Source organism: Amblyomma mixtum, chromosome 3 (genome assembly GCF_055824585.1).
Source record: "Amblyomma mixtum isolate Tamu chromosome 3, ASM5582458v1, whole genome shotgun sequence".
Taxonomy (NCBI): domain Eukaryota; kingdom Metazoa; phylum Arthropoda; class Arachnida; order Ixodida; family Ixodidae; genus Amblyomma; species Amblyomma mixtum.
The window spans coordinates 405,147,923-405,292,101 of NC_143014.1; the positions used below are offsets into that span (position 1 = coordinate 405,147,923).

The window sequence follows — 144,179 nt, forward strand, 5'->3', positions numbered from 1 at the left end:
GTTAGCGGCTGTCTTATTTCACACAATTCCACGTTCTACACGTTGATAGTTATACGAGCACAATTCGTAGTGATCGTCGAGGTATCGTATTTCTGCCGTGACCCCACCGTTGTCTTGCCATGACGGCGATAGCGGTGCCATTCACCTGCGGATGCGGTGGCCAGCAACCTCGTCGGGGGGTGAAGGGAGCCACCCATTCATGTCTTTATCCCCCCATGGGACACAGTGACGCCAGCGAGGGGATCATCCCTTTTTGGCTTGACAAGGAGCGCCGACCAGCCGCCTTGAAAGCGGGGACTGAGGGTGGAACAAAGCCACTTCCCAGAACTGAGTAACGAAGGCCGCTAATCCCACTGGTAAAAAGTCCGGGCAGGTGCCTTGACCTTCGTGGACATGTCGTGGCGGGATATCTCAGCCGTCGACTTGTTTCCCCTGGTATCGAAATGAATATTGCTCGCATAAACGTTAACATTCAAAGATTGAGTAATGGTATAACATCTATACCTTTCGCCATTTATTTTTCAATAACAAAGCACACAAAAATTTTTGTGTGAATAAAATAAAAAAAAATCGTTGTTTCTATTTTGTTTTTTGATATACAGCAGTCTGCCCGCTCCCCCTAAAACCACTCTCTGGGACCGCCACTGACTGAAGTAATGTAAGGTTGTTAGCGTTGGTTATTTCTCTAAAAATGACGCAAACATCAGCGAATAGGTGAATATGAGAGTCCATATGAGAGCGAGGATCATTAATTTTAAATCAGGAACAGTAGGAGTCCAAGAACTGAACCTTGTGGAACTCCGGAAGACACCTCTGTAAAACTGGTGTTATAACCGTTACCAAAAACTAATTGTGAGCGATTAAGTAGACATTCAATCCATATAAATAAGTTACAGTCAATATTAAGGTGTTTTAGTTTGTAAGGCAAAAGATTGTGACATACATTGTCGAAAGCCTTTGAAAAATCCAGTAATATACAGTCAGTTAGTGATGATAAGTCTAGAATACAGTGCAATGCATGTGTAAACTAGCCTTAGTCGCTTTGGAACGTAAAACCCCATAAACCAAACCAAACTATATTAACTGTGTTTCGCAAGAGTAAGGTTTTCGAAAACCATGTTGCGCTTACATAAAAAAGGAGTTCAATGAAAGGAATTTAACAAGGTTGGTGAATATTATATGTTTGGACATTTTGGATCAAGTACTGGCAAGGATATGGGACGATATGCTTTGCTGCCGGATTTGTAGACTACTAACCACCTTTCCGATCTTCCACTCAGTAGCAGCGTTGACTGGTCAATGCTGGAATAGTTTGGTTAGTATAATGGGCGAATAAGCTGCAGTGCTTTTTAAGAACTTTGCGTTAACGCAGTCATAGCCCGGAGCGGAATGAACACTGTGTCCATCAATAAGCTTATTCACACCAGTAGTAGCAACAGTTATAAGTGGCATGAAAACATAAATGAAGTGGTGAGTTATAGGCATATGTATACATCAGATATGGCTTGTAAAGTTGTCAGTGAATGCGCGGTTAAGAATCGTGGCGCAAATGTCGGAAGGGATGGGGTCGTCTAATGAGTCAGATAAGGCAAAGCTATCGTCGGTGGAAGAACTAATGACAAGCCCGAAATTTTCACATTGGTGGTTACATGTGAGTGGAAGTGCTTTTAGCTCTTTTGAGCGCCTGAACATACATGTTGGAAGCCGCTGAATACGAAGTGCATCGCTCACTAGTTGGCGAGAACTTTGCGATTCGGTAGAGGCTTTCTTTTTGTTAGATAAACGTTTAATGTGATTATTACACCAGCGAGCTATTAAGTGGGTGGTAACAGTGCATTGAGGAGTGTATTGTTCTGTGAGTTGGGTGACTATTGCTGTGAACCAGCTCCAGTTGGTCTGAACGCTGCGGAAATCAAAGCTATGGGAAAGCATCGATAAAAAAATAGTTCATTATTTATCGCCGGAAAATTTGCTCCGTTGTAGTCTCGTATTATTATTATTTTCTTTTTGTTAGTGTTCGGAGTAGCTAGATTAATGTCAAAGTGCATTAGCAAGTGGTCGCTGACGCCTGGCAGATATGTAATAGGTGAGACTAGGTCAGGTCGATGTGTCAGGATTAAATCTGGCGTATTCTCCGCGTTAGCTGTTATAGTGGCTTGTGTGCACAAATGCACTAACGAGAATACTGAGCGCACATCTAAATATTCGCGACTTTGAGACGAGAACGGAGACATTAAAGGGGAGTTGGTATTCCATGTTATGTTCGAAAAAATTAGATCGGCAAATAAAAGAAAACTGAGATAGATCATGGTGCTTTGTTTTTGTTTCCATAAAAAAGTATGGCAACAGATAGGGAAAGGCTTAAGTGACCGTGATCGAGGAGGTTAGACTGAAAAAAATTCAGGGGGCACTTTGGCTCTCTAAAGTGCTGCAAGGCGAAAGCGTTTCCTGGCACACTGTTTTTATTTACTTTTGTTTTTCATATTCTTTTTATTTTGTCTCCTATCTTGTTTTTATTGCTTTTATTTTTATTTTCATATTCTATTTTATTTTGCTTTTATTTTTCCTTATTTTCTTATTTTTATTTTCCTTTCCTTCACTTTATTCCTTTTATTTTATTTATGATCCTATGCATTCACTAGACGCGCATTTATTTGTGCTGCAACCTTGCGCCTTCGTGGCGGAGTGGTAGCGTCTCCTCTTCAAATGCCAAAGGCCCTGGTTCGATTCCCACCCTCGGCGCAGTTTCTTTTTAAGCAGTGACGCCGAAAGGCGGACAAATCTGCCGATGCGTCTGTCGACACGGCTGCCGACGCGTCTGTCTGTCGACATTCCTGCCGACGCGTCTGTCGACACGGCTGCCGACGCGTCTGCTAACGACAGTATGAGGCATTAAAGGCTTTCGCCTTAAAATAGTACAACAGCTTGAAACAGGTCTCCACATCATTCGTATATACTAGGACATTGCAGGAGCCCGGACAAAGGAAAATGCCAAAACACAAATTACGTTTGAATTGAGATCATGGCAGGAAAGTGGATGAAATGTAGCTAACCCGCCGCGGTGGCTCAGTGGCTATGGTGCTCGGCTGCTCACCCGAAAGACGCGGGTTCGATCCCGGCCGCGGCGGTTGAATTTCTTTGGAGGAGAAATTCTAGAGGCCCGTGTACTGTGCGATGTCAGTGCACGTTAAAGAACCCCAGGTGGTCCAAATTTGCGGAGCCCTCCACTACGGCGTCTCTGATAGCCTTAGTCGCTTTGGGACGTTAAACCCCGTAAACCAACCAATCAAATGTAGCTAAAAGAAGAATTGTGAAGAGAAACAAAGAATGTAAAGCCAGAAATATGCGTATCAAAGAAGACATTGCACTGAGAAAATGGACAGCATGAAATAAATGAGCAGCACAAGTGCAGCGTACAGGTCTTTATCAAAGAATTTACTTTTTTTATTTACCACCTCCTGATGGTGTTCGCTCCATAAAGGCATTATCAAAATTATCATAATTTTCAGTTTTATTTGCTTAGGAGAACGTTAGAGCAATAAGAACTTGGTTCATAACTGCACTTCAAATATTGCCATAAATCATCATACTCTTCGTCCTGGGTCACAAGAGCTGGGGCTTCATGAGATAATTATTATGGTGCATTAACAAAAAATTCAACATGCCGTCATCATGTAAGGATTAAATACTGGCACTGAAAAAACACCGCATTTTGAAAATTTTCACTGGCAGGAGGGAGTAACTTTCTTAACTGCGATGTTTTGTTCCTAAATAAATGAAAGACGTGTATGCTGACCTCTTACACCTGTTTTGCAGCAAAAACAATTCGAAAAATATGTAGCGTAAGATATAACACTAATTCACTGTGAAGCTTGATGCCTTGATTGGTCCAGTAGAGTGGAGGGCTGGACGAGTTAATTGGTGCACGATTGTAGAAAGAAAACCAGCGCAAAGGACGGGGACACAGAACTGGGAACACAGAACACAGCCTCGTCCTGTGTTCCTGTTCTGCGTCTCCGTCCTATGCCCTTGTTTTTTTTTCCTTAATTGGCCATGCACTTGTGCCAATTTAAGTGCACTTCCTGTGAATTTTGCACAAACGTAGGTTATTTTTGCATTCACCATTTTAATAGACTCAGTTGTTTTATCATTTGGTCACTTCAGAAGAGAGGAGTTAGTATAGAAGTAAAATACTTGGATAATACAAGGAAATAGCTTGCGATGAATTTTCTCATATTTTAATTGTGCCCGATGGGAATGCATTACCTGCCATACGGTGTTACTCAGAACCAAACACCCAGGGCTCTAAGCTGGGCAAAGCATGTATCATATGTGGAAGAGTGAATATGGTCATGGTGCGCTGGGCGTCTTGCATGCACAGCAGGAAGTGCTTTGTGTCTAGACCATCCAGGAGGGAATGCACAAGGACGGGAGGAGTACAAACGCTAAAAAAAAAGCTAGTTGGGGCTCGAAAACGCCGTTTTGGTTCTAGCAAGTACCAACGTTGGGGAAAAGCAACCAGTTTTGGGCGCCTTGAAGGGTAAGAAGAATGGAAGGTTCTGGGAAGCGTAGGAAGGGCTGCGTACAGCGCACGCGAGGTTGCGCGGTCACGGTGTCCAGGGAAGCTTTTCAAATGAATTACGGTATTGCTAGAAGGCTGGTCGTTGACCGAGGCCAACAAGGAGAACTTTCACTACCCGCCCCAGATGTCTATGTTTTCTTGGAGCAGCACCTGGGGAAAGGGTTAAATTCTTACACTCGCCACTGTCGGTATCCAGCGAAGGTAACGATAAGAAGTACTTGAAGCTGGGCTTGTTGGTGCATATTCGTGAAAGACATGAGAGCGCAAAACGGGGACACGGACGAGGAAGGGAACAGGACGAGCGCTGCCATTACAACAAAACCGCCTTCTTTGTCTGCCTGCACGAGCTGCAGATCTTTCGCTCTAAAAAACGAAACGACCTTCGCAGTGGGATCAGCTCGATGGCTGGGAGGGTTTGGACCCTTACTGACCTGGTGAGGGTGTCGACGCCGTCCAAGAGGCACCTTTCCTGGTTTTCCTTCGTTGCTTTTTGGCCAGTCGTCGGTTGAGGGCCAGCCATTCGTGTGGCTTAAGCTTGGCTTGTACGCTGAATTTTGGTCCTTCCTTTAGGATGGTAGAAAATTGCCGTACCGGAAATTTTCTTGCTCCACTCTTATCGGCCGCCGCGGTGGCTCAGTGGTTATGGTGGTCGGCTGCTGACCGGAAAGACGCGGGTTCGATCCGGGCCGCGGCGGTCGAATTTCTATGGAGGCTAAATTCTAGGGGCTCCTGTACTGTGCGCTGTCAGTGCACGTTAGAACGGGCATAATTTTCATTAAGCTCCTTTCTACAGGAGGCTAAATGGCTCTTGAAGGACTCACGTGTGCAGGGGTCAGCGTTCAGCCAAGTACGCTTTCGAAACTCACAATGAGGTGAAAAAATATGAGGAAATCACCATCTCAGATGTTTGGACTGTCCTGTCACGGCCAACCTGTACTCCCACAATTTAAAAACAATAAAAAAATTCAGAACTTTATTAGACACCATATGCCCAGGGCAAATAAAAAATGCTGTAACTGGGTGAATGATTCAAGATATAATCAGTGTCACAGCGCGATAACAGCAGTTTTCGATGTAACCTAAACAGCAAATATAGCAAAAAATGTGGCATGTTAAAACATATTAATGACAATTCCGGATAAAAGGAATTTTCTAGGTGACTTCCGAGGTGGCTTTCAAGGTCTCTCTTGCCGCTTGAGATACTTGGGACAGGTCAAAAATAAGGTAGGAACTGCATTTCTGGAAAGCACGGGCCTCTTTTCCGTGTCAAGTAGCACTCTTCCATCGAACTCCGCGTAATATGCCGGGATATCGCGTCCCCTGCAAAATGATTGGCGCACACATGATCAGTGTGCATTAAAGTCCGGTCTGCCCTAGGAATCGCACGGCGCCACTTCTCCGAACGAACATTGTCGGAAGGAGCTTTGAGTAATGGCATACGCTACGCACAAGTCCGGTAGCCCGAACTGCAGTTGGGCACGAACCACTTTCTTCCCATTGCGCAGCACTCGCAAGATGTGGGCTACTCTGCCGACGGTAGCAAAACATACGGTCTTGTTGCAAAATAAAAGAACGCGTTTAAAACAGCACAGAAGTGCAGCCGCACACTCATAAATGTGGCAGGAACACATGCGCAGAGCCGCGCCACGCCGGACCGAGCCGCCAAGCGTGGGCCCGCCTTTCGCAGCGCCCTCTAGGTTAGCGACCGGTTGCCATGGCAACAGCCGCACCCTCCCCCGAACATATTGTGGCCGCGAGCAGGCGGCACGCTCGCACGCGGCGGGAGGAGAGTGTCAACACCTTACACAGTGGTCGAAAGACATGACAGGGAAACGGCGAGGAGGCAACGCTGCAGTGCACGCTGCCTCCTCGCCTCTCGGCTCCTCGCGCGCAGCGGCGCAGCCCCGTCCGCTGACGAGCGGTGGCGGGGAAAAATCTAGAGAAAACATGCCTGTCCCCAACCAGAGATGACGTCAATAAATATCACGCGACCTTTAACGCACGCGTATGATGTCATATTTTTTTGACCAATCAGCGTTTCCGGCCTACCTACCCGCAACCGCTTGTAAGGCAAGACAACGAATAAGCGTTTGCGGGTAGGTAGGCTGGAAACACTGATTGGTCGATGGGATGCGCTTCTCCGTGACGTTTTTTGGCTTCGCCCTCGTTCTCAACCGGACCTGGCGTCACCGCGTCTTTCTCAGCCTCTCCCTCCTAGAGCGCCAGGCGAATCGCTAGGCGCACCCGCCCCGCGTGCGTGGTGAACCGGCATTCGTTTCGTGAACCTCGGCGCTCCCGTTTCGAGGCGTGTACAGCTATGGCGCTCGTGCGTGGTGTGCTCGTCGGCGACAGCCAGCTGAAATTTGTGTGCAGTTCTTGCTTGCGGCTTTCACCGTTTCGCCAGGAGCACGTGGCTAGTGTCGTGCTCGTATTTGAAGTTTTTGCCGCGGCACTACAAGGATCCACATCAGGCGCGCTTTGAGGACCACCGTTTGACAGCCACGCTGACGCGCTTGTCGGGCGTGCGCATTCTCAACCCCGAGGTAAGGGCTGAACTACATCGTCGCAAGTTTTCTCGTTCATTGAGGACTCGATCGCCAAATCGCGGCGCTTGTAACGAAACTTTTTTTTTTGCAGCATCGTTTCCTGGAAGCTTCTTGGAAGCCGAAGTTGTCATTGTTCGCCGCGGACCGCTACCACGTAGCGAGAGATCGGGGCACCGATCACAAGTCTAAGATTATCGCCGCGGCCCTGGTTAAAATCCATGGACCAGGGATCACTTCGGCTTCACGGGCAAGTCCAGGAGAGGTATGCGTCGTGCATCGGTGTCGTCGGTGTGGAGCAAAAGGCCAAAAGAGGGACCGCTGCTGGGCCTACTTCTCACCGCGCCGCCACGCCGCTGTAGGTCGACGTTGACGTTGAAGTGCTCCTCCAAACTATAGAATATGGGGTAGTGTGTTCAGGGAGGACTCGCGGCTGTCGCTGTTGATGTCGAAAGCCACGAGATGGCGCCACCAGAGCATGGGCTGTCACTGCATGCATTCTTCCCGATACGCGGCGGTGCGTTCTGTACATCGCACAGAGTATTTTTGGTCCTTTCAAAAGCCAACACTTCAATAACATGTCCTGTAAATGTTTGTAATTGTACATGCACGACAAATAAAATTAAATGCGATAGGACAAGTCGCACATGGAAGAAAAAAAAAGAGCAGTGGCTAACAGACGGCCGCAAAACAGCCAAAATTGCGGAAAAGCAGCTCCGAATTGTTTTCCAATAGCTGCATTGTGTACAGGCGCAGAGAACTTACAGCGGGTACTGCTGCCGAGGAAAGTTTGAACACAAGGTTGATGAACGAACTATTGTGCATACTGCAGCGAGCAGGAAACGCGACCTCGAAATCGTGACCAATTCATGATCAGACGGCCGCGGTGGCATACTTATGAACATCGTCTGATTTTCGCATGCGGTTTTTCCTTTTCGCCCTGCCTCTCGCGACTGTTTGATGCCCTTGACAAAAAATGACAAGTAGCTAGGGTTATTGGGAAGCAACGTCGGCACGGCGTCCGGCGTCAACTCTGGTTTCCCGCGTGGTATGCGGACTCCTCCGTTTATAACGTGAACGTAATCTCTGAGAATGCACGATGGCTCGAAGTGCAGTTTTCATACCGAGTACGTTTCATCCAGGGTCTTGTCTTTCCGGTGCAAATTCCGCTCCCAGATCTTCCTGCGCGCTTCATCTTTTGGAACAGCGAGAAGCGACGGCTGCTCACCCTTAGTCCAATGGTAGCCTGTTGTGCACACAGGTGTGAAGCAGTGCCGTTGCCGCCGACGATTCGGCATTTCTTCACTGTCGGACGGCCAGCGGCAATTATAGCACGAGAAAGGGATCACATGAAAAACTTTGTGAGCCGCGTACCACGCAACCGCGTCAATGCACGCGTACGCGTCACTGACTAGCAGACGACAACGAAAACGCGCCTTTTCCCGACAGGCCATGGCGGCGCTGCTGTAGCATGGGCTGTCGGGTGGCATGTCGGCTGTCGACGCGCGCCGCCACACGCCAATGCATGGTGAGCGGCGGCGCCTGAACACACTACCCCATATCTAGTACACTATATCCAAACGTCCCTCTTTAGGGCCTTTTCAGTGCTTCCTGGCAGATTGCGAGCATCATGTCTCGCGGCCGTGTTCCCTCTCTTTGTCGAAATTGCTTTAAAGCCCACGCTACGCCTCGTTGAATAGGTTAAGAAAGTGCAGCGCCTAGCTTTGTATCTTTGTGTTCTAACCTGTATACAGTGCACCTTTGTTCGCTCCCTACTTTTGTTTTTTTTTCAGTCGTTTCCTGAATCCGTCCAAAGAGCGGGGCTTGCCGGATGATTGTTCGCCGTGAATGGAACCACGAGGCGATCGCACTGCATACAGCACGACTTTGTTCCCTTGTGTTTTTTAAATAAAAACATCAGATGTCGAAGGTCGTGGTCGCGTCCAAGGATTGCTTCGACAGCTCGGGCAAAACAACGAGGACTGCACACGCCGTGTCGTGCTGCTTAGTGAAGAGGCACAAAACGGATGCCGTCCTTACTAAAGGCCCTTCTCGGGGCCACCTCAGTGTTTCCTGGCAGACCACGCGCTTTCCGCCCGTGTACCTGTTCCCCTCATTTCCAGTCATTCGTAAGTTGCATATCAATGAATTAATAAATCAGTCAATGCACTTTATTTACCAGAAAAATCTGGCTTTTCACCCTGGGCTAAAAGCTGTGCACACAGCTTGACAAGGCCCAGGGGACCATTAGATGACAGTAGTGAACGTAAGAAAAACAATTTGCTACTTTAAAAGAACGTGGAAAGTTCACCAAACAACATAAGAGATACACATTACAATCTCATTAAAAAGAAAACACTTTGACAGCAGACATACAGTATCAACTTACACTATAATACAAAAATTACGACTTTCAGCACTATGGCACAAAATATAAGAACAGCACATAAGGTAAAATAGAGAATGCAAATTGTAATAGTAGATATAGATTAGCTGTTTAAATTTTACTATGCATAAAATGAGTCCTCAGCTCCTTGGGCCTAAAATCGGCTTGTGTGCTTATATACCGTTTACAGCGCGCAGTTCTTCCGTTTGAGACCAGATGGCGCCACACGTGCGCTCGGAACACGGCACCATTACTGGCCTCGTAAGTCGCCGGCGTGTACGCCTCGAGTCAGCAGTGGAAATTTCGCGGGTGGTTGCGGAATGTGTTTTTGCTACGATGTGAAAAGGCAGAGGAAACACATGCTCGGTTGTGCATTGCAAGAATTGCGACAGAGAGTTAAAGGTGCGGGATGCGGTAGTTTGCGAGCTTCATGAAACCGAACTGCACAAGGAGGTAACGCCAATGTTCGCGCCCGTTCGCCATGCACACTTTCCGAACGGGCGAATGCAACAAACACGTTCGCCAGCGCTAGATAGCTAATAAAGAAAGGTTTCGATATTGGAAAATCTGCGAGGGTAAGTGCACAACACAGCCGCATGAAGAAGCTGTGCCGCCACCTAAACCATGACGGCGTGCTTTCAGTTGTTGTGCACTGTGCTGAGACCGCATTGATCGTAAGTTATGGTCTGTGACCATTAGTAAAACGAGCGCCCGAGGCCGAATTAGGAACGAAAAAAAAGACGACTTACGCTCCTTCATACGCCTGCTGTTTATTATGCACTGCACAGCCATGCGAGCCGACAACGCTTACCGTCAGTCCGTGTATTACACGCCGTCTTGGTACTACTGTTCAATTTCGCTCCAAGTAGCGCGGTTTTCGTGGACCATGTTCGGATTACAGCATTTGGTTTACGGCTGCGGTGCCGGGCGGTTGTCACTTGCTCGCGGTCCATGCGAGACAGTCACTAAAAGTGACTCCGCACGCTCAGAGTGAAGCTGATTAATTACAACCAAAGAGACCACGAGCATTTCCATGTCCGCATATCGAGCGTACGAAAATTTTTTATATGAGGCTGACATTACTGTGAAATTCGTCCAGCATGAACGCATGGCCATGCGCGCGTTATAACAATTATATCGCGGAATCCTTCGAAACGATTGCACGCCAGCTTGTGAAGGCTGCTTGATGCATGGTACTGCTACCATGATAGTCAACCTTTGTGCGTCTATTTATTTTTGTCGCTTTTATATGTTTAATCAACCAGTAGGAAATATTTCAGGTTTCCTAAGCACCGTTAACAGGTTGTAAACAAATGCATACGATGTGCATGTGAGCGTTTTAGAGCAGTGTCTGCATGCAGGTACAGAATAGGACAACAGCCTGTAAGGCTGCAAGAACATTAAACCTTGCCGTTTTATATAATAACAATAAAAAAGCATTAAGCAGAGTCTTCAGCGCATCCAAAGACAAGCATTCAGGCGATCCGTCCATTGGCTCGAAGAGGCGGAGAGCTCAGCGGCTCTCCGCGACATGAAGTACGATCGCGTTTTCACGCCTGCAGTGTTCAAATCAAGGTTCTCACATATCCTTCCAAGCTTTGGCCAAACCTTAGTTCCGTCTTCCCTCTCCTTTACAACCGTATTAGCCGGAACACTGCCTGTCGGAACCGAACCGTCAGACGCAGCAGCCTTCGCGACGAGGCGCGCACCGAGCGGTCAGGAGGAGAGTAATGGCGGCGTGATCACGTGATCAAAGATGGCAGCCCCCATGATAAGCCGCTGTAAAGCGTCTATATAAGCATAGGTCCTTCAAATCCTGCAGAAGGCTTGAATTTGGAATAGCTAATATCAACGAAGGTTTAGAAAAACTTCAGTTTGGGCTAGATGGTGCATAGTACTTGAGAAAACAAATAGCGCCTACAATGACAAACACAGCAGAAGAACGATGCAGGACAAGCGCTATCCTGCGCTGTATGCTATGGAACTTTGTGAATGTGAAAAATGAACCTTCACATCAGTGCAATATGAGTCTTTCGGGTGCCTACAAAGCGTTATTACAGAAAGAAAAAATATTAGTGAATGTTGTGTGGGAGGCTTGAATATTACTCTGTATTTGTTTATTTATTTACGTTACCCCTCAAGGCCAGTGGCATTACACAGGGGGAATGGTAAATATACAAAAACAGAGAAAAATACCGTTGATTACATGACTGTTAAACAGTGCCTGAATATATAATGTTAGCTAGTACTACGTTGAACTGCTCATAATTTTCAGTGCCGGCAACTTCTGCGGGAAGTTGGTTCCGGTCGCATGAGGTTCGCGGCAGGAATGGCTGCGAGAAGCATTTCGTGTTGCATCACACAATTCCGACTCTGTGATCATGATCAATGCGGCGGGATACAGAAATTGGCTGGGGGATGAGGTGATCACGAAGAGCGGGATGATGGTACAGCTTGTGGAACAGGGTGATACGAAACACTTTTCGACGCGATGTCAGTGATGGGAGGCAGATATTAGACTTCATCGTAGTTATACTCGCTGTGCGGTTGTTTAACAAGGATCAAACGCACAAAGTTATTTGCACCAGCTCAAGATCATTAATGAAGTTGTCATGAGCAGGGTGCCATGCAGGTGTTGCATACTTGAGTTTCTACAGTATTAGCATTTGATAAAGCAACAGTTTCAAGTTAGAAGGAACGTTAAAGAAGTTGCGACGTAAGTAGCGAAGCATGCGATTAGCATTTTCAGTTATGTTCTCTGCATGAAGAGACCAGTTAAGATAATAAGTAATGTGGACGCCGATGCATTTGTATGACGAGGCTGATTCCAACGAAATGTTATCGATGTAGTAATGAGGTGAAACGGAAGTTTTTCTAGATACACGCATGACTTTGCATTTGTTCATATATAGCTACACTCACCATTCTTCGCACCAGCTCCCCTATTGTGTTGAGGTTTGACTGAAGTCAGTGGCGGTCTTTTCAAGTAGTCCCCTGCTTTGTACGTTTACCTTGTTGGCGGCCGTCTTATTTCACACAATTCCATGTTCTACATGTTGATAGTTATACGAGCACAATTCGTTGTGATTGTCGAGGTATTGTATTCCTGCCGAGCCCCCACTGTTGTCTTGCCATGACGGCAACAGCGGTGCCATTCACCTGCGGATGTGGTGGCCAGCAACCTCATCGGGTCGGAAGGGAGCCACCCATTCATGTCTTTATCCCACCATGGGACATGGTGGGATAAAGGCATGAACAAGACATGGATAAAGACAAGACGTAATGAGGACGCCGAGGCGTTTATATGACGAGACTATTTCGGAAGAAATTTTATCGATGTAGTAGTGATGTGGGGCGGAGGTTATTCTAGACACACGCATGACTTTGCGTTTGTTAATATTTAGCTGCATTAATCATTCTTCGCATCAGTTCCCTATTGTGTTGAGGTTTGACTGAAGTCATGTAATGTTGTTTGCGCTATTTCTCTAAAAATGACGCAAAAATCAGTGAATAGGTGAATATGAGAATCCATAAGAGAGCGGGGATCATTAATGTTAAATTAGGAAAAGTAGGGGTCCAAGAATTGAACCTTGTGGAACTCCGGAAGACACCTATGTAAAAAATGGTGCTATAACCGTTAGCAAAAACCAATTGTGAACGATTAAGTAGACATTCAATCCATTTCAATAAGTTAGTCAATATTCAGGTGTTTCAGTTTGATGAGGCAAAAGGTTGTGACATACATTGTCGAAAGCCTTCGAAAAATCCAGAAATATACAGTCAGTTAGTGACGATAGGTCTAGAATACGATGCAATGCATGTGTAAACGATATTAACTGTGTTTCGAAAGAGTAAGTTTTTCGAAAACCATGTTACGCTGACGTAAAAAAGGAGTTCAATTAAATGAAGTTAACAAGGTTGGTGAGTATTACATGTTTGACCATTTTGGATCAAGTACTGGTAAGGGATATGGGACGATAATAACTACGGGATGCTTTCCTGCCAGATTTGTAGACTGTAACCACCTTTCCGATCTTCCACTCAGTAGGCAGCGTTGACTCACACTAAACAGTTTCTCACCCTTAAGGGTGCAAATCAGTTTGTCCCCAGACGAACACCCTTTGCACCCAATTGGGTGCTTGAAAAAGGGTGCTGAGAAAGGGTGCAGACATCAGCATCCTTAAGAAAGGGTGCACAGCATGAAATTTTAAAGGGTGTAAAGGTTGCACCCTTACTAAAGGGTGCTATTTTAGCCATAACACCCTTCAAAATGGGTGTTAGAAGAGTGCTCCGCATTGATTCACCGAACAAGCAAAAGGCTAGGATTGATGCATGAGAGCAAATGTGCCCATATGTGTAGAACGGTCGAATCTGCAGACAGTGCTGGTTGACAGGCCACTGCTGGCAACTGCGATGCATTGCATGATGTTCTATAGCTACCCAGTTTTTTGGATCATGCATGCGGTGCATCAATCGACGGCCCCTCCATGCATGTGCTGGATATGCTTGGTCACCATCCAGACATGCCTGCAAGGAAAAATTTATTATGGCAAACAATGCTGACCACTTCAAAGGTAACATATACTCCCTTGACAAAGGCAGATAATACACATCATGCAGCATTGGGCCACATTTTCCTCATTTGGGGCATGTGCAGCACAGGGAGCCTTGTATATATGCATATCAGAGTGGAGATGAGTGAGTGCATATGAGGCTACAGTTTTGGCATAACAGAGCAAATTTATTAAAAACACCAAAAAACACTTCACACAATGCCACTACATACTGAAGAAAAATACACATCACCTCGACTATACTTAATTACTAGGGCCCGGAACTTTAGGTATTTGCCTAAACATGCCTATAAATGCCTAAATGGGGGATTTTTGCACTTGCCTGCCTTTTTGGCATTTTTTAAGAAATCGTACCTATTTGATCGTACTTGTTGCCTATAAATGCCTAAATCCGGCATTTCAGTCCTAGGTGCCGTTCTCCAATTTTTTAGACATCTTTCAAAGTACAGTGAAAGGCACGCGCCGATGCACGCACAAAAGGCGCGGGTCTAGCCAAACCTTTTTCTCGAAGTGTAACTGGCGCAACTAAGCAGGTTGTATATCTGCTTGAGTGTAACCCGACACCCGAACCGGCGCCATCCAGCCGGCAACCGTAGCCTCAGCGCGCGCAAGACTAGCACACTTGCACGCTCACTGCTCGCTCGTCACTCGGTCGACTCTCGACCGCCTACTCCTCCACAAGGAAGGGCCACTTCTCTGCCTACCGCTTCCAAAACATGTGACATTGACTTGAGTGGCCTCACAAACTTTGCTTCGTCAGCGCTCTCCATTTCATTTCATATTGACATGCCGAAAGAAAAGGTATCGAGAGGCGCTCGTTGCAGGCACTGGGTTTCGCAGTTTGGAAATGCTTTTTCAACTGATGGAACTCTGCCATTCTGCAAAGGGTGAGAAGCTTCAGTACCAAGAGGGAAGCGATGCCATGTAGCGCAACACGTCGCTACCAACAAGCATATTGCAAACCTGAAGAGAACGACGGAGGGGACATCGCAGCTCCTACTGGCAGAGGCTTTCAGCAGTAGTTCGGCAGCAAAGGAATCGTCATTTGCCACAGAGTTGTGTCAAGCATTTTTGGAGGCAGATATCCTGTAATGGAAACTAACTAACAGTGGTTTTCGGATTTTTGTGGAAAAGTACACGAAGCAGCATGTTGCAGATGAATCAACACTTCGTAAGAGATACGTGAAAGAGTGCTACGAGGACACTCCCGCCAAAATCAGAGATGAAATTGGGTGTCAGTCGACGAAAACGCGGACGCTAGCGGACGGTATGTGGCCACCTTCATCGTCAGAACACTGAGCCCAGAGAAATCCAGACGAGCAATCCTGCTCAACTCAGATGTTCTTGAAAATTTCAGCCATTCGACGACAGCGCGTTTTTTCACTTCATGTCTGGAGCCTCTATGGCCAGGAAATATTCAGTATGAGATGATACTTTTGTTCGTTACGGATGGTGCATACTACATGTGCAAGGCAGGAATGGGACTGATGCTTTCATGCTGCAAGATGGTTCACCTGACCTGCGATGTCTATGAAATGCATCGTGTGGCCAAATGTGTCCGACTCTCTTTTCCCCAAGTAGACGAGTTAGTATCTAGCACAAAACAATTGCTGTTTTTAGCGCCACAGCACCTGACATTCCTCTGCCACCAAAGCCTGTTTTGACTCAATGGGGAACATGGACAGACGCAGCAGTATAATAGACACTGCACTCTTAAGTGGTCTGATCTGTCCTTTAGGAAATCAAGGATGACGCTGCGCGTGTGATTAAAACAACAGCTATGTTCCAGGAGGCGAGCGTGGAACATGACCTCACATACAGCACTGCAAACTTCTAAACACTTACAGAAAGGATGACAACGTTGGAAAAGGCCGGATTCTCAGTAGATGAATCATTGAAGGCAGTCGAAGAAGTACAGGCAGCACTTCGAAAACTGGAAGGAAAAGGCGCTACTATTCTACGAAGATGCAACAACTGGTAGAAAAAAACAGAGACCTGGAAACAATTTCGCAAATCAGAGACCTTCTAGGTGGAGACGATACGGCCACATCACCTGAACGCCTGAGCCCCTGTGAACTCTTTATGTTTTAGGTTCACCCCACTAACTTCATGTCACGTCGAAAGTAGTTTTTTAAACAACAAAGCTATGCTTAGCGAAAACCGAAGGAGCTCCAAGTTGAAAATCTGAGAATGTGCTTTATTGTCACGTGATTCAATTGAGGACAGCGTACGCTCCGTGCTTGACTGACAAATCCTGTACTAATAAATAAAAAAGTATTATTCAAAGCGCCTATTTTTGCTTTATAGCACCTATTGCAATATTTTTTAGAGCCTAGATGCCTGCCTATTTCGAGGATCTTTAATGCCTAAATTTCCAGGCCCTATTAATTAAACACTTTTTGCGACTTTATTGCGGAATTTCGTTGCCACCACCCTTGGTGTGCTCAGTGTGAGGCCAAGAAAAAGGCGCTCTAACACTACAAGCGTGTTGAACAACTTCCGGTCATATTGAACATTAAAGAGCCAGTAGGCCGACAGAACAGCCGCCAGCCCCTCCTCTGCATTTTTTAACCATAAACAGTTTTTCCCTATCCACCTTGATATGAAGAAATTCCGCCTCTTCAATATGCCGTCCGGTGAAAACTATGCAAGGCGTTGCAGGAACACTCAAGTCCTGTGATGGCAAGAAATATTTCATTGTTAGAAACAGGCCACAAGAGATTACAGTCGACGACCGATTTTTCGGACTCTCTAGGGACCGCGAAAACGACCGAAAAATCGGGCAGTCCGGAAAATCAAATTTCACCGAAAAAATCGCGAACTTATTTCCACTATGCCGGAGAAAGCGGCCAATTGTATTGCACACATTCTAAAGCTCCTCATGACTATATTTCGCCGCGCGAAATACCGTATAAACGCGTATAAGGGCCGCACTTTTTTTTTCCAGATTCGAGGGCCAATTTTCGGGGTGCTGCCCATACACGCGATATGCGAAAAAAAAAAATTTTTAAGTAAGAACACACCAACCAGGGAATGAGCGACATTTATTCTACGTTCAATCGTCACTCGCGAAGTATTTAGACTCCTGAGCTGGTGCTGCGGTCTGGTGCACGCTCATGCCAAAAGAAGCCGCGCAGCATGTCCGCTGTCAACGCGTAGCCGTTGTTCCGAAATTCCATCACATAGCAGAGCAGCTCTTCTTCCAGTTCAGGAAACTCGCACGGCTTGACTCGGAAAGCGCGCTTTTTGCAGCTTGTGTTTCTCTTTTGGTTGCACCATCATCGGACGCACTTCTCGGCCACGTCGAATTTCCCGCCCGCCGCACGCTTACCGACCGCGTTCGAGAGCTAACTCCCAGCCGTGTAGCTTAAGGTGCTTGCCCATCGCGCTAAAACTGTGAAGCTCGGCGGCAGCACGCGAAAGCCACTATCACGACGAACGCGCTAACACGCATGCTAACACGCCACGAAAGGCTGGAGCTGGCGATACTGATGCCGATGTGAACAGCGGAAAATCGCGACAGAGAAAAATGTTGATGATAATGATCATGGCGCCATCCATAGACGGCACTTGAAAGCTCCGGTGCGCGCGCGTGGCCTCCGCGAACGGCGCAGCGCCGGAGCAGATCGCGGCCGCGATAAGATCCGGCAGCGCGATAAGATGCGGCGGCGCGCCCGAAGCGCGCTTCGATCGCGGAGTCCACGGCGTGCGCGTAGCCTCCGCGATCGTATTCGAGTTTCGTGTTCGGGACTAAAGACTCGGCACAGATGAGTTCCGTGAACTCAGACTACGGTTCAAGTTCGTGCGGCGGAAGACATTCAAGGACAGTACGAATTCGAAAACACGCGAGCGCAATGTGCCGACTCGCGCAGAATTTCAACGTCGCAAGAGGCTCCCTTTAAGCTTGAATTTCGTTTTGTTTGATCAAGTTTTCGATATCTCCTGCAGTCTGAATTAATGAGGTTCCACTGTACACATTATATGGCGGCTTGGGTACTGGCGGCGAGTGCGAACGAGGTCCGAAAAATCGAGTGGTCAGTTGCGGTGCGTCCGAAATTTCAAGCGCTCTTACACATTGGCTCTATGGGCCATGTCGCGGTGCCGCGAAAAAGTCCGAATAATCAAGCATGTCCGAAAAATCAGGCGTCCGAATTTTCGGTCGTCGACTGTAATTCAATCCCATCTCTCCATGCTTAAGTCACCCCCTTCGTAAAGTTATCTGTACGTTATACATTTTTTCAGTACAATACAAAGAATGTTAAGCTTCTCTTACATTTACACATGCAATTTTGGTTTATGTGCAACATTAATTTTTGGACCCCAACCAGCAGCACTCACAATTATTAGATGACAACTTCATTACCTTTATTTATTTATAATACATTTGCTAACCAAAATTACACCATTTCACTGAAGTAACTACATTGATATTAAGCTTCCTCTGTTCATTGCATCACAGTAAAGCTCAGCAACGTCTTAAACCAATGCTTTCAGTAAAGCCCATTAGTTCTACACATGCATTATAGCAGCACAAAATCAAGAAACTTACCTCCTCTCGCACAAACAAAGCTGAGAGCCCGTTCACTTCTTTCACATTTGCAGACAGTATCCGCAAAACCGCAACTGTTAGGATGTCTGTAAAAGCAAAACATTTATAGGGAACGCTTCAATGCATTTTTTTAGTATCTTCCTAAAGTTTCCTAATTATGTGACAACGGCTGTTTAGAAAGTGATTTGCTCTGTAACCTGTGCCCACAAGTAACGGAACATTGTTGCTGGGTTAACAGTATATTATTTATGTCTGCTGCATCATGAAGGCCATTCCAACGGGTCTTCAGATATTGTCTAGTACTTGACACAGTGCAAAACGTTCCTTATTTACACATGTAACTCTGCTATATTACAACAGTTTATTTCTGTTCCGTACACCAAGCAACATGCCATCAAATTCTTTCCATTCAGGACCAGACACGAGTTGCAAACATCGAAAGAACCAAACCTTTAAACATGGATGAACTCTACTGCTATGCCTATAAGATGAAACCCTGCAAAAATAATTTGCTAGAGAGTGTACGTATTAAATATACCAATAAAGCCTTTGTAACAATACTCACGTCGCGTTCGCAGCCTCTCTGGTGCCATTTCTCCAGCACTTCGGAGAGATTCCATGATGCTTGCTTCACAAGCAATCAGCTGCATATGTGCTAATTTTACAATTTTGTCGATCCCTTCTGCTATGGTTGCTGAAGGGTTGACCTTTGTCAGTTTGTGAAAGTCGCTGCAAAACTGAAAAAAAAAGATATAAAAGTGCTTTACAACAAGATCCCAACACATACAAAGCAGTGATTTTACTTTATAATGGCATCAACTGAATATAAGGCAAGGAACTGACAAATGTGCAGTTAAAACAAGCACTCTGACCACACAAAATACTAACACAACCTTATTTCTGGAGGTGCACTTGGGCCTGAAAACGTTGATTCACACACGAAAGAAAACCAAAAGTTATGGTGCTGACAGTTTAATCTTGGCACAAGCACAGCCTTCGTGACACAGCAAATGAGTCTTCTGCCCAAATGCATTTGAGCACTAGCTTTTTCTCTACATCAATTTTTTGGAAGCAGTAGCTGACCGTTTTTTTGTACTACAAAAAACATGAGTTCGTAGAAGAGATGTCAAATCTCAAGAAATGTTGAAAGCTAGGAAAAAGGCAATTCTTTGTTTTCTTCCCCAGAAGAATGCAACATTTGGAAAAAAAAGCGATAAAGCACATTTTCATTCAACAAACTTATCTTGCAAATCAGAAATAAGTAAAGAATTTTGTTGGCACCAGAGCAAAGCTACTGCAAATCCTTCTGAGGAAAAGTTAGTGGCAATGCATAGAAACCAGTTGATGCAAAACGCAGCATCAGTCTACCCAGCATGACATTTCAGTGACTAACGTTCGGCCACCGATTCCAAGGTCGGCAGTTCGACCCCGGCCACTGTGATTGTATTTCAATGGAAGCGAAATGTAAAAACGTCCGTCTGCTATGGGATGTGAATGATGTTAAAGAATCCCAGATGACCTAAATTAATTCGGAGCCCTCCAATACCGCGTACTTCAAAGCCCTGACTTGCTTGAGAACATTCAATCTCATAATCAAAAGAGTATACCGGGGCCACTGAAGTCTGCTTTAGTGGAGAAATGGTTTGGTTTGGTTTATGGGGTTTAACGTCCCAAAGCGACTAAGGCTATGAGAGACGCCGTAGTGAAGGGCTCCGGAAATTTCGACCACCTGGGGTTCTTTAACGTGCACTGACATCGCACAGTACACGGGCCTCTAGAATTTCTCCTCCAAAGAAATTCCAGCCGCCGCGGCCGGGATCGAACCCACGTCTTTCGGGTCAGTAGCCGAGCACCATAGCCACTGAGCCACCGCGGCGGCTTGTGGAGAAATGCAAAAGCAATGTGCACTACTGCTGTTTCTGTTGGTGCGTTTGTGCAATTTAGTTCGCAGTGGCCACCAAACCGCACACCATTCAGAGCTCCTCCATGGGCCAATCCCCATACTATATGCAGAATTAGACATTCTCTACTGAACGTTCACAGACGCCGGTGAGAGCTCATGCCACTGCCAGTGCAGTGGTGCAGCAGTTAAGCGAAGCTCCAATGCATTGGCAAGTAGCTCTGCCTGCCACAAGCACCCATACGGATCATGCGACCCATGTTGCTCTCCTACTAGGAGTGCGCACTTTCTGTTCACACACTTGACGCACAGAACACCGCGTCATGAGCCAAGAAATGCTTTCGCATTAAAAATGGCAGTCATTTCCTCGGCTAGGCAAAGTCAAAGCAGCGTGGTAGTTCGAGCTGCTTTTATTGATATGCTTCGTTTTGTTTCACTTGGTTTTGCATCTTAAAACGTTGCCACGCTGAGGATTGTAGGGTGTGTCTTCCATCATGGGCTACACCCCCCACCACACCCCCAAGCTTACAACCTGATTACCACCTGCGTGGTGGTTCTTGCTTACTATGTTGTTAGTACCTGCCCGGTGATTACTACTTAGTCGCCTGAATGTGTGACATCAACATAAATTACCCATAGTGCGTCCCCCACTGGAGGTAACGCAGTGAGCCCTGGCTTATGAAACACACAACAGCTAAATGCAGGAACTGCTAGTAGAAGTGTAGTAGAAGTGCTAGCAGAAGAGTAGCAGTAACAAAATTATTGCATCACTATGACGTCATCACTAGGGAAAAAAAATGTATGCTCATGCGCCTTTTCTTGCATTAAGGTTCGAGAGCATGTAGGTACACAACGCTTTGTATGCATTCCCCCCGTAGAGCAGCTCAGTGTGCACATTACCGAACTGTGACCAGTTTTTTTTTTTTCACAGCCCGCAATCTTGGGATCAGCAGCCAAGTGTCAAAGCCACTGAGCCACTGTGGCAGCACCACAACCAACCGCTGTACTCAACGACATTATACCACAAAACACACTGATCATGTTACTCCACCGCAACTTCATAGCCCCAAATCCACAGGTGCAACGTATGCACTCAATTACTCATGACTTTTTGTTTCCCTTATGTCTGTTGGCAAGTCTGCCTACTCATTTTTTTTTACTCTCCGTGATTACACGTGGACACACCTGCTCACATCGCAAGCCTGCCACGGCTGCAACTACAGTACCGTAGAAACGCGTGTAAGGGCCACACACTGTTTTCACGAAGGAAATATTGAAAAAAAAAAAAAGACCCGTGTAAGGACCGCACCCAAACTTTCCATGACCCACACAATGCACGTGCCGTGGCCTCCGTGATCAGCTCCGGCTATGAGCAATGGTGGACTTGATCGCGGAGGCCACACACATGCACAGGAGCTGGCCAACCATGGATGGCACCCAAGGCCACGTCTCATCATCATCATCATCAACTTTTTCTTCCGCCGCGAGTCCTGCTATCCATATTGGCATCAGTATCACGAGCTCCAGCTTTCTGTGGCTGTCAAAGGCACGGGAGTTGTGGTAGTGTGTTAGTTCACTGCAGTTGTGGCTTTCGTGTGCTGCTGCCAAACATTGCAATTTTAGCATGATGGGCAAGCACCTTAATATCTACATGGCTGAGGGTTTGCTCTTGGCCACGACAAGTACGCGGCAGGCAGGGAATTTGACGTGGCTGAGAAGTGCGTCCGATGATAATGCAACCAAAAGGACGCATTGAAGAACACAAGCTGCAAAAAGTGCGCTTTCAGAGGCAAGCCGTGCAAGTTTCCCGAACTGGAAGAAGAGTTGCTCTGCTATGTGATGGAAGTGTGGAACAGTGGCTATGCATTGACAGCGGACATGATGCGCAACTTCTTGTGGGATGAGCATGCGCACAGCACCAGCTCGGAGTCTGAAGACTACGCGAGTGATGATTGAATATATAATAAGTGCTGTTCATTCCCTGAATGGTGTGTTTTTACATACAATTTTTTTTTCGCACATTGTGTGTATGGGCCGCACCCCAAAAATTGGCCCATCTGAAAAAAAGCCTTTATATGGTATTATAAAGACATTACCAAAGGCCCCGGCCAAGAGTTAAGGCACCAACCTGAGTCCACTGCACCTGCTGGCTGTCGTCCTCAGGCAGCAGCCGTGCCAAGGCAATGCACGACAGACAGGCCGCATCAGGTGTCAGCCCTTCCACTGCTGCCAGCAGGGTGTCCTCCAGGGCAGTGATGTTCCAGCTCTGGCCCTGGGCAAGGGAGGCAATGTGGCGCCAATGTCAGAGCACAGATCAATGGCTGAACCACTTTTTCCCACAACAGCATAGCTGCTGCTGCAAGTAAAGGTGGTGTCAACCTTTCACACACCGGCTGTCAGTAAACATGTCCTAGCTTTCAAAGTGCCAATGTCCATTCACATTTTCCCACTGCAGCTGTGAGACAGATGATGCACAGCAGGCAATGTTGCCTCCAAACACTAGAGAGAGAAACAAGCCTCATGAAAGTTTACCTTCCATACTGAAGGCCAGGCCCAGTATGAAGACATGGGAGATCTGGCAGGTGCAGTATGGAGACACAGGAAGGTAAACTTTGTACATTGTGTACCAACCCCCTGAAGTGCAGGACCGATTTCAACATGGTCTTTCCAGCCAGCAATTTGCTTCCTGTGAAGTTGTGCATAACAAACCATTGCCTTAAGTCTGGGGCCACTGTCAGTGTCTTCTTGTGTATTAGACCCATGTCAACCTGGCCAAAAGGGGAGAGGCATGAAGCAGCTCAGAGGTACAAGAAGGAAATCAAAAATCACTACGTCACCGGGCCAAGATATACAGGTGTCCACAAACTGTTTCGGAACATGACAAAAAACAAAAAAAATGCCCAACTGCTTGGCTCTCTAGGCACGCAGCCTGGAACTAAAGGATGTGCTCTTCACTTTCCTGTGGTAGCTGCAGATTGTAACCCTATATAGTATCAGGCCATCCCTCCAGGCAGTGATTAAATTGAGCTTCTGTTATGGCATCCGTGTTCCAAAAACTTCTTTGGGCACCTGAACTTATAGGTCAGGAAGGCGTTCCCTGCCGGCAACATCAAAGAGCTATTAAGAAAGCATCTGCCAGATCAAGAAGTGGCATACTGTGGCAATCTAATACTTTCACTTGCAATCTAATCTAACGCAGCCAATCCAGAGAAAGCCCTTCCAAAAAGATCATCTGAAAGCACATAATACTTTAAGCTACAATAGTGTTCATCTTTTTTCCTTTTCCTCCTCCAGTTGTGTGTCCGGCAGAGCACACAGTGACATATGGCCCACCATGGCCACATCACTCTGCATACTTGTGTGTAGGAGTGTACAAATATTCGACAATTTTGAAGATTCAATCGAATAGCACAGTATTCGATATTCGCTTCAAACCAAATTTTCAGTATTCGAAGTATTCGTCTCGTGCGAATAGTGTTTCCGGGACGCTTGCCCACTTGCTTTATGTGGTTTTGGTTTTGAGTATTGCCGCATAGATGGCTTTTTTTTTATCATGCTTTCAATGCTCAGGGGTCAGTCAATATGCAAATCACAGCCAGGTCGGACTGCAAACCCAGCTACAAACTAAAGAAAAAAAGAGGTCCACGCGCTATTGCAGAAGATCCTGCGTGGCCGTCTTCGAGCCTCCGCACTAAGTTAGTTGCTGCCATAAGTCACGTCGCTGCCACCGTGTCGAGGCAGACACACTGAAGGAAGAACACAGCAGACAATCGTCTAAGCTTCAAACCAAGAAACCACAATTTACTGCCAGCGAAGCCTTTATATATTCTGGCTGGTGGTGCCATTATCGACGAGCTAGGACACCATAGGTATTCGAACGCGGGCATCACTTGGCCACCTTCATCGGATCGCTAGTTCAGTCTGATGGAACTCCACAGCATATTTACTGCAGAGGCACGTGGCAAGTCAGTGCACCAAATGTGACTGCCTGGCTCAGTGTTCGACATTTGACCCATTCGACCACTGGTTCAATCGTTGGCACCATGGTCAATGCGTCTATGAAAGGCAATTCAATATGGAGCTACTTCATGAAAGCTGCCCCCGGCAATGAGGCTCGCTGCTTGAAATGCAAGGCCGTTTTGAAGACACCAACAGGGACGACGACAACATTCTAAACGCATTTGAAAAGGCACCCGAATTTCTTAAGGGCCTACTAGGACGACTGTCAAGCATGCAAATGCACTGCCACCTTGACAAAGGCGAGCTGGCCGAGTGTTCAACAACCGTCAGTAGCTGAAAAATGAAGGTGGCAGTACCGAAAGCGCAAGAGATGACAAAGACGGTCGGCTGATTCACTACACACGGTATGCACCTGCACTCCATCACTGAGGAGCCTGGCTTTCTTGACATGATGAAACTCGCCATGCCCAATTACACAGTGCCGTCACAAACAACTTTCTCGGGGGTCATCATCAAAAAAAGAAGAGGTGCGAACGAAGCTTACAGAGGTCTTTGGAAGCGGAGTGGAGTCCTTCTCGATCACTATGCATAGTTGGACATTGCAAGTGAATGACCGCTATGCAAGTTTCACTTGCCATGTGATGAATAAGGCGTTTGTGCAACATGTACATATACTGGCCTGCACTAAAATGGTGGACGCTTACAGCGCTGAGAGCTTGGCAAAGTTCATCGGAACTGTAATAGTGGAGTATGAACTTTTGTCTGAAGGAATGGTGTCAACCTTTGTAGTCACTGACAACGAGAGAAATTTTGTTTTGGCGGTTGCGCGATAGTCATGGCAGGGTGTGCTGTGCTTTGGCCACACGCTTCAGTTGTGCATCAGTGATGTCCAAAAAAATGTGGCAGGGCTTGCGCAGCTTTGTGCAAAAGCAAGGGCAACAGTAGGTCGGTATAAGCGAAGTGCCATGGCTCAAGCACGCCTTAATGAAATTCAGAAAAGCATGCTTTTGGATTGTCTTGAAGTAGTGCAGGACGTGCAGACATGTTGGAACAGCGAACATGCCATGATGGCCAGACTTCGCACCCCTATTACTGTGGAACTCTCAGAATTTGATGAGGTTGGAAATCTCACACACAAGAGTGGAAGCCACTAACAGCATCAGTAAAGGTCTTGCAACTGCTTGATCAGGCCACAAGTGAACTGTCTGGGGACAGCTACCAAACTAGAGTCTCAAGTTATCCTGCTGCCTGAATGCTCAAGCATCGTTCTTGCACAGCATTTGAATGATTATGATGCAGCATGAATTGCATCCAGCCTACTAAAGAGCACCAAGTCTAGATTTCCGGACATCAAGATGTCTCAGCTTCCAGCATTGGCCATGCTGGCTGACCCTAGGTACAAAGATGCACGCTACACTGTCGAAGCTGAAAAGAAATGGGCGCTTGGTCTCCTTGTGGAGGCAGCAGAAGAGACGGTGCTAGTGCATCAGCATGCTGAACTGCCAGGCAGAGGCTGCGCATCTCCAAGACCTTTGGGTGACTTTGTGTGGTGTGCCTTCAGCAAATTTAGTTCCGATGAGAGCTGCCGACCACGCCATACAGTGAAGAATGAAGTCGCAGAGTACTGGAAAAACCCCCTTCTTCCGCAGTGTGAAGACCCTTTGGCATGGTGGAGGACCAACGGCAGCCACCTGTACCCACCCATAGCACCACTTGCACGCAAATGCCTCTCAAGCCCAGCAACGCAGACTACCAGCGAAAGGCTGTTTTCAGCTGCAGGAAACATCGTGCGCTGTCAGAGAGAGAGCCTGCTCACCCGTCACGTAGACCAGCTTGTGTCCTTGAACAAGAACATTAAGATTGGAGCATGCTGGGCTGTTAATGGCAGCTGTCACCCGGAAGTGCAGAATGTTTTTTTTTTTTTATAATTGTTCTTAGTGCTCTTGCTGCAGTGTAGTGCAGTTACTCCTGTGGTTTCAACTACTGGCTGTACTAATGGCACCGTTCTGTTATACTCTCATTTTTCGTATTTTATCTCTAATTTCTCATTAGAAAGCAGGTGGTATTTTTATGTGTTTAACTTTTGATTAACTAAGCAACTAAAAATTGTTCTTCACTCACTTTAGGTGCTTCCTTAAAATTTTGAAGAGTGGCTTTAAATAAAGCCTCAGTGCAATATGTAATAGCTTTGTGTGTTGGAAAAATAAATGGGTTTAGAAATGCGCGCTGTCATTCAGCCTCTTTTTAGTGCCAGAAGTACTATTCGAACTATTCGCTTCGAAATTATTCAAAGAAAATCCTATTCACTTTGAATTCGCTTCGAACCAAAAAACCACTCTTCGCACACCCCTACTTGTGTGTGTACTTGTGTTATTCCTCACGCTGGCATTTCCACATCAGCCCTGTCCTTCCTTCCACCTCTCTTGACTCACATGTTTGTTTTTGCCTGCTCTTTATTTTGCAAGGTTACAATGAAAGGGTGCCAATCACAGATAAAACTAGACAAATCTCAGATAGAAGACTACAAAAGGTGCAGATTTCAATGAAGAACGCGAACACTGCACGCACACAAATTCACATGCCCCTCACTTGACAGCTATACCACCAACAGCAGCCATTTTCTGCCCCATGCCAGCAGGTGGCACAGCTTCTGTGCCCAGCTAACTTGTGCTATTCTAATATGGATGAACAACTGCAAGGGGCAGCCAGTGATGCCCGCACCTTTCCGAGGTCGAGGAAGCCCTTGCTCTGAAGCACCTGGTCAAACTCCCGAGACATGAGGCCAACGCAGTCCTGCAGCAGGCGGTTGGCCAGAGAGAGTGCCGACTCTGCCCATCGCACCCGGGGCAGGGTCACAGAGAGGCGCTCACAATTCAGAGCCATGTCAATGGCCGTCTCTGCTGTCTGCACATGGAGAAACAACGGCCAGCCCAAGTCATCACAGGGTCCACAACAACAGTAAGTGCACGCCTATTCTGTCCAATGCAGCAAGTAGGCATTTTTTCTCTTATCTAAACAAAAAAAAAATTCAACAACTGGTACAAGAAAGAATGCAACAAGCCAACAAGATAAAGAAAATCTGGCAACAATATGAAGCAACAACTTTGAAAAAGAAAAAAAAAAGTGAAGAATAAACAAGCAATGGCATGAAATTTCATGACAGTCACAACAGAAGCAAATGCTTTCTGAGAAATTAATTGTTTAAAGGAACTGACTCTGCAGCATGTATTACTAACCACATGGGCTGGCTATGTCAAACAAATACTACCTACAAGTCTTCATGAAGCTGTCAGCTCTCACTTGAAAAGGAGGAGAAAAAAATAAAATTTAAGCTTTCTACTTCACTGTTGGCTTATCAATTAGCAGAAATGAACCAGAGCAAGACTTGAGTTAGTCTGCCAAACTCAGCGTTTAAAAGCAAAGCAGAGGGCTAAAAAGAACGCCCGAATTAAACAATTGATTGGTGGTATTTAGGGTTTAATGTCCCAAAGCTGCACGTGGGCTAGGAGAAAGAGTAATGAAGAGGTCCAGGGGAGTTTTAACCACCTAAAGTTCTTTAACATGCAATGACATTGCACAATACACGGGCGCCTTGCATTCCACCTCCATCGAAAAGCCACCACCGAAGCTGGTGTTGTACCAGCATCCTCAGGCTCAGCAGCCAAGTGCATTAACCATTGAGACAGCATCTGGTCGGTCGACTGCTATCATCAGTATGTACTGGTGATGCACCGCCGGACACAACACCTTCAGCACGTGAATTATGCCTTTGTCAAGTGGCTGGTATTGCTCGTCGCTTTTGGCGGCAGAAGAGCGTGGTGTGCCACATAGTTGTCGAGCACGAGAAGGACCATTCTTTTTTTCGAAATGTCATCATAAAACTCAACAAGCCACTTGCACGCAAGTTGCCTGTCATCCTCATGCCTCCTCTAAACTTATGCCTAGTGACACTATTCAAAAAAAAAAAAGTCATGCACCATTCAGATTTTTCTGTTATGCATGTAGCGTATGAGAATGTAGCTTCCAAAGCACTGCGCCTTGCAAGTTTTCCCAATGACAAATGGCGAGCACCGGTCGCTGCCTTGCATGCTCCTTCACAGAAAGCCGCTAATGCGAAGCTTGCTCCACTTTCCACCGGCGCTAAGTGTCTCCTTTCAAGGCGTGAGATTTTGCCGGCCGCATCCGATAAAATGTTTTGTCGGCATTTCATATGTTCTGTATTTCTCATCTGCTGATGATTTTACTGTTCACGCTTTTTTGTGTTGGCGCATTATTTTCATAGGCAGAGGAGCGCTGCCGGAGCTGATTGCGGAGGTCACGGTGGCAGGGAGAGAGTGACGTAGCGATTAGAATGCTCGTCACTCTCCGCTCCTGCAAGAAGTGCTGTTTTTCGACTGCCAGCAGAGTTTACACCGCCTAATCATTCGCTGTAACCGAGCTGTGCAGCCACAGGTGTTCATTGTATCTGAGATGCAATGCCATTGCTCTAATGCATATTTTGACGGTAGCACTGCCCTTGTTCGTAATAAGCGAGTGTTCGTTACAACTGTGTCCATTATAAGTGTTATAAATGGGCTGGAGTGTATTTAATTATTAACACAATATAAATTGTCTAAAGGATTAAGGGGGGACACTGGTCTTGAAAAAAAAAAATTTTATTAATGAAGTCACAGTTACGAAATCTTCAGGGAATATGTATTTTTGTGTGCTGATTCTAAATGTGTCATTTAATTTCATGTAAAACATTTCCTTGAGCAATTATGCACTTTTTATGCTAGTATTTTGCGGAGAGTTTTGAAGAAAATTTGCTGCGGGAAACTCGCTGAAATGTCTGCCATTGGGTTCTCTTGACACCAAGGAATACAATAAGGGTGAAATTGTCTTCCTGCCTATCATAGAACTTGAGTTAGAGTTTTGAAGTTGTCGCTTCAGAAATGAGAAGGAAAGTGTGTATTCCTGTTTATGAAGTGGCAGCTTCAGTACCCTATTACTCAAGTTCTATGAGAGCCAGGATGATAATTTTACCCTTATTGTATTCCTTGGTGTCAAGAGAACCCAATGGCATATATTTCAGCGAGTTTCCTGCAGCAAATTTTCTTCAAAACTCTCTGCAAAATACTTGCACAAAAAGTGCATAAGTGCTCAAGGAATTGTTTTACATGAAATTAAATGTCATATCTAGAATCAGTGCACAAAAATACATGTGCCCTGAAAATTTCATAACTATGACTAAATTAATAGAATTTTCTTTTCAAGACCAGTGTCCCCCCTTAATTGCCATCAAGGTGTACTCTTCTGGAATGGAACAAATTAAATCCACAAACATAATCACAAGTGTACAAACAATAACTTAAAAATACCTGAAGCTCTCTTCCATTTAGGTCTAACAATATCAGACAAACTGCTTTCACTGAATGGGAGCTCAACGCTCGAGTCGTCATGCATGTGTTTTATGTTCACGCTGTTCCAGTATCTTGCACTTGGTATCCAGACAAGCTGCATTCTACAGTGGACTCCTGAAGGAAAGGAAGAATCTGCTCTGCCAAAGCAGAAACACCCAAATCTGCCACTACCGTGCACTGGGGCCCAAGCAGCAGCAACCCACCAGTGCCTGGAGGGTGGCTGCGTAGCACTGCTGCTGCCAGTGCTCGGGAACGGTGGCAAAGGCCCGGTGAGGCCACACCCGAACGTAGTGGCGTCCCGCCCACTGAACCGCCCGGGCTTGCAGCTCCCGCAGCCCACTGCAGCAAGGTGCCATCTGCAGGCACTCGGCCACACCAGCTATGCACTGGCTGCATGGCTGCCACAGGGAGAGCAAGGGACAGAGGCATGGGAGTTAATTGAGGCTCTCAACGAGAGAGATAGAGAGAGAAAAACAAAACAGCATACAGTCTGACTGTCATTACTAGAGACTGCACCTTTAGGCACTAAATTTCAGGGTGGCAGAAGCAAGCGCGTGAATCCACGTTTTAGACACCAAATGGATAAAAAACGCAGAAACTGAAAATTCCGCTGAAAATGCAACAGATTTTGAGAAAAGCGAGCATAAACTACCTCTGTGCCAAGAAAACTGACGATGCGCCTTTTGTGATGTGAAAAAAAAAAAAAAAAAAAGTGAGCTGCTGGAGGCAACCATTCATGTGCTGTCCATCAGCACGATTGGGACATGAGGAATTGCAGCAAAGCCTGTGCATAGATTTCAGCTAGCCCACTGCTTGCATTACAATACTATCTTGAAAGTTGAAAGGAGCATGAGCAAAGAGACAACGTTTAATAACCACACTTTCTGGCTCACAATGTGACATGCAGTCAAAAAGGCATGAAAACACAAAATAAAACACATTCAGGGCTGAGCATTATGAAGTGTTTCGGGTGCACGGGCCCCGTCAGGCAGAGCACATCTGCCTTTTGCCCTCGTATCCTAGACCTTGTTGCCTGAATAGAAGCATATCTATCTAAAAAAATATTAACCGAAGGCACTAACATCAGCAACAAGTGCACTCCATGAGAAACAGATTTAATTGGATGCTCAGACAGCAGCATCACAAAAAACTGGCAGTACCCACGAAGAACGTGTAACGGCGAGCTAAAATGCCCTATATGTGGTGTGACAGCAAACTTTCAGGCTCCAATTTTAAGGACAGAACTCACAGTGGGAAAAAAAACAAGAAACTTGAAATTATCCAACTAGAAAAAATGTTCCACAAACACAGCTGCAATCAAACAAGAATTGAAAACCAGTTGATTCCTATCATATTTGTAAAACTTCCGATTTTGTGCGTTTCGGAAGCCTCAGCCTTTAAATTTTTTTTCCATACTGAAAGTAAGTAATAAAAGTGTACAAATATTTCCAACCTAAACAAAATGCTAAATTCATATTTTGCAAGCATTCAGCACTGTATCCAAGGAACAAACAAGTTATGAATGCCATAAAATTTTTACCATTAGCTGGCTAATTGAGAGAAAAAAGGATTAAAGACCACTTCTCCCTTAAACTTCCAACTGATGAGTTGTTCAGCGACAGTAATGACAATATGCAAGCAAAGATCATGCAAGCGTGCCCTATGGACTTCAACAGATATGTTTTGTCGAGAGCTACACTGTGGTATGGCAGAAGACAGATGTGCCAACAAATTAGCCCAGGTGATCACCGAAATAGACATGGGCTGCACTTGAGAAGTGTCAGCCAGACAGCACAGAAAATCCCGCTTCACATACCGTCAGACAGCACTCTTACCCCCAGTAAGAATGCCATAGGACGGTACGGTCAGATTGGAACGCGAACACTCATATGCCGCACTTTTCTAGTTTGCAGCGAGATGTTGCTTTATACAACCAGTTTTAATATGTACTTCGGTAGATCCTATACCCAGAAACGTGAATAAGGCAAGTTGTACGCTGCAGCTTAAAGTACTCAATATATCCTTTTGTTTCGTTCAAAGGCGCTGTTCATGTTTCATTCTGGCCTGACTGTACATGCTCCATAAACACTGCTCTCTCCTTGGCACCCCCCCCACCAAACCCCATCAACCCCCCCCCCCCCCACCAAAAAAAAAAAAACCTTTCATTATGCATGCAGAAAGTACCCGAGACTCTGCATCTGCACAAATAAAGTTGTATGTGGCAGCCATGAAAAAAGTTGGGCCACATTTTGGCCACAAACAGTGCACAATCACTATGTCAAAACACATGGGCATGCACACTTATGTGGTTTCTATGGTCTATACCATTGAGCAAGTGGTACGATTTATGTTTCAGAAACAAATCGTACAAGCTGCCACACTAAACATCATGCCTAATACATGCTAGCAACTGCTTAAGATTTCACTGCCACAACACAGGCTTGAGTAATGGCGCATTAAGTGTGTGCCCGCTACATTATGTCAAATTATGCGTCGGTGCAGTGTGAAATGCTGTTATTTATACCATGCAATCAGTACACAGCTAGAGTGATCCGCAAGTGCACAGATAACTTGAGTTACAAATTATTACAGGTGGCAGTGAAGACTGGTATGTAAGCTACAAAAACTCATGACTGCTTATCTGCGACAGCAAACTGGTGACAGTCAGACCTAGCTTTTTAATCTTGTCCTGCCTTGCTCCTTGCACAAAGCTCACAAGAAACTATCTAAAGACAGTACAGGATGGCGTCAGTCCTGTCTTTTGTGTGCCTTCCGTGTCCTCATTTCTTGCACCATTACCAGTTTTTTCTTTCGAACTATCTCCGTAGACAGAATATTATTACAAGGAAAATAAGCATTTCATTTGATTTGAACTACTCCCACAGCTATCTGCAACAAGGGAGCGGAAAACACAGGCTGGGCAGCCAGGTCCCATGCACGCACACACCTTGTGGAAGAAGTGGCAGTAGTAAGTGCGCACATGGGAGAGCACCACTCGGCGCAAGCTGTCCACCCCGAGCACTTCAGCCAGGAGGGCCAGCTCTGAGACATGCACCTCCCGGGGAGGGCTGGCCGTGCCTCCGTACAGGTGGTGCAGAGCAAAGACCACTGCACCATGCGTGAACCTGCAGCACACAGAGAGCATTAACACTCAGCCAAGGGCTGTCCACCCATGAAGTGTTGCATTCCCCAAGTTAGAGCACACTATTTAGAGTTGTTCTCATCACAAGAATAAGCACCATCATCGCCACCACCACAGACCAAGTATGGTGGCCAGATGAGTAGGAGTGCCAACAGGCAAAGCAGAAAGTGCAACTCCACTTGTCTCCACTTCGTGACGGCAAAAATGGCACTGCTGCTCTCTGCCCAGTAAAGCTCCAGTGCTCATGTAAGGGTCATCTGCTACTCGTCACAATTAGATCTGACCTTTTGCTAACCTTGATTTTGGCTCACAACGTTACTTATTGTGTTTACTATTACTAGAAACAATGGCTAAAATATAGGCATATGGACTATCTGGCAATGAAACAATAAAGGTATAAGTTACATTATTTTTGTCTGTTTCAGCCAGTTCTCACACAGCGCAATTTGCAACAAGCCCCGGGCTTTACAGTAAAAATGAGGACCAGAACTTGTAAGGCCAGCCTGAAATTGGCAAGAAAGATACCCAGACTTCCACTGCTTTGGTGCTACTGCATTCAGAATTGTTTAGGAGATGCAAATTTGCTCTCCATCGGCTGAGAAGGTACTGCACTCCGTGTGAATGCCACTTCGAGGAACAGTTCATCAAATGGTACAACATATTTGTCATTGAGGGTAATACTTTTGCATTTTTGCAAGTAGTTGGCTATGTAGAGCAACCAATATGGGCTGAGTGCTAGTGTTTAATTTTTTTTTTGGTGGCAGCCAAAGCTCATTCTCCTGTGGACGTGGGCACTGCCAGCTGTGTGAGCATGGGATACCTCCTATTCCCACCCGATTCTTTCAACAGCTTGGCGATACATTGCTCAAAGACACCATCACTTGCTTGATTACTATGGGGAGGCATAGGTAAGACAACTAACTTTCTGTGAAGAAAACTTAAATTCCCAGAACTGGTGATGATGATTAATAAATCGTTCATTGAAAACCAAAAAGGCTACGGCTACGGGAAGACTGATCGAGAACAAAGAATCTGCAGTAGTCCGTGACAGATCAAATAACGGTTCAGAATGCACATCACGTTATATTCGGATCCAAGAGATGAGTATGGTGCAAATTTTTTTAATGCAATAGCATTTAGGCTATCGTCGTGCAGTTTCTAGTTTCTCCATATCAAAATTCCCTGATTAGTCAACTGGGGTCAAGTGCATCAGCTTCATATGGGCACAGCAGAGGAAGTGAACAGTCTTTTCACTCGCGGCGCCACCGCCATGCCGTGGAAAAAATGCTTGCACTCCCCCTGCCAGTTGGCACAGGCACTCAACCTGTACACCATAGTCCAGTGAAATCGACTTCTGGACACAGCCCTCTTCAGTTGACCTCCAAAAACTCCTGTCTTGTCCGAGCACCAGCCACACTACCTAAGTAAATTTCCTAACCTCACCGCTCTACCCAATTTTCTGAGCCAGTTTTCTACCTGTCGTGTGGAATACATGCCCTGACATGTAATGACATTACAAGAAGTTCATTTTGTCATCATAATTTCAGCTAAACCATTTTCAACTTGCATTTCTTCTCTGCAAAAATAATTTCCTGCCCCTTGCTGCATAACATTTTCTTTTCCATTGTTTGCTGGACTGTTTTCAGCTTCAAGCATTTTTGTCAGTCTCCACAACTGACCCTTACAGGTGAGTAATCATGAGATGCAACAGTTATATACCGTATTTGCTCACATGATGGGTAATGTTGGTTCGGGGAAGAAAACTTTGGGAACAACCCAAAAATTAAGAAAAATTTGGAGGATGCTTAAGCTACACCTTCAAGAGTGGAACGCGACAACGTCTTGCAGCGCTGCCAGGGAGTCCACGGAATGCTGTCGCCCGTTAGACAAATCGAAAACTGATTTTTTGAGGAAAGGAAATGACTCAATAACAGACTCACTTATCATGGTGGACACCTGAACTGTGCATGATACGCAGTCCCCAATTAAAGGTCACCGGTTCCCCCAATTATAGGTCGACGGTTCGAATCCCTGCCGCAAGCTAGGCTCTAACTTAACTAGTATGCTTATGTGGCATGAAACACTGAATCGTATTACACCATCTGGAACATTCTGTGGCAAACGGTTGGCATGATACGATTTTTTCCGAAGCGCGGTGCTGACACTACTATGACACCGAAGGCTTTTCGACCAAACGAGCTGTATACGCTGTCGCGTAAAATTGTAAATGCTGCAGAGGTTGAAAAACACAGGCTCCAATCCATCAGCATGTGGTTAAGGTGACTGGTACAGCACATCACATAGAATAGCAGCGATGCTGTGAGAAACTCGTCGCTAGAGACAGCACCTCTGAGTGCCAAGTGCGATGATTCTTAGTGCTGAGGAGCGCACAAAAGAAGATGCAAGGAATAAGTGACTTCATTTCATTTACTCGCATAATGCACTCGCACTCGCTTAATGATCGCACCCTCGAATTTTGTTGGCTGCTAAACAGAGACTGTTGCAAGGGTTGTGCTGTCACTGGTTCTCAAACCAACACTGCACAGTCAAAGGCTTGTTACATGCTATTGCATGTCCTCAGGTATGTGAAGGACAGAACTTCTTTTTCATGATTCCGGCGCCAAACATTATAATGAGTCAGTGCAATAATCCTATGCCTGATAGTAACACCAGCAACGTACTCTTCCTCCTTTCATCATCTTCTCTTACACTTAAAAGTTCAGAAAACATTCGAATATCAAACTTCATGTCAATTTTCCACTCTTTAAAACCTAGCCCAACTCGCTTGAAACATTTCAACATTATGATTTGCAAGAATGTGAAACTACTGTGTCATAATATGTACACAACAACACCTGTTTGTGCTATTCTCAACTCTGGTGAGATGTACCCTGCCATGCCTGACGCATTACATATGACATAGAAAGAAAATGAATGGTATTCTGCTGCCTATCGCACATATCTCATAGCCTTGGCATTCAATGGCTTGGATTCAGGCCCCTTGGTAGTTAAAGTACCATAGAAACCTAATATTAATTACATTTCTTCTTTCAAGTGATGCGTTAGACACTAGAATACATTGTTCCCTACGTGGTATTTGCCTACGACAACTAAAAAATTTATAATTGAATTTCTTCTCTTATGCTGTTTCGGTTTCATCAACCAAACAAAGGCAGTGACATGGTTGCAGTTTAGGTCACGCGAGTCACTACGTAGTTTTAATTCACTACAACCCTTAAGCCAGCCTGCTTCAAGATTTGGAACGACAAAAACAACACATTGGCAACTACACAGCCGCTTTTTCATGGCTCACGTGTCCTAAACACCAACTATACGTCACTGCCATTGTTCGGCTGATGAAACCGAAAGCATCAAGAAGAAATTAAAATATAAATTATATAGCAGTTGTAGGCAATTACCACAGGATGATATATGTGTACTAACATCTAACACATCATTTGAACGAAAACACACAAGCAAAAATATGGTGTCTATACTCCTTTAAATACCACAAGAGCAGTCTACACAATAAGCTAGTGCAGCATGTCAACTACGCATATTTGGTTCATATGTGCAATTTATCATCCCAAAGTGGCATACAGGCCCCGAGAGATGTCATAATGAAGGGTCATGGATTTACTTCAACCACCAAGGGGCTTTTAAAGTGATTGCACAGAACACAGGAATTTTTCAATTTTGCTCCCATCAAAATGTGGCCAGAATTTATCTTACAACCTCATGTTTGCTCAGTAGCAGAATGCCTTAACCACTGCGCCACCACAGCGCATCAACTTATGTGGAAATGCTAATGGTCAACGAAACTGAACAGATCAAATGGACACTCGACAAAAATTTGACTACCAGAAGTTGTTAGACATGTGCCAGAGCTTCAGCAACAAGATAACAGGCCAATTTTACAAAGCCTACTGTGCATGCACGTGTTTAGTGGAAGCAGACAAGTGCCATCTTGGTAGTAGTCTTTCGTGGCGGCATCTGCATGACAGCACACCTTATTTGGTGCCTTGACTGGCATTAGACCCAGTCACAGCAGCTTTTCGCCATGCATTTATTTTGGTCGGTTAAAGGAAACAGAGGCGCCATGACAGAGTTTTCAGGGGCGCAGTCCTAATCGCAGCTGATGCAGTGCTGAGAGGGTGTGTAGTTGCTGCATACAGTGGGGTGAAAGCGACAGCGATGCTGCGCTTGTTACTCGAACCTTCATGCTTAAAACGTTGCAGGCGATGATGAAAACATGCTTGACAGTCACTTTTGCTCATTTTGCCAGCAGAACATTTCTATGCATAGCGATGCACGTGTTTGAGCGCCTTCATACAGTGCTTACACTTCCTGCCATCTCCTTTTGCAGTGTTAATTTTCGCACATCCATCTAGGCATCCACTAGCCATGCCATAGAATGTTTGTTGTCTATTTCGTTTTCATGCTTCTACCCTAAAAATGACCACCATCATCATCATTACCAGCCTGACTACGCCCACTGCAGGGCAAAGGCCCCTCCCATGTCTCTCCAATTAACCCTGTCCTTCACCAGTTGTGGCCACCGTATTCCCGCAAATTTCTTAATCTCATCTACCCACCTAACTTTCTGCCACCCCCTGCTACGCTTGCCTTCTCTTGGAATCCACACCGTTACTCTTAAGGACCAGCGGTTATCTTGCCTTCGCATTACATGCCCTGCCCAAGCCCACTTCTTCCTCTTGATTTCAACTAGGATGTCATTAACCCGCGTTTGTTTCCTCACCCACTCCGACCGCCTCCGATCTCTCAACGTTACACCTATCATTTTTCTTTCCATAGCTCGCTGCGTTGTCCTTACCTTAAGCTGAACCCTCTTTGTTAGCTTCCACGTTTCTGCCCCATAGGTGAGTACCGGTAAGATACAGGTGTTGTATACTTTTCTCTTGAGGGATATTGGTCAACTGTCCATCATGATTTGAGAAAACCTGCCATATGTGCACCACCTCATTCTTATTCTTCTAGTTATTTCCTTCTCATGATCCGGATCAGCTGTCACTACCTGCCCGAAATAGACATATTCTCTTACTACTTCCAGCACCTCGTCACCAATTGCAAACTGCTGTTCTCTTGCTAGACTGCTGAATATTACTTGCTATGCATGCATATGCATGCTAATTTTTAGCCCCGCAGTTCTGCTCTATTCTGATATTTTCTAATTCCCTCAGGACCGAACACGCTAATTCACGGGTAAACACTAGATGGCCGTTTTTTATTTTTTAAAATACTGATTAAGCCAAGAGTGATGCTTCAGCATAAATGAAATGTTGCTAAGGTGTAATGGTCAAAGACCATTCTACAACAAAAAATAAGGAATTATTTTACATTTCCAGTTTCATAGCCATGCTTTCTAATTCAACAAAATAGAGAAAGCACCATCGCTACTAGGGCAACTTGAGGGATTGGGAGAGAATACATGCATCAAGAACACACGCACTGTGGACTCCTGAATATAAGAACAAAACTTCACACAGTTCTTCACCCGCAACCTTACACTGGGCAGAAATTGCTGTAAAGATGGCTCGACGAAGCAGCTCAAAGGCGAATCTAACCACCTCCTTTTGTTGGCAGTTTAAGAGCCTCCCTCAAAGCTGAATGGCACATAGAAGGCTTTTCGGAGCTTCAGACCTTAAAAATTCACCATTTGCCAACGTACACTGATTACAAGGACATGACGGCTAAATATGCTGAATAAGGCTTCTTCAGCTGCCTCTCGTGACCAGCCCCTGCACTCTCTATTGGGGACCTTTTCATCTTTCCAAGATACAAAAAATCCAGCGCCCTCTGCTTTGCGCAGCTGTCGGAACACCTGGCACACCTCAGGTGAACCCACCTGACCAAAAAATTCAGCATTCAGGCAGATAAACATCGCCTGGAGATGCAAACATGACTGCTTCTCGCACGTACGCCACACACCACGGCGACGCGGCCACTGGCTGGAGTACCAAATCTCTCAGAGTGCACAGTAGCAGCCAGCCTATCAGAGATGATAGGCTCACTTGTTGAAAGCCCAAGTTTCTCAAGTAAGAGAAACTTGCGCTAAAAGCTGCGTGAAAAAAGGATAAGAACACAAGCCTTTCTCACCCATCCATGCTGATGACCTCGGTCTCCTCGGCAGCAAAATCTTCCCTCAGAATGAGCGAGAAATAGTCAGACCGCGAGGCCAAAATGAACCTGCAAGGAAAAAAAACAATGCAATAGACTAATTAAACTGGTGGGCTTAATGAAGCCACATCAGCTTCACCTCTCTATTGCCAGAGGCACCTGCTACAGGAAAATGCCAGCACTATAAATCTATCTGTAGTGTATGCCTTCAAAGGCCACCCAATTGCTACTAGGACTCCATCTAATGGCTCAGGGCAGTGCAAAATGTACCAGCAAAATACTACATGAAAAGATCAATTTCCGTGGGCCACTTCAACATCCGCCGGATGAGTCTCCCCTGGTACACAGACTTGACACTCTTAATAACCCTTTGGTCGAGAGGCTGGATAACGGATGTGCATTTGGGGGGGAAAAAAAATCAAGTGGACAGTCATCAGGAAGTCTTCGATGTGGTGGGCACTGCAGTTATCCAAAAAAAGGCAGATGGATCTGCCCTGCTTTGGCATATCTGCATCAAAGGCTTCCAGCCAGCTGGAGAATACTGTGCGTGTCATCCAAGCTTTCTGATTAGCAGTGTACTCAACCAGAAGCCTTCGGTTACCTTTAAAGCACTGTGGCGTCGTGCTCTGGCTGATCACGAGGAGAAGACGCTTGTCGGATCCGTCCATGTTTGAATGCAAAAGAATGGTCACCCGCTTTTTGCTCAGCTTACCGCCATGACATTTTTGTCCCCTCAGGTCAAGCGTTTTTGATGGCAACATTTTGTAGAAAAAGCCAGTTTCATCCACATTATAAATTTCGGAGGACTTGCATTTGTCCATTATGCTTTCGTAACTTTCTTGCATCCAGGGTGATGCTGCTTCACCGTGACGCTCACAGGCTCCCCCGACAACACCTTGGTGAACGATGCAGTGCCATGCTTTGAATTGGCTTAGCCATCCAGCACTCGCTTTAAAGTTGTTGTGCCCCAGAATGCACGCGATGTGAATAGCCTTCTGCTGCAGAAGGCTTCCATACAAAGGCAGCGTGTTCTCTTTCGTGTCGAGGAACCACTGGAATACGGCCTTATCGACGTCTTCGCAGACCGGCGTTGCCACAGTCTTGTGCTGCACGCACACGCCGGCCTAAGTGCCTCTATGATGCTGCTTTTGGATTTCAGAATAGTAAAAAGTGAGCTGCACTGGATACTGAACTCCTCTGCAATATCAGACTTCTTTCTCCCTTTTGCAGCTTCGGCGATGACTGCAGACTTTTCCTGCAGCACCAAGAACTTGTGCTTTTTAACAGGAGGCAGAATCTTTCTGACACGCCGAACAAAACATTGGACGAAAGCAAGACACAGGCGATTTCAGCGTTTCAGCGTACACGCGGCACACGGCAAGATAGCGTGGTAGTGGGCAGTGTCAACGGCCAGCAAGGAGGAAAAAAAACTGCCAGATGACCAGCGGTGTCGTCACATGAAGCGTCACGTGCCTGCATAGTTGCCATCAGACAGCCTAGCAAAAAGCTGCTTTAAGCTAAAAAAAAATAAGTAACCTAGTGTAAACAGCAATGACCGCGCTGATGCTTGCTGGCAGAAACGTATGTGCCTGACTTGTCGGATGAGTGTGCTGCTGCAGTTTTGGTACTTATCCGTTCCCAACTGGCTGATGAGCCGAAAAAAATGTTGCAGATCACTACCTCAAACTTTTATTATTGCGGGACTGCTTTTTAAAAACCCTTTGCTGCTGAGAGGGTGGAAATGCATTGAACTCTATGGAAGTTTGCTGGCGGCACAAGATTTTTTCGTTGCCGCGAGAATTTCGCTCTTGAGGGCTTTCGTTAATGAGCAGTTCAACTGTATCAAATTTCCTGCATACATCTTGAAGCTTTAAATTCTATACTCTACACTGTACTTATTCGTAAACTCTCTACTATTTCTGCCTGGTCTTCTGTGCTCACCACTCAGGCTATAAGCATTACGGTCTGAATGTGCATTATGAAGAAAACACTGCCTGGCACTTGCAGAAGTCCAAGAAGCTTAGGAATGACCTAAGCTCTTCATCTTCAGCTCTCAACAAAACAGCAAGGAAAGCAAGATGGAAAACAACAACAATAGCATCACTGATCCTGCTGAAAAAGCTTTCAGCTTAGACCACTTTCCACAAGCTCAGCCCTCAAGTTCATCTTGAAGAATTTAAGCAAGTCCCATTGCCATATGGGGATCCCATTTAACGAAAGCTGGCAGGTCCTATTGGGAAAGCCTGCTCGTTCTACAGGAAAGGCAAAATACAAGACAGTGCATGGTGCAATATGCCAGGCAGTGCATGATGCGAGACAATTTACCTCTCACCCCATTCATATTTTTATTACAATTTTTAAGCCTATGATAAGTGGTAAACTAGTGAGGCAAGCACACCTCCAGCCAAAGCTTGTCCAACAAATGCTGTGGCTAGGAGATCATGAGAACATACAATGCGAGTCACCCTTACAGCCCTTTCAACAGTCTTCACAGCATGTTTCAGATAATTTTAAGTACCCACTGAGGTCCACGTCAGCAAGGCACATGACTGTTCAAATTCCATCACTTCTGTAAATGAGAGCCAGTACATCCTTTTTTTAACCTCAAAAACTACTCCAACTTCTCACATTAAGCAGTGCATTGCCTGTGCAGTAGGTGACAGTTTGTCGATGAGTGTTCATACCTGTTTGCCCCGATGTCCTTGCCTTCTACGCGAATTGTGATGTCCGTCTCCACCTGGCCAATGAACATCCTGAGCAGGTCGTCCCCCAACTTGGAGCAGGCACCCAGCCTCTCTGGGCTGCAGCCTGACTCCTGCATCCTCTTGTCGATGCTTGACAGGCAGCTCACTTCAGAGACCTCCGAGTACACAGTCTCTGAATCATCATCCCCATCTCCAGGAGAGAAGGGAGGCTGCGGTAGGCATAGGCAGCACATAAGGAAAGAAGCAAGGATACCAGGGCACCCACAAAACACTCCGCAAATGGTTACACTAATTACATTACACTAAGATATGGATCAATTTTTTGTTAACCTATCACTGCAAGGATATCTGCAACTATTTAATAAATGCTAGCCCTTGATGTCACCCTTGGAAACACTCATAAAGCATATTTTACACCAGGACTTGATATCACGTAAAAGTGTCACCAGCATAGTGTTCACCACCTTGTGAGCTGCTCTCCGATGCCAATCCATCAATTAGAATGTCCCTGATTCACTTCCCATCAAACACTGAAGAGCAGGAGGAGGTCAGAAGTATACCACACTGAAAATGCAGACAAGGTTAGGCATCCCCAGAATCAGCATCCCAGAAGTGGTATCAAACAAAATTTGAACTCTGTGTTCATTCTTTTAAACCTGACACTTTATGCAGTAATTTACAGAGAAAGAAGTGCTTTAGTTGGATTAGTCAGGTCTGAGCTCCTGTGCTTGGATAAGGTGGTGGACCCTTTGGTCACCAGCATCATGCCTCAGTCACCAGCATCATGCTAATGGCCTGTGTTGCAAAATGCACATTGTGCACCCATATAAGCTCCAAAGATTTTTTTTTATTTATTTATTTATTCATACTGTTCACCCTCTGCATGAGGGTCATTACAGGGAGGGAAACATATACAGACACAAGTGCAATTCTCTTCGCTAAAAAAAGAAACACTCAAATGCACAGAATTACAGATTTGCACAGCAATCTTCCAGGAACGCGTTCACACCTATCACAAATTTGTCTACATCTGTTTGGTCCACAACGTCACTTGGTAGTTGATTCCAAATTTCTACAGCATCGGGAAAAAAGGAGTAGCGATAGACATCAGTACGTGTAATAATAGGTTGTAATACCTTACTGTGATTTTTCCGAGGGCAACACTTCAGGGGAGGTGTAACATAGTGATGTTTATTAACTTTGACTTTATCATTCATTATCAGAAAAAAAAGTTTCAATTTCTGCTTTAGTCTTCTTACTTCTAGTGATTCTAACTGACACTCTTTTAGCATTGCTGTGACTGAATCAGTGCGGCGGTATTTAGAGCATATAAAACGTGCTGACATCCTTTGCAATCTTTCCAGTTTCCGTTTTAAACCCTTTTGATGAGGACTCCACACTGCACTTGCGTACTCTATGATTGGCCGCACGAACGTCTTGTACGCAATCAATTTAATTTCTCTAGTCGCATTCGGCAACTTCCTCCTCAGGAAACAGACCTTCTGGTAGGCTTTTAAATAGACATTTTCAATATGGGTGCGCCAGTCAAGATTATTTGTTAATGTCACTCCCAAGTACTTGAGACACTTTACTTGATCTAAGGAATTTTCACCGATATTGTATCGAAACATCATAACATTCTGCTTCCTTGTTACTTACATGTAATTAGATTTTTGGTAGTTTATTTCCATACCCCATTTCAGGCACCATGAGTTTAATGACTGAAGACATCTATTTATGTTCATCTGATCTGCCGGGGAAGCCACAGGAGAGTAAATTAAACAATCATCGGCAAAAATTTTCATTCTGACAGGCGATTCGACAATAGCAGAAATATCATTTATATACAATAAAAACAAAAGCGGACCTAAAACGGAGCCCTGTGGCACCCCCGACAGAACTTCATGCCTATTCGATACTGCACTTTCTATTTTGACGACTTGACAGCGGTTACTTAGATAGGCCTGAATCCATAGTACTATATTTTCAGCGATTCCTAATCTGCGTAGTTTAAAAAGAAGCTTATGATGCGGAACTTTATCGAAAGCCTTCGAGAAGTCTACACAGACCACATCTACCTGCTGACGTTCATCTATAGCCTTGCAAAAGTCGTTCACTGTTTCGATTAAAACAATGAACAAAATAAAATGTGCACTCATCAAATCCAAACCAGAGCTATTAAAAAACGTGGGGGGTGGTTACCTTAAACACAACTTTTTAGTTAATGTTGCATGCCTGTCTTGAAATGGTTATACTAAACATTTTACACATACAGTCTCAGCACTTTCTTTCAGTGCACACACCAGCGGAGATTATGCCTTGTAGAGGAGGATCTGACAGTGCTCAGGTCACTTGTACAAATGCAAACACAGTGCATGAAGGGGCTATACTATCTGAGGCATGTACGCACCCTTGGTATAGTTTCCCTGGGCACGACTGCAGGAGACTCTTGAACCACACTGGTATCAGCCTTAGTCACAAGGACTTCCAATTCTGGTTTCTTGGGCAGTACTGTTGATGACACTGGTCCTGCTGATGGCAACACCTCAGCTTTTGAAGACGCGTCCTTTTTAGGCACATCACCTTCCCGGTCACTCTCATGCTCTAGGGAATCACTGTCCTCGCCATCGCACACCTCAGACCTGTGGAATGTCATGGCATCCACATCCTGGGGCCGTGTTGACGACTTCACGGGCAATGCCCTGGGTGCTGGTTTCACAGGCTCTGGCTTTGCCTTGCGCCTGAGAATCGGGCTCATTGGCAGCAAGCAGACTTCGGGAGGCTGGAACCTTGATTGGCATGTCGACACCCTCTTTGGTGAGGAGACGTCCCCTTCAGCAGTGGGACAGGGTGCAATTCTAGTAGTAGGCTGTTCCGTAGCTGGGATCTCCTCCGACACAACCAATATCTCTTCACGCTCAAAGTGTTCCCACATGCGGTGTTCAACAATGCTTCGCTGCCTCTCTACAGTGTTTGCACCATCCTTTGCAGGCTTTCCCTGGTAGTTACTATACGCTTCGTGGGCACAGACAACACTTTCACTGTGGTCATCATTGATGTCAATGAACATCGACAGTGACAAGGTGCATGGCATTGTGCGAGAGGATGGCTTCTCATCAGGATGAGAGTCATCGTGGTGAACTGTATTGAAGTCAATGTACATGTAGCATGACTGAGGTCGTTTGGACGAATCACTATCTCCTTTGGGCTTGCTTGCTGGTGACCTTTTCTGGGCCTGGCCTGCACTAGCATCTCCACCAGCATCTATGTACATGTACAGAGACGAACCTTGGTTTGACGGCTCCCTGTGCTGCTGTGCTTGAGTTTCTTCTGGTTTTGTCTTGTTTATGTCGATGTAGAAGGGGAACAGCGCACCCGATGCCCGACGCTCCTGGTTTGACCCCAGTTCAGCTTGGTCAGCAGCACCCTGCGAGGGCACTTCCCCCACATCATTAAGGCTGTCGTACGCCACTGCCTCAGTAACAGATGTGTTCTGGGACATGAAGCCAGAATCATTCATCCCAAAAGCAACACAAGAGCCTCTCTTCTTCTCGCCAAGTTGCCCACCGACCTTAGGTGATCTCGGAAGGCATTGGTATGACACTGGCATAGGAGCAGGAGATTTCTCGTGCAGGAAGAATGCAGGCATTGGTGCCAGAGACTTTCCATCCTGCTCTGTGGAGACTTTCAAGCCTGCTTTATTGCACTCCTCTACAATTGTGGATTTGTTGCTATGCTGTTGCTCCTCATGCTCCTGCACACCCATTATCGCTGCTGTCTCTTCCCCATTCCACTTTTCAATGGCTGCCTCGAGCGGCATCTGGCTCTGCAGATCAAATGTTCCACTCCGCACCATGCTGTTGCTCATGCTCACGGAGCACTCGTCCCGGTTGTCTGAGACGTCATCGCAGGCTTGGCTTTCCTCGTACACTTGGGTGTTATCGCATAGGCTGTCTAGAGGTTCTTCTACATTTCCAGCTGTTGCATCACGGTTCTCACTACAGTTGGCGTCATTGTCATTCACAAAGCATGAGCGGAAATTCTCTAGAGAGTCCTCAGCCCCCGTCTGCTCAAGTGACCCAGTAAACACGCCGTCATTGTCCCCACCTGGTTCATTGGCTGAGCCGCTCTCGATTACTTCCTGAGTTCCCTCCCTGGTGTCAGTCTCGCCAGTCATGTCCTGAAAATCATCATCGCCACCATCTTCATCATCTGTCGAGGCAGGATCATCCTGGGAGCGGAGGGCTCGAAGAATATCATGCTCCTTCTTTCGAATGTCATCATCGGAGTACACGCTCCTGGATGAAATGCCAGACAAGAGAAAAAATCAATCAATCACTGCACCAGCCCCCAACATGAACGGGATGTTAAGTGGTTGCTTCAGTAATCAGACATATTTGCACAAATAAGAACATCGGTAGACATTTCAAAAGAGATGAGGCTTGGGCATGTTGGTCAGACATACTTAAGGGAAAAAATAGCGCACACGAGAAGACGGGACAAGCGCTTGTCTGTGTCTCCTCGCTTGTCCCGTCTTCTCGTGTGCACTATTTTTTCCCCTTTAAATCGGTAGACAGGTCCTTAAGAACCAATTTTTTACTCCCTTCGTCACTTTGTGTCAGTTCAGTGGAAATGGAACAGCACACAAAGGGAACAGCATAATGGGACAAGCACAAGTACGGACAGACACTAGGACAAGCCCTTCCCTTTGTGTGCTTGTCTGTTAGAGCTGAATTCACATATAACCAACTATAAAAAAAAACAGTTTTCTTCCTTCCTTCTTCCTCATCCCAAAGGTGACACTACGTAGTCCTGGTATCTGTATTCTAAGCTCAACGCTCTTAAGGAATATTAGCCTGCAATGCACACCACACGAGTGAAGTAGCAAAAGCAGCTGTAGCAGATCTAGTGTGACAGAACACACAGGCAACCAGCGGTACCCACTCCCCCTGCTGCTTTGTACTGCATTTGCACAGATCACACGGTGTTAATTTTCACTGAGAACCAAAGTGCTACAATATCAGAAAGCATGTCATAAAGATTCTGTTCATGCCCACAACTTTAAGGGGAGACGCAGGTCTTGAAATGATAAAAAAATGTGAAAATTTCGATGTTGCAAAAATGGCAAAGCACCCGCACAAAAAGGTTTAAGGCAATTGCATATTCTCCGCCTACGAAGAGTGGAAATTGTGATTTCGGAGCGAAATGTGACAGAACTTCGCGCTTGTAGCTTCTCATGACCACGTTCCCGATGGCCACCATCTTAGTTTTGTTTGAAAACTGGGCCCCTCCCCCACATCCTGGTATTCCTCACTACTGCGAAATATTACTGGAGTGTCCCCATTCTGCTGTTTTTTCAGGCCTCTACAACGACCTCCAAATAGCTGGCACACGCACTTCAAATGAGATTTTCTCAGCTTCATGATTTTTGCCATCGTGACTAGCCTTACGGAAGTTTTTATGTTTTTAACGTGCAATTTCAAATATTCTTATATCGTTGAAAGCAGAAAGAAGTAAACTGTGGAGCTATGCTTTTTTTTTTTGGCTGAGTCGAACATTATTATTTTGTGAACCATGTAACCTAACTATATTTCATAATTATGGTGCTTGGACATAACTGAACATTTTTATATGATGATGCACCTCAAAAACAGTATAATTAGCATAGCTCCAGATGGCAGGTCTTTGCCTACGGCTTCATTTCAATTGAAACCAAAAAATGTTGAAAGTGTCTTAATGACCCGTAAGAATTCAGGTAATTATGCTTCAATTATTTTCATATACTATGGGAACTACTGAGATACACTGAAACTAATTATATTTTTGAAAACAGGAAGAAACACATAAGCACACCCAATTTCATTATGATATTTTTTATAATTAAAATTTTCATTTCCAGTCCGTGTCTCTGGTTAACATAGTTACAATAGCCTTTATTGTTCCCACACTGCCCGCTTTTAGGCACTGCATTGAGAGTACGACTACAAGGTATTGGCCTCACAAAGAATGAACTCAAAGTACAGGCAAAATATGTAACCTGGCAGCACACAACCAGGCAGCACACAACCTTGGATTTTGCAGCTGACATGATTCAGGAAAGCAAAGCCCATGAAATAAATCCCCACAAAGACTCATAGCACAGACAACACAGCAGCCACCATCGTGCCCCTGAACTCAGTTTTCTTCACATCTCTTCTCCCATATAACACTTAAATGACTCTTAATCAACATAGCATGCCTCTCACATTCTGATATGGCCACACTGAATATGGAAATGAACAAAAATGGGCATTTGTCCGAATCCATGTAATTTAGCAATTAGTACACAAATTGCAGCCAAATAAAGCTGCATTATTTCTGCAGAACTTGCAACGAGATGTCACCCATGAACTGCCCAAGGAGACAAAGACGCAGTTCGTTTTTATTGCAAACTTTTGCCACAGGGTAACATTACAAGTAATGAGCTACTAGAAATAAAAATTACTACATCATGCATAGTTCCGTATGCACGAAAAGCATGCAGAACTAAGCGTTCACAAATGAAAAAAATTCACCTCTCTCAAGAAAGCAAAAATGCCTCTGTGTACACACTCAGTACTATCTTTTTTAGCCCGTGCCATCATACAGACAACTTGGCACAACCATTTCTTCTACTTTAAATTGAAAAGCTCATCCTGACCAAATCATGGAAAATGGCAGTGCGAAAGAAACGGGGATGAAGATGTAGAAACACGGGCGACAGGACAAGCGCTGAACTACCCGCTTAATTTTATTGAAAAACAATCCAGATCTTAAACGTTCGAGTGCATCACAAGTCAGGTTATTGATAAAACTATGAATGCGCATCTAGCAGCAACACAACATTCATTCTCATTATCACTGGAGGCTAGATACAGGCAACCACGTGAGGGCATACCTCTAAAAGCGGAAGAAACGACCAAAGCACGGGCAGAACGAGTCTTTACATCAGAGCAAAAGCAGAGACAGATTAACCACAAAAACAAACAAAAAAATCAACAACAAAAGAGCCAACAAGCAAAGGTCTAGTCATTTAGTTGCACAAAAGCAGTGTCAGGTGGAAAAGGAACTAAGTAAAACCACGAAAGAAATGTAATCATTGGATGGCGCCATCCTGAAAGGAGATTTGTCTTGGTGCTGGATGCACTTTCATGGTTGCATCGATAACCTGACTTGTGATGCACTCGAATGTTTAAGATGTGGCCCATTTTTTCAATAAAATTAAGCTGGTAGTGCAGCGCTTGTCCTGTCGCCCATGTTTCTACATCTTCATCCCCATTTCTTTCGCACTGCCACTTTCACTGATTTGGTCAGGATGAGCTTTCAAATTTAAAGTAGAAGAAATGGTTGTGCCAAGTTGTCTGCATGATGACACGGGCTGAAACAGAGTTTATTGAGTGTGTACACATAGGCGTTCTCGCTTTGTTGAGGGAGGTGCATCATTTTACATTTGTTAACGTTTAGTTCTGCATTCTTTTTGTGCATACAAAACTATGCATGATAGAGATACTTACGAGTTTAGAGCTCGGCAATAAATGTATTTTGTTGACGTGGCCACATTTACATGCTGCAGTGTACACTCAAGCTCTCAAGTAACACACCCTTTCCACTCCTCTCAATCCCAAGAGTACCGGCTTCCAGGATCCTGGATCACATTAAAGGCCTACTTGACCAAAATTTTGCAAACCATAAAAACGTTTTTTTCGTAGTACACCCCCGGATTATGTTAACCACAAAACATTACGTTACAGTTTCAAGCAGTTAAGTTGCCAACGGTACACAAAATTCGGAGTTTTCAATACCGAAACAGGAAAAATGGGCGTCATTACCACCCGCTGGAAGCGATGCATGTTTAAGACAGGAGTCCATACAGGTTCAGAGCGTCTGCTCGATGCAGCTCGTGCAAAGCACTGGTAGCGGTAGCGTGTACAGCACTTTGCTCAATAAATGGTAGTTATATATGGAAAAACATATATTAAATTACATAACTTGCATCATACATGGAATGAAACGCCCCAGAAAAAACTGGCAGTGGCTTAGCTCAGCTAGGCCAGGATATACACAGCAAAAGCAATTTTGTCTCCTGTCTCCTGACATTTCGGTAGCAACACGCCACCGTCGTTAAGCAGCTTGGCGGCGTCTCTTAGCGAGACGTTCCTCTCGTTTTTTGGACGTCTCGGCCGATCGCTTAGCTTTTCTCGTTTCATTATCATGCTGTTGGCCTGCCTTGCACCATGCGATGACTTCTGGATCGGAAGACTCAATGTCACGCAGCCTGTACTGCTGCCGTGACGAGCACGGCCGCTCTCCTTCTTCTATGGTGCGTGTCTAAGGAGCGAGCGCATCGCTTCCAGCTTATATCCCAGCTGCGCGGCGCAACTCTGCGCATGTGCAGTGCGGCACAGCGGCTGCGGCGCCATGGTTGCCATGGTACTGGTTGCCTTGGCAACGGCGCATGCGCAATAGCAGCCTTTGGCAGGCACCGCGAAATGCACTTCTGCTAGCCTAGCGTAGCTTTTGCTGCAAAAGTTTTAAATGTGTTCTATTTGCTGTGGTAGACTAGAAAACTCCTCGTTCAACCTCAGTGAAGATGATCGCGCCGCTATGCTAGTGAGCGTTGTTTGCCTGGTAGTATTCGATTACAGCTTGTGCAAAGTTTGGACACCGCGAAGGAAGGAGGCATGTTCAAATGGAGGCCAAGTAGAAAAAGTGCTTGTACTAATCAAGTCACTATTTTTGAGCGGGCCCGCATGCCAAAAGCACACATGCGCTATGCTATGTGTGCAATATGGTTATTGTCTTGATAAAAAAAAATGACCTGCCTTCTCCTTTCCCTTCTCATTTTTTATCCCCCGTAGAAAGGTATTTCTGCCTGTGCAAAAAAATTTGGAGCAGGTACAAGGTAAATCAATAAAAAACAGCTGGATGTCCAAAAAGGGAGCTCTAGAGAATTAAGCATAGTGTAAAGTGAAAGAATCTACCAGAAGCAAAATTTGTGTTAACGAAATAAATATATATTTTTCTCTACGAGGACTGTGGTGTCAATGCGGTGCTGATGGTGGGCTTGTTCATCTTTGTGCGCCTCGGCCAGGCAAGCTGCTGCGCGTTGCAAAATGCATACCGGTTACAAATGAGCATAGACTTATGCGCTGTGTTCATTAATGTATTTACAGAGAGCCATTTAAAGCCTGTGTACTGCAGGGATGAAAAAGTTATAATCTTCAACCACACAGCTAGGCAGAACGACATGGTTGCCGGACCCCAGCTGACCATACAGCCACCATGCAAATTGCTGGTAGGCAGTGTATCTGCATCGACTGAGTAATAATGCAGAACATATAATCAAAATTATTTGTTGCTCTCGGTTGAAAATAATGTCATTTAAATAACTTATGCGCTTCAGGTCGCTGAGGTTGTGGAAACGTGCCAGATGATAACACTAAAGCTTCTTGTATTTGACCTCAAGTATGAATGGCGTGAGGCAGTCAGTAAGAAAATTGGGTGTTTTCAGTAACGCACGTGTAGCCTTCCAGGATTCTGAGCTCGGCCTGCGAGTCTTCGCGGAAGCAGATACACTCGATGCCCGACTGCATTATTACGTTTCAGGTACAGCTGCACCTGAATTAAATGTGTGAATGTTTATTCCTTTTCAGATGAAGCAGACCTCTACTTAGACATCTGCCTGGTGTAAATAACGTGACATCAAAAAGACACTGCTCGATGAGCAAAGCCGTCTACTTTAGCTTCTGAACCAGCTAAGCTAGCTTGTGACTCTGATTAGAGACTCCTCGCAGCCTTCCTTCTCCCAATTATAGCCCTCTTGGTACGTGGCATGCTTTGCCAATTGGACCAGAAACACGTATGTGCTTTGATGATGTAGACCAGGAGAGGTCTACTGACAAAGCCCTGCCCATAAATGGGGTTAGCGTGAGAGAGAAGAGTCAGTCGCCTACTGTTAAATTTTTTTTTTAAAAAGAAGGGAATACACGTTAAAACTGGAGCTCCAGACAGTTGACACCATCTTTCGAGATCGGGTGTGAAGGACAGTGGCCGAGAGGTATACATGGTGCTTTCCGCATTCCTCGTATTCCTTTCCGCGGCCACGCACTTCGTCGACATGATGCCAGAGGTTAATTTTTCCCGGAGACCATCGAGATTCGCGGTGAAAACCGCCAGAAATGCGCCAGAAGAAGGACTTACAAAGGGCACTCACTCACTTCGGAACGCCTGAAACTGGAGAGCCGACGATGCCCGTGTCTCAATTGTACGTCATTTCTGGTCAGATTTGTTAATTGTCCAACACACCGCTAGGGGACTGCGTCGTCTGCTACAGAAGTATCTGAACGCTTATGACTGAAATACTAGACGCTTCACAGCCCTAATATTAAACATAAATATTGTTCATAACATGCACACTATATCGAGCGCAAAATTAGACATAGTCAACTTTCGGTCAAGTAGGCCTTTAACACACGTGGCAACCTCATCAGACAGCATCTTCACTGGTCAGACCAAAGACTTGGGTTACATTCTTTAGAGAGGTGTGACCAACAGTGTGTTCTCAGTAACAAAACACTTTCCCAACAGGAGGATTACAATAAAATACACCTATACTGACAACGTAATGCCTGAAGAATAGCCCTCACAAAACTACCCACGTCAAACCCATTTCAGGATCTCTGTAGTGCACACAACATACAAAAGTGTGAACAACGCTCCTTTTCTTAACTATGGCGGCTCACCTGAGGAAGTCCCGGAGCAAATCCTTGTCAAGAGGCACAGCAAACACATTTGCACCTTCCCCTGAAACAGCACACCTCTCAGTGAGAAGCTTCCAGAAGGCAGGCACCCTCACTAGAAGCACTGCCTTGTGGGCCTTCAGCACCAGGCCACCGGGAGAGTTGTCTGACAATGACTTGATGGTCACATCTGAGAAGAGGCCGTCTTCAAACAAGCTGCACAATAAGGCATCAACTATGTACTCAAAACCTGAAAACAATGATAAAGCACTGAAAACAATGATAAAGATTAGTGGTTGGCTAAAGATTAGTGGTTGGCAACTGAGACACAATGATGCCACAGTTGATGTAAGGAGCCATAGTAAACACTTCATAACACTAGATGTTTTCTAGCTTCCACAGAGAACTAACTGGATGGCCTAAATCAAACCTGACCACCACACTGACTGAGAAATGTTCTTATGTACTCAATATAAACAGACAACCAAAAGTTTACAGGTGTTCACACCCACTGCACATAATTAAGGTACCGTATTTTCCGGTGCACAAGACCCGGCTTTTTTTTCGAAAACCTTGCTGGTGCGTCCTATACAAGGGTGCGTCTTATATGCGAATTTTTCATTGTTTTTTGCGAGTTCAGAAATTACTCAGGTTCATTTTCAAGCTTTTCTTACCGAAAAAATATCACTAGCAATGATGCGGTTGTGGTTAATACTTCAATACGGGTACCACCGTGCGCAACTTTTTTTAGGTGAACTTTATCATGAAACGGCGGGGATGACAACTTCCGGGATCACAAACACACGACCGTTTCGGAGGCCCCAAGCAAAAGTAATGTGAAATGCCAAAAGATGACGACAATCACGCTTCTCGCCATTGTCAAGACAAGCCAAGACAAGCCGGCGTTCTTTTTTTAGCCACCCTTTGCAACTTTGTTTGCTCCGTGTACGTAGAGCGAAGAGAATGTTTCAGCCGCGTTGACTCCAGAAATGGGCGAACTTTTTGATAGCGCATCCGAAGGTGATGACTTCCAAGGTTTTAAGTAGAAATAAAATGTTCTTATGGACATATGGGAGAGTTTTCTAATTTTTTCTTCCTTTTTTTTCTAAAACATGGGCAGGAATGGCGTGAGTGTTGCCTTTTTTCACCACTTAGCGTTGCTTAAGAATTTCTCACAGGTACGGTGAATTTCGTGATGGTCGCACAAGCGTGTTTAATTGATCCTCACTAGCCTAACTGGGTAAACTGGGGTGCGTCTTATATACCAACTTTTTCAATGACAGCCTGCATATATGGCGGGTGCGTCTTACACAAGGGTGCGTCTCATACGCCGGAAAATACGGTATGCCAAACAGCCTGCATTTGGGCTATTCAGTTTGAAAGGGACACTGATGGCAAATCGAAGTTGGTCTGTATCGATAGGTTATCATGTTTTAGTAATAATGATGCTGATTTCACTGAAAACAGAGCTTTTATAAAACAGAAAAGGCCAATAAATGGTAAAGAAAGTGTGCTGCCGCCACAGGCTGCTTTCACAAACAAACTGATCAAACCAAGTGCTTTTCTTTTTCTGTTTGTGGATCTCCGAAGCTAGACCACATTGACATCAACTTTCAGCTGGCGATCACAGAGTTCCAAATGCACTCAACGACATCATCAACTTTGGGAGTGTGAATTAAGTGGTGGGAAAAAATGTTCCATTTTATAGCCCAAATTTCTCAGCAGTCAATACATCTTTTGCCACTTAATGAATGTCAATACAGCCACAAAGAGCCAAACCATCAAATTTTACAAATAAAAAATTGGACGGTGTTGGCCTCAGGGTCCCTTTTAGTAGGAGGCCACAGAGGAAGGAATGCAAAGGCTGACAACTGTGCAAATCTCGCCATTTCTGTACTCTCACTGGCCAATGCTGCCTGACAGAGACCAGCCATACACGTAATGCATACAAACCAAGCTGCCACTCAAACCATGGCACAGTTAGCTGCAACATGCAGCAGCAAAGATTGCGCTACCTCAGCATGTGGCTCTGTAGCTGCGCACGGATGCGGAGCTTGAGTTTCTCGTGCTCCTTGCCTCACTTGAGCAGGAAGCCTGGGCTCGGATGCAACGGGCTCCAAGCTGGGCTTCCCGCCGCCATGGGCGCATCGCAGCAGGTGCTTCACCCACTGCAATGCTCAGCCATTGGCCTGCACACAGAAAGCGCACCCCTTAGCAGACTGCAGTCTCATACGAATGGTGTTGAAACAAAATGAGACTTCTGACAAATTTGTCCACAAATTTCAGACTGTTCCGCAATTAAATGTGCGCCGCAGAATGCTTCTCTCAGCTAAATTGGTGAATTATTCGAGCTCAAATTTCAAACAGAAATGGCATTTGGTCAGCAGAATTGCTTTATGCCGGAGTTGTTTGGGGTACATGCCTGACTGAATTGATAACAAAAAGTCAAATAATCACATCGTCTGCAGCGACAACGAAACAAAACAAGCCGTTATCTGAGCGACTGCACCAGTGGCACCATCATATTTGTCAGCCGTAGAGATTTGGCAAAAGTGGGGTGCTTTTTGCGAGAGATTTGAAGACGCTCTTTCAACTGCTTTATAAATGATCACAAACAACTTACTTAGGCCAAAACCACTAAATTCAAAGTCTTTCATAAAGAAGAGTCTTCAAACCTCCTGCAAGCCCCCCACCCCCCTTGCCGAATCTCCACAGCCAACAAAGGAGACTGCACCACCAGTGCAATTGCCCAGATATCGGCTTGTTTTATTTCGTCACCGCCACACACGGTACAAATATCCAAATTTTTTTATTGATTCAGGCAAGTACCTCGAACAGATGTAGCATAAAACAATTCTTCTGACCAAAATGCTCTTTCTGTACGCAGATTTGAGCTCAAACAATTCACCAGTTTAGCTGAGAAGAGCATTCTACGAGGCGCGTTTAATTGTAAAATGCAGGGACTGAATTACAGCCGTGGTGCCTGAACTAGCCATTTTCTGTTCATCTAAAATGCAATAAGAAAAAGAGACAGTCTCCAATGGGCAAGTGATAAGGTACGCATGTTAACAAATAGTACAGACTGGTTGGTTGGTTTATGGGGTTTAACGTCCCAAAGCAACTAAGGCTATGAGAGACGCCGTAGTGGAGGGCTCCAGAAATTTCGACCACCTGGGGTTCTTTAATGTGCACTGACATCGCACAGTACACGGTCCTTTAGAATTTCTGCCCCAAAGAAATTCAACCGCCACGGCCGGGATCGAACCCGAGTCTTTCTGGTTAGCAGCCGAGCACCATAACCACTGAGCCACCGCGGCGGCAAATAGTACAGACTATATTGGCTGTAGCAGCTAAGGCACATCAATACCTAAACAAACAAAAGGTGTTCTGTAGAAATGACAGCAGGTGAATATTTTCGGACAGTATGTGTGGTACTGTTCTCAAGAACAGAAAAGTGCACAAAGACTAAGGTGGAGACAGAACAGGTACTATGAACACATTTCTGTGTGCTTTCATGTTCTCAGAAATGCAACTCCAACTTGCCCAATCAATAAGGCAATGCCAGTTAACATGCAGAAAGCCTTCTCACTCGTAATCACACTGAAAACTAAAGGGCAAGGATGGTGGCGAGGGGGGAGACAAAGAATAAGTAAAGGCAAAAAAAAAATTTTTGCCTTAACTTATTCCTTGTCTCCCCTCTCGCCACCACTCCTGCCCTTTATTTTTCAGCGCAGTTGCGAAGGCTTTGCGTACACGTGAGTGCTCACTTAAGAAATGCGAGCTTCAATATAGTTGTTGAAAGTTAGAGCTCGTCCCATCCACTTCTCTGCTGTGTCCTTGTGTTTTTGCACTTCCATACCTCGTAGTGAAAGCTGGCGTTGTGGCCCCTGAGAATACATGTAAACAAAAGTTTTTCAAAGCAGTTTTTCTGATTTCACAGGATGCCTATGATGTCATCCATTCATGAAGAAAAGCTGAGTACATCCTAGAACTTAATGCACAAGTATGAAATGTGATTTCAAAAGCAATATACCATTTCAAAACACTGCGATACGTGCATGTGGAAGTCATTCCCAGCTGGGGGTAGAGGGCAGCCCACAGACACACATGCAAATACTTCATGGAGTATTTTTCTCATTTCAGAGTACCCATGGAGACGGCTGTTCGTTAACAGTTGGCGAGTACTTTGAAGAAGAGAGTGACAAAGTATGCAATGTTAAGTCATTTCAAAGTAGTAATCTTTTTAAAACTCCACAATGAACATGAGCTGTAAAGCCATACACACCCACAAATGGCACTCTATCTGCTGGGTGTTTCTCCGAATGGCACAAGCTTCTCGTGGAGTCTGACATGCTGTCAACTGCGCTACATTGGCTCACAAATACAGTCGTTCAAACTAGCCAGCCTAGACAGCCCAGCACGAAGTTTTGCTATAGACAGCTCTACATGAAAAGTAGTTCTCAAACAGCAAGATAAGCGAACGCAAGCGATCCATGCACTGTAGCATGCGACAGCACAGATGACACCCCCAGCCACCTCCGCTAAACTCTAGCCTCCGCAGTTCATGAGCACCACTTACCTATAAGTTAGAAATTTATCATGATGTTAGTCTATAGAATTCTTTTGTTAACTCCACTTTCTCAGAAAATTGCTGCTTTCAAGCTTCCTTCATGCTTCAGCATTTATTCAAACTTCTCCATGGATGTCGTTCACCTGCTGCTTATTCATCAGTTTTGACAGTTTTGCTATAGCTCCATATCATCTTTAGGGTTCCGATGTACCATTGGCAGGAAAAGCAAGTGGACCAGACAAATGTCACTAAGGTTTTATTATAAGTCAGCTTAACACTGCACTCGAAAAATTCTGAGCACAGTAAGCGTGGCCTGCTACACTTAGCATCTAATGACAGAGAGAACTCATACTATGATGACCAGTTTCGAGAAATAAAACTAACTCTGTGTCAATGGTCTATCCACTTTTTCTGTCTATTGTACAGTCAGGCCAGAATGAAATGCAAACAGAGCATGTCAAGAAAACAAAATATTTTACCTGCCTACTTTCAGCTGAAGTGTACAACTAGCCTGATTCATGTGTCTGGGTAAAGGGCCTACTGAAATGCATAATCGAAAATAGGTTGTAAAGGAATATCTCGCTGCAAAGCAGGAATGTATGTCATATGCGTGTTCGCGTTTCATTCCGGCCTGACTGTACATGCTATCACATTCCCCAATATGATCCTACATGTTCTGTGACAGTTTGCTTGTGCCCAGCCTACTTACCTTACCTTCTACTTTACTAAACAAACTGAAATTTGGCAAGGTTGGTTTTCAGGCTAGAACTTTATCAAGCAGTTATATAACCAGAAAATTTATCCGGGAAGGGAGGGGGGACCATTGCTAATGAAGGGGAAGGGGGGCCTTATTTAACTGATGGCACCTTTCATGGCAGCAGAGGGCTGCTTGTTTGAGACGGTGATACCTGCTCGCATCTAAGTAAGGATGAAAAATGAACTTCTAGGCTCGAAGACTCTGTTCACAGCCTTGCTAGCGTGAAATTTAATCCGAAAAACTACACAGATCCAAAGTATCTGCCGTGAATATGTACACATTCCTCTAAAGTGTCTGACAGTGCCTCAGTAAAGTCCAAAAAATCGTGCAAGTCCGAATTATTGGTCCGAAATATCGGTTGGCTACTATAATCAAATTAGATGAAAATGACATTTTCAAATACTAGCTCAAATACGAATAGGAGCACCCACCGTTGCAAGCTGGCAGTTCTGTGCGGGGAAGAACAGGCACTCAGTTTTTCGTGGCTTCAGGAATTGCCGCAATCACCTTCGAAAAGGCGCTGAAACTTGGGAAGAGGTCTCCCCTTTTCTCTAGTCACGGCCACCTGAGTTGCCGTCCCTTCAATTATTAAGCTGCGCTGCTCTTGCGTGCAGTTTTCGACAAAATTTTATGTCACGAATTTTGGCTATATTGAAACCATTTCACAATTTTTTAACCTGTTTGTGATGTTTATAAGCCAATGAAAAGATGAAGTCAGGATAGCGAGACAATAAGGAGGTTCTGTGAGGACATTAAAGCAGCAATTAAGTAAAAAAGCATCACACTATAATTTTGGGTGCTTGACTGCAGAAGCAGGGAAGAAGCATGGGTGACCAGGGATTTTGAAAATGTGGCATGGATTTCAGAAGTGAATAGTTAAGAAAAGGAAATGGGTACACATAAACAAAACCAACTTCACACTGTACACCAAATAGCATCGTTCAAAGAGCAGAGCTGTCAGGGAAATGAGTGACTGGACAACCGTGTGACAACGAAACTGAACTCATGTGAGTTGTACAACATGAACTAGTGGGCGAGTTGGTCTGACATATCTAGTGAAGCAGCGCAACGGCACAGGGCCAAAGGGGAGAAACACAGCGCTGTGTTTGTCCCTTTCTTCCCTTTGGCCTTGTGCCGTTGCGCTGCTTCACTAGACTAGTCATGTGAGTTACTAATCCTGCACAAAGTTTGCACCAAAATAATCAAAACTGTCCCCAAAAGCCTTCGCTAGTAGCAGAAAGGCATTCAGAAAAACGTTTGCAACACCACACAACAGCTCGCAGCAGATCCTAACCTGATGAAAAGGTGTGCACATGCTACTACACACGAATTTTTCAACACAGTCGTGGGATAAAATGACAATTGATGCACTTGCAATGAGTAAAAGCACGAAAAAGCAAAGAATAAGCCACACAGAAGTGAAGGCAACGCTAAGTGCTTTTTTTTTTATCAATGGTATGGTCACAGTAGAACAGGTACAGCTGGATCGGAAAAATGAACAGCAGTACAACCTCGAAAACTGCAGTGAAATTAAGTGTACAGGATAACCTGGAGGTTCTCATGAAGCTGACAGCACAAAAAGGAACTGCAGAGCTTGGATTCATCAGGACCATGCCTCAGGTCACAGTGTTCGGCCTGTAAAGCACTCTCTGGCTAACAAGGGAACCCCGGTAATAGGTACCCATTTTACTAACCAGATTTAGCTCCATACAATTTTTGTCTACTTTGTAGGCCAAAATCTGTATTTACAAAAAAATTCTAAAACTCCAGATGAGGTAAAAAAAAAAACAAAATAGTGCTCTCAAATGAGCCAACACATGATGACCTCAACCACTACTTCCAAAAGCAAAAAATTCGTACTCAACAGCGTACCAAAAAAAGAGCTGAGTATACTGCAGGTGAGAACAATTAAGTTACAAGACTGCAAAAAGGGATATCAATTTGAGCAAACTGTTGCGATTTTTATGTTGTATAGACCAGATTTTTTTACCCTCGCACGCAGGCTGCGGGCGCGCTCCTACTCTCGACACCAGTCGCCATCTGTCGGCGCGCGCCGCGCGTAGAACGCATGTTTCCGTGTTCGCTTCTGCCGTTGTTGTGCTTCATCAGCTAACGTATGAGGGTGTGTGCTGTGCGTCACTACTCACACTTTCCCTCTTCCAGACAGCACTGCGGTTATCTTGCGCGCAGTTACTCGTTAACGGGACATCCGAGGGTAGTCGACCAGGTAGTGTACGGACTGGAAACCGGCACTTGTAAGCAGATTTCTGCGCTGTCGTGTCGTTTGATGTCGCCTTTTACGTGCGATATCATCTATGATAATTTTATGCATCAGAATGTAGATCTATTGATTTGACTCAGCGGAGTAGTAACTGGATAGGCGAGCTGCAGACTAGGTTGTCCCGACGGAGCGCGTGTTTTCGATCACCAGTACGTGTTCGGCATCCTTGCGCTGAGCTTGCTCTTGTTCCCATTAAACACATTTCATGCACAGGATTGTAAGCACGACCGCTACCGATTTCAGCTGCTTTTTCCGCACGCATGTCAGAGGGATCTGGGGGGTAAAGGTTTATCTATAGTATCTTTCTGCTGTTGGTATCTACACTAGTTTCGTTTGGTTTATTAAGGTTTTACGTCCCAAAGCAACTCAGGCTATGAGGGACGCCGTAGTGAAGGGTTCCGGAAATTTCGACCACCTGGGGTTCTTTAACGTGCACTGACATCGCACAGTACACGGGCCTCTAGAATTTCGCCTCCATCAAAATTCGGCCGCCGCGGCCGGGATCGAACCCGCGCCTTTTGGGCCAGAGCCGAGAGCCGTAACCACTGAGCCACCGCAGCGGAGCGGTATCTACCTTATTTATAGGGAAATACTATGCGCGATTTCATTACATTTTCCACACTTAGCCAAACGGCTTCGCAACGCTCTCACACGCGGCGAGAGCTCCTGAATAAAATAATGCGACTTCGGACCTCAGAGTTAGTGAAAGCTGGATTAGCTGCTCATATCTATTCAAGCTTGGATAAATTAAGCGAAAGTACGTTTTTATGCACCAGGTTGCATAAACCATGACAAAATTTGTTTTCTGTTGGCGCTGCGACTCAGTTGAGCTCACAGCGGTAATTTGTTGATAACTGGCGCGGCGACAAGAGTGAATGAGTGAAAACTTTATTAGCTCTAGATTCGGATTGTGTTCGGCGGTTTTGAGATGGCTTCGTCCATCTTGCTCAAAGGTCGGTTGCCCTTAGTCCAGGGCTCCGCTGGATGCTGCTGCCAGTTTTGCTCTCCGAATCAGACCTTCTTGGTCGACCCGACGATCGCTGGAGAGCACTCCCTCCCATTGCTCCGCACTCGGGTTTGTTATCACTGGTACCACGCTGGTATCACTGTATCACTGGTATCACTGGTACCAGTACATGGAGGACAACGAACTGTATCCCCACAGCATGTTCGGTTTCAGAGCAAAACTATCGACCCAAGATGTACTACTTCAAATCAAAGAAGAAGTACTTGGGAACGTCCCCAAGAGCGGAGAAAACATAATACTGGCATTGGACATCAAGGGGGCTTTTGACAATGTCGGCGACAAGAAGGCCCTGTTTGTGGAGGGGGGCTTTATGGCCGGCCGGCAGGAAGGAATAAGAGTGCATGGGAATTGGAACTGCATGCTAGCCGCACATCTAATGCTTGATATTGAACAAAAATTTTCTTTGCGGTGGAGCACCAAGACGGAATTCGATATAAGCACGAGCGCGTTCTAAGCGCCGGCACAATTAACCTGAATGTCAAACTAAATGTCATTAAAACGCGTCAATGTTATCGCTTTGATAACGTAAATACTTTCTGCAACACAGCCACGCAGCGGAAGTATGCTCGACAATGTTTTTTTAGCGCCCGAAGCGCGTCTATATGCAGGCGCGGCCGCGGAACTGCCGCAGCCCCGCAGTCCCCAAAGAAACGCCCGCACCGCGGCGCGCCAGTCGGTGCAAAATGGCCGCGCCCTGGAGAGGCTCAAAAATCTGGTCTATATGTCACGCAAATACACATCTGATTCCTGTTTTGCATTGTATATGTATTGAATTCATGCTACGCCATATTTTAATCCTCTGAAATTTTTCTAAGAATTTGGGTGACAAAATTCAGGCGATATTTTTTTAAATTCTGATATTCAAGTAGAAATAAGGTTATTCAGCAAAAAGTCACATAATAACAGTTTTTTGGGGTTTTGGGTAACTTTTCACAGTAAAAGACAAATACTATACTTTTTGCTCTTACTTTCCTAAACATGGAAGGTGCATAAAGGAGTAAAGACACCTAATTTTGGCGGCATGTTTTATTCTCTACAATGATGGGGAAGACACCACTATGCATGGATCACCTTGTGGTGTTCACCTATGACTACTAAATAATTTATAATCAAATTTTTCTGTGATGTTGTTTCAGTTTCAACAACTGAAAGATAGCTATGATGTCAAAGTGTGGTTATATGTGATGTCAGGCATGGAAAAACTGTGATATAATCACTGTGTCATTGTTTTAATTCACTACAGTACTGAAGCCAGCCTTCTTCAAGAACTGGAGTGGCAATGAATGTAGAAGCAGTGATTATATTGCAGTTTATTCATGCCTTACTTGACCTATAACCACATTTTGACGTCACAGTCATCGTTCAGGTGTTGAAACCTAAACCGAAAACAGCGTGAGAAATTTATTTGTACTCTAGGAGAATACCACATGGTAATTCATGTATAATAATGCCTTACGTAATATTACAAAGAAGAAAACTAGCACACAAAAGTAAGGTGTCTATACTCCTTTAAAAGACAAGCTACTATAAGTGATAATTATTGAGTGGGACATAATATGGTACATTTTTTGCTCATTACTTATATAAACGTGAAAGGTGCACTAAAACTGGTTGCCACATCAAATATTCCTTTTTATTTCCCCCATTTTTTACAATTTCCACTTCATTATGATGCCCTGAACAGCACTCTCGTGTCCGCACAAGACCTGCCTGCCTTTGTCGGTATACTGTGACAACATTCATTCAAGGTCACTTGACGCACACAAGAGCCTTGCAATAGGATGTTGTTAGTGTGGGTATTGCTTGACGCAGTGACAACAACTGGACGTCTGGTCAGTGCCCGTGTCTTGGCCTCTCTTGCCAGTGTTCTATGAAGCAATTACTTTGGTGTTTTCTTTTATGAATTATTTTCAAAACTGCTACCCATTATGCAAGGAAAATAAATTTGGAAAAGTATGCATTAAAGGCTCTCTAACACTGCATATGCCACATGAAGGAAAGTACAATTAGAGTAGCAGGAAAGAAACTGCTCATTAGTTTATGGTGTAGTAACCTCTGTCCTGCATTATTTCATGCGCACAAAGCAAATTACCCATATATGCTTAAGTTCACAATAATCAGTATCCTGGCAAATGCAAAAGACAGCACAATGACCAGGCCTAGTGAAAGGAAACTAACGTCAGTGATCACTAATAGCCTAATATTTGTCATTTCAGGCAACAATGGCCTCACAGCCAGTAAAAAGAAAAAAAGAAATGAACACAATGAATACAGGAAAGTACTTAATTAAGAAGTACCTATGGTAAAAAAAAGATATTTTTTCACATATCAATGAGGACACATATGCAAAATTCCATATCTGTCCTCACTCATTATTATAGAAAGCTTACAAATTATTCATGCACGCTCAGTTGAATGCCCCGGTACAACAGCATAATATCTGAAGTGTAGCTTGCACCTACACTGATGGCAATGCTGTCAAGTGACTATATTCTTGTCTATATATTACCTCACAACAAAATGAGATCCCCAAAGGTAAATGAAACATATCTTAGCACTCTTTTTCACGATGCCACTATGCACTTTTGCTCCTCCAATATTTGGCTACATGCTGTTATTACAGCCTCAAAACTGCAGCAAGGGCCACTCAGACAATGGACTACACCTGCACTTCGGGCAGTGACACGCTAAAATTTCCAATAGTATTGTGGTCGTGGACGCAATAGCAGTACATGCAGAGCAGCAATGAGAACTGAAGGAAACAACTTTCACATTCATTTCAGCAATTGCTGAGCATTTAAACTGGAAAAAATTGCAGGATAATCACTGAGAACCGAATCATAGTCTTGTGCATGGCATCTATTGCAGTTCAAGGTAATATACGCAAGAAATCATTAGAGTAACTGAAGCCCATTACACCCAGCTTACCACGTTTGACTCAGAACCCAAAAATGCCAATAACTTTTGTTGTCTACACTGGCAAAAAAACTAGAATCAAATTTCGTCATTATTATGAAAACCACTTTTCAAAATATTTTTCTTAAAGCGAAGTGTCAGCTGCCAGAAATGGCAGAAGACATGCTATAAAGGGCAGTCCGTGTAAAGAATTTATTAGGTTAATTTTCTCTTATAAACTGGACATCAAAACAGCTGCTGTACATCGGGTGTCCATGGGCCAATGCCAAGCAGTAGTTAACACCTTTTTCGCCAGGCACCCATTCTAGAACCATCAAAAATATCTGGAAAAATGAAGTTCAAGTGAAAAAGTTAGCCCTCAGAGCGAAGCAACCTAAAAATTTAAAACCTAAATACTACTACATTAGCAGATGACAGAAAGGACTTGAATTTCTGTACTGATTTATAAGTGGTTTGGTTAGATGTGTGCAGCTTTTTCACTTTTAGAAATTTAGAAATTGAATTAATTCTACATATATACGATAATATTCATAAATCTAGCATATTTTTACATTCTAGCACTGTAGGGGCCAGTAATGACGAAAGGCTGATAGTTTAACTATTCCATTTTATAACTATTCCATATTTCCATACGTAATACAGCCTTAATAAAGCCAGAGCACACATAAAGCAGCCATAACATATAAGTCTAGCACATTTCTTTGAATGTACGTTACTTCTACACAGAACATTCAACGTTCAGGCATTATTTTCCTGCTCCAGGGTCTAACTGAAAATTGGTTTTGGGGAAAGAAAAGGGTGCAATAACTGTCTAACTTCTCAGTGTATGCCTCCAATGCACCGTGAAGGCTAGAAGCTGAAAATGCCAGTATTATAAGGAAAGGCAAGTACAATTGCTGCGTCTTTCCAAACCATGCCACCCATCAAAAATAATAAAGGCCATTCAAAAAACAAAAAACAAATAGAGGCACCACAGGTGCAATGCAATAACTTTATTTCCCGCACAAGAAGTCATGCAATATGCCTCACTAAACTGCACTGCTTTACAAAAAAAAAATAAACAAGTGTTCGTGCTATGACAAAATATGATAAAATTTTGCAATATACTCAAACAAGCAAAACTATGCAGATATAAGATTTCATCACTGCTCAAGCAAGGTGAAAATCCTAATTGATCCATCTGGTTTAAGGAACAAGTTCACACTTTATATACTAACTGGAACCATTTAACAGGAATAAACTGGGAACTTCTTCCCTAGAACAGTTTTACCAGTCAGAATTCTCACCTAAGCAGGAGATTTTCAAAGCAACATCTTCTAGCAGCAGCAAAGAAAACAGCAGCGGAGAAAACACCAAACACAAAATCCACGCATAACTCCAAGAAAAGCGTGTTACGTGTTTATACACACCGCGCATACACGCCGCGGCAGGCAAAAGAGAGGGGCTTTGCTTTTCTTCTTTGGCTATTTGCTCCTTTAAAAGGCGTACGAATTGCAAACTTGAAGCCCAAGGCTGCAAGTTTGCAAAGAAACCAGTAGCCTTCAACATAGTCAAGACGGACAGGCAAGGGAGCTTTTATCTACTCACGATAGGAAACGCAACCGAAACCGACATACATCACGACGTCGTATAAACTATTTCATAGATCGGAGCGTAATTATCGTGGTCGACGATCAGTGTACAAGATTTTCTTCTTTTTTAGCACACCTCTGTCTTCCAGAGTATTGGAGCGTATTCTACGCTGGCAGAACGCGCTCCAAAAGATAACGCGCGCAAGAAATGCCACAACAAACCTAAGGGCCCAGCTGCAGTCGCGCGCCGGGCACTGCGCCGATTTTTGCTCTTTCCTTCACGCGGAGAGGGCGAAGCGGAACCGCACTGCCAAATCTGGCACCCTAGCGCCATGGCCTTGTTTGGAAATAGCTGCGAAAAAGGATGCGGAGGAGATTTCCTTCCTTGCCGGGGTGTGAGGGGCGAGGCGCGCCCGCCGGAGCACTGCAGCGAAGCCTACCCCATCTCGGGACATCTCGGGACAGCCACCCAACACATGCGGAGGAACCAACATGCCGCTAGTACGCGTGCGGACGTGTTAGCTCACACAAACGCTCGTGTACTAGTGCGCAGCGAGACTTTGGTCGCTCGCGTGTCAAACGCTCGACAAGCAACAGCTTTCACACCAGACGCGAACCCATGAGAGAAAGCCAGCGCTTAGCTTGGAGGATGATGGTTTATCTCAGAGCCGTCAAAAGCTGGCACCAGCGCAACAGCAGCAGCAAGCGCGGCACAAACGGCGCGGCATTTTGAGTAGCGTCTCTCTACGCGCTGGCGTCCGCGCGTTTTCACCAGCAGCGGGCCGTAATCAGTGGTACACAGTTAATGTAGCGGTACTTTACCTTTCTGGCGACTGCTGATGACAAACTCCACCACGGCTTACGACCGCCGAATTCACCCATTGTGAGCCCAGCCAGGCGCTGGCCCAGCGAGGCCCCAAGGGAGAGACTGAGAAGCAGAGAGCGAGAGAAGCGACGCGCGTTCTCTAGCGCCCTCTTTCGCATGTGGTAAAAAATGCATGTAGTTTTTGTTTCGGTTTCGGGCCTCAAATGCTTCCTTAGGGTATGTGCGCGTTTGTCCTTCGTTCACGGTTTTAGGTTGAAATACACTCTTGCACAAAGCAGACGCATGCCAGGAAGAGACGAAGCTGGTAATTACCAAATGAGTACTGTGGCTCTTAGAGAGTAAATGAGTGAGTCTGTACTGCCGTAAGATTGCCCGAAGCCCAGAGGTCGCCGCAGGAATTGAAATTAAGGGGGAGTGTTGAGGATAGAGGAGAAGCGCATGTTAGTTTTAATTTTTAATCGTGGCGTTCCTGTGTCGTGTAGGAATAGCAACGTTTATTGCTCCAACACTCATATCAAATATGACAAAGGGAAATCACTGCTGCGGCCTATAAATGAGGATCGTTTCCAGTTCCCTTCCCTAACTCTTCCAGAAGAGTTACAGTACCCCGACCGGGAACAGAACAAAACAATGGGTTGACAAAATGAAAAATTTGTTTACAAAGGATGACATAAATCTCAAAAGAAAGTTTTCGATTATATCGGAAAGTATAGGCGAGATAGAGATAGGTCGACAGTTCTTCATATCATCTTTTTAGCTCATCTGGGAAAAGTGCAGTGTGTGGAAAACCATTTCACATGAAAATCAGAACATCAGACAGTGCCTCGAAGTTCCTTTAGAGCAAATTTGCTCACAAGAAGTCAATACCAGGAGGTTTATTTCGCTTAAAGCTAATGATTATATCATGCAGTTCTTGTTTTGTAATTATGGCTAAAAAGGCGGACACAGAGTTTGATTCTTTAAAGTGTATTGGTATCTCTGACTGGAAGATACTTTCTCGGAGGCCAGGGCAAAAAAAAATGTACTAAACGTAACACCGACTTCGATGGAATCTCCCGGAAAGAAAGAAAGCGGGGAGGTGTATCCATAAGTTTTGCCACGAAGAAGAAATTTATTCAATTCTCGCCGTGCGAAACCCGACATGGTTTATGGGGACATAACCTCCCAAAGTGACTCAGGCTATGAGGAACACCGCAGTGAATGTCTCCTGAAATTTCGACCTCCTGGGGATCTTTAACGTACACAGCATCGTACAGTACACGAGCCTCTAGAACTTCGCCTCTATCGAAATTCGACCGCCGCGGCTGGGATTCAACCCGCGTCTTTCGGGTCAGCAGCCAAGCACCATAACCACTGAGCCATCGCGGCGGCGCGAAACACGCCAGTAAACTGCAAAACCTTGCCATAAAATTGGACTGCTTTAGAGGGAGAAAAAAAATTGAAATGAGCAATTCAACGTTCCAATAGAAAAATGAAAGGCGCAACAAATAGCCACAATGAACATTTTGCAGTGACACCAAAGGCAGCCCTTAATTAGTCGATATATAACTGCTTTAGGCTTTTACAAATACGCTTTAACGATACTATCGCGATCAAAAGTTTACGGGACGCCTGTTCACGGAAAAAAATCATTGTAGCTCTGCTTCGCGACGCAGTCGTGCGTTATTGTTACCAGCGGATAGAGCATCCAGTTCCCTTATACTTTACATATTTCAGGAGACCGGATTACGTGACTGCGCCGCAATAATTTTGGAACGAAAAGCGCCCCTTCTAGCATGCAAAGCTGAAGGTCAAATTACGCTTGGATTTGACCTCTAGCTGGAGGCTCGCCGCAGATATGGCTGTAACGTCACACCACGTGGCTAGTCGCCACTCAGACCGCTCGCTCTCGATAGTTGTGTCGCGTGTCTAACCACGTGATTCACTCTTGCTGAATTAAAGTCAACGCTCGCCGGTCACCGGGACGAGTTCCTCGAGGAGCCGGGTAGGTTCTAGTGATCCCTACGACAGAGAGCGTCACGAAACCGCGTTGGCTAGAGAAGTTGCGAAAGCGGGCTCGTGGATTTGATGAAACCGATGAAGAACGGGAGGTACGTTTGGAGAAGCAGCGGCACAGGCAACGCAACGGTCTCCCTGAGGCGCGCCAAGTACAGAAGCCGCGCTGGTCAGTAAGGAGAGCCGAACCTCGTTTATTGCCAAAGCTGGGTGCCTTTTTATAGGCATGCTTAACGTGAGGGAAGGGGGGAAGAGAGGGAGAGAGAGCGGCGATAACGGCTACCGCAAAGGAACGAAAGGGTGCGCGCCGGTGACGCGCGCGCAGCTAAATTCACTGAAGCATATGCCACAAATCGACACTTTTAATTGGGCTTGCAGCGAGTTGCGGGCGTACGCATGCTACAAACCGTAGCGTGCGCGCGCTACGGACACGTTGCGGGATGCGTTGACAAGATGGCGGCGCCCTGCTTGCCCACTTCGGAATAAATGCATGTCGCCTGAGGATTCTTCGACACGATAGCTCGCTCAAATGGTAGCAGTTCGCGTTTGTTTCACACACTCTCGCCTTCGCTTAGTATATGCGATAACTAGCCCCTGTTTTTCAGATAATTTGGCGATTTTCAAGCTCTTAGGCCTAACCATAGGACTATGGCCTAACTAAATGCAGTGTTTATTCCTCGCAGGAACGACACCTGGCGCAGCAGTTCTCTAGCTTATAGTCACTTGTCACATTTTTTTCGATTTGCATAGTTTTTCACCTTGGAATAAAAAAGGCTCGCAACGCACCCACCCTCGTTATCAGTAATTACGGATGAAAATTTCTTCAACCCAGCGTTGATGTGCTTTGACTTCTTGTCACTAGATGGCAATACTGTTTACACGCGCCCCATGGATACAGTGCACTAGAAGGGGGCAGTGGGCTTACTCACCCGCTCCTTTGACGCAGTCAGCGTCGCATCCGAGAGGTGGCGCCACAGGCAACTTCAATGGAAACTTTGCCTGGAGCTCTCATCTCCTGCTGGTTCTGTTTATTTCAGTTCAAGCCGTCGACAGACCTGTTGGCTTTAATTTTAAAACACTTGAGAGTCTTTGCATTTCTTTAGCAATCAGCGCATTTTTTTAGGCCACATGATATTTCCCACCTCAGTAACTTGCGTAAAAGTACGAGGGCAACTCCATCGGCTTGCTGCTTATCCTAACCGCGAGGCATTTTAACCAAATAAATCGTCGCCGACGGATTTTGCTTTTGCAGAAAGGGCCTTAAAATGTTCCAAATTATCAAGCAACTGTTAAAAAAATATATATATATATATATATATAGTAGAAATCTTGAATTAGAGTGTCAAAGATGAAATATACCGTTTCATATCGTGTTGCACTAACCGGGAATGATTTTGTATGAAGATTATGTCTGGTAGTCCACACGTGAATTAGAAAACAGTGCGCCCATACCTCCTAGCCAAGCTAAAAAAAAGCAGGCATGCTATGAGGTTGGTTTGCCAAAATTAAATTGCATATATAGCTTAAATATTTAATTGTTTCACATATATGTTGTTTCACATGTGACAGTATACTTCTGCATTTGTTACCAACCATGTAGTTACAATCGTGCCATGCTTGTCTACAGCAATGTAAGAGTAAATAAAATAAAGATAACAGGGATGTTTGTTGCTTACACGGAGCTTTTATTTCAATTAAGTGAAGTTCAACCCCCGGCCAATGAGTCACGCAGCACCTTATGTGCAACGGCTCAACTCGAGCTGTTTGGCCCTCGGCCGCTTTCCTGCCTTGTCGCTGTTAATTCCTTTCACATAGAAATGCATGCAGACGTGTGACAACATAAAAACTAATTATTTTTGCTGTGAGGGAAGGAGCATGGGAACTGCAACCGACCTTCTCGGAGAGCACTTCTGCATTGGAGGTAAACACGGCCGTGCAGTTTACGACATCGGCGTGACCGGGAAAACTGTTTGCTTCAGTATACTGATGACATTTCCAAAATGAAATAAAACTGATTTAAAACATCGCAATCGGAAGACGTACACGCTGGCTGGCATTTGTGACGGCTTGTTCGCGAAAGGACTTGCAAGTCCTTTCGCATGGTGATCGAAGCTGTTTTCCTGCGTATCAACTGCGTCCTCGGTGCGAGAAGACTGCACGGCCGCAGCATTATCGAACGGGCAGTGTCGGCTTCTTAGTAAGGTAGGTCGGGAAATTAGGAAGACTGGATGACACAGCATCGCCGCGCAGAATCGGCTCCACATGTGCTATCCTCCCCTCTTTGCTTTGGCTCCCTGATAACGCGGCTCGAAATGGAGCTCGCATACTGCGCTCGTGTCGTCCAGGGGCTCTGTGGAGGTTCTTCTCCCACTCTTGCCGCCTGTTTTCATCCTTCGGGACGCCAAAGAAAGAAAATTTCGGTTCACCCTTGACATGAACGTAGCTCGTTTGGCACCCGGACGCGTAATAGTGTTTTTGCCGATGTCGCGGCATAGCTCAGTCCCTGCAAAAGCACACTTATATCTTCTTGCTGTGCGCGACAAAAACACTGCACAAAAAAACCCACGCGACGACGTCCACCGCAAACAAACGCAGCGGCGCGGAGCTGAGGTAGCTGAGGGAAATGAGCGCGCGGGCCGCTGCTGCTACATTGAAGCCGACACCAGCGCCGCCGCTCGGCCTCTCGGAGAAGCACATATCGTCGACGTTCGCGGAGCCACCGCTCCGCATAGCATGTGCCGGCGAGTAAGCCCACTGCCCCCTTCTAGTACACTGTACCATGGAGGAAGGCATGCACGCGCCCCCTCTGCGCGCCCCTGAGGGACGCTAGGGCACGGCCAACTAAAAGTGTCGTGAAGGCTGCCACTACACAGAAGGGCAGCGGATGTTGCCATCTCCGCGGGCGTCGACATCGGCCACTGGTTCGGTTACTTTTCGCTCCGGCTTAGCTCAGCCGAGTTGAGCCAAAGCCATATTTTTTTTTCGCACAGTCGCGTCCCGTAAGCGTTTGATCTAGAGCAGGGGTTCTCAAACTGGGTTCCGCGGAACACAGGGGTTCCGCGGGCTGTCTTCTTGTGTTCCGCGAGAACACTCACCGGCTCTGACCCGGCAGCTGATATGAGACTGGCTCTGAGTGCTACTGAGCCACGCTTTGACTTGCTCTTAAAAGGGAAGCAGTACCACCCATCACATTAGTATTTGTATTAATCTGTGCAATAAACATTTAACTTTTGCAACTCTCTCTTTGCAAAAATGCACTCGACAACATTGCTGGTAAGTGAAAGCAGGGGGGGGGGGGGGTTCCCTGGAACTTATTGAAAGCTTTTGGGGTTCCTCCAAGCAAAAAAGTTTGAGAACCCCTGATCTAGAGTGTCTGGACGGGCGCGCCTCTGCTTTCAGGACGAGAACACCGCTCTCAAAAACGGCATGTTTAGTCCCGCTCCACCGTTCGGCTGCATTAGGTGCAATCCTGCGGTGGGCCGTTTCAAACAGATAACTGCCGCTACCGCATGGAATTCTACACATTTGGTGGGCTGCCAATACAGGTCCCAATCAACCAGTGTACATTCATCGGACGTCCGAAGTATGTCCTTTACTGGATGTACGGATATCCGTGGGAGATCCGCCGACGTCCAGCGGCTCTCGCACGGACCTCCGACGGAGGTACAAATATAATTATTTAGACTGCCGACAGATATCCATCTCGGATATCCGCCGGCGGATCTTTTGAGGATATTTGCAGGTAATGCATTCTTCACCATTATGAGGCAAGCCAGAACTACAACCACCAATCAGTGTACCTCGTAGGGCCACTGGGCTTATTAAAAGCCCGCAGAGTGTCTGAAATCGGACATACACCTTGCTGTATGTAATATGCATGAATCTGTAAAGCAATCGACCAAAATGACAAAGCATATCAAAGTCTGGATGATTTTATTATGACATAAATGCCGTCTTCAGTCTTCATGAGGAATTCATCAAGCTGGCCATACATTTAGTTAACGCAGCAGGAAGGATACTGTACAGACCATGATGAATTTGTAGCCAAGCCGGGGACGTCTTCTGCAGAAAACAGTAAACACTAAGTTCAGAATATGTCATTAAAGCAAGCGAATTTGACAGACACCATTCAGTTCTATGCAGTAACTCCACCGTGCCAAGTAAATTAGTCATCTGTAGCTCCGAAAGCATGTTTACATCTTGAACAACTAGTAAGTTGTAAACAACAGAGGTGAGAATATTTCTTGCAATACAAAATATTTTGCTTTTCCAAAAAAACTGCAAAAACAAATGCCCCACTGCAGAGCTTTGTACCAGTTCATGAAAAATGTGTTTACATTGCAAGACACCACAGCTACTCCCACAGGCAGTCACTTCCACACTGATGGTCAAACAAATTCAAGTGTAAGAGTAGGGATCCTTACCACACCGTTGCAAGCTAGCTAATGACTTAGGTTGGGCACAAGGTACACTCATAGAGAAAAGTTTGCTGGATGTAGATTTTCTGAAAATATTTATTTTTGCATTGCCTCGCCAGGCAGTCAGCTGAAATTTGTTCAATACGATTGAGTATCCATGTCCTCTCATGATTCTAGGCTTTTGATTAAATTGCTCTGGCTAACAGCACAGAGAAATTATTTTACAAAGAACTCTCATCCCACAAATTTTTATCCATTAGTGTACAAGAACACTGCAGTATAGCTAGATACCCTCCGCTGCACAGAGCAAACAGAAGGAAACTATCCATTATCTGGCAGGATGAAACTTGCACTGTAGTTCAAACTTACCTGAAGGCTGCTGCTGTACGCTGCAGGTACTATATAGCTGCTAGCTTAGGTCAGTCACATCCACACTGTATAGACAAGAAAATAAAGTATGAGAGAGCAACTTATACACCACGTTGTCAACGATGCAGCAAAACACAATCTCTGTCGAAACTACAATGCCCACAGGGTTCACTGATGAATCACGCATCAGGGCACTGACAGCATATTTGATGATCCACAGCTGCACAGGAGTAAGGAAGAGAGGTCTGGTCACAATCCAGGAACATGTGGCTCTAGGGGTGTCATATATGGTCCTGCTATCTGGCTCAGCATTGAGCCCTGTGGGCATAACATGTTTGGCAAAGTTATACCAAAGCACTGCAAGAGCTCATTGATTGGGAAGTGAAAAATGTGTGACTGAAGCTCGCAAACTTAACACAACAGTTAAGCTGTCCTAAACAATGCTACTGCACAGTGCAAAGTACTGTGTAGTGGATGGTTGGAGACTTCCATTTGGCAAGCCTAATGAACAAATTGATAAGCTGTGGAAGTATGAACAACTTTTATATGACATTTTCAACCTACCTGTGCTTTCCATGGCTTGGCATAATTAATGTAGGCACCAATACACTCGGTAGCCGGGCCACATCCACACTGCAAAGGCAACAGAAAAGTAAGAAAAACTCAGTCGCGAAGCACTGAAAAACTAACACTATGCTTTTCCTGCGCTCTGTTTTATCGCAGTTATGAACCTACGCGCAATTGCCTTAAGATTCACACCATGCAACTGCACACCGTCTCAACTTTTTTTCACAAACACGAGAAACGTTTGCGGCAGCTAATGCATAGTGCATGTAACTTCCACTCCGTGGCAAACAAGTTGCGCAACAGAGTACAACTGCGTTAATGCGCTTCACTCATCCCACAGCAACATCCTGAAAGTAATTTTCAAGCACAGTTACTTACCTCGCAAGTGGTAACACCATGGCCGCTTCTTTCATCCAAAGCAACAAAGCATGTCTCGGCAAGGGGTCAGGTGCAATACGACGCCGGAGCTTTTTCACGAGAGCTTCAGAGGCAAACGAAGGTCTTTTCGAGCGCGTAGGTGACACATCACATTTGTAGCACAGCCAAGCAACCACAGAGCGAACAAACCGCACATTGCAGCAAAAGTAAAGGTCGAAAGGAGCACCACGCGACGAAAACCAACGAGACCATCGCGCCACAAACATTGGCTTGGATTGGATTGACTTTTAGGCTTACCGCTCTTCCGCGGCCCCTAGTAGGAGTTTATTCGGGTTTGTTTTCATATGGAAGGCAGCATGCATGGCTACATGCCTCGGTTACCTTGAAGGATTGCTGCAGGATAAAAGGGCGTTAATTATGAGCACTGGCGCCAGAAAGCCAAGCAATTAGTTTAATTCTGGTTCTTTTACATCGACACCATAGTTGAGTGATCTTAATCAACCTGAATATTAAACTAGTTGGTGGTAGAAATGTGATTGTGTGAATTTTGTCATTTCCAGAATAGAATTTCTTTTAAAATGTTCGTCTGAGGGTAAACAAAATATATATGCCAGGTAAGCTCACATCCCAAGAGGGATGTTTACGGATACTCCTCGGACATCCGCCGGCGGATGTCCGCCAGCCATCCGATAACGAACGTCCCTCGGACATACACAGAATCTCCGATGCGTATATCCGAATATGGATATACGTAGGCATGCCCTACGGACATCCCAGCCTGGCACTGGAGATTCGGACCTTACTCGGACCTCCCACGGATATCCGTGGTTCACTGGGGTGGTACCTGAGGTTGTTTGAACAGTGAATCGGGGCTAGTTACGCTAAAGTAGGTAATCTTTCGCAGCTCATCTTTCGAGAAGCTCGGTGTCTTGTGAACAGTCGTTGCATTCTCACAGCGGGCATAGCAAATTCCAGCACAATCTGTTGACCCAGATACTGTACATTTCGATTACTTTTCCAATAATCAGGATTACTTATTTTTATCTGCCATTGCATATTCGCCAAAGACTGCCATTGGCAGCTGCTCGTTCGCCACGAGCAGCTGCCAAATCAAATGCGAGAAATCGCCTTTGATGGCTGCTAATTTCAGCCATTATAAGAATACAAAGTTAAAGTTTGCAATATACCTCCGCCGCCAGAAGAAATCGTTCTGGAATGCAAGCGTTTCGCATTCATAAAGCCCCTCTACGGTCGCTTACCTGTTTGACTGAAGACGCTATGGAGGGCTTTATGCATGCCTTACCTAGCATACTCTGGAGTTGTCTGTTGACTTCCAGGATGCTCGCTTGACCTGTTATTCTCTCATTTTTGCGCGCGCGCTGTCCCGAGCAAGGCGAGCCTCTGTCCTCTCCTTGTCTTGGCATAAAACCCGGGAACACAGCCTGCAGCCCCTCATAGCTTGATCTCCAACTGCTGCATCACACACACTACACAAGCTGACTTCAAGCAGTCGGATCGGTGGTACCCGGAACAGAAAAGTACCTCATTCGCTGAAAGTTTAACAGACTCCTTCCCATAGTAAACAACGTGACGTCAAAGGGACGTGGCCCGATGGGCAAAATTGCCCACTTTCGCCTCGGTTTCGCATGTTTCGAGCGTGCCCCGCCGCCTTTCTTCTCCCGATTACGACTGCATCGGTACGCGTCGCACATTCTGCACCACGCTGTCATAAGTGGTATGCTTTAACGCGATAGCGTTAAGGCTCCCGCTGTGCAGGAAATCCGGCGTCTTCGGCGTCGCGGGACTTGAGCCAAAAATCCTCAGAGCAGCAACCAATAGGTGGGTCACCTGGGTCACGTGACCTGGTGTCGTCGTCACAACCTGCCTACCAGATCGGGAGCAAAGTGACCACCCTGGCAGGTGGCAGTCGATGATTGGTCGCGAGTGGTTGCTGACTGTACGCGATGGAGGTTTTGCTCTAAAGATGACGACTTTGAATCAAACTGCGAGCAACTCCGGGCAGACCTAGCACGACAGAAACACCCATTGTCAGTTATCGACGATTCAATCAAGAAAGCTTAAAGGCATGACCGGCGCGAACTCATAAATGGAAAGAAGCAGCCACGCCCGAACTCTCAAGTCAATCTTGTCCTTACACATTCGGCGTCAATCCCCAATGTTAATGCAGTTCTTAAGAAACACCACAACATCCTTCAACAGAGTGAAAGGATGACAGAAGTCATCCCTGCTCTGCCACGCGTTGTGTATAGGCGTGCAAGGAACATCCTTGATATCATAACATCATCTACAATCGGGAACCGTAGCTTCAGAGGATCTGCGCCATGCAATAAACCTAGGTGTAAACTCTGTCCGATGATGGAAATAACTACTAGCGCCAAAAGCACAGCGTCATCCTTCTCATTCCAGATAAAAGGCAACTTTTCATGAGACAGCGCTAATGTTGTCTACCTCCTGGAATGTGGCACCTGTAAAGCTCAGTACGTGGGACAAACAGTTACACCGTTCAGGATTCGCATCAACAATCACAGATCACATGTGCGGATGCAGCCAAATCTCCCACTTTCAAAACACATAAACAACCTTGGGCATCCATTCGATAAATTTAAAGCTATTGTACTTCAATCGGGGTTAAAAGCGCATTATGAGCGCGAGAGCTGTGAATCATACCTGATTCACAAATTTAACACATTCTCAAGCGGCATCAACGAAACAGTAGGCCGGCTATCATGCTTACACCCCTAGAGTACCAAATAATTATCCAAGACATGTTGATGGCAGAGACTGACAGAACGGGCGTCAGAAAGCATAGCAAGCATTTCTTTCTTCTTTTTTTCATGTCACATGCATTCCCACGTATTTAGTGTTTTTTTTAAAGTATTTTTGTATTGTATTGTCATGCTTTGTAATGCATTGTCACGCATTTCTCTTCTGCGCGCGCTCACGCACAGTGAAGAATTACATTTGTCTCAACACAATACATTGTACTTGCCACTGACTGCAGTTCGTTTCTGGTGTTGTGTGTGTGTGTGTTTGTTTTTAACCTTGGGTCTTTTTCTTTGTTGTGTATTGAGTGGTTGTATAAGGATTCTCCTTTTTTGTGTATTGAGTGGTTGTGTAAGGATTCATTAGTCATTAGAAACTTGTGTTTTTTCCTAATGATCTATCTTGTATAGTGTTGTGCTGCCACAACCCTTCTCTGAGTGGGATTTTTCATATTCTTGTGTAGTAGCGTTTTTTTTCTTTTTTCTTTTTTTTGACATTCCTGCCGAGCCCCATGCCTAGAACTTTCTCCTGGAATGTTGCCTTCTCGCCGTGCGGCTGCCAGGCGCTTCGCTCGTGTCGCCACAATGCGTCTTGAGTGCCATTTTGTAAAATCTTGTGCAGTAAAGGTTTTTTTTTGTCACAACCCTGTGGCAGCTGTACGCTGTAGAGGTTCGCGCTTGTCATCGACTTTTCTGTCGTTACCTCCCTCCGAACACCTGCCGCCGTTTCAAGTTGTAACCAACATTTTTTTATTTTTATTTTTTATTTGTTTACTTTTTTAATTATTTTTTCTAAACCTCTCCCCTCCCCACTGTTTGTGTTTTTGTTTTAACACTTTTTTCTGTGCCTCGCGGATGCTATAAAAGCTACTTGTTTCAAATACTGTAATACACTCGTAAAAAGGCTGGTCCTCCAGCCGAAACGTCGTGAATTAAATCTTATGTTTTCCAAGTTCTGGTGACTTTATCTTATATTAATCAATCAGATGCCAAGAAATAATTTTGATATATATATATATATATATATATATATATATATATATATATAAAGGGAAGGGGAATGAGGGGTTCGTTGGCTTCTCTCTCTCATATATATATATATATATAGTAGTTGCAGCAGGTCTTATCGTTCAATGGGCCAGGAAGACTTGTAGAAGAAGGGGTCACAACTTTCCGATTATTTTCATTTAATACCAACACTTTCGAACGGAGGACCGTCCTTCATCAGGGTATACACACGAATGAACACAATTTCTCATTTTCTAGGTACCGCACGCAAAGTGAGAGGTGAAACCACTCTCTCTCCCGTTAGAGGAAGGAGACCCAAAGTCAGTATAAGACGCGAGTGCTCCAGTCCATTTATGGACAAGAGGGGGAGGGTTGCGAAGGCCAGGGAAGGGGAAAAAACATTTATATATATATCGAAATCAAACGTAAGTTGAAAATTTGCGCTCGTCCGAGTCTTGTCTCGTTTCGTCTTCATTTGCGCGAAATTGTTTCCTTTTAAGTGATCTTATATGGGGATTGTAGCATGAGGAACGTGTATCGTCTGCCATATGCGAGTGTACTACACCTTTCTTTCCTTGCTTTCCCGACGCTGAGAACGTCTACAATTTATAGAAGGTTCCTAATAAAGATGTCGCAGTAAAAAATAACATGATGCACTCGTAAAGGCGTAACAAATGCTGAACTTCATGGCATCCTCTTAGGTAATCAACATGGGGGTATATTCTATGGAAATAAGTTGGCTCTCTCTTTCTCTTGGCAACGCTGGACGCTTTTGATTGCATTTTGCAGTGCGCACCATGCCGTTTCAGATAGGAGAGCAGCCTCGTTAAAGAACCAGCAAGCGTGCTCGGGAATAATGACGATATACAACCACCATTCGCAACACAGTAGAAACAAAATGGCGACAATAATACGAGACCTTTTCAAATTCCATGCCAGCGCCACTACACCCGCGCCTGTCACACACCGTCGCGCAGGCGTCAACGCGCGCGGGTGACAGTTCATCGCGAAAGGACAAAGGAGTGACGGAGAAGAATGCAGAGAAAAGCTTTTTTAAAGTGTCTGGCCTGTCCAGACAGCGCAGCTCCGCTCCCATGCTCCAGAACTACGCGCGGGCTTCACAGAGTCTGGGCTGGGCTTGGACCTCCGGTGCTAGGCTGTGTGATCCGCCAAGCTTGTGGTGCGTTTCTCGTACAATAAATGTGAAATTTAGAAGAAATTCGCTTACACAAGTTGTGCATTGCGGCAGAATGACTGCGAGCCAGCCATTAAGAACGTTTGATGCTCGATGCTTTCATCCAGGTAGCAGAGTTTTGTTCAGTGATCAACCACGGATTAACCGCGACGTCCTGACAATCGTCGACGGCTTTCGAGGGCGTTTGCCGCTTCCTTCTGCAGAAGGAGGGCGAGGAGTGGTAACGGTGAAGCTGGTGAAGCGAAGCTGCTGCGGAGGAATGGAAAAGGGAGAGGAAGGCGCCTGTCCCGATCACGAGGCCACCACGCGAACAGTGCCCGCGCGGAGGGGCGCGAGTAGTGGAGATGGCGAAGTACAGCAGCCATGGGCAAAGGGAAGGAGCGGGATTTGAGGATTGCACGACGATCATGTGAGCAGGTGCAGGGAAGATGTCAACGGAGGAACAAGTTGGTCAGAGAGGAAAAGTGAGAAAAAGGCGATAGAATGAAGCCCTGAACTCCGTGGCGCCGAGCTGCGGTGCGTTGAGTGTGCATGTTTGTACGCGCGCTGTGGTGAGCACAAGAACCGCGAATGTGCTGCGTAGCATGGAGTGAAGGAAAAGAGGCATAGAATGCAACCAAACTGTGTACTGAGTGAAGACCATGAACGGCGTTGAAAACGTAGACGCGCCGAGGCGCAGCGTCTGCTGGGAAGCATAGCGCGATGCCGAGCGTATTTCTCAGCGTTCACGCCAGGCTGTACAAAAGGAAGAACATCAGCACGCTGAGCGATCGCGTAGCGTCAATGCGAAACGCCTGCACCTGGAATCTGTAGCACTGCAGCACGCGAAGCCAAGTGGGAAGCGCAGCGTGCGCCAACGGGCCGCACAGTCGGAGAAAAACAGAGTCAGCAGGAATAACAAGCACCAAAAGCGCATGGCTGCCAAATTTTAAACGCGGAATGCATTCGAGACTTCCTCCCCGAGGTTTCTTTCCTGTGGTTTTCATGCAGCAAATTTTCGAAAAGTTTATGAAGTTTCACTTCATAAAAGAGAATGAAAAGAATGCACTTAGGAAGGTACAGTCAGGGATAAAGGTCTCTGGACCCCGTGATTAGTAAACGAAGTGCCGATCGCTCTATTATTATTCACCGGCTATAGACCACACTTGTGGAGGAGAAAGAACAAGATTTTGACTTTCACTTCCCCAAGTGTGGCCCAGGCGGCGGCTAATTACAGAGCTACCGGTGTCGTTTACAGAGCACGCGCTCCAGAGACTTTTGTCCGCGACTGTACATAATCGGTGAAACCGTTAAAGGTGCACTGAAGAGGATTCTGCACATGTCTTTTTGCCGCAGGAAATCGATGCACACGTTCCTAGCATTCTTAGAAACAGTGACTTATTGCCCTGTGTGGCCGATTTCCCCAATTAAAAAGAATTAACGCCCGGCTCCCGCCTTTTTTTTTAATTCTGCCTCGTACGGTGGGCGGAGTCAACCAACGCGTGGAGCGCCTTTCACCCAGTCCCGTGGAGGCTTTGCTATCGCTTAATTTTGTTTTTTAGGTTTCCATGAATAAATAGTTTAATTCGCAGATAATATAGCCGCAAAATAAGCCCGAAGACATAAAAATACATGCGGACTATTTGCTACTACGGACTACTATGTATTACTCCGCCGATGGCAGAGCGGCAAGCCGCCACGGGACTGGGTGAAAGGCGCTCCACGCGTTGGTCGACTCCGCCCACCGTGCGAGGCAGAATTTAAAAAAAAAGACGGGAGCCGGGCGTTAATTCGATTTAATTGGCGAAATCGGCCACACAGGGCAGTAAATCGCAGTTTCTAAGAAAGCTCGGAACGTGTAGATCGAGCTCCCGCGGCAAAAAGACAAGTTCAGATTCCTCTTCAGTGCACCTTTAAGTCCGGTCTCATCGCTGATGTCGAAATTTGTAAGTCGCTAATCGTATTTCGATTAGTTTGACGGTATATAATTAAGACGAGGTGGTACGGCAGAATGATACGGTGCACTTGCTTTCTATCTTCCTGTATAGTTCCCTGCTACCCTTCCTGCCTTCTTCTCCGTTGGTTGGTTGGTTTATGGGGTTTAACGTCCCAAAGCGACTAAGGCTATGAGAGACGCCGTAGTGGAGGGCTCCGGAAATTTCGACCACCTGGGGATCTTTAACGTGCACTGACATCGCACAGTACACGGGCCTCTAGAATTTCTCCTCCAAAGAAATTCTAGCCGCCGCGGCCGGGATCGAACCCGCGTCTTATGGGTCAGCAGCCGAGCACCATAACCGCACTGCGGCTAGCGGAGTGAGCGCTAGGGAGCACTGTGGTCTTGAGGCTTCCGCCAATGACTCACTCTAACCCCCGCCGCGGGCTTGTGCCGCTCCCGCGAGGTTGGCTTCCAGCTCCCGGCCGCGTAACGTGAGCCCAAGGCGCTGCGTCACCGTGACCTCACTTCCTCCTCCTCTTCTCCTGTCCTCCTCTTTGTTTCTATTCGCTCGTTTGCTCGCGACGCGGCGTGCACCATAGGCACGCGCTATTGTGAGTTTCTCTGAGGATTAGACCGAAATAATTGCAATTTTCAGCGATAAGATTCGGCGGGAGAAAACCGGACTACAGCTTCGTCCTCTAAACGTGAGGAGAGTACGACAGTTAGCTTTTCCCCTTCTCATCAGCTGTAATTTTCCCATCCTTTTCCCTTGTATGTGCACTACCAGGAGCACCGTTCGGCTCACCTAGACCACGACGGACGCCGTTGCCCGTGTATCTTGGGCGGCGGCGGTGATGGCGGTGCGGGTTACCACTGCGCTAACACAAACCTTAAAGCCAGCTGTGGAACTACTTCATTATGACGTGATAGAGACTCAAGAATGGAAGGATACCTAACGCTTAATTGCGCCCTCTTTGTTAGCCCAAAGTGCCCACTGGAGTCGTTTAACTTGGCTAAAGAGTTAACAACAGTGCACTCGACCCGTTGCTTCTTATAACTCGCAAATTAAGCAAGAGGAAGTGTGTGTGTTTGGGAGGGGGGGGGGGTGAGCCCTCTTTGATTTTAAGCGGAGAGGCTGCTCCGCTAGCACCAGGTGAGCATGATAAACATGAAGCAAAACACAGTCACATGACACTCATATACCCCCACCTCACACAAACACAATTTTCACAGGCGCATGTAAGTGCCGTGCCCCTAAGAATTATTATCAGGGCCTACGTCACATGCAATGCTCAGCCCGCGTTACACATTAGCCAGGCAGAGGATAGAGTCCTGATGTAGCCTTAATTCAATTTTCAAACTTGGACGTGACAACCTAAAACTGCCAGAAGGTTTTCTCGGGCATCCAGTGCCGTCCTTACAAAAATTTTCATAGTTTTGTCGATGCAGTCTAGACTTTCTAGATTTATGGCCATACACCTTTACTAGACTTATGTCCATAAACTATGAATACACAAAAGGAAAAGTCAGGAAGGCAATAAAGTCTATAAGAAGTGTTTAGAAAGTATAGAGACCATTTAATAAGGGAGAACACATTTCAGGTGCTGGATCGTGCAAATGGGGCTGAGGATAGAAAATGAGGGTAGAGTTTTGATGTGCCCTTGGTGTAGAGTCCTAATGTAGTCTTAACGTAATGATGGTGTAGGCGAATCTTACACAGGCATGCGCGGTCACACATCCCTGTTGTGTGGAGCGGGGGCTGTATACCGACGTCCTGATCAAACTCCATGGCACGTTGTGAGCGCCAGGCTACAGCGGCCGCATGTCTTGCCTCATCAGTTCGACGCGAGGGAACGAGGATGTCCTCAGGTGAGCCAAAGTGCACGCTCTTGCTGCCCAGTAAGAGTGGCCATTGCCCAACATACCACACAGAGAGAAACAACCACTTCAGCACCATGCTGCGCTGTAGCTAACATTGCAGTGTAAAAGGCGTTAGTGTCGATGGCAAGTTGCTCCTCGTAGTACGTGGTGATCTTAACAGATGGCATAGCAGCTCCAGAATCAGTGAAGATCACCCATGCTCTAGGCGGCTGCCCCTGATTATAGGCAAAACTGCAGGCATATCAGTGCAGTCATGTAGCGGCAGCAGCAGATGTGCGGCTCAGCGCCGATTATAGGCGGATAGAGTCTAGACACCTGTTGCAGAAAATAGGTGGTAGTGCTGACGGCAGCATCTAGAGATGCGCTCAAGTGTATGTTATTGCTCGCCTGGGTGTGCTGGCTTTGTTCTTAATGGCAGAAATTGTTGTGCTAATATGACTGAAGGAGAAAATTTTCACGGTGGTTGCGAAGGAGATACAGTGCGCTGGTAGTGCGGAGGGAGTAGGTCGGGCATTTCAGGTTCGTTGCTCGATGCAGGCGGATGTCAGGTTTCACGGATCTCCATACCGCAACGTGGAGCACTGCATGGTAACCAGAGGCGTCTGCTCTCTGCCACAGTAGCCGCGGTAGAGGTGCTTGTGGGAAGGCTGAGGCACATTCACAAGGCGTGACACACGTCAGCGTGCAACTGCTAGGGTATGAACATATGATGCATGATCTATCCTGCTTTTCTCATATTAGAGCATCGTAGACGTGCACAGGTCTCTATATAAGAAGGGGGGGGGGGGGGGGGAGGCAGTCATGGTAGTGCCTCTTCAAGTCTTCTGGGTAGGAGAGAACAATACTGGGCAAAATTTGCGCTCCCCTCTATGCCATCCGGTGGGGCGTACTGCCTCCTTTGCCCCCCCCCCCCCCCCCTCCCCCCCTTCCTCTGTGCACGCTTATGCCCTACTAGCCAAGCTAATCGTGTCCTGTGCTGCGACGTAATGTGCAGTCATCTTCCCCTTAAGCCACTAACTTTTAATACATCAGTTCGTCAATATGCGCGAGCAGTTTGGGACCCTTGCATATATTATCTGACTAAAACACTTAAATCGGTGCAAAATCGTCAAGTTAGATTAATTTTCTCAGATATACTCTTGCCATTCTAGTGTCAATGCCAGAAAATCTAGGGTTTAGTTTTATAATGTTTAACGTCCCAAAGCGACACAGTCCATGAGGGACGCTAGTGGAGGGCTCCGGTTAATGTCGACCACATGGCGTTCTTTACAGCATACTGACATCGCGCAGTGCACAGGTCACAAGCATTTAGCTTCCATCGAAATTCAACCACCGTGCCCGCGATCGAACCCGCGTCTTTCCGGTCAGCAGCCGGGCACCATAACCACTGAGCCACCGCAACGGCCCAGCAAATCGACCTTACTTCGAGATGCGGCGTCAAATTTTTCTTCACGAATTTCATCAAGCGTCCACTGCACATACAAAAACATTTCTCGCGCCTGCCATCGCATCAGGCACACGAAGGCCGTTCCGAAAGCCACTCACGTACTCCTGCGCATTTGCGTTCCCTCTTTGTTAAGAGAGCACTCGAATGGAATTGCTAGCTTGCCAACACCCACGCTCCACGCGACAGCCGTCAATGTCAGAAGTGCCATCAGATTACAATTCTGAAACCTTTTATCATTCATTATTGGTAAATTATGTGCGCAATAAAGTCCCGTATGATTTCTCCTGAATACCTTTATAAGGGGCATTTTAGGTGTAGAGTAAGAAAGCAAAAAAATAAACAAGCATTTGTGCTAAATGCTTCATATGGTGTTGCTTCTTAATCATTATGCTGGGGTGCAAAGGTAGTATAGGCGACCATGAGAACAATGCAGCGCATAAACTGGAATTTCAGCTGCGCATATGCACAGCTCAGATGTATTGGTTTCGCTGTTCTTCATGGCACGCACAATGCAGGTTGCTCTTGCTTTCCGGTTGCTATTGCGTTCGACCTGATATTGGAACCCGGCCCCCTGTTTCTTCCTTACTGCTGCTTGCCGGCATGCATCTGCGATGAGCGAGTCGCGCAGACATTGCGAATGAGCAAAGGCAGAGTACGAGGTATAGGTGCGCGAGTCCCGGCGAGACAAGCGCGCACTGAACTGTGACGCTGCGTGTGTTCCCATGGTATAGTGCCGGTGCATCCGTGCAGCCGTAGCGTGGGTTTCCTGCTAGAGCGCGTACGCGCGCCGATCGCTATGCTCCGTCGCTTTTGGTGCAGGTGCCCTTGTAGAGGATCACTTCGATCTTAGAGCCATGGCAAAAAAGAAATCAATTGTAGAAAACAAAATTCAGCTGCCATCTTCAGCTGATGCAGGTGAAACTTGGGAATAGAAATGGTTGGCAGAGTCGTTCACTTTAAAGAGTCTCATAAGCCTCCTTCGCCGGCGGTGGCGTTTTTTGAGGTCTTGATACATGGCTGGTTCAACAGCGGTTAATATACTTTTGCGGTTATTATTTACACAATAACATATGCCATGGCAGGGCAAGAAGAGAGTTGAGATAAAAAATGAATGGGGAATAGACGAAGGGGAAAAAGACGCAAAAAACCCCTACGCTGCACACTTCAACTTGAATAAGATCAACTTCATTGATTTATCGTCGAAGCTTAAGCATTTTCAATAAGAAAATGCTTTATCACAGTGTGTAAGGTCGGAGTCTAAATGTTCGTTAGGAATAATGTCGCAGTCTGCTACTAGCAATATTTGGAGGGGGGGGGGGATTTTAGAATGTCTTGTCCTAACAGTGCAGTATTTCTTGTTAATAGCGTTTGGTATCGGGTTCAGGAATCTTTTCACCTTCATATCTTATAATTCCCCTGGTGGGACATTACATGAGAAGTGGGCGAATGCAAGAAAATCAGTATTCAAGAGTATATAATCCGTGCACATAAAAAGAGTGCATATTGATTTTAAGGCGAGAAAATAAACGTAGTGAAAACGGAAAGTACTATCAAGATCGTTGCGATGATGCTGAAACATAACAGAGAAGAAAACTATGGTTTCAGTAGCGGCGGCGATGAAACATCGTGGCATACGTCTGTAATAACGAGGTTAAACGTTTAGTGTATCAATCTTGAGATCTCTTTCAAACTGGTCCATGTTTCCCCGCAGATGTTTCCGTCGCCAGACAAGGATCCGGCACCTGCATGACAATGCGAGCGAAAACAAGGGAACGTTGTCCGATGTAGTCATGTTGGGTGACAGTGAATAATAACATCTACGGAAGAGCGCTAGACTTGATGGTTTCCGGCGGTGCTTTAATGAAGTAAGCCGGCGCTGCTAAGGAACTGCGGTTCCTTTTTTCTGTGAGCATGTGCTGAACACATGATGGGCAGCATACTGCACGACCCGTTTTACGTTTCGTCAGTCCTAGTGTATCAGTTAGAGCAGCTTTCGGTGGAAGCATACGATCGAAACGGCCTGCACACGAGCCACTCATCAATGTGAGCATACCTGTGCATTCATTCCCAGTGAAGAGGGCATGTTTTAACTTGAGTTTAAGACCCGATTTTAAATCGGTTTTCTAAGTTGAAGATCAGAGCCAGAACAAAATAACAGGAAGAAAATGTACAAAATAAAGATCGCATTTATACATAAACGCCAGTGCATAACTGCTCCTAGAACAAGGTATGAAAAAATTCGGAAACCTTGTTCTGGGAGCAGCAACGCACTAGCGTTTATGTATGAATACGATCATTCTGTACATTTTTTTTCCTGTTAGCTTGTTCTGGCTCTGATAATGTACTGATAATGATACTGTACTGGCCGGTGGCGTAGCCAGAAATTTTGTTCGGGGGGGGGGGGGGGGGGGGGGGCTCACGTTGCAACGCGGCCTCCTCACAGAATTTGTGGAGAGATCGAACGCAAGAATAATAACTGCAAGCCGTTGTGTAATAGATAACGCTACGCACTGTCTAGGCAAGTGAAATATGTATTTTTTTAAATAGAAGAATATATTCGTATGCCTTAAAAATCGTGGCAGACATAACTGACACCAATGCTTCCATGTTCTAGCGTATTTAATAAGTAAAGAAATATCACACGAAGTCTAGAACTATATCAGTCCGAAACCAGCAAAGCAGTGCATGCCGCTGATATGAAAAACGTAAACGCCATGAAATGAGCAAGTAGAGGACAAATATTTTAATGAATCTTTGTCGTTCAAGAAACTTTACATTTCTGTACACATGCAACGGCCAAAGAAAAATCTCAATGACGCTGTCCTTCGTTCCAGTGTACTGCGCAGCAGCAGCTTTCACTGGTCATGCGTTGTGAGTAACTGCACCGAAATTTTAGTCGCAACCGCGAGCACATGTATAAACAAGGAGTTCTGAAAAATATGCATTAGAAGTGCGGATATAAAATCGAGTATTAGAAATGCGAAGATACAACTTGATAAACGACAAAAAAGTGTCAATGGAAACAAAGTTATTGCATGTATACACGAAACATCGAAACAATTAATACGCATATGTCTTCATTAAATCTACGTATCTAAGCAAAAGTCACTCGGTATAGTGCGTCAAACAAGGCAAATAAACATCTTGCGCAATCACAGATAGTAAACTTTACACACGGAAAGACAGACGATCCAGGCAAGAACAAAACTATGACAGCAGAAGTCGCGACATCTACTTGAGCCATGCTGCAGTCGCGACCGCACCATATGGTTAGAATAATAGAGGAACAATGCAGGAAATTCTAGAGGCCCGTGTACTATGCGATGTCAGTGCACGTTAAAGAACCCCAGGTGGTCGAAATTCCCGGAGCCCTTCACTACGGCGTCCCTCATAGCCTAAGTTGCTTTGGGACGTTAAACCCCTGTAAACCAAACCAAACAATGCAGAAATCATTACGAAAGTACGTATTTTTTAACTGCCTGCACAGCGACTATTATTCTGCATCCATAATTACAGAAGGGTAGTCCTTTGGTTCAAAGAAAAAGGAAAAGCAGTTAGCTAAAAGGACAGAGAAGGACCAACGAAAGCCACGAATGAAGACGCATCTTGAAATAACCAATATCCGAGTGTGTATGTTAGAAAACGCCGCGTGCGCAGGGCTTTCAATAAGCAAGGACAATGAAGATCGGTTATTGATGTCCTCAAAATTTTCGTATTCGCATGGTAACTTTGATCATGATGCTAATCGATGCTTGCGTTATGTGACTCCAGGTGGGTGGGCGTTGCCACGAAATCCAACCCGAGTTAGCAATATTCGCGCCAAAATGTCTTCTGTAGCCTGGAAAAGACATTGCAGGTGACAAAATCCAGAATGACTTCCGGCGCCGATGGTTGTTTTGGTCAGCGGTGCGTGACAGTTCGGGAAAATTTCGCGGGGGAGGGGGGCGGGGGGAGCTGTAGCCCCATAAGCTCCCCCTCCCCTGGCTACGGCCCTGGTACTAGTGTATAAAAGGTGGTGTTTTCCGCAATAAACTCAGTTGGTAGTAGGCGCTCCTTCTATCTTTCTGTCTTCCTAGGTTCGTTCGGTCGCGCCATTCAAATTTAATGTTGCTCCTCACTTTGTTCGTATAGCTTCCTTTGTGATCTACCCTGCATGCCTCCCAGTAAAGCACTTTCCACAACGGTCCATCTCACGCAACCATGTGACGGTGCAGCACCCCGGTGACATCCTAGATGGCTTCTCACAGGTCATTAACTCTGTACATGCTGCCATCACTGAATGTGAGCGCTGCTTCCATGAAATCGCCAGCCTCACATAAGGTGAGAAGAGCGCGATGCAAAGCGTGCCAGTGTCAAAAAAAACAAAACAAAACAAAACATGTCCTATATCTTACTTGCTTTGCCTGGTTGCTGTAGACGAATCAGCTGAGCTTAGGAGGTACCCAGTCTCAGTGCTTTCGACTTCACTTTTTACTGCATAAATGAGAGCGAGTGCTGGTTCCGACAAAATCGGGCGTGCCTGCATGCTCACTACTTGGTTTCGAAAACCGCGCTGTTCTGGCTGTACAATGTAGGGCGTAAAACATGTCGGTCGCTGAATAATGTTGACAAATCGTCTGGCTTTCGAGGTTGCTCTAAATACAACACTAAAACAATTTCCCCTGTTTTGACGAGCATATATTGAGATGTCAAATGTGAGTATTCCAGCTTAGGTTACTGTCACGGAGTGCAACGTAAGTCTGAGCGAACCTTCACTCCCATTGATGTTCGCCACACATTGTTACTCTGCAACAAAGAATTAGTCCGGCCGTGGCCGTTGTAAGCATTTTTTGTTGCCTAAACAAAGGGTTAATAACAATATGAAGCCATCAGACCCTAATTCTCGTGACCCTGCCCTGTTTAATTAAGTGAAACATTAAAATGTTGATTTCGTTTACTACTGACTGGCTAGCGTAGTAATACAATACTCTGCAGGTCTGAGCTGTTTTTTCCAGTTGCTGTCTTTTTTTAACTGTGTTACGTTATGTTTGTGGCGCAAAACCTATTAATATTCGCTTTCTCCAGTGAACTGCTCTGGGAATGATGTTACTAGTAGGATAAGTTATTCTTTTTTTTTCAACGAAAATGGGATTCTGCGTTGCCCATTAATTGTCCTTGCATCTATTTTAGCATAACGCAAATTCATGGAGTGTTGACATGCAGGTTGATGCGCAAGACCCTTCGGACTTCAATCGCGAGAGTCACTCGCGACACTCAGTTTTTCACTGATCAAATATATCCATCCGCTCCCCACATCCTCCAGTCCCTGAAGTTTAATTATTCACAAAACGGCTTTAATATTCGCGGTGCGCCTTTATGACCTCGGTAACTAAAGCGCTTAAACAATGTTCTAATGACCATCAACGACAAAAACACATTCTCCGCCTGAATTAAACTCAGGAGAGCTATTGCGTGCTTTAGCCCACTCAACGCATCGCCTGCTATACATGTCCTCCATGCTCGCACCACTACGGAAGCCTGCATATGTATATCGTTAGTCAAAAGTGCAGAGCCCAAAGGACTTCCATCAAAGCCGTGTTGTTCGACTGTTGTATTACGCGTGAAAGCAATAAATTTCGGTGAGGGGAGGATAGGTCCTCTGAGCTATCTTCAACGGTGCCGATGCACACCGAGCACACATCCTAACCTAGAAGCGAAACCCCTCGGGTTGTTTACATCTGACATAAGTGTACACATACAATGCCACAGCTCTCGCATAATTTTTTTTCTTTTACGACAAAACAAGCTCACGCAATGCGTGTACGTTCTGAGAGCGCTTACGCAAATCGAGAGTGGAGCCATAACTCCTCGCCCACGTGTGCAGGGTGGTGCACGCTTGGATCGGCAGTGCACGCGCACTCGAGCGTGGGGCTTTTATAAAAGGCTGTTCATAGAGGCCACGTACCTGTAAATGCTCCTCTTCGCTAAGCCACTGGCTTGTGCGCGCTAAAAGTTCGCAGAGAAGAATTGCTGCGCTTGCATGAGGCACTTGCCTTTTTCTGTCAGAATGATTCAGAAGTGCGCCTCGTCTGCGGGGATGTCACAGTGAAAAAATGAATTCTCACAATGGCTGGAGCAGTGGCGCCATCTTTCGCGGAGAGCGTTACTACTTTTTTTCTTCCGGCTCACCAGGGCCGCCACATTGCAGGAGCGCGGAATTCTAACGCGAACAAGCTAGTCGTTTCGCCGAGGATGAGCCCTAACGCATGTCCGTGTGGTCACGGAAACAGTCGCTGCACTTTCTCCTGCAGCGTGTCTCGATGCAAGCGTGGCCGTTGCCAACAGTGGGAACTGAGCATCGAGGGTATCAAGGCCCTGCAGGTAACTTTGGGTAACTAGAAACGTTTTCGAAGGAAAGCCACATTGCTTGCTGAGCTGACCACGTTAAAGCAGCCATGCCTGTCATATTGCTTCCAAGTTGACTGACCGCCGATGTGACGGACAGCCGAAAAAGAGATGCTCATATCAGTGCTGATTTGCGTGTGCATTGCTTAACGCAGAACAACGTGTGGCATTGTAATCGGAATAAATACCCTCTGCCCGTGATTGGTGGTCACATCGCCACTCCACCAAATGATCATTGATCGCAAGCGCCTCAGAGAGCAAGCCAATCGCGGCAGGCAGTGCTCTTGTGAACAAATAAATGGAGGACGTGCTGACACAAATGGCATTTTTGCGGTTAAAAGCAACAACGCCTGCTAGCTGCACAGGGGTCTTTGGAACGTTTACAATAAGGAATCAAGGCACCGAACACACTCCTTATAGCCGGGTCTCGAGCGAGTATTCACACACCGGGCTGGGGAAGATGCTCCTAGCTCGCGGCAAATGTTCCCGCAAGGCTACGTCCCGTTGACCATGAGCGAAGCCACACGACTCGTCCGATCGTGCCGAGCTCCTCTCGAAAGTTAGCATAGGCCTTAAGCCTGTTTCACATGAAAGCGAAAGCGCTCCCGATTTCTGCCGCCGCGGCGTAAAAACCTGTTTCGAGCTGTCGCTGTGGCTCGAGCGGCCAGACCAAAGAGGTTCCAATAATTTTTGAAAATTTTCGCCGTGACGCACCGCTCAATAACTCAATTCATTCAGTCGCTTGCATGTTCACCAGCCTTTAACTCTTTCGCCACCGCGGAAAAATGGACGATATAGAGTGTACTGAAAAAAAAAATCCCCAAGTAGGAAACCCAGCGCATATTGCAATGCATGAAATTTTAGATCATTAGTTACACTTCTGAATATAAATATACATGCTATATAAATACTTTTAGTACCCAACGTACAATCGATACGTGAAGAGTGGTAAAAACAGCCGAGCCACCGCGAAAACGACACCACAAGCAAAAATCTAATACATTTAAATTTTGTTGAATGGACGGTAAGATCTGATCAGAGTAACCTAAAATTGTAGAGAGTGTCGCTACACAAAATAAAATATAAATGAATACGAAGGTCTGGAAGCGCTGAAACGCGTTGAAAGAGAACCGAAAGTTGACCAAACTAATCATTGTCCTTGCGAGCTTAAACAACGATTTTTTGATTAAGTACTTCGACCAGGCTCAGTATTTTTTTATTCCCGTAAAGAGTAAATGACACCGAATAAAGGTTGGTGCTTTGCAGTCTCCTGATTCGATGCTTGGAATCATACTATGTCTCCCTGCGTCATGTTATTAATTCGATTAAATTTTGGTTCCCTTCAGAAAATCGGAGCATTGTCTCAGATTCATAACTGCATTGCTTGTTTGTTTTTCCATATACTATTTTTAGCTTTCTTTCTGGAAAGAGTCGTAACGACAGCCAAGAGCTGCCTTTCAGTATTCCACAAAAATACTGTTACCACACAATTCTGCCAGCACCTGCCGCCTATCTGCAGTCACTGGGTGCTTTGCGCCAGTCGCATATTTATTTATTTGTTTATTTTAGGTGAATATAGCTCTTCTGTTCATGTTGACTTCATAGCGCGAAACAGACAAGGACGAAAGAAAAGGGACGGGCGCCTACTAGCGATTGATCGTATTGAAGCTTACGGACGGTGATTTTATAGCAAGCCATCCCCACGTGGCGACGAAGCAGCCATGAAATGGCAGGAGGCTAAACAAGTTTATTTTTTCTCTCTTTGTCAAACTGAATGTTGACATCACACGAGCTACTGTGTAATTTAGGCGGCCAAGGTTGATAATAAACGGCAGGGTGGAGGCAGGACAAAAGCCTGAACAAAATAAACAGAATAGAAACAGGCTTTCACGCGGGAATTCGACTTTAGAGAAGCATTCATGATGAAGTTAGCGCCAAAAACGAGGACTAAAGTAGAAGAGAAGACACAACACGAGCGCTTGTGTTGTGTCTTCTCTTCTACTTTAGTCCTCGTTTTTGGCGCTAACTTCATCATGAATAAGATTCAACTCGCCCAACTTTCCACCTTACTACTTTAGAGGAGCAGATTCGCGCTGAGCAGGGCTTCGTAAAACACCGAAGGCGGGGGAGAGCCGGCTACAAAAAACAACTGAGAACAACGAAATCTTTGACTGAAACAAAAGAGGACGAAATAACTTTAAAAAAAAACGTGGTTTAGAAAAACGCAGGATGAGGTGAAAAGAGCGCTACGGAGTGGATGCGGAGGAAGGGCAACTTAAAAAACCAAAAACTGTAACAAGTATGAGGTGTATAGAGCTCAGGGATAAAAAAAAAGAAAATACGGTGAAGTGGTGAAGTAAAAACGGGTGTAATCCAAAACAAGATGAACACGAAGCAACAAGAAACGTTAAAATACAGGAGTAAAACCGACAACGAGCACGTAGCGTGAAGAGCCCTCGGGTAAAAACAATACATCGGTGGTACGAAGTAAAAACGGGTAAAAAAATTTAGAACCGAGATGAGCATGAGACACAGGCTGCCTCAAAATGTGCACTGTATACAAAGTTGCCTTCAAGGTAGTTCTTTCTCAATCAGAGAGGTGGTGACGGTGCTGACACACTCGCTGCCTGCTTTCTTTACGACGAACGCTTCGATACTTTCTCTTTCTTTTCTGTCATAAGCCCGGGCTAACAACCGTCAATAAAATCAGTTGGTAGTAGGCGCCCGCCTCTGTCCTTTCGTATTTTTCGTCCTGGTCCGTTTCGCGCTTTGAAGACAGCATGAACGGTCACCAACTTTCTCAAAAGAGAATTGTGATCCAATATAACTCTTCTGTGTTTTTCGAATTGGTGATGTACAAGGCTTTCTGGCAACATTACTAAAACTATGTTCTAATAGAGGCGGGCTGGAAGACTCAATCCGTTAGACAACGTTTCGAGAGCCTCAATCCGTTAGACAACGTTTCGAGAAGATGAGTTGTCTTTGTCTGGGCCCAGACGGAGGCAAGTCCTTTTGTTCAAACGTTGGCTAACGCGCTGAGGCTTCCCTACCGCCACTCGTTCTTTTTATGCTATCAAATATTACATTTTCTCTGCCCTCTCTTTACCGCAAAACATCATCATCATCATAATCAGCCTGACTACACCCACTGCAGGGCAAAGGCCTCTCCCATGTCTCTCCAATTAACCCTGTCCTTTGTCAGTTGCGGCAACTGTATCCCCGCAAACTTCTTAATCTCATCCGCCCACCTAACTTTCTGCCGTCCCCTGCTACGTTTGCCTTCTCTTGGAATCCACTCCGTTACCCTTAAGGACCAGCGGTTATCTTGTCGTCGCATTACATGCCCTGCCCAAACCCATTTATTCCTCTTGATTTCAACTAGGATATCATTAATCCGCGTTTGCTCCCTCACCCACTCCGCCCTCTTCCGATCTCTTAACATTACACCTATCATTTTTCTTTCCATAGCTCGCTACGTTGTCCTTAACTTAAGCTGAACCCTCTTTGTTAGCCTCCACGTTTCTGCCCCATAGGTGAGTACCGGTAAGATACCGCGGTTGTATACTTTTCTCTTACGGATATTGGCCAACTGCCATTCATGATCTGAGAGAACCTGCCATAAGCGCTCCACCCCATTTTATTCTTCTAGTTATTTCCCTCTCATGATCCGGATCTGCGGCCACTACGTGCCCTAAGTAGACATATTCTCTTACTACTTCCAGCACCTCCCTACCAACTGCGAACTGCTGTTTACTTGCTGTGCTGTTGAACAATACTTTGGTTTTCTGCATGTTAATTTTTAGCCCCACCGTTCTGCTCTGCCTGTCTAACTCATTGATCATGCATTGTAGTTCATGTCCTGAGTGGCTTAGCAAGGCAATGTCATCAGCGAATCGTAAATTACTCAGGTATTCTCCACTAACTCTTATGCCTAACTCTTCCCATTTCAGGCCCCGGAATACCTCCTGTAAGCAGGCGGTGAATAGCATTGGCGAGATCGTGTCTCCCTTCCTGACACCTCTCCGTATTGGAATTTTATTGCTGACTTTATGGAGAACTATTGTAGCTGTGCAGTCGTTATAAATATCTTCCAATATTTTTACATAACACTCTTCCACCCCCTGATTCCGCAATGCCTGCATGACAGCTGAGGTTTCCACCGTAAAACAAGGCTTCGGTAATAATGGCTGTGCTCAACGCTGACTTACCATGGCGGACTCCGCATAATTGCTGAATTTAACGGCATGTGTGGCAGCATCCCCAAGGGGACAGCAGAAGTTTCGAAGTTTGTCGGAACGGGGTTTCGAATCCGTGGCGGCGCGAAGAGATGAGCGTCGCTGGCCACTGCATGAGTGCACTATGCTATCGCCGCAGCTGATCACGACTCGTGTTAAGCTGCAACACTCTCACGCGCTGTGCGTTGCACATCGTCGTCTCGATCCACTTCCATCTGCGGCGCGGACAGATCAGATCAGCCTAACCTCGATCAGAGCTCAACCTGAGTCTAACACCGCCAGACGCGGCGAGCACCCGAAAGCAAAGCCATGAGCAAACCTGGCTAAACACATGCTTTGGCATGTATACTTGGTTGAAATACATTATACCCCTTACACTTTTTTGAGCGCTTCTCACGACCTTAAAAAGTTTACTTCTTTCAATTCGCCAGGCTTTCAATTTCCTGAAACTTTTAGGTTGTAGCAGATTTGACTCCCACGATCCGCTCGTTATATTTGCTCCGTGCCACTGATCCACCAATTCTCGAACCAATTTTTACTGACATCTGCCGCAGATATATTAGGATATATTCACCATCGCTGAAGTTAATAGACCACAAATGTGTCCATCATAGCCCCATTGACATCTTGATGGATGATGCGACACTTGGACAATGTGTTCATTGTCCCTTCAGAGAGAGAGAGAGAGAGAGAGAGAGAACTTTTATTTGAATTGAGGAAGGTTACTCGAGCAACTTGGGTGGCACCCCTAGTCCAAGGTGCCACTGGCTTTAGCTGACTGACGGACTTGCTGAACCAACTTAAGTTGCTGATCCAGGGTCTCGCTGGTCAGGGCCACCTCCCACTGCTCATATGTCGGGTTGGATACAGTTAAGTGCTTTGGTTTCGTTGTGCATTCCCACGATATGTGGTAGAGCGTAGGGCAAGCTCCACACCAAGGGCATGTATTCTGATATTGAGTGGGGCTAATCTTGTGTAGGAAGAACAAGTTAGGGAAAGTGTTGCTCTGAATTTTGCTCCAGTATATGGCTGCGGAGGAGTCTAGTTTTATGTGAGGGGGTGGGTATTTTCTGCGTTCCAGCCGAATATGTTCTAATCTGTCACCATAGGTGCTAGGCATGGGCGTGGGGTAGGGATGAGCATCCGCCCGGTGGGTTAAATCTCGGGCTAGATCGTTGGCTACCTCATTTCCAGCTAGTCCTTCGGGACCAGGTGTCCATGTTAGTTTGTGTGTTTGGCTGAGATTGCGAAGTAGCTGTGTTGCTCTTGAGGGAAGCCTGCCATTAAGAAAGTCTCGGCACGCTTGTTGGGAGTCTGTTAGATTTAACTGGAAAAGGGGTTATGACGCCGTTTTTCAGAGCCAAGCTGTTTATTGCATGTTGTTCGCTATGCATCTCGCAACAACTGGGCAAAATATGAGCTGATTTGGTCTAGCACGTAATTTGTAATTCAATTTTTAAAAGTTCTATAGCGCATGGCAGTCAGGCAACGCTGAGCGCATTTGTTTTTCAGTCCCGGGCTGTCCGGGACTACTTGCGGACTCGAGTCCGGTAATTGTTTTTCTCGGGCAGCCCGAAAGCTCCGCCCAGTGGCCTGCATCGCCATAGCAACGCGTTCGTTTTTCGCCTATGGCAGTCCGCGGGCTACTTGGGGCTGCGGGGAAGGCAGCAGACGGCAGCTGCGCGCCGCATTGCCAGACATATTGAGTTAGACTGTGTGCATTTTGCGCACTTTTCGTGTTCCAGGAGGACGCAGCTGCTCTATGAGCCACCGTAAGACTTTTTGTTCTTGCATATATCTTCGTTCTATTTTCTTGAAATCCACTACACACGGACGCGCATTCGGAGCTGCGAGCGCGTATTGTTTGCTCGTGTCGTCAATAGGTTCTTGTTCGCTTGTTTTGCGACATGTTGTCTGCGCGCTTACCTGAAAGCATCCCAGGTGAACTACTCGTATACTGGAGCAGCTATAGCGCTTGCTGTGAACATTTTTGCGAAGGCTTTCGTCTATCTGCCTATCCGCAACGAGTTGGGCTACTTTGTGCGAACTTCGGTGCGAGTAGTAGCGGCGAGCATACCTCCGAAGCTGAGTTTTGTATGACCGAACGCACAGCGTTGCTTCGGCGTCCTGGCGAAACGAAAAAGGCACCCGTATGCTGTGCGATGTCAGTGCACGTTAAACATAGAGGAAAAAAATAACGACGCAGCGTGTGGCGACAGCTTTGAAGCCTAGTCATAATAAGTAAAGAGGAGAGAGTCGGTCCCCCATGGTCGCACCTCCATATAGCGTGCGCGGAGGCGAGCGCATGCGCGGACAGTCGCGGCAAACTGAGTGCAGATCAACCTCCTTGCTACACTGTATCTTTGCTGTAGACTCCCACGCTATGGGCCGCGCAGACGCGCGCACTAGAACGTACCAACACAACATTAGGGAGCGACTCTGAGAGCGAGAAACGGGGGAGGTGCGGCTTCAGGAGCACTTAGCTTGCGAAGGCTGGCAGCATGGCATCGCGCTCCCTCTCAAGTTTTTTGTTTTTATGCGAAAGCACTATTGACCTCATAAGCTGGAAATCCGGTGAGTGGTTAAGACTCTGAAGTCAGCCACATGATGCGGGAAATAGTGGGAAACAAACGAGACTTTGAACGAGAGTGACCTTGGCGAAAGTGGAGAAATGAAACAAAGATTGCCGCGACTGGACCGGCGGCGCGAACAGATCAGCTTGCTGGCCACTGCGCGATAGCGGTAGGCTATCGCCGCATGCAGCCGAACGCGCCTCGTGTTAAACTGCAGCGCACTCTCGCGCTGTGCATTGCGTGTCCTCGTCTTCATCAACTTTGAAATGTGCACAAGCCGCGAAAGGAGAGGAGACGCGCTTTCAATCACGCTTTCAGGTTCGTGGCGCTGGTGTCCACCTGGAAAAACCTGCTTTCGCACAATATTTCGTGGTTAACGACGATTAAGCGCCAGCAACTTTTTTTTTTCCTCCATGACGTTAAATACCCCTATATTTGGTCGAAATTATTCTGGAGTACTCCACTACGGGACCTCTTCCTATCTTTCCTCTTTCATTCCCCCCCCCCCCCACAGAAAAATAAAAACAAACAAACAAATGCGTTTATAGCGTAGGGGAATGGGCTGTACGTTGTTCGGGCTAGCGGTACGGAGAAGTGAAAGGGGTAAGTTGGAGCCCACACCCCCCGACAGAGGTGCAGAGACTACAAAGGCCTGTCTTTCCCTTTTCTCTCTAGCTTCTGCCTGATCTTGGCGACTTCCCCACAATGCGCCGTGGTCTGACTCGAATAGGCGCGCGCTCTGCTCTGCAACGACCGTGAGAGCGGCAGGTCATGACGTCACTCAGTATGCTTCAATATGGCCGTCACTTCCAGGGGAAGGAGTGCAGAGTCTATTTTTTCCAATTCCAATTTCTCGCTGAAACATACTTTCTTAAGCCCGCAGAATAACGTCGTTGTTAGCAACCCGCAACGGAAAACCATGATTTCTTGATAAACCACGTCATGACCCCTTTAAGGTTCCATAACCACGCAGCAAAAATTGAGAGGTCATGGTACAAGTATTAGTGGATTTAGGTGTATCACGTAAAAATAGGCACAGTGGGTGTAAAATGCGATTAGGGCCGCTTTGGTTACCTCCATTCACAACAAAGAAGCGAACGAAAAATTATCCTATCTTGCTCAAATGTAGAACTCTAAAGCGGATTTTTTTTTACTTCGTACGGGAAAGTTCGCTCTTGCGCTTACCAGCAATGATGCGCCGCTCTCTCATGTTCACATTGCGTTATGTATCATTCCTCCTTGTTCTTGTCGCAGACAGCCAAGTGTTAGAGCTGATAATACGTCATGTGAACAATATGTTTAAAACTTGTTTAGCCTTCCTGAAAGGCGACTTCGGACAAAATGAAAGCTTTTCACGTATCTGTAGCTCTTTCTATTGCCGATCTTTTTATTTTCAAGACATTTGAGTGTATTTGTGCACCATGGGTTTTGAGGGTTATTTCGTATATTTATGTTAGAAATAAACCTGTCGACCAAATCTTCGATTTTCCTCTCAAACAAGGACCAGTTATCATGGATGGATCTTTGAAGACTGCTGGATTGAAATCCTTGTAAAAATGCGCGAAGTTCATTATTTATTGCAGTGTAGTTTCCTTTATCGTACAGTCGGATAGTTCGTTTAGTTGTTACGCGTAAAGATGGTTTAATCGTGAAGCCGGCATGTATGACGTCGTGATCGCTGACGCCTGGTAGATACGTGATGGAATGAACGCACTCAGGATTATCCGTTAATATTAGGTCTAGGATATTAGCGCAGTCTTCGGTTACACGGGTTGGTTCGGATATAGTTTGAACGAGGTTAAAATTAAGGCAGACGTCTAGAAATTCATTAGCATCCTTACTACCTTTAGCGGTTAGATTATGCCAGTCAATACTCGGAAAATTAAAATGTCCGAATAGGAGAGTGCAGGTATTAGGGTGCTTAGCTTTAATTTAATTTAATGCGTTATTAAGTTTTCGAGGGAAGTCTGGACTGCTAGGAGGCCTGTAGCAAACGCCAATCACAACTGATTTAGGTGAAGCGTGGCATAAAACCCATAATATTTCTATATCTGATAAAAGGTGAACGGCTGAGCATGACAGATCCCGAACGGTTGCGCCGCCGCGGTGGCTCAGCGGTTATGGTGCTCGGCTGCTGACCCGAAAGACGCGGGTTCGATCCCGGCCGCGGCGGCTGCAATTTCTTTGGAGGAGAAATTCTAGAGGCCCGTGTACTGTGCGATGTCAGTGCACGTTAAAGAACCCCAGGTGGTCGAAATTTCCGGAGCCCTTCACTACGGCGTCTCTCATAGCCTCAGTCGCTTTTGGACGTTAAACCCCATAAACCAACCAACCAACCAACCGAACGGTTGCAATCAGTACGCCTCCTCCCCTTTGATCTGGGCGATCTTTACGAAAAACACTGAAATTAGGCAAGTCAGCATGGACTTCGCTATCAAAAATATCACTGTTTAGCCACGTTTCCGTCAAGACTAATATGTTGCTAGCAGATGGAGTGACAATATGAGAAACAATGTCTCACTTTGAAATGAAACTCCGCACGTTAGTAAAGATTGCTGACAATGAAAGTGCATCTGGCTGTACATGCTTCGAACGATCTGTCGATAGGTGCTAGGATGGTTGCTATTTCACTTCTTTTACTGTTTGTGATGATTCATCGAATAAGTAGCGTTTGGGATCAATATGTAATGTATTGAAGCGCAAAGAGAACTTATCGGATACTGATTTGGCAAAGACTACAAGGTGTTTGCGGGCGTTACGAACTGGAAGGGAGAAGTCTTCGCCAATACTGTAGTTGGTGCCTTTAAGCTTAGTACCTAAATATAGGATGCTTTCTTTAGTTTTCGATTAGGTGAATTTAACGATGATTGGCCTGGTGCGATCAGCTCAGTGGCGCCCGTGGCGGTGAGCACGCTCGATTAGGTTGAGTTCGATGGCAAAATCTAGTTGAGTGGAGCAATGACGAATGACGGTTTCTCCCGAGTCTGCATACGTTTCAGTGGGGTTAGTGTCAGGAATATTGTAAAATATGAGATTGTTACGGCGACAGCGATTTTCTGCATCGTTCATACGTGCTTCAAGTTTGTCGATCTTGCAGGTAAGTTTGGCGTTTAAAGTTTTCAGGGCGTCTATTTCAGAATGGAGAGTAAAGTAGAACTCTAGTTTGGGCTAGTTGGTTCATGATTCAACAGGAAAACGGCGCAAAAGACGTGGATAAAAGAGACAAACACGACAGGACCAGCGCTTTGCAAATATGGCTTGTGTTGGATGTATAATCCGCGTTCAAAGAAAGGTTTGCTCCCCTTTGACAGTGCTCATTCGAAGCTTGTGAAGCGGGCAATTGTTTCGAACTCCTTGCAAGCGTCTTTGAACAAATCATGCCCCCCATATGATCTCGTCCAGTTTCAGTGCTCAAATTCAGCGGTTAAAAGAAGCAGGATACCCCTCTTGTATGGTTACTTCCGTGTGTGAAGCCATACTGCAGAAGCTGAAGCAAGGTCCTAAAAGCAGAGATCCAGTTTCACGCAACCGTGTGGCAGTAATACCGTATATCCACAAGGTTTCACACAACCTTAAAAAAGTAGCAGGCAGACATAATGTTCAGGTCGCATTCTCAGCCCCCTCCAAACTTTCTAAGCTTTGCGCAATGACTAACGGGAAAAAACAACCGGCTTGTACTGTGAAACATCAAAACAAGTTCACACGGTGCAGGACGCGGGTTGTTTACCAGATTCCCTTAAGTTGCGGGCTCAGCTACATTGGCCAAACTGGTCGATGTTTTAATGAGCGCGCCAGCGAGCACTGCCGGAATCTGCGGAATAACGAAGGAAGCTTCCTAGTGGATCATTGCAAAGCCTGCAGGGGTTGCCGTCCGGAGTTCGAGAAAACTATTTTTTTGAGGAGTGGGAAGGACAGATTTGAGAGAGAGGTGGTCAAAGCCTTTTACATCAGGAAAGAAGGGAGCAGATGTGTCAGCAAGCCATCCATTACGCTTAGCAACGCGGAGTGCACTTTTCTAGAAAGTTTTTTTGAAGGCTCTTCGTTTTGTATTGTTGTGCACGCTCTTTCCTTTGGCATTGGTTGCAATTTTTGACGATTTTTTGACGATGTGCGGTTGTTTGCGCGGTTTTTGTTTTCGTTGTTTTTTTCCACCTTTGACGCTGACCTTGGTCTGAGCTCCGTGTTCATCCTTTTTCATGTTTCTTGTTTGTCATCGGTTATCATTCATGTGGCTGCTGGCTGTTCTTTTCCAATTTTAAGGTTCGCACTCTTCATCCATTTCAACCTTTTTTTACCTTTGACACTGCTTTGGTCTTAACGCTTCATTCTTCACCTTTTTTTTCACGTTTCTTGTTGGTCATTTCGTATCACTCATGAGTGTGTATCGTTTAAAAAAAATGGTTCTGGTCCTGTCGTGTTTGTCTCTTTTGTCCACGTCTTTTGCGCCGTTTTCCTGTTGAGACTAAAGTGTGGCATAGCGTGATTCTAGGGTGTCCATGCGCTTGTTTAAGTCGGTCAAGGTTGTTTCGGTAGTTTTCAGTTGACCTTTAATGTCGTGTAGATCGGAAATTAATGTAGCTTGCCCGGTAGTTAGTTTCTGGAGCTCGGAAAGTATGCAGTCGTAACGGTTGGGGGCTGGGTTAGTTTCGACATCGCCTGACAATAATAAAAGAAAACGGAGAACACATGAACACCCGGCAACAATACTACAGCAGCACTGAAGGCTCGGCAGCTGCATTAAAAAGTAGTTACTGATTTTTTAGCAAATAGGGATAACTTATTACTAACCTGCATTGCGAGAAGCAGAGAATTAGTAGTCTGTGCTGACGCAAAGCTACCGAGCCCACACAGCGGCGGCGATGACAGCATGGGCTTTATATGCCTGAAAGAATTATCACATGTTGATGTTCCTGGCGATGAGGCTGGCCACTGATGGTCCAGGATGACGTACTCTGGCGGCGATGAGGGCAGTTGATGGGGTAGCAATGGTAATGGGGCAGGCGGATGAAAATAGCCTTTTATGCGTAGCATATTTCAATCACTCAGTTCAGCCCTTGGGCGCGGCCGGGCAGCCACCAAACCACGTGACGTGACGTCACGTCACGTGGTGACGTGACGTCACCAAACCACTTAAAAAAAGAAAAAAAAGGGGATGGCTGAGCATGGTGGCAGTTGCCACCGCCCCGTTTCAAAGGGGGCGCTCCTATCCATCCATCCATCCATCCATACGTCACGGAGGAAAAGCTGCTGAGAAAATCGAGTGCCGCCAAGCAATACCTCGCGCAAAAAGACCGCGCAATATGCAACGCATTCTTGGCTTAACCAAGCTAAGCCTGGGCATTTTTTCATGATGCTTTAGGGCACCTATAGACACTGATGAACAGGAAGCAGACGGTAGAGCTATGAAAAGCAGTTTCAGGGCGAGGGTAAACACCTGCATTGCGAAAAACAGAGGATTAGTAGTCTGTGCTGACACAAAGCTACCGAGCCCACAAAGCGGCGGCGATGACAGCATGGGCTTTATATGCCTGATAGAATTATCACATGTTGATGTTCCTGGCGATGAGGCTGGCCACTGATGGTTCAGGATGACGTACTCTGGCGGCGATGAGGGCAGTTGATGGGGTAGCAATGGTGATGGGGCAGGCGGATGAAAATAGCCTTTTTCATGATACTTTAGAGCGGCAGTAGACACTGATGAACAGGAGGCAGACGGTAGAGCGGTGAAAAGCAGTTTCAGGGCGAGGGTAAACACCTGCATTACGAAAAGCCGACGATTAGTAGTCTGTGCTGACACAAAGCTACCGAGCCCACGCAGCGGCGGCGATGACAGCATGGGCTTTATATGTCTGATAGAATTATCAGATGTTGATATTCCTGGCGATGAGGCTGGCCACTGATGGTCCAGGATGACGAACTCTGGCGGCAATGAGGGCAGTCGATGGGGTAGCAATGGTAATGGGGCAGGCGGATGAAAAAAGCCTTTTTCATGATACTTTGGGCGCCTGTAGATACTGATGAACAGGAGGCAGACGGTAGAGCGGTGAAAAGCAGTTTCAGGGCGAGCGTAAACACCTGCATTGCGAAAAGCAGAGGATTAGTAGTCTGTGCTGACACAAAACTACCGATATTACATGTGGGCATGACAGCCATTGGCAAAGCTGTGAAGTATATAATAAAATCCAAATAAAAGGTGTAGAACACTATGCGCATCATAGAAACACCGGAAGCTGTGTTTCGAGCATGTTTGCCATTAAAACCTAAAAACTAGACCGTGTCGCACACAAACCGTTTTGAACGCAGTGGCCACACAAACATAAAACTTACAGAAATCTCTTGCCATCATTAATGGGAGGGCCTTTATGAATCACGAGAGCAAGCACACAGCAAACCGTTCGAAGCAAGACAAAAAATTAAAAAAAACATTCTTGTGACATGCATGTCGCAAGTAGCAACACGCTATTACCAGGTCAGCTGATGCCTCGCAATGTCACGAAGGTTCTTTTAAGATCGAAACCCTACAGGTAAACCCTTCCTGTCTAAACGCACCGTAAGTGGCATAAAAGCCGCTCAACATTTTATGAGATGGTCACAAGGTAAATGATTACAAGGAGCATACAGGTTTGTGAAAGCATGTGCAGTGCAGGACCAAAGCTATGCTACATTTCAATCCAGCTGTTCACAGATTAACTGCGAAATGTTCTTCCGAGGAGTCTCCTGTTGGTGAAAGAGCCCCGTTAAATGCGAGATCAGCCACAGAATCTATCACCAGACATTACACAAAAAATTTTTAAGACAGCATGGAATGATCGTTTTACAATGGCAGCCTTCGTGTGCCCAGGTCAGGTTTCCAATGTACAGAGCGACACTCTGAAGGATGGCTGTTCCCATGGGACTGGTTGCCAATCCCAGACACCTCATCTGCGTTGCCATCGCTGGACGGCGCAGCAATGACGTCGTCGTAGAGGTCCACGTTCGCATCATGCTCATGCATCATGCTCATGATCATCAATATCCACGCCGTCAGCCATTTCCCGTCAGAAGCATCCCTGTTCGCACTTTTAGCGGCCGTCTGAGCACAGCGTCGATCACGGCGTATGCTGCTAGCTGCGGAGAAAGCGCATGATCCAGTCGCCAAAATCTCGGGGAATGCTTTAGCGGCGATCAGTGGCCCTGGTGGCAAGGGGTGGCGCAGTTGGTCACGCGGGAATTCGCTGCCTTGCCACTCAGACAACGTCGCCACTCGTCCACCAGGCAGAGCTTGCGTGTGGTCGTCATGGCCGGGGAGGGCGTAGTGTCCCGGGCACACCCTGCGAGAGTGTTCCGTAGTTAGCGTTTAAGTGATACTCCGTCGTCACTTTTTCTAGTGTGGAGCGAAATACATGTGAACACGGTGAGGGGGAGGGGGGGGGGCGGGGACGGGTATAATTGGCAGCTTTCCGTTATGATGTAAAATTATGTAAGATGAGCTTCAGCCCTCGAGTTAATTTTCCCTGGGGTATTTATTTTATTTATTTTATTTATTTATTTATTTACAAATACTGCTAATCCCAATTGGGATTGTGGCAGGAGGGCTTAGTAAGGTTAACAGAACGCGGTCAAGCATAATCGGAACATTCAACTGGTCAGCATGTTAAGAAAAACAACAAACGGTAAAACGAAAATACAACTGAGCTGTGACGAAAAAAATCAAATAACACATAAAATAAGTATTATACAAAGAATAACAAAATGTTGAAATATTGCTAGTTGTTATAATATGCAGAAAATAAGTAAACAGTAAATATTATAAGCGTACACTGGAAAGGCATTAATAGTATAGGTGTTTAGTTTATGTAACGCTGCACAGTTTGACAAAAAAAGCTTACACATAAAAAAAACAAATAACCATGGGTATAATAATAACAGAACGCAAGCAACCAGGAATTAATAACTAATAACATGACATACTCTCAACTGCAGTATTAATTTTGGAAACCTAAAAAAATGCAAATGTTTAGAAGACCGTAATTTCAGACAATTTTTGCCGAAGAGGGTTAGACTCGAAGCGTATACATGTGAAATATCATCAGGGAGGATGGGAAGAAGGAGGAGCAGGACCTACACACCGGGATGCTGCATATGAGTAGCAGGGATAAGGGAGGTACTAAAGTAAGAGATTGGCAACAGCAAAAGCAACAAGAATGCTAGAGGCACCGATCACGTAAACAAGTTATAGGTGGTGCGCTGTCTAAAATCTGCCTTGTATCCAAGCTGACGTTACGAGCAAGAAAAAAATTGGAGGAGACTCTTAAGCTCCGCCTTAACGGTATGACTCGATAGCATGAATGGGTTAATACCCATACATGCGGAATGGTCATTCTCTACTTAACATTCATGAATCCTTGGGAGGTCCTCATACCATTGCTGGCGCAGTGGTGCAGCGGTTCAGCGATGCGCCACTGCCCTGAGATGACAGATAGTGCCGCGGTGGTGCCGGTGCGATCTAGTTTGCGCTTCTCGAGCAACCTCTCGCGATTAATAAATAATTTAACTGCCACCTGCCACGGTGCAGTTTGCTCACAATACGGTGGGAACGTTGTGATGACGCTATATAGTTATGTGCCCTAGGTTAGGTTGCTTCTGTGCGGATTTTTCGTGAATTTTTCGCCCACGGTGAGCGACACTGACTCCGACGACGCCGAAGACGAGGCCGGATTTTCTGCGGCACGAGCTCCTTAACGCTATCGTGTCGAACACATGACTATGGGGGAGCCCCTAACACACCTGTCGGCATTCAAGACTGCAGCCACCACCTTCAGCGCCTTCGCTACGGGCCTATTGGCGGTAAATAAGTTTATACGGGTCTTTGGAGGTGAAACCAGAGGAAACAGAGAACGGGAGAAGGCTGCAGAAGAGTCTCCAAAAGACTGAACTAACAAGCCAAGCTTGGAACTTTGCTGCTGATACACACTGCAATCCGTGCATCGTCAGAGCCATAAAATGAGCTGCAAAACTATTTCTGAAGCCGGAACTCGGCTTTACTCTAGAAGACCTCGATGAAGGTTCTTTAGAAGATATCGCCATTCAGGACAGACCTATTACATTTATTATTCCCTGTTTTAACGCGATATCGTTAGGGAGCTCGTGTCGCAGAAAATCCGGCATCGTCGTTAGCATCATCGCCGTCGGTGACCGCGGGCGAAAAATCCCCGAAACATCCACAGAGAAGCAACCTATAGAGGTACGTGGGCCAGCTGGGTCACGTGACCTTGTGGCGTCCTCACAACCTGCCCACCGGATTGTTAGCAAACGACCTACCGTGTCAGGTGGTTGGGCACGAGAGGTTGCTGGGAAGAGCAACTTGGATCGCACTACTCCCACCGGCGGCAGCACCTGCCATCGCGGGGCAGTGGCACACCGCTTCACCGCTCCACCACACTGCGCCAGGAGTGGTATGAGGACTCCCAGAGATCTATGAATGTCAAGTAGAGAATGACCAATTCAGCATATATGAGCATTAACCCATTGTCTTTCGTGTTATGCGCTTAAGTTGGAGCTTCATTGTCCCCTGCAATTTCTTTTAGCGCTGATGTCGAAGCGGTAAAATGGGGATCCGGGCGGTGATTCCATCACGAGTAACCGTTTTAGTAGCATTTTTCTCATGACACATGAGCAGATTGATAGAGAGAGATGAATTGGTGATTATTAGCCTCCGCTTTGTATCAGGGTAGTGATAGGTGTCACCCATCGATTCGTAGGGTGCTCAATATCTTCGGAATAATTGCCAATTTTCTTCCTATTACTAAGCCATTCTCTTGAAGTGCCGCCGCTGTGGCTCAGTGGTTATGGCGCTCGTCTGCTGACCCGAAAGACGCGGTTTCGATCCCGGCCACGGCGGCCAAATTTCAATAGAGGTGAAATTCTAGAGGCCCGTATGTTGTGCGATCTCAGTGCACGTTAATGAACCCCAGGTGGTCGAAATTTTCCTGAGCCCTTCACTACGGCGTCCCTCAGCCTGAGTAGTTTGGGATGTTTAACCAGCATAAACCATTCTCTAGACCTTCTCCACTAATCCTCTAGACGTCTCTCAATTGTTTATACTTTTTGAAAATTGAGCATGTGTTAATGTCGTAATGTCCTCACCCCCATTCTTCGCGGATTCCTGCAGGGGCATCGTGCACTGAGGGTTGGAGGCTCTTACAATGGAGAAGAATATGTTCTATCGATTCCCTGTCTTGCATGTAGCAACAACAAACGTCACCTGTGGTGTCAAATTTTCGCCGGCGACACTTCTTCCTAAAAACCTACAGCCATAGCCTCGAAAAGTATACCACTCCCTTTGGAATTGTCGAAACAGTTTTCCCCTTTAAGATTTATCCGTCCTATAGAGCTAAAACGTCGGCTTATCTAGCATGTTCTTTTGCCAGTGAGTACTTTGTTTCAAGTTTGTCTTACTACCGCGTTCGTCCCTTTGACATTTGTGTTTATTAATAAGCAAGCCATGTAGTTCTTAGCCTCCAGGTATTATCAATACTGCATCGCTATAACCTGAAAATGTTCGCCGTCCATCGTTTCTGAATTATATGCACCAGCCATTCTTCATTCCGCACCTTACTTTTTGCCTCACGAGCTTCGGATGTTGGCCCCCCATATAACCTTGAAATGCTTCATTAGTAGTGTTCACGTGTGCCCCCAAAACAAGCCTACCGACTGTCCTATGCTTTATTTCAAGCGCCGAATCTGTAGCGACACTCTGAAGGATGGCTGTTCCCATGGGACTGGTTGCCAATCCCAGACACCTCATCTGCGTTGCCATCGCTGGACGGCGCAGCAATGACGTCGTCGTAGAGGTCCACGTTCGCATCATGCTCATGCATCATGCTCATGATCATCAATATCCACGCCGTCAGCCATTTCCCGTCAGAAGCATCCCTGTTCGCACTTTTAGCGGCCGTCTGAGCACAGCGTCGATCACGGCGTATGCTGCTAGCTGCGGAGAAAGCGCATGATCCAGTCGCCAAAATCTCGGGGAATGCTTTAGCGGCGATCAGTGGCCCTGGTGGCAAGGGGTGGCGCAGTTGGTCACGCGGGAATTCGCTGCCTTGCCACTCAGACAACGTCGCCACTCGTCCACCAGGCAGAGCTTGCGTGTGGTCGTCATGGCCGGGGAGGGCGTAGTGTCCCGGGCACACCCTGCGAGAGTGTTCCGTAGTTAGCGTTTAAGTGATACTCCGTCGTCACTTTTTCTAGTGTGGAGCGAAATACATGTGAACACGGTGAGGGGGAGGGGGGGGGGGGCGGGAACGGGTATAATTGGCAGCTTTCCGTTATGATGTAAAATTATGTAAGATGAGCTTCAGCCCTCGAGTTAATTTTCCCTGGGGTATTTATTTTATTTATTTTATTTATTTATTTATTTACAAATACTGCTAATCCCAATTGGGATTGTGGCAGGAGGGCTTAGTAAGGTTAACAGAACGCGGTCAAGCATAATCGGAACATTCAACTGGTCAGCATGTTAAGAAAAACAACAAACGGTAAAACGAAAATACAACTGAGCTGTGACGAAAAAAATCGAATAACACATAAAATAAGTATTATACAAAGAATAAAAAAATGTTGAAATATTGCTAGTTGTTATAATATGCAGAAAATAAGTAAACAGTAAATATTATAAGCGTACACTGGAAAGGCATTAATAGTATAGGTGTTTAGTTTATGTAACGCTGCACAGTTTGACAAAAAAAGCTTACACATAAAAAAAACAAATAACCATGGGTATAATAATAACAGAACGCAAGCAACCAGGAATTAATAACTAATAACATGACATACTCTCAACTGCAGTATTAATTTTGGAAACCTAAAAAAATGCAAATGTTTAGAAGACCGTAATTTCAGACAATTTTTGCCGAAGAGGGTTAGACTCGAAGCGTATACATGTGAAATATCATCAGGGAGGATGGGAAGAAGGAGGAGCAGGACCTACACACCGGGATGCTGCATATGAGTAGCAGGGATAAGGGAGGTACTAAAGTAAGAGATTGGCAACAGCAAAAGCAACAAGAATGCTAGAGGCACCGATCACGTAAACAAGTTATAGGTGGTGCGCTGTCTAAAATCTGCCTTGTATCCAAGCTGACGTTACGAGCAAGAAAAAAATTGGAGGAGACTCTTAAGCTCCGCCTTAACGGTATGACTCGATAGCATGAATGGGTTAATACCCATATATGCGGAATGGTCATTCTCTACTTAACATTCATGAATCCTTGGGAGGTCCTCATACCATTGCTGGCGCAGTGGTGCAGCGGTTCAGCGATGCGCCACTGCCCTGAGATGACAGATAGTGCCGCGGTGGTGCCGGTGCGATCTAGTTTGCGCTTCTCGAGCAACCTCTCGCGATTAATAAATAATTTAACTGCCACCTGCCACGGTGCAGTTTGCTCACAATACGGTGGGAACGTTGTGATGACGCTATATAGTTATGTGCCCTAGGTTAGGTTGCTTCTGTGCGGATTTTTCGTGAATTTTTCGCCCACGGTGAGCGACACTGACTCCGACGACGCCGAAGACGAGGCCGGATTTTCTGCGGCACGAGCTCCTTAACGCTATCGTGTCGAACACATGACTATGGGGGAGCCCCTAACACACCTGTCGGCTTTCAAGACTGCAGCCACCACCTTCAGCGCCTTCGCTACGGGCCTATTGGCGGTAAATAAGTTTATACGGGTCTTTTGAGGTGAAACCAGAGGAAACAGAGAACGGGAGAAGGCTGCAGAAGAGTCTCCAAAAGACTGAACTAACAAGCCAAGCTTGGAACTTTGCTGCTGATACACACTGCAATCCGTGCATCGTCAGAGCCATAAAATGAGCTGCAAAACTATTTCTGAAGCCGGAACTCGGCTTTACTCTAGAAGACCTCGATGAAGGTTCTTTAGAAGATATCGCCATTCAGGACAGACCTATTACATTTATTATTCCCTGTTTTAACGCGATATCGTTAGGGAGCTCGTGTCGCAGAAAATCCGGCATCGTCGTTAGCATCATCGCCGTCGGTGACCGCGGGCGAAAAATCCCTGAAACATCCACAGAGAAGCAACCTATAGAGGTACGTGGGCCAGCTGGGTCACGTGACCTTGTGGCGTCCTCACAACCTGCCCACCGGATTGTTAGCAAACGACCTACCGTGTCAGGTGGTTGGGCACGAGAGGTTGCTGGGAAGAGCAACTTGGATCGCACTACTCCCACCGGCGGCAGCACCTGCCATCGCGGGGCAGTGGCACACCGCTTCACCGCTCCACCACACTGCGCCAGGAGTGGTATGAGGACTCCCAGAGATCTATGAATGTCAAGTAGAGAATGACCAATTCAGCATATATGAGCATTAACCCATTGTCTTTCGTGTTATGCGCTTAAGTTGGAGCTTCATTGTCCCCTGCAATTTCTTTTAGCGCTGATGTCGAAGCGTTAAAATGGGGATCCGGGCGGTGATTCCATCACGAGTAACCGTTTTAGTAGCATTTTTCTCATGACACATGAGCAGATTGATAGAGAGAGATGAATTGGTGATTATTAGCCTCCGCTTTGTATCAGGGTAGTGATAGGTGTCACCCATCGATTCGTAGGGTGCTCAATATCTTCGGAATAATTGCCAATTTTCTTCCTATTACTAAGCCATTCTCTTGAAGTGCCGCCGCTGTGGCTCAGTGGTTATGGCGCTCGTCTGCTGACCCGAAAGACGCGGTTTCGATCCCGGCCACGGCGGTCAAATTTCAATAGAGGTGAAATTCTAGAGGCCCGTATGTTGTGCGATCTCAGTGCACGTTAATGAACCCCAGGTGGTCGAAATTTTCCTGAGCCCTTCACTACGGCGTCCCTCAGCCTGAGTAGTTTGGGATGTTTAACCAGCATAAACCATTCTCTAGACCTTCTCCACTAATCCTCTAGACGTCTCTCAATTGTTTATACTTTTTGAAAATTGAGCATGTGTTAATGTCGTAATGTCCTCACCCCCATTCTTCGCGGATTCCTGCAGGGGCATCGTGCACTGAGGGTTGGAGGCTCTTACAATGGAGAAGAATATGTTCTATCGAATCCCTGTCTTGCATGTAGCAACAACAAACGTCACCTGTGGTGTCAAATTTTCGCCGGCGACACTTCTTCCTAAAAACCTACAGCCATAGCCTCGAAAAGTATACCACTCCCTTTGGAATTGTCGAAACAGTTTTCCCCTTTAAGATTTATCCGTCCTATAGAGCTAAAACGTCGGCTTATCTAGCATGTTCTTTTGCCAGTGAGTACTTTGTTTCAAGTTTGTCTTACTACCGCGTTCGTCCCTTTGACATTTGTGTTTATTAATAAGCAAGCCATGTAGTTCTTAGCCTCCAGGTATTATCAATACTGCATCGCTATAACCTGAAAATGTTCGCCGTCCATCGTTTCTGAATTATATGCACCAGCCATTCTTCATTCCGCACCTTACTTTTTGCCTCACGAGCTTCGGATGTTGGCCCCCCATATAACCTTGAAATGCTTCATTAGTAGTGTTCACGTGTGCCCCCAAAACAAGCCTACCGACTGTCCTATGCTTTATTTCAAGCGCCGAATCTGTAGCAGATCCGAAGCCCACCACAACGTTTCCAAACATTAAGCCCGGTGCCATTGCGCCTGTACAGATTCCCGAAATAACTTCATATTTGATATATCCCCATAGAGCAAGATTCTTGAAGCTGCGTTTCTTTTTGATTTCTTTAAACTTTCTCCCTTTGGTCTCGCATGCAGTCTCTGCCATCATTTATCCAGATACCAAGAAACTTGGAAACCTTAACTATGGTAACTTGTTTTGTATCGTGATCGAACAAGGATGATTATAATAAGCCATGACTGCCGATTTTTAAAGGCCTAATTTCAGGCCTAGAGCATCCGGCGCTTTTCGGCAAGTGTCTGCCAAGTCTTGAAAGCCTCTCGCGCCGTCTGGTAGAAGAACGATGTCACCGGTATATATCAATCCCGGCACGACTTGTCTCCATTTGGTCTCTTCGCCGCCACGACTCAGTAAAACTTAGCCCGCTCGTTTCGATCTCCCGTTCAATCTCCGTGATGTATAACATAAATAGGAGTGCTGATAAAAGACATCCCTTCCTACGTTTCTTTTAACCACAACTTTTTCTACACCTTCCATTTCCTGCAAATTTACAGCTACGCTTTTCTTTTAAATTTCTGTACACACTACTATTGCGTTGCCCACACCCAGTTTTCCTAAATTCGCCTTAACAGGGCGTGACTTCCATTGTCATAAGCACCTTTGATGTCTAAACAAGCCATCGACAGTGGTCGTTCCTCGCTTGCAGCAATTTCGATGCATTGTGTGACTGCGGACAAGTTGTCGTCTAACGCATCCATTCTGCAGTTCTCTCAAAACCTCTGCCTTTCCAGTTCAGCGTTGCAGTTAATCCTTGATGGAATGGAAAGCTGGGCTAGTTGTAGGTTGTTCATGATGAAAATTTCTGGGCGCGAACAAACAAAGGACAGCGAAGAAGGAGCTTGTCCTGTGGTTTCTTCGCTGTCCTTTGTTCGCGCCCAGAAATTTTCATCATGAACAATCCTTGATGGCTTGCATTGGTATTCGTTACAATACCATTAGGTTCCGTGTCCTTCACTTTACACAAAAGCTACTGGAAAATCAAGAACGTGTTTCCTCGCACAGTTGATCTCCGAATAAAATCGTGCGCGATGCGAGTGACATTGATTTTGCGGGCAAGTTTTCTGTAGCCATGGAGAACTGCTACAGAGATTTAACTGCACTTGTCCCATTGTGGACCTCAGATAGGCTTTGACGCGATGGAGGCACTGAAACGATCTTGGAGATGCGCATGACATGACTGGGACCGTCAAAGCAATTCTGACAAGATTAGCCACCTCGCGCAAAAGATCTCGCAGTTGCTCACCGTGATCAGTCGGATCATTTGATAGTGAACTGGATCTAAAAGTTTTAGTGCTGTCATCCTTCACCTTTCTTGGTGGACGACTAATCATGCTCGCGGCAGTTTAAGGCTTTGCTTAAGCCAGTGTTATTCTTCCAACTTTTAGGCAACTGCTGTTCTTTGGTCGACTTGTCCAAACACATATGAAAGAAGACATGCTGCCCCCTGGCCCCATCGTTCAATCTCGCTTGGGGGGGGGGCACAGGCCCACGGAAAAATTTCAGGGTGCTGAAGCACTCTGGCAGGGCGTCTCTGTCACACTGTAAAGAATTTGCACGAGGTAAAATGAACTTTTAAAACAACTCTTTCCGCAGCCTCTAAATGAAACTTAATTCCCTCACTCGAAGAGGATCGTGCAGGATACTGCCATCCACCCATAAATCTAGGGAAAAATCCTTAAATGTGACTTGAGCGTCCCTCATAGCCTGAGTTGCTTCGGGACGTTAAACCCCAATAAACAAAAAATGTGACTTGAATTCTTCTCCGCGTAATATTTTTCACAGGGACGACCATTTTACTCATTCACTGTGGCCAGTGGGCATCCGCACCTCTTTTGGTCTTTCATCGCAGTTCCGCCTCATCCGAAATTTTTTAAACCGTAAAAGCAAGACACTGCCTGCTGGCACAAATCTGTAGCCCCAGATGGACAGTACAAATCCTCGTGGCCTACGACTTGTGTAAGCCGCATTAAAAATCATAGTGTATCGCTGGGTGAAGTATTTACTCTGCAGTGCACACGGTGCATGATTTCGAAGCAACCTAAAGGATATATAGTTTTTCCAGGAGAAAAGACTCGGCGTGAAAAAAGTTGAAACTTGTCCTCTTGAATCAGATAGGCAATGACTCTTGATCCTGCCTCTTGAATGTGGATCAGTGAGCATTAATTGCAGCCCCTCTGGTAAGAAAGCTTCTCTGAAGAGTATGTTGCAGCCCTCGTAATTTGCACTGGTGTTGTTTGTGCGGGAATGAAAAAAATTGAACGCTGCGTCTTTTCCTTCACAATCCGAGAGCACATATTAACTGATTAGACTTCTGCTGCGGTGCATAAAACAGTTTTATGAAACCAGTGTTTGCAAGTCATCCAAGTGGCGCTGTCTAATACCTGTGCTACACGGGAACGTTCGATTAACATCTGAGTCGAATGGCATTCGAGGATTGGAATGACATTCGAACTCGACCGACTCCCGCGGTGCTATACGGCATTTTCCAAACGCATTCGAAGCCTAGCTCGTTTTCAGAGTACAGCGACGACGACGGCGGCGGTCACACTAGTCCGACAACGGCACTATATATCACGCTCAACAGCAGCATGGGATTATAGTGAAATATCTAGTTTACTATGATGTGATTGTAATGGGACATGTTTTTTAGGCCAACGACACCGACGAATCAGATCGGCGGGCGGTCAGCCTTGTCGGCGGCTGAGCGAAAGCACGGTGTTGAGGCGGCGGTGTGAATATGTTCGCGCTTCTACATCAGTGAAACGAACGGCTATATTTCACATGCGCACAGCTGAAAAAACACCAGCGATAAGCGCTTGCCAAATTAATTTCAGTCAACGACGATTCCGTTTCCTTCCGCAACGACTAGGCCTAACGACTCCGCAGGGTTGGTTCTGTGATTCCGACGGTTGTGAAGAAGGAATCAAAAGCTTTAGCGAATGCAAATGGTCACCGAGTGTAGTTTTAGTGACAGTGACCTGGAATCAACTATTGCTTACATCGCAGGGCACGCATATGATGAACGGGAAACGCCGGTGTGTCCCAGACTGCCGAGCCATGCTTTACGGCCAGCAGGAGTCGTCCCCGTCGCTAGCTTATGGATAACAAGTTAGGCCGTTTTAGTTAAAGCGAACGGTCGCCAAACATACTTCTAGATAAAGTAGTTTAAAATAAAGTACTGATCACGTCGGACGAAGCCGGGACAGGAAGCGAGAAGCGCCGGTCCTGCGCGATGTCAACAACCCGGCTGTCAAGTGTTTCTCAGGCGTGCAATCGTATCATCGCTTCCCACACATTGTCGCACTGCGTAAACAAGCACGGGTACAGCCGGTAAAAAAGAAAACAGGTTGGTTTGGTTTGGTTTATTGGGGTTTAACGTCCCAAAGCGACTGAGGCTATGAGAGACGCCGTAGTGAAGGGCTCCGGAAATTTCGACCACCTGGGGTTCTTTAACGTGCACTGACATCGCACAGCACACGGGCCTCTAGAATTTCGCCTTGAAGAAATTCAGCCGGCGCGGCTGGGATCGAACCCGCGTCTTTCGGGTCAGCAGCCGAGCGCCGTAACCACTGAGCCACCGCGGCGGGTTAGAAAACAGGCTGTTTAATAGAACTAAAGAGCAGATTGCGTTTTATTTGCGTTTTTAGAGCAGATTATTCTCGAGGGCGTCCAAAATAATGCTGTGAGATTTGTGTCCAGTAATTACAGCTTCTCAACTAGTGTCACGTCTCTTAAAAACCACCTTGGCTGGGGATCTTTAACTAACCGTAGGAAACATTTGAGATTACAAATCATGCATCCCATCTATTTTGGAAAGCTGAGCATTGATAAAGACCGGTATCTGCTTCAACCTCACTTTTTTTCTAGACGAGTTGATCATCAGTGGAAGATCCGAGAGATTAAATGTCGCACATATGTTTACAAAACCTCGTTCTTTCCACAGACGATGTAATGTCTCAACTGTCTGCGAAGGCGCCGGTGCGTCTCATTGATGACAAGTATACCGTGGAGAGCATAAAGGCGGATAGCAACCATGGCCTGGAAACAAGCACTCGTCGACGAGGGTTGCCGTAGAGCGTGGCCGTACACGGAGCTCAAGTTCGCATCATTTCGAGTGGCCGGATGAGGCAGAAGATATACAAGGCTACCCGAGAACGGCGACCTTGCCCAGGTGCGACGGCGTGGGCATAACACAAGCAACGCTGGCTTCGCGCCGGGGTCGGTTTACCGAAACCCGCCGTTTGGAGAAACGTACACATCGCCGAGAAGCAAGCCTACAGGAGGACGAGCAGACCCGCCGAGAACACGATCTTCCAAGTTCGCAGCGTGAGAAACAGCGGTTGCCTGCGGAAGGCTGGTGGTGTGTGTGCTCACGTGCTGTGGCTTACGTGCAGGAATTCGAGGGCGGGCCTTTATGGTGCCGTGTGAAAAGAATGGCAATTTGTGCTCTTCGATTGGTGCGTGCCCAAGGACAACAAATTCCCTGCCTAGGGACCTAGGGACATTACAAGGCTTAAAACCCGGTGTTTTCGCCTCGTAAGAGGCAGAATTCTCTGAAATCTCCATCTGTAAAGATGTAAATAAATTCTAATTCGCCTACGAGAGCTCCTCGCCTCCGAGGTTCCTCGACGCCTCGCTGGTCTTCGCTACCCTCGACTCGGGCCCAACGTCCGGCGTCGCGACAACGATCAATGAGTGGAACTGGCTACCAGCCGGCGTCATTGAGTGCTGCACGGAAGGTCAATTCCGCGCATTCTTATCTGATGTGTGACGTGGCGCGCAGTTGTCTTGCGCGTGTCTTTTTCATTTCATTAGTGTCATTTTATTTGTGGAGCGTGGTTGTCTTCCTTGAGTGCATGCTTTTCCTCATCTATTAGTTGTGTGATTGTATTTCTGTTATCATGTGTACTTTCGGCCAAATGAGCAGAAGTTATTGTGTTTCCCCCCCTGCAATAATGCCCTCGGGAGCTGCAGGTATCTGTAATAAATAAATAAATAAATTTCATGATAACGGGCCCTAGCCGTTCGTACGCAGCGATGTAAACAACAGTATGAGTGCAGTCGTCCTCATCGGCGCACTCCTGGGGAAATTTCACGCTGACGCGGTAAATGTTCATTGCTGTAATATTATCTTCAAGCACTTCCTTAGACAGAACACGAGCTACTTGCTGAACAAACAGCAGAAAAAAGCGAGCAGCGGGTATCGAAATGAACAGTCACAGAGCCGAAAGCAGTCGCGCGGCTGTGGGCGGGGCGAAGCGATGGCAGCGGCGACGGCTATTTGTCGGTTCAGGCTGCCTTCGCGTTTGAAAGTCATTCCAAAATCTGGAATGTCTCCTCGGAGCTCCGTCGACTCGAATATCATCTGAACCGAATGCCGTCGAAAAACTTCTTGTAAGTTCGGCAGTCGAGTCTGATATTCGGTTGGAAGGCATTCGAAACGCCCGTGTAGTAGGGGTATAAGGCATGCATATTTGCACCCTGCGGACAATGCAGTGCAAAGCAGATATCGCATGGATGTCGAGAATTGAGACCAATCTTCGGCATCTTTTTATTTTGCACCTTGCACGTTTGGAATTCGTATTGCCCTTACTACCGATGGACACAAAGAGAGAATTTACGTAGATACAATAGAACAAGAGGCACGTTTCTGGCGGAAATGTGCTTTAATCAATTCACTCAGCGTCAAGACTCAGCGTTCTTCCTTCTCCCTTCTGAGACGATGCCTCAACACTGAGTTCAAGTCCAGTCCTAGGTTACTGTAGACGAAAATAAATAAATGCCTGCACTATGCTCTCTGCAAACCACGTAACTAAGTCTCTAATTCAAACATTAATCTAGCGTGAAGAACACATGTCATCCATTTTCACTGAGGTGCCCGCAAGACAGCAATCGGCAGAGGCTGCGCCTAAGAGACTCATGTCGAAGATTCTTGGGCAAATATTTTGAATATCGGAATACTGTAGGGTACTGTTACGGAGATATTGAAAGCAATGGTCCATTCTTCTGATGAATAGCATTATCTTTCCTTTGAAGCTTTTCCCTCCCTCGCATCGAGCAGCTAAGACTGTCTGAAAACCAATGGGGAACGCTTCTGACGATAGCAATAACATTAATAGCAAAAACGCAAACCTTCCGATGGGAGACCTGCGGATATATTGATTACTACTGTGAAATCTTACTATATGCGGAAGAATTGCGTTTATAAAACTTTCCCGTTAAAAAATGCTTTTGTTCACAACTGCTGGCTGTGGACCAGGTGAAGAACATGCGCTAAGCATGCGAGAACGCGAGTACAGCTATGCGCACTATGACTCGACTGATACGCTGTATTCTGTCATGGATATTAGCACCGACACGTGCGCAAGCTGAGTGCAATCTTAAATATATGCATCACTTTCACCGAAGTGAGTCAAGATGTTGGCATCATTTAGCGGGGCATTGCGACGGCTTTGTGGTGAGACGTTTTATCAGATCTTTCAAAAAGGTAGTATTTGGAGTGAAAATATAACGCCACCAGGTCTTGCGATCACATCAAGTGAACGGGCTTAGCATCCTCCCCCACTCGTTTTTTCTCGTCCTCGCAGTCACATTCGCATTTGTTTTCTCTTTGTAGACCCACTGCTAGCATAATCTCACGATCAATATCAGCTAAGAAAAAACTACAGAGAATGTTTACTACATTCGAATCGGAGCGAAAGCACAAATTTGTGATACGTAGAAGACGACGGTGAGCAGGCAGTGCCGCGGGACGGAGCTGATGGAAACTGATGAACACGACGCTCTCCAATGCACAGCGCGAGTGTGTGGTTTCAGTTTAATTAACACGAGGCGTGTTGGCTGCGGCGTTAGCCTATTGGTCTCGCTGAGCGGCCCTTGAAGAAGACCTGTTCGCGTGGCCACGGGTTCGACTCCCAGTCACGGGTATTGATTCAATTTCTTTTTCTCTTTTTCATGGTTTGACCTCTAACTCAGCTGAAGGTGAAATTTGCACGGTCCGCGATTGAAGCCCGAGGTCCCGTAGTGAAAGCTTTCGCTTCAAAACCGGCTTTTGCTCCCCCTCCCTAACAACGAGAGACAATGGCAGGGAGTCGCGGAGGAGACGCCGGCCGAGTATTTTCGAGAGCCATGTGACGCAAGAGATGGCGCTGCGATTCGCAGCACACATCGCGTAACTGTCGCCGGCTGTTGCAGGCTAAGCAGTTCCCATGTGTTGCCGAGACAAGTTATGTTAGGAAAACAGCGCGTGTGAACAAATTTTTCCACTAACAGAAATCGAAATATAGGCAGCTGGAGAAATGAGCCGAAATTGCGGTACAGCCATACGTTTCACTCGCTCACTGATGAATTAAGCGCTGTCAGTCCATTTCTACAAAGGCAGTGGAAGCTGAAATGCTGTGGTTGCTTTCTCAGGGCAGCCGGTAGTGGAAGGCATAACCACGCTTTCTGACGGCGTAATTGCCACAACCAGCAAAACAAGGAGAGCGCGGATGCGAAGATACGAACGTAGCGGTCCGCTCCGATCTCGGCTAGCAATAGTTTGAGTGCCTGTGGGGAGGGGAACGGCCCCTCTTCCATACCTTTTATTTTTGATCGTAGCGGTGCCTATCAAGTCTTTTTTTTTCGGCAATTTCAGTATAAGGACAATGCTCATCAGCACACACTTCCAAGAATGTCTGAGGTGGCGTGGGAGATAGTGCCCTAATCATTGTATTGTTCGTTTTCATTGGTGTCTATTACTTATTTTAGTTTGTTTTGAGGGCAAACAAAAATAGAAGGAACTCAGGGGCATTATAGTAATTTGCATGGTACAAAGAAACCAGGAGCAGGCTGCACTCCTGCCGACGGCCGAGTCGACAGCCTGTTGCGATTTCCACCTCATAACCGCGTCCATAGTGAGCCAAGAATAATAATAACCGCAGATATGACTTGCTTCTGAGTCCTCCTACAAGCCGAACAGTTAGGAGGAGTTGTGCGAGTGTCAACACAAAACGTTAAGGTCCGACCAGTGACGTATGCATGTACCTGATCCATAACATTTCCACCCTGGTGAATGTAACTGATGTTGCGAGGAGGTACGGCACGGCGGTAGGGACGCCAAATGCGGCGGAGTCGACGGCGCAGGTAACATGGTCTTGAATGTTCCAGCGTAGGAAGCGGCCGCCGGCGCACCAGGCGTGTCTCGGAGCTCCTCGAAAAGCGTAGATCGTACATGGACCAGCACTTTGTTGACGCCGTGCCTTCGGTAGGCAGGAGGAAGCTATTCGGTGTCTCCTCCGGCGCCTGTTCAGTGCGCCCAGTTGGCCCAGCTCCTGGAGACCGGTTACGCAAAGCGCAAGAATAACAAGTGCGGTTTCAGGCTGCATTTCGAGCACTTTGTGTTGGCTCCAATGTGGGCTATCTCATTACACTTCAGCTTGATAGGTGGACCCGCTCTTGTAAGAGCTAAGGAGAAAACCTCACTGACTCCAGACAAGTACAAGCGCATTGCGAGTTCCAAGCTCTTGTTTCCACACCAAAATTGTAAGCGCACGGAAGGATAATCGAGTATTTAAAGATGGTTTGGAGCTCAGACTGTTTGTCTTGTCAGGCATCAGCTTGAAAGTGACGCAAAAGAAAGGGAAGTAACAAGCAAGACTAAACCGGCTGATAAAAGCTTGTCTGACATGATAAGGTACGTTTATAGAAGACCCAGGAAAAGGAAAAAAAAACATAAAGGCCAATTCTGGATCTGGGCGCCGGCAGAAACATTGAATATCGATTAGTGATGGTTTTAAGCCAATGGGATCACAAGCCATTTGTTTAATCATCAGCTCTGTTCAGATGATTATGGAAAATGATATTAAGTGGGAAATGACGAAGGCGCCCATTTCCTTCAACTGACGGAAAGTAGGCAACAGCGTTAAGACGGGACAAAAGAGTACGAGACATACACTTGCGTCTCGTACTCTTTTGTCTCATCTTTGCGCAGTTTCATGCTTTCCTTCAACATGTACCAACCAGCCCGTATTAGTCCTCTTTTTACTTTTATTATTTGCATTTACGAATCAACGCCACGAAAACAAGGTGTTCTTTCTTAGCCTCAAGTACATGGCGTTATCTGTTTATGAAACCAGTGCATTTTACATGCTCAGGTTATCGAGTGTGGCGTAGTGGAGGACAGGAATGAATTTGACACACACTCTTTGCGCTGCCTCATTCCGCATCTATGAAAATGGGCCGCAGTGACCGGGAATTGAAACCCAGAAGCAACACCACAAGCCTCCTTTTAACTAGCACTTGAGCTCAGTATTTTGCTCAAAATGTAAGCTCCTCTTTTAACAAAATATCCCGTTCCCGGGAAGTATGGCGGTTACAGACTGTATGCACTGAACTAGAAATAGGGCTCTTACTCCAATCGACAGGTGCTAGTTTACTGCGCTTTCTGGCAGTGCTGGATATTCAAACAGACATAATTCTAAAATGAATCGAGTAAGTTTGCCTTGTTTTTCTGCCAGACGTGATTGCTGCCCGTATCAACAGGCAAGAATGTCAACCACCACAGTTTCGTGCCTGTTGTTTCGAATCGAACCAAACGACTCACGTCTTCATATCTGTCATGCCCCTGATTGAAAGTCAGCGCTGGATAAGACCTCACACCTTAACGCGCGCACTTTATTAAGGAATACTAACTCCGCAATGATAGAAGTGAAAATGAACCTGTTGTAGCTGCCCATAAAGAAGCTTTATGTCTACACTTTATACATTCGCGTCAGAAAAATATGCATTATATTTTTTTGCTTACGACTTCCAGTTTTTCATTTTTATAGGTTTTTACCCCTTTGTTCCCTTTTAAAACCCATTTGAATTTCTTGTTTCAATTGTGGTTGCAACCGGGTGACGTGGGATCGAATAAAGAATAGAATAAATTTTACCTTCTTCTTCGGGGGAGGAGGTTGTGTGAAGAGTGAAAATGATGTCGTAATTCGCCATCTGAACTGCATATTTCATCGACAGAACAAACCGTTTCTTGCCGCGAACGCCACTAGTCGCCATCACAATGCCATCCAGGGGTCCTATTTTGTGACGATTTGTTTGGTTTTCATTTAGATTGGTCCACTGCCACTAAGTTGTTCAACCAAAGACGTAGACACTGGGGGTTTACCCACGTTGGTTGAAGCAGAAAACACGCACATGATGCCACTTGCTTAAACGCGCTCCACGCCCGTGACAACGGTGACGAATGCTGGAAGATGAAATTGCGTTTGACATGACAGACGAGCTTTCTCGGCGCTGATATCGTCTCAGGAAGGAAACTGAGCGGTGGTTGTGAGACGGATGGCCGAATTGTGGTGCCTCTGACCACGGTGTAAGAAATAAGACTATATCCGGCGGTACTACGGCGGCTGGCGACGGCTCAGTGATCAAGGGCCGTATTTTTAACGATCAGTTAATATCCATTTCAGCCGCCGCGGTGGCTCAGTGGCTATGGTGCTCGGCTGCTGACCCGAAAGACGCGGGTTCGATCCCGGCCGCGGCGGCTGGAATTTCTTTGGAGGAGAAATTCTAGAGGCCCGTGTACTGTGCGATGTCAGTGCACGTTAAAGAACCCCAGGTGGTCGAAATTTCCGGAGCCCTTCACTACGGCGTCTCTCATAGCCTCAGTCGCTTTGGGACGTTAAACCCCATAAACCAAACCAAACCAATATCCATTTCATTTGACCGTCACGTTGACCGCAAAAAAAGAACAGAAGAGGGGAGGCAAATGGTCAAAACCGTACACGGTCGGTCTGGTCGCGGCGCCGGCGCTGGTCGCTCTCCTAACGCCGCGTCCAGTCCGGTTGAGCCCCACGGAGCACGCTGCGCCAAACTGTCACATAACTGACGTCATGCCGATTCTTTGCCGACTCTGTATTAGCGGCGATAAAGCTCGTCAGTCGTCTGAAAGGCGTTGATGTGCTCCGTGATTAGCCACTGTCGGCGCCGTTAGCGCGGTACGCGTTTACGCAATCAGGCGGCATCATGGGCATGTTTCTGCCACGACCAGCGTGACCCCTTCTTCCAGGGTCCAAGTCTTTGGGAGTAGCCATCGAGGGCGGAACACCAAGAGAGAGGAAAATGAAATAGAGCACTAGAAAATAAATGCGGCCCCAGAGCGTCTGTGCTCGTGATGGATCGTTTGCGCCCCAAACCCGCCTTCTTTCGTCACGATACATGTCGTGACCAAATTAAACTAAATAGCACAGCACATCTTTACGCCTAATGCTTTCCGCTTCTGCTTCATTGCGCTGATATAAGCGGGACCTTCACCATCTGAGGGCATCGCTGCGTGTCGCATACCTGCTTCGTGGTGTCGGGGGCGATTGGCCTTGGACAGGGACACCAGAGCGCGGCGTGCAGGTGCGCGTCGTCGCATAGTCGGCAGCTGCGGGGAGCCACGAGTGCGACCAACGTCCTGGATTCGCCGTCCATCCTGGACACGCTGACCATCCCGGAGCAGCGTTTCCGCTCCGCCTGGTGGCAGTGGTTGGCGTATGGCGGGAGGTGCTGCCCCCTCTCGCTTACGGGCAGCCAGTGTGCGGCGTCCCCGAGGCACATCACGATGCAGCCATCCCTGACATCTTGTCCGGCGCTCCCCCGTTGACCGCCTTCGATGGCCATGATGACTGGGGTATTCGGCGTCAGCGGGAAGCCCCGAACCGAATAACCTTTGGCTTTCTTCTGTGTGGGGAGCACGCATGCGTAAGTACGACGGCAATAGTGCAGTGCATCTTAGTGTTTTGAAGGGCCCATTCAGGAGATTGTGGTGATTTTGACCACAGACATCTAACCGGCACCTTAAAAGGTATCTGCACAACTGTGCTCTACTCATTCCTACATCGTTCTCAGTTGATGATTATTCTTCGCTTTATCAAGGCCGTCAAATGGTACATCATCGCTACAACACGTCATAGTTCAAGATTCGTCAAACTCCCCAGCCGTCGGACTTTCAGGCCTGCTTTCATCTTAAAGCAAAAATACGCGAGAAGTGTGGCTATTTGGCCGGTGGCACTTGCTTTCCCGACTAAGAAATGGCGCGAAAAAATGGGATGGTTAAAGGGAGACTACACAAGCGCGCGGTCGTTGAAAGAGAGACAACAGACCGCGAGCGTGTGTTATCTCCCTTTCACCGTTCGGTTTTTTTTTTTTGCGCCATTTCTTGTTAGCAAAAATACACCACTGGAGCCCAGTGCTCTTGCCGAAAGAAAACAGCGTTAACCGCCGTACCATGCAGTGCGAGCCTCCGTACACGGATGAATAGTACACAGATGTTTGATATCACAGCGACGTGTGCCGTTAAGCTGCCACCAGACCCACACTCTCACTCCACTCGGCGCGAAGCAGCGGCTCCGTCTACGTATGGAAGCCGAAATTTCTAAGTGCTGCGGTCACCACATGTCCCTCATGCGACCAGAATCAAACTTAATTCGCACGCTTTCTCGCGCTGTTGAAATTAATCGGAACCTTTCAATTTATAGTCTGAATCCTATCATTCACCCGAACATCGCAAGCAAATACAAGAAAAGACACCTATCCTGCAAGAACTTTGAAACCACGCTAGTGCTTTTAGATCTGTTCTGCCAATCTTGGCGAGTAGAGAGGCTGCTATTTGAGCCCGGCGTCAACTGAGAAGCTGAAAGCGCCCCAGTACAAAAAGAATGTGCAGGGGATCCTCGCACACCCTTCACCCCCCCCCCCCCCCCCCCCCGTGTCGGATGCTGCCGGTTTAATGGAGACACGATACGGGGTATACCCTGAACAGCCAATACCAAATACCCAAGACGACCTTCCCCAAAACTTGCGGCTTAGCTTGCAGGACAGCTGGCTCGGATAAGCAACAAACCAACTCGTAGACACAATGCTGCCGCTTCTAAACGAGAGTCTTCATGATGCGCACCCTAGCAGTGTTTTCCCCACTCTAGCCGGCACTGTTTTCACTACTTGGTATAGAAACAGGGCTAGGTCACTGGAATGAGTGTTAAGAGTATATTAATTTTATAGAATTTCTCGTCCTTCACTGCGACTGATTGGCTCAACTGCACTAAAAGAGCGACCAATTGTTGCTTTTGGTGCACAGAAAGCAGATGAAAGCGTATGTCGCGTGGATCACAGAAACGAAAGCTGAAAATACATGGCACCGCGGCACGACTCACCTCGATCGCGTGAGATGCAAGCACTGCGTGTGCCGCGACCTTGCACCATTCGGCTTTTTGAAAATATAGCGAGAGTCCCTGAGCCAAAAATAGGAGAAGATTGCCCGACAGTGTTTAAAGTCTGCTCTCTCTTTACAAAAAAAAAAGTGAGCCTCAAGGTACGTTGCTGTGCTACGTTTGAGTAATATTGAAACAACAGCCGTGATGGCTTTGTAGCACCAGCGGAGTGTACATGAATAAAGACGACACGAATCTCGGTGCATCGAGAGAACGTGCGTTCATTCACATCGGAGAGGGCCACCCAGGTGCTCCCGATGCCGGACCAGGAACGGCTCGCTTCACCGAATCGCTTGTGCCGGCTGTGCGGGCTCAGCGTGCTTGGAGGCAAGCTTGCGAGGGAACGCTAACCTCATCTGTAGTCCCGGCAGAAGAGCACGACCCATTGAGGAAGAGCCCCGGCGTACTAGGCGTCAACGTATGCCTCGGAACGCGGCACAATAGCATGGCAGGCATGCAAGGACATTGCCATTCGGCATCACTTGGAACCTGTTACGATGATTCTCCTAACGTTCGGGATACAGAGTATGTTGGTAGGAAGCAAACCCATCAGTCCTCCGCGTGGCGAAAGTAGAACTGCATCTGAAGGCTGACCACGGTCAAACGCAAACGCTTACTGCGCGTCCCCCAAGAACAACAAGCGCGTCGGGGCTGTAGCGATTTCGAAAGACCGAGCTCACTGAATGCGGCAACTTCATGCAGTAAGTCCGAACGCTGCACTGCATTTTTATGGGGGCGAAACAGAAACTTCTGAGCGAGTCAAGGTATTCGGCATTCGTGACAAAAAAAAAAAGTCTATAGCGCGTCAAAATGAGCTCGAAGGCTATCCCTCTCGCGTCGCTCAAACCCCAAGCTTAGCTGCGGAGCGGGAAGCGCTTAACTGAGGCAAGTTTAAAGCCAGGTAACTGAGATCAGCGTGTGCGGAAGTGGCAGTCAGCTCTCTAGCTATCAAGTAAAGGTTCATCGGTGCGTGGGGACGCCGCATGCAAAGCGTTTTCCCTTACCTCAGGTCGGTGGCGACGCAGCCAACGCAGGACACGTAAGAACAGCTGCGCTGCACGCGTACAGGGCGCGAGGTCACCCGCTGGCGGAGACGCGATGCGCGAGATTGCCGGAGCATGTGCGCTGGTAGAGTGAAAATAGTAAGTAGAACATACCTGCGGAGAGAAAAAAGAAGAGGCAGAAATTTTGCGAGTCAGCACAATTATAATTAAAATCACTGGTCTACCGAAAGCACAGCGAAGAAGCTAGATTTGGTCCAATGTGGTGAACACTTCGTGAACTGGCCGAGTAATCCCGCGAAAGAGGTGCGGCATCGGCGGGAGAACCACTGCACTTTTATACTACAAAGTTGAAATAAAGTGCGGCAGTCAGAAACCGACCGCCGTGGAAAAGGACAAGTCCATTTTGTTTCCGAACAAGCAGTTATGAGCGATTCTGTATTCAAGCGCTGCAAAAGCAATTGACATCCCTGGCACTCTTTTCTTAGTACGAACAGCATGCCGAATGCTGACTTTGCTCAAAAGATGGAACGCATTTGCTGTAAATATCTGAAATAGCAATAAGCGCGTATTGCTCGAGCAAACAAATCCTGAACATCTATGACTCAGTTTAGCGACGGGAATGTCATGTTGCTTTCTATTTTCTACTCCGACGTTTCTTTTCGGGCTTGCTACTACGTACGTACGTCACTCTTGAAGGAATGTAGCACACGTTTTCGCTGAATAAATTGGGATGAATAAAGAGAATTACTTACAAGCCATTAAGAAGACAGCACTACGGACCTAGCGTGAGCATGCGCTCTTCCCGCGGTGGGCAAGACTAACGGACTGGACTAACGTGATGGGAATTGTGCAAATCCAAAACCCAAAATTTGGAGAAGAAAAAAAATATTGAGGCCTTATAAAAGCCATTAAGGTTAAACGTGAAATTGCTACAAAAAGACCTCTTTGCTGATATCCTGTTCACACTTCCGTGTATCATTTCGTATTGTTGAAAACGACGAGGACTCCCGGCACAAATGAAGGACGCCATTCTCTATGTTTTTATTCCCTCTACCTATTTGCTCGGACGTGATGATAACATTGTACATCTTGAAAACTTTACTGGACGTAATATATATTTTTAGGCTGAGCGCACTAAGGAATGTAGCGCACTATTCTTTACATATTTCTATTTCACGACGTCAGGCCAACGTCGTTAGCGTGTCGAGCAAGTGACGCTAGGTGAGAGTTATTCATAAAAACTGTTTCAAGTTTTTACAGCGAAAGCATCGTCTAGTCTCATAACGAGAAAAACTGGCGGCGTATATGTATGTGTGTACTCGCAGGTGGTGCAGAAAATCCCAGCGACGGCAAGTAAAATAGGGTGACGTCATCAAGCGGCCTTACAGCACGCACAGCAAGCCAAGAACCGCCATTCAGCCAAAGCTTTCTAGGTCGTTCGTCTGTACAGTATTGTGCGTTTTTATCGTAAAGACTTTCAAAATTTTTCTTACCTCAACCGCTGGCTCGTTTGCGGTTAACTGCTCACAGAGCTTGCGTATTATGGTAACTTTTGTACCGTAGCAAGTTTTACAACGGTACTTACTTAGTTGAGCCGTGCATGATGCAAAAGCGTAATCGCCTGCGTCGAGATCGACGAACCGAAACCCAAAACACCGAGTTTTTGCTGAAGGGCGGCAGTAGCGCCATCTGTATTCCACAACGAAATTAAACAAGAAAAAAACAGCTCAGGACTTCGCGCCGTCGTCCTCCGACGCTTTAGGAGAGCCACGAAAGCAGACGATATAAGCTGAATTGGATAAAGTCTTTGGACGAAAAAAAGACGTCAAACAATATTCTTTTAATGGCACAGCCTCGTTAAAATAATTGTTTCTGGCATTTTTTTCCGCTCAGTTGGCCGAAAATGTTCGAAGCGCTTCAGTTGAAGCAGAGGAGGAGGAGGAGGTAAACTTTATTAAAGAAGAGGTCTTAGGCGCGGATTGGGGTGATGTTCCCCTCCCCGCTGTGGGATCCTCTTCTAGGCCGGACGCTGCAGGTGGCCGACCGACGATGTCGTTCGGCAACCTCTTCGGCTCGCTCTGTGACTCGAAGTTGAACCTCCGGGTCCGAGCTGAGCAGCGCGGCCTCCCACTGAGATTGGGTAGAGAGCTGCAGACTGTGCGATGGCTTGTCTTGAGTACATGAGTATAGGATGTGCGGTGTGTCTGCCTTTTGGTGCCCACAGAGAGAAGAGACGGGGCTGTACTGCTCCGGGAACCATATGGAGTACATGTACGGATTATAGAAAGTGTCTGTTTGGAGCTGCCGCCAACTGACTTGTGTTTTACTCAGGGATTTATGTGGTTCTGGTAAGATCTGTCTTTCTTTCTTGAAGTGGGTAGTAATTTCTTTGTAGATAATTGTCATTCGCTCCTTGGCCGACCTGAGCTCGGGGTAGCGCACCTCCCGGTCAACCACGAATCCTCGGGCAAATTGGTGCGCCGCCTCGTTTCCAGGATGGTCCGAATGGGCGGGGACCCAGATCAATGTTATCTGGCGGGTATTGGAGATTTTTTGTAAGATTTTGATGGCTGCTGAGTGGGCCCTTCCTTTTGCAAAATTGTTGAAGCAGACAAAAAGGCCGGAAAGGCGTATTCAAAGGGCCCGCGCTCCTTGCAACGCTCGCCTTGGCGCGTTCTGACGCTTTCCACTGCAGAAGACAGATGGCGCTACCGCCGCCCTTCAGCAAAAACTCGGTGTTTTGGGTTCCGGGTCGCCGATCTCGACGCAGACGATTACGCTTTTGCATCATGCACGGCTCAACGAAGTAAGTACCGTTGTAAAACTTGCTACGATACAAAATTTAGCATGACACGCAAGCTCTTTGTACACTTTCACCGCAAACGATCCAGCGGTTGAGGTAAAAAAATTTTTGAAAGTCTTTACGATAAAAACGCATAATACTGCACATTCCCCGCACTAGCAGACCACAACGTAGCGCAAGTTTTCCCAGTGTTCGTACCAAAATTGTGACGAAACCGTTTGTCGTACAGCATACCGGGTGGTGTAAACAATTTCTGGTTGCGTATAGCTTACAAGTGCTAGTCAATTTTGAGGCTAGGGTGCGACAGTGATTCGAACCATCGACATATGCACGTACATTTGCATGGCTTCACAGATTTTTGTATCAAAACTCTGGTGCAACCGTTCATCGTATACAGCGTTCCAGGTGGTGTCATATACGAGCGTGTGTACGTGGGCGTCCCAAGCAGCTAAACCTGAACGTCTTGCGTCCACAACATGCAAACTCTGCCAACCTCATTGCCGTGCAGCGACAGAGGCCGGATATTTGCGATCTGGTGCTCATCCAATACGCAGATAAATTCGTACAAAAGAACTTTAATGCATGTACAAACATTACGCGTAAACAATGCACCCCGAGACCGTAATACTTTCGTATTCCCACACGTAAGCAGACATGCGTCTCTGCCGAATATTTATTTAATGCAGTGAAATTGTGGCAGAGATCTTTTGCTATATAGCAAACGTCCTGGGGCCGCATTATATAAGCTGGCCATTTTCCGTTGTCTTTTTCGTGTCCATTCTGTCCTCTGTCAGTGGCCGCTCAGATACGCGCGCGATTCGCAAGCGTCCGGGGCCAGCGGCCCGGCCACTGGCTGGTTGCCGACATGACCTCACCCTTGGCTGCATATCGCAGGCAATGGTAGCCAGTGGTCAGGGCCATTCTCCTGCTGCTGACAGAGCACCGCGATGCACCTCACCATTGACTGCATACTGGTTTGGTTTGGTTAATTGGGGTTTAACGTCCGAAAGCAACTCAGGCTATGAGGGACGCCGTAGTGGAGGGCTCCGGAAATTTCGGCCGCCTGGACTGCATATGGCATCCAGTTTCAGCCAATGGTAAAGTCCGCTCGCCAACGACGCAATGGCCGGGTCGCTTGCCACAGAGGCTTGAAAGCCGCGGGTATATCTGAGTTACCACTGACAAAGGATCGAATGGATGCAAAATGGACAATGGAAAATGGACAGCATATAGAATATGGCCCCTGGTGTGCATCTGAGGAGATCTCGCAGCATAAATCTGAAATGTTAAATTGTTTCTAACGCGAATGACCAAGCGTTAGCTGGATCGTGTTGGCCAAATGAAGGAGACAGCATCTAGAGTCACCTAAGGGCCAGCACTTTTTCTTCACAATTACACGAAAGCTGTATTTTTAATTTCAGTTTTCCAGCTGTCCTGCGGGGAGCCTAGTTCATTGTATCTGTGTCTTGTCGCCGTTCTTCTGTACTCATCCTTTGCTCTACTTCGAAGAAGTTCTGCACATTTTGACGCTATATCTGGCGCTTGGTTGTAGATGCGTTAAGATTCTTCATTGCTATCACTGTCGCCGCTGCTCGAGCCCGCCTCCTCATCACCCTCGTAAATGAAGCAATCCTCGGCTCCATCCACTGCATTCGAAATTCTCTTAACTGTAAACCTTTTAGCAGTAATGTCCAGGGACACCGTGCGTCACGAATTCATAAGAGCAAGCGAGCTGAAGTGGCGTTCTTCATAGCCGTTCTGTAGGGTGTAACTTCGGGGCCAGCCGTTACCATCCATACGGAGTACAGGTGTCTGAATTCTCGCTCAAATGGAAGGCAGCTGGACTGCATTGCATGCTGGAAGGCGATGATAATGACAGTAATGATGGCATTACTAAGATGTTAATCTCAGCAGGAAGGCGTCATGTGGAAACTTCCAGGTGTGCGTGCCTTGCAAGTAAATTTACGCACAAGTCAGACGCTGTTGCTCTTTGCGGGTAATTTTTGTTCCAGATTATCGGCTCCCATGCTATGGGTAGCGGCCCATACACGAGTGCGGCTCTACTGAGTGTATAACTAGAGCTGATTTATAAAAGCCGTCGTGGTGGCTCAGTGGTCATGGCGCTCGGCTGCTGACCCGAAAAACTCAGGTTCTATCCCGGCCGCGGCGGTCAAATTTCGATGGAGGCGAAATTTTAGAGGTCCGTGTGCTGTGCGATGTCAACGCACGTTAAATAACCCCAGATGGTCGAAACTTCCGGAGCTGTTAACTGCGGTTTCTCTCATAGGCTGAGTTGCTCAGGGACGTAAACCTCCACGAAACGAAAAAAAAAACTTGATTTATTCCTCCATAAAAGCAAAAAAAAGTTGATTTATTAAAATGATCTGTAATATAACATAGCAGTGGCGACCTGGTGGTTCGAGCACACGCATCGTTTTCGGAAGGTGCCGGGACTGGCCGGACTCACATATCGGAGCTTAATTTTTGTTTTTGCCTGTGGGTGCCCGAAGGTAGTGTTTTGTGGTTGCGGGGCTCGCAGGCGGGATATGCATTTTTAGGAGTGGGTGCCGGGAGATGTATTTTCACTGCTCAGCTGGGCTGACGGTGTCCCGTCGGGCATTTCCGTCGAACCATGACATTTCAGCGATAATCTTCGGAGCTTATCTTTATCGTCTTCGACCACCAGAGGCCATCTTCATCGTCTTCCCATGCGTCATTGATGTTTTGAGTTGCGAGCAGAGTTCCGGCCGCTAGAAGCGCTCGCACCCGCCAGAGCGCAGGGTAACGAGCGGGCATCCATGCACCCTACCAGACCGCACGGCCTTGATCTGTTGTAGAGCGAGCGTGATTGCTGGGGGGGGGGGGATTCGAAGGCCCAATCATGGCGAAGTGCAGCAGGCGCATGTGCTCCCCCACTTACCGCGCACGGATTCCTCGCGTCACTCCTTCGCTTAGGCTTCAAACGGACGCGGACGCCGGGATTTTGCGAAATGATGCTTCTACTGTTCCCGCAGTAAAAGACGCGGGACCAAAGGAAGACGGACATTTGCAGTTAGGAGTAGTAGGATAAAGAAAAGTCGGAAATAAGTCTTGTTCGTATTCAGCGCCAGCGCAGTGGGCGCATTGCCAACAGTTTGCAATGCCTGTCAGTAGAGAAATAGTGGAAGGCTAGCTATGTTGTTCCCGACTGCATCTGCGAAAAAGACGTAATAGTTTATCTGGGTGGCCGACGGTCGAGGACGTTTGGTACGAAAGAATAGTCTACTGGCTACTTGGGCCCAAGAAGCAGAAGAGTTGCGAGCTTGAAATTTGCACCGGGAAACTGAAAGAATTACAGCAAACAATGCACATATCCGTCTTTGAAGACTGAAAAGAACTGCTGACGGCTTTTAGAGCACTAATGGCTGCCCTACGCTACAGCTACGCACACGTTAATTAAGTCATTTTAGTCTCATGAAAAAAATGTCTGCAACGGCGGAGATGAGTAAACTATGTACAGAGTTCATGCCCCTTGAAACTATTAGGCACAGGTGTCCTCATGTGACGAAAAGGCACTATTCAGCATCCGCGCTTTCGCACTATATTTTGATTCATTGGTTAGTATACATTATTTGGTTTCTAGGGTTTAACGTCCTAAAGCGACTCAGGCTATGAGGGACGCTGTAGGAGAGGACTCAGGATGAGCTAGACCACCTAAGGTTCTTTAACGTGCACTGACATCGCACAGCACACGGGCCTCTAGCATTTCGACTCCATCGAAACGCGAATGCCACGGCCGGGATCGAACCCACGTCTTTTGGGTCAGCAGCCGAGCACCTAACCAGTGAGCCACCCTGCGGCTTGTTTTTTTTTCATTTCGTTAGTAAAGAAGCAGAATAAAAAAAAATTCCAGGTTTGCACAAAATATACTGAAGGCTGAAGGGGTTCAACAGTTTTTATTCTTATTCTAAAATACCAGCAGTGTAGGAACATTCAATTACGTAGTAATAAATGCGAAGTTAACTCAACGGTATAGACTGAGCAAGAAACTGGAAAGTTGGTTGCTCAAGGGGTTGGGAGGAGGCTTCTCGATGGGAATGGTGCAGGTCGCTGCGGACTTCTTGCATTCAGTCCAGGACCCCCACGATGACAGCCGCTGCACAGCCTCGTTCTATAAAGTCGAGGAAGTCCTCAAGGACCGGGCTGCTAAAGGCCGTCTGCGACAGCTTCAATGTGGGATTTCTGTGTGAATACGACGCCGGGCTATGTTGAAAGTCCCGCGTGGCATGGAATAACGCAGCCCAATCCACGCAATGTGGTCATCTATCCTAATAAGCAGTGGGATGAATTTTGCTGCGTATGAAATCGAAGAGGCCATCATAATACGATGTAACATGCCAAAGTACCACGAGTCCAGCGTAACCCTGATCTGCTGTTCAGGCTTTAAGTCATTGCCATGTACTACAGTGCGATGTGCAAGACCAATAATTAACACCACCCTGGCTAGAAAGAAGCTGCAAGCACGGCACGCACACTCCTTTGCCTTGCAGCTTCGGCCCTACGAAGCATTGCACTGTTTTGGCCCAGTGGCGTTTTGTCCTTGTGCAACTGTCATGTCGTGTCGTTTTTGATGTCTGCATTTCAACACGAGTAATCAGACTGCTACTAGATCATTAGTTTCCATTATCCATCCTGTTCTAGCTGAAGCGACGCTCTATATGCCCCTGGTGTTCCGGTGACGTGCGAAAGGAATTCGCAGAGCTAAAGTAGCGCGTCGTTTTGAGTCCAACTTTGCTGGCATTTAACGTAGGTGAAGTCGTTAAGTTCATAGCACCATTATTAGAGAGTGTTAGCTGGTTTCCTGGTCCTCCCCCCGCCTGAGCGGAACGGGCGCCGAAGTGCGCATGCGCAGCAAGTTCACACGGTAGCGGGTCAGCGCAGCGGCGCCTCCGTCCCGCTGGCGCGCCGGTCGTGTCGTACCGAAACGTCTCGGGCTTTCCGGTTAGTTCAAGATGGCTGCCTATGGCTCGACACTCGCGTCTGAGAGCGCTTACAAGTTTCTGCTAATTTCCCTTCTACAGTCGTCTAAAGGGCTTCAAAACCGACAAGGACAGCTGTTTGCAATGCGACGAAAATGTGGTGAATTCTTTCGAGCATCAGTGTGCACATATGTACGTGGTTTCCAGAAGAAGCCGTGATCGCAATAAAGTGCGATTTGACGCTGTGCACTGTGAAGAACCGCGTTGACCTCCTTACCGGATATCTTCGGCAGGATTCAAAGCAAATTTGAGAAAGTAAGTCGCTACCTCCACTCTTACCTCAATTTATTTGGAAACAAGTAGATGAAGTTCGTGAACTTATCTGTAAAAGGGCTCATCTAGACACACTGCAAATGATTCCAACTCAAAACGTCGTCTATTTATCTCCAGTTTAGTCACAACAAAGGAAAAGTACACTGCTGGAGTCTGAATTTATGTTGTGTGCAGCGTAGGAAGCAGGATAAGCACTGAAATAGCACTTAATGCAGAAAGCTTGCCAAGTTGGTGTTTAGATTGAGATGACACAGTAGTAGCGCCAAAAACAGGGATGAAAGGAGAGTAGACAGCCCAGGCGCTAGGCTTAACTGACTTTATCCCCGGGAATACCACGCATTTATAGGCGAAGATCAGGTGCTAAAAAAATCAACAAACAAACCGACTGACAGCTGCACTTCTGTCACCTTTAGTCGTTACATATTTTCAAGCCCTGTCAGATACTCAGCACCCATATTTATCCACACCCCAAGATACGTGCACTTATCCACTACCTCTAGCGTGACCTCCTGTATCCTATGCTTGCCGCCCTTACTAATCTAACTCCCTGTGTAGTGAAGATCTCCAGTAGCCTCTGCAAGTCCCCCTTGTTGTCACCTATTAGCACTATATTATCCGCACACATCGGTACTGGTACTGTTTGATCCATTCTACTTTCTTGAAGAAAGAAAGGTTGAAGCCAAGTCCGCTGCTGTATCGTTTGGTCTTGAATCTTTTTAGGTACAACATCAACAACAAAGGAGACAGAGCCTTGCCTAAGCACCCGCTATATCTCTATAGGCTCTGATAATTTATTTCTGACTTTATAAGCACTTTCTGAATTTTATCGATCGTGAAATGTTTAGTGGAATGCCCCAATTATAATATTATAATTTTATAGATATATTTCCAAATTTAATGCAAAGATTAGAGACACAACTGAAATACCACCATTCGTTGGCAATATTTTTGCAATAAAAGTTTTTGTTGCGAAAAATATTCATCGCTTTTTTTGTCCATTTCAGAGAAAACAGCATCGTGCTACAGTCTGTACGTTTCTATTGTTGAATGTTTGTTGTTTTATAATGCTTTTGGTTAGCCCTGAAGATTCCTTGAAGCTTTGCTTGGAACCTTCAAATTTTTTTAATGGTCTTTGAACAGTTTGGAACGGGCGTACTGTGCACGTCTACGACGTCGACACCTGACAACAAATCGGCCGCCGTGGTGAACTATTACCTGCACTGCAGATGAAGTGACGGCATTTTTCGACGATCATATCCTACTGCGGCATTACGGCTCCAGAGTGACTGAGAACATAAGGTAAACAGCGTTACGGCAGAGCTCAGGCAATCCTTTCTGCACTACAGCCACACACCCCACCTGAGGATTACTGCGTACCATCCGGAGACCAACGGTATCACAGAACACTTGAACGAGGCCATCGCAGGCGTGCTTGTAATGCTGAGGTGAAGAGGGAAACAGAGCACGCTGTTGCTTTCAAACATTTTCTCACCTTGCCTAGTTGAAAGTGTCAGCTGTAGTATGTCGACGCCTGGAGTGGTGGCTATAGCGCGGATTTTCATGGACGGGAAAGGCCAGATTTCAATTAGAATTGAATAGCATGCTCTGTTTTGCTTATTTACACACCTATACCTAGACCCTGGGCACAGCAGCGCGGACGTCATCCGGCTCTGCATCGTCTTCACCTAAAACAGCGCTGCGCAGGAGAGAACTCGGATAAGTCCATTTAAGAACATTTAAACCAGGACTCCAGTCGATGCATTGCTGCCGAATTTTAGCACCGAAGATAACATCGACATCGCCGCGTTCCTACTGCATGCAAAAGACCGGTGGCTTGACCGGCTGTGCTTTAAGGGCCTGGAACCGTACAGATTTACAATCTGTGAGAACGCAACACGGATCAAGTGTCGGTTAGATGGTATGAACACCGTCTGGCCGCCGCGGACGCAGCGAAAAAGATTTGCGCTAGTACCTCGGCTCAAGCAAACTTCTTTGACGACTTGGAGAACTTGACTACGAAGTCGTTCGCTTCTTCGTCAGCTATTATTGTTGTTATTATCCCATACAACAGTATAATGTAATTGCAATAATAATAATTGCAATATAACAGCGCATACTCACAAGGAGGATTGGCCATGACCAGGCAGTAAGGACCAGTTTGTAGATTTCATACTGGGGAAATGAGATCAGACCACAATAAAGGACCAACTCATATTCTGTGACATACACCTGAATCTGTGGGCTCTTCGTCGCCAGGCCGATCATTATGCTTCTCGCAACCCTGAGGACCCCTTGGCTCTTCCCTCTCTTCACCGAGCTACCGCCCGAGCGCGGCGTTATGCAAAGCAACTAGGCAGGAAACGCTGGGCTGCATGGTGTGCCCGTCTGTCCTCTACGCAGGGCAATCGACATCTTTGGAGAGTGTTTCACGCCATGGAGCGCCCTTCTCAGGTTGCAGATTGCACTGAAAGCATTCGCCTCGCGCTGAATGTGGACGAAGATACATTTGCACAACAAGCGGCCCGTCAGCTTTTTCCACACCATGACTGCACCCCTACATCTCCTCCAGTCTTATCGGCTACAGAGCCTTCCGATGAGGTTACTTCTGATTTAACCATGGCAGAATTGCTAGCCTCCATTGAACGCCTCAAAACTACCACTTCTCCCGGGCACGACGGCATACCAAACTCTTTATTCCGTAACTTGGATGGGTCTGCTTTGCAAACCCTACTGGATACTTTCAACCAAGTGTGGCGTTCTGGTGTCATCCCTGGAGAGTGGAAGCATTCTATTGTGGTCCCAATACCCAAGTCAGGTCAGCCTCCAGTATCTCTTTCGGCCTTTCGTCCAATTTCTCTCACGCCTACCATCTGCAAGCTTTACGAAAGCATTCTCGCCGCACGCTTGTCGTGGTGGCTAGAACCACACGATTGTTACCCAGATTCCCAAATAGGTTTCCGTCCCCAAATTGGAACGGAGGATGGTCTTGCTACTTTGGCAACTGACGCGCTTCACCACTCTCCGCAGTGTCACCTCGTTCGAACGGTGACCGCGACAGACATAACAAAGGTATATGATAACATCCTTCACTCTGCCATTCTTGCCTCCCTTCAAACTCTTGGTCTCCCTCACCGGTTTCTCCTATCCATTCACGCCTTTTTAACAAATCGAACCTTCAGTGTACGGGCCCATGGAAAGCCCTTTGGTAACTTCACTTCCAATAGAGGAGTGCCCCAAGGCTCCGTTCTCGCCCCCACATTATTCAATGTGGCTTTTTTTCCTCTTGTTAGAGCCCTAGAGACCATCCCTTCTATCCGTGTGCTTGCGTACGGCGATGACATAACCTTGTGGTGCTGTCACCCAGATGCGACTATCCATCAGTCGGCCCTCTAACATGCGCTAGATGTCTTGACATCTCGCCTCCCACCTCTGGGTCTAACCCTCTCGCCTACTAAGTCATGTTTCATTCGCATTGGTAACGAAGCCGGCTTACGGAAAGCTGCCCCTTTAAACTTTACAGTAGATAGTTCTCCGATTACTCAGGTAGAAACTGTTCGTATTCTTGGCCTACTCCTTCATACCTCTGGGACTAGCACCTCTTGGCTGACAGCCACACGTAAATCAGCTCACGCTACTATAGGTCTGATTCGTCGCATAGCTATGCGATCTGGTGGCGCACGTGCTCATACGGCCCGCCAGCTTGTGCGCTCTATCCTTCAGACACGGATAATATATCAGGCACAATTTCAACGTCTCACCCGCAGACAGTGGGACTCCCTTGAAGCTATCAATCGTGAGGCTATGCGCGCCATAACATTTTTGCCTCGTTTGACACCCATACCCGTGCTTCAGGAGTTCGCCAATTAATACTCTCAGTGAACTCATCGACCAGCGGGTGGTAAACAAAGCTCGCAAACAGTCTCTACAACTTCATCGTTTAAAGACGCTCCCTCCGTGGTCGTATTGTCAGCTCACAGACAATCGCCCCACAGTTTCCTCGTCGGTATCAGCCGCGCATCTGCCTGAAGGGTGCATATTGTACACCGATGCATCACATACTGCAGAGCGGGGAGTTACTGCTGTATATAGTCCCTCCCATCCGCATCTCAACTCTCGTGCGACGTACACCGCAGATACATGTACCCCCCTGGCATTGGAACTTCAAGCCATTTACAATGCCATTGCTTCCCTTCCGCTCGTTCCCACATTCAATGCAGTTCATATTTATACAGACTCCCTCGCCGCCGTTAAACAACTTAAGGCTGTTCGACGCACATTCCAGATTACACAATCAATTCACCTACTCTGCTCAAAGTACCCATGTCCTGTACGCATACACTGGATTCGCGGTCATGCTCACGATCCACATAACATTCAAGCAGATGCTATGACTCACATTGACACATCAGACGACCCGCCACCTTCCCCTCTTCTCCCAGATCCGTTCCTGTCCCATGTGTCCGATTCACAAGCTCTGCGCCAGCGAACACGCGCTCTCAGTAATTCCTCCGTGTTCGCACCCTCTCCCCCGTAGTCTTACTCGGCAGGAGGAGGTATCAGTGCGCCGGATTCGGGCAGGGGCGGCCCTGACCCCATCTGTCCGTTATCGGTGGGGTGATAAATATCTGCCAGCAACTGACAGGTGCCCTCACTGCGGCGCTGCACCGGACATTTGTGATGTGCTGCACCTGTTGTGGACTTGCCCAGCGACGGCCCCTATTAGAAAACGGCTCCTCAGGGAGGTCGGCCTGTGGTGGAACCGCGACGGGGACTATGTGAGGTGGACTATGGACAATCACTTCACCAGATGCCTATGCGAGTACCTCGCCGAAACTTGTCTACACTCCTTCTTTTAACTTTCTGTAACCTACATTCCACTCCCCCTTTTCTCAACTTATGCCTCATGGCAGACTTCTCGAAAAAAAAAAGATTCGAGACGCTAGCAGACGCTAACATTTGTTTTCTTGTCATTCTTGGTACCCTGAATGCCACAGGCGCAAAGCCTCGCGGAGAAGTGACAATAATAGATAATCAACACTCAAGCAAATGACTTTATTTTTTGATGTATTTTCCCTGACTCTTGAACCGCCCCTCAATGATAAACTATTCTAATATGCTTCAAACCATTTTGAATGCGTTCCTTTGAAACCTTTCCTGAGAGCATTTAGTCTTTGCGAATTCCTCTGTGCATCAGCCATCATGCGGTTAAATTAGAGGTTCGAATACACGCGCGACGAAAACGAAGAGATCGTTCGTGCTAAGCGCCATCGCCTGAGGCTCCCGCTGCATCTCAGTCTGCTGTGTGTCTCCGAGCTCCTCCCAGTGCCCCGTGTATTGGCAGACTGCGGTTCTTTTCGGCCAACCACAAACGTCCGACCGCAGGACCACCTTCTGGAGAAAGGCTGCCTGCCCTAAGGACCACGGGAACGGCGGTTTCATCACTGGTCGCTGCTGTTTGCTGGAAAAGTACAACTAGACCCACCGTCGCCTACTACTACTGCAGGTAAGGGTCAACACTGCGCTGGCTTAGCATTTTTAACGCAAAGCTTCCACCCTGGCACCCATTCGCAGGCCTCTCAACCCGAACCGCACCATATATGGCTGAGGTGTTGGATACTCGCCCCTTCCGCCAACACCAGCGGCCCGAGCATGAGCGCTTGTTCAGACTTCAGCATCAGCCGCAAGGCATGCCTCCCGCTGGCCAAATTGTAGCTGTGGACGCTGCTTAAAGTCGACGGACAACAGCTACGCGTCGTCCTTGCGGCAGGCGCCACGGTTGCGTGCGATAGGCCTCGCGATTTGGTGGTGACAGGGTTCGCGGACAACACGAAGACAACGAAGGAAGTGGGCATGGCCGACATATCAAGGTCGCAAGTAAGCAATGCGCGGTGAACCACTTAGATGTTTAGACAGGGACATTAGAGAATACCAATTTCGTCTCTCCCTTGGCTCGGGCAAATATAGACGCACAGAAGTATTTGTTTCCTTGATTGCGGCAGCCGGAAGGGACGACAGAGTGCAAGGAGCATCAGGAATACAGTGGACACAAATGACGCTTGGTTGAATCAATCAATCAATCAATCAATCAATCAATCAATCAATCAATCAATCAATCAATCAATCAATCAATCAATCAATCAATCAATCAATCAATCAATCAATCAATCAATCAATCAATCAATCAATCAATCAATCAATCAATCAATCAATCAGTTATGTAAAAGTTCTGCTTGCGTGTCTTGTCCTGGCGTTTCAAAATAATCGTATTAAATTTTTTGAACTGCGATTGAACCAAATTCTGGCTTTAATTTATGATTCCCTGAATATGGTAGCTGCTGTTTACAAAAGTTTATTTATTATTGTTTCTTACGATTACCACAATCCACCTTTGCGGGTTTGTTCTATCAAAATGGTGGCATAAAGCAATGGGCGTTGGACTTGCTGCTGGCAAAGTGCAATGAAAAGTCTGAAACTATGAAAGCAGCCTGACGCGTGGGATCTTGCCTTTCTTGTCATTCCTTAGACGCCATTGTCTGTTTGCATTCACAAATCTACTTCATTCCGCGGTCATATTTTAGCTCTTTCAGGAAGAATTGTGGTGGAATGCAGACATCTCTTCATAATTTCAGATCCTTGCGTACATACAAAACACAACTTTAGGGAGGTATGGAACTGTCTTATAACATTATGAAAATTATTTTACGTTATGGCATGCACATCAAAAAAGTTGTTGAGCTCTTCATGAAACCAACATCTGCAAATCCTTCTATTAATAAACAGAACCCGGGATCTTTAGGTTTTTTTTGCCATTCAGCCACACGTATGGATTGATTACACGCTTTTAATACGCTATTTTTTTCCTGCAAACAACAGAAGACATCGCCCTCTTTGCCAAATATACAACTAGTGCTTAGACACCTAGGCAGAACTGAATCAATTTCTTGTTACTCTAATTTTCCTATGAGATTATTTGCTTCAGAACACTTATACAAAGCCAGTAAAGGATCCCATTGAGTAAATAAAATGTCTCGGTTCGTCTCAAGCCAATGTTTTAAGAGAAGTTACATGCAACGTAGACCAAGTCACAAAACATATTGAAATAGCGTAAAATTGAAATGCGCCATACGCATGGAGGAAGGAAAACTCAGGAGAGGCCCTGGCTATCCGAGCTGCACGCCAAAAAAGATGCTCAGGCTTAGCTTGGTGAAGTCAAGAATGCGTTGCATATTGCGCGGTATTTTTGCGCGAGGTATTGCTTGGCGGCACTCAATTTTCTCAGCAGCTTTTCCTCCGTGACGTATGGATGGATGGATGGATGAATAGGAGCGCCCCCTTTGAAATGGGGCGGTGGCAACCTCCACCATGCTCAGCCGTCCTTTTTTTTCTTTTTTTTGGTTTCTTTCTTTTCTTTCTTTATTTATTTAATTTATTAAAAATACCTCAAGATCCCTCGGGTGAGGGCTTTACATGAGGGGTAACGTGGTTTTTTAACGTGGTTTGGTGACGTCATGTCCCCACGTAACGTGACGTCACGTGGCTGCCCGGCCGCGCCCAAGGGCTGAACTGAGTGACTGCAATATGCTACGCATAAAAGTGTGCCGGAAGTCACGCGCTTTCGCAAGGACTGCTGGGAGTTTTTCGCCGACGGCGCAGCCAGCAGTAACGCTAGGAGCTGCGGCGTCGTCAGCTGCATTGTCTTATGCCCATGCGCAAGCGCCCTGAGACGGAGGCCAACTAGGAGGGGGGGGGGGGGGGGGGCACTGGGTGGTGCCGGCTTCAAAAAATTCGACGTAGCCGCCTCTACTCAGTGCTTTTCTTTCTCCGTGGTCATAAGTGATTCAGTATTTATCTCCAAAACATTGTTCTGCAGAAATATCACCCTCACGTCAAATGCAAACGAGCTGTTCTCTAGGTTAAGGAAAGCACAAAAGGCGCAACCCCGATTCCTTCAGTACAAGGGGCACGAAAAAAAAAGAGAAAAATATAGTGCATAACGCAGTTAAAAGCAATAAAAGGCTGCCAGGAGACCTTCTTACCGAGGGACCACGTATCGTACAGGTGGTTCAACAACCCGTTGTGTCCTTCTGACGGCGCTCAGTGTTACTCGGGAATTCAGTATTGCTGGGAGGCCTTTTCTCTGCCCTTCATAGCAGAACGCTAGTAGACTGCATGCTTCCTTCAGGGAACACGTTGTCTCCTGGTTAATCAGTGAATGGTTCACGGGCCAAAGCAGCCCTCAAGGGCCGTGTTTAGCCACGTTTCATCTTGTTTTAGTTTCATTTGGAACCCTATCACTGATCCCTTTTTTTTTTAACGAGCGGAAACGAGCAGGTCGCTTTTCTGAAATGTTTTTCAGGGCAAGCCGTGACTAGGTGTAGACCAGGAATCATGCCTGTTTATTTTAAATAGAAAGTGAGAAATAAGCGGCGCCCTGAACGAAATCGGTGGTGTTGAAATGTTAGAACTTAGCAGCGCAGTATTCATAGCAACCTCTCGTGAGAACGAAACGAACATGCCATGCAAGATGAAGGGTGACAGGGATGCTGAAATATTCAAGAAATGTCAGTGCTTGAGAGCTGGATGTTCAGGAATTTTTTTAATGGGGTCATATTAAGAGGGCGGTAGAACTGCACCATAGTTAACGACTGAGCAGCATCTCTTTCGAAGAGCACTTTGTTGAGCCTGACTTGCCATTGAGATCGAGCTAGAAATATTGAGTAGTGCTGCGTACCGCACCTTGTGCGAAGCAGAAAGATGTCATTACTCGAACGCTGGAAGTTCAAGCAGTTTTTTAGTCCCAATATTGATAGTGCAGAAATACTGACAGGGCGGTAGAAGTGCACAGCAGCATGTGCTTCGAAGAGCGGTGCGGTGATCCTCACATGCGAGTGAGATCGAGCTACATGTAATTACAAAGGGTAAGTTGGAGCTTGGCTGCGAGACCGGACGGAAGGGTGGTAACCAATCTCGGGAACAGTGTTCCCGCCGTGTGTATCGAAAAATTGATGAGTCGGGTTGCTATCACGTGTCGCACGCGGGAGCCTCGTTGTACGGTAGAAGGAAGAGCTTACCAGCCGCAAAGCCAGGAGAATTGAAAGGCAGCGATCCATTCTAATGAGCCCTAACGGGACGTGACGTTTGAGGGCACGAATCGATACGCGGGCTTTGAAGTACGCTGTAGCGGAGAGCTGCGGATTAATTCAGAACACCTGGGGCTGTTTAGCGGTCGCTGACTGCACATAGCAGACGGGTATTTTTTCATTCAACCACTACTGAAGTGTGCGGTCGTGATGCAATTCCGCCATCTCAGGATACGCAGTCGAGCGCGAAAGCCACTGACTGCTTCACCACGGCGGCTCAGGCGTGCTAACAGCCTCTGGTGCAAAGAAATTGGATTGTTTTCAAAGCCAAAGACAAGCAGTTTCGCAC

At 46.4% G+C, this 144,179-nt stretch overlaps 1 protein-coding gene and 1 long non-coding RNA gene across 2 annotated transcripts; both read right to left on the reverse strand.

Annotated features, from left to right (window-relative positions):
* Nucleotides 1-17,163: 17,163 nt before the first annotated feature.
* On the reverse strand, nucleotides 17,164-66,665 carry LOC149357467 (uncharacterized). The gene is made up of 12 exons (XM_089584706.1): nucleotides 66,583-66,665; nucleotides 54,654-54,827; nucleotides 52,642-52,854; nucleotides 44,292-46,179; nucleotides 41,861-42,090; nucleotides 39,156-39,245; nucleotides 32,844-33,021; nucleotides 30,100-30,294; nucleotides 27,216-27,398; nucleotides 22,663-22,806; nucleotides 19,200-19,371; nucleotides 17,164-18,720 (listed from the first exon to the last, which is right to left on the reverse strand). Exons 2-12 carry the CDS (start codon nucleotides 54,659-54,661, stop codon nucleotides 18,551-18,553), a joined length of 3,471 nt encoding a protein of 1,156 aa, XP_089440832.1. The 5' UTR covers nucleotides 54,662-54,827; nucleotides 66,583-66,665; the 3' UTR covers nucleotides 17,164-18,550.
* A 5,832-nt stretch (nucleotides 66,666-72,497) lies between these two features.
* On the reverse strand, nucleotides 72,498-74,651 carry LOC149357468 (uncharacterized). The gene is made up of 4 exons (XR_016289902.1): nucleotides 74,314-74,651; nucleotides 73,933-74,001; nucleotides 73,369-73,433; nucleotides 72,498-72,643 (listed from the first exon to the last, which is right to left on the reverse strand). It is a non-coding gene; the product is annotated as an uncharacterized LOC149357468 (long non-coding RNA).
* Between the last annotated feature and the right edge of the window lie 69,528 nt (nucleotides 74,652-144,179).

What these genes read in the sequence shown, in the direction of transcription:
- LOC149357467 (XM_089584706.1), bottom strand. An exon ending in CCAGGGAAACTATACCAAGG is followed by an intron (nt 42,091 to 44,291) that starts GTGCGTACATGC and finishes TGCCTACCGCAG; the next exon opens with CCTCCCTTCTCTCCTGGAGA. An exon ending in GCTTCCTCGACCTCGGAAAG is followed by an intron (nt 22,807 to 27,215) that starts GTGCGGGCATCA and finishes TCCCTTGCCCAG; the next exon opens with GGCCAGAGCTGGAACATCAC.